Source organism: Squalius cephalus (genome assembly GCF_949319135.1).
Source record: "Squalius cephalus genome assembly, chromosome: 4".
Lineage (NCBI taxonomy): Eukaryota > Metazoa > Chordata > Actinopteri > Cypriniformes > Leuciscidae > Squalius > Squalius cephalus.
In genome coordinates this window covers 30,846,637-30,990,815 of record NC_137125.1, presented here as the reverse complement: position 1 = coordinate 30,990,815, position 144,179 = coordinate 30,846,637, and the positions used below count along the sequence as shown (strand labels likewise).

The 144,179-nt window shown below is 39.5% G+C and overlaps 2 protein-coding genes and 1 long non-coding RNA gene across 5 annotated transcripts; all 3 read right to left on the bottom strand.

The window, feature by feature from the left end:
• Positions 1 to 20,720: 20,720 nt before the first annotated feature.
• LOC307157805 lies at positions 20,721 to 23,452 on the bottom strand. Of its 2 annotated transcripts, XR_013821081.1 has the most exons (4): positions 23,277 to 23,452; positions 23,115 to 23,180; positions 22,487 to 22,578; positions 20,721 to 20,956 (listed from the first exon to the last, which is right to left on the bottom strand). It is a non-coding gene; the product is annotated as an uncharacterized lncRNA (long non-coding RNA). The 2 variants fall into 2 exon arrangements; XR_013821080.1 differs by having other exon boundaries at positions 23,115 to 23,452.
• A 7,642-nt stretch (positions 23,453 to 31,094) lies between these two features.
• On the bottom strand, positions 31,095 to 35,015 carry LOC307158079 (uncharacterized protein; the record flags this gene model as incomplete). The annotated part of the gene is made up of 6 exons (XM_079870295.1): positions 34,947 to 35,015; positions 34,031 to 34,048; positions 33,804 to 33,861; positions 33,652 to 33,676; positions 33,312 to 33,340; positions 31,095 to 32,408 (listed from the first exon to the last, which is right to left on the bottom strand). Exon 6 carries the CDS (start codon positions 32,391 to 32,393, stop codon positions 31,095 to 31,097), a length of 1,299 nt encoding a protein of 432 aa, XP_079726421.1. The 5' UTR covers positions 32,394 to 32,408; positions 33,312 to 33,340; positions 33,652 to 33,676; positions 33,804 to 33,861; positions 34,031 to 34,048; positions 34,947 to 35,015.
• A 37,739-nt stretch (positions 35,016 to 72,754) lies between these two features.
• On the bottom strand, positions 72,755 to 109,774 carry LOC307157107 (uncharacterized protein). Of its 2 annotated transcripts, none has more exons than XM_079868871.1 (3): positions 109,639 to 109,774; positions 99,819 to 99,970; positions 72,755 to 74,579 (listed from the first exon to the last, which is right to left on the bottom strand). In XM_079868871.1, the coding sequence occupies exons 2-3, from the start codon at positions 99,901 to 99,903 to the stop codon at positions 73,315 to 73,317; spliced, it is 1,350 nt and encodes a 449-aa protein (XP_079724997.1). In that variant the 5' UTR covers positions 99,904 to 99,970; positions 109,639 to 109,774; the 3' UTR covers positions 72,755 to 73,314. The 2 variants fall into 2 exon arrangements, 1 of the variants encoding a protein (XP_079724997.1); XR_013820868.1 differs by lacking the exon at positions 72,755 to 74,579 and adding an exon at positions 87,777 to 90,282.
• Positions 109,775 to 144,179: the final 34,405 nt, after the last annotated feature.

Sequence of the window (144,179 nt, the reverse complement as noted above, 5' to 3'; positions counted from 1 at the left end):
TTTACATTTTTGCTAGTAATATTTGTATATACTGTATACAGATTCCACTTCTGTACATGAGTTGTCCCCTCTTCTGACTGATGGGAACTCTGTCAGCAAGTCTTCAACCTTTACTGAATGCAATGAAGGCAACAAATCATCTGCATTCCCTTCCAAAAGACCCAGGTTGGATGATTCCAAGCTTGCAAAAGAGGTTGGTAAGACAAGGGATCTAACCCAGCTTAAAGAAAATGTTCTCCAGTTTATCAAAAACTGCTGTTCTATAGACAATGTGTACATTTTTGTGTTGTCTGTTTAGACCATTGAAGACATCCTTAAGTGCAAACCTGGTGGTGTAGAAGTGATGCAGCACTATAAAGACACTGGTAATATGTCAACATCCAAAAGAAAGGAGATGATTAATATATTGGTTGCACACATGACTGAACAAGAAGGGTAAGCTTTGTTCATTTAATGTGTTCAGATCACTGTACTTCCAACTTATTCAAATGTGACCCTGCCTGTGAAACACTATTAAACATTTAATAATATTTATTTTAAAATAAATACAAAATCTAGTTGCTTAACCCATGTTTTCTAAAGTGATCCAATCCGTTTGTGCTGAGAAACAGACATCAATTTTGTAATATTTGTAACAATAATATTGCTTTTACGCCAAGTGTACCAAGAACAGTTTTTATAGATGCTATTGTTTTTACCCCAAGTAAACAGAGCAGAATAGACTAGGTTTTGGTTTCATGGTATATTGTTTATTATTGCAGAAGGATACCACTTAAGGCCACAAGAGAGATGTATGCCCTTGGGATAATTACTCTCTTTCCAAACCTAAAAGATCCTGAAGGGAAGACAGGCTATGTAAGTATCTCAGCTTGTTGTTCAAGATGTTTGAAACTTAAAATCTTAGCTTTTTTTTAATGTGTTTGTTTTACCCAAATTTGTCTCTTTAACAGGAACAATACTATGACGCACAGAGAGGCACAGGTTTTTATTATGAATCGCCAAAAGACGGTTCAGAGAAACAGTAGTTGTAAAATGCCCTCTCGATCAAATGAGAAAACTTGTGGCCCTGGAATGGAGGAAAATATCTGCCTTACAGATCAGCTAACAGGTGATGATTGCCAAGAAGCAATCTCACTGCTTAAACACAGCACTGATCATGATATCATCTTCTGGAAGATGAAAGAAACTTTTCAGTACCGTCAGGAGATTGTAAAGGACTCAAAGAAGTCCACTTCCATCTTTCACATTTTTCCTCGATTCCGGGACACCAAGGGTCTGGTGAGTATTCATGCTAGCTGACTTAACAATCCAAAGTATTAGATTTTAGCTTCTCTGCTGCAACCTTCACCTAATATGGACTGCTTATAATTATGGATGTTAACAATTAATCGATGATCGATTAATTGTCGATTAATACATTTGCAAGTGACCTTGAGTTTTACAAAATCAACGAAGCATGCGCCAATGAGCAGTTATAAACTGCCGCTCACTTACAATACAACACCTTTGGCGAGAAAGGCAGCAGCAGAGAAATTCTATGTCTAATAGGAAGTAAAGAGGACAGATTTACTTAAAACAGACTCGATAATCGCCCAGCACCTGTATATTTGCATCCACCTAAATCATTTACTAACCACAACTTTAAGTGTTAATATCACTGCAAACCTGTGCAATATGCACATTTCTGAAAATGTCAATGTATTGTACTGCTCTAATCTTCAGTATAGCCTGAATACGAGCCCATGTTGATGATTGGCTTCCCTTTATCAGGACTTAATCTGTTGACTTCTACACTGCAACTTTAAACTACCATATTTAACACAACTACAGTGAGCATTGACTCACTGTTCAGTTATGAATGGGGCATATCTTTAAGTGCCATATCAGTGTAGATCAGTACATGATTTATGAACATCTGAATTTTTTTTTCTTTTTTTTCTGACTCTACACTTTTTTGTGCTAAAATGTTACCAGTGCTAATTTCTGATGTCATTATTTGGTACTGTAAGCACACTGTTTTTTCTTCAGATCCATCAAGACTTTGCTTTGATGTTTGGCCTGGAAACAGCATCCAGATTTTTAGAGAAGTGTAATACCTCCTTCAAGGAAAATGTGATTAAGGAGGCAAAAACTCTAAATCCATCTGCATTCCTGCTACAGCTACTGAAATCTGCTGAAAAAAACAATGGAGACAACAGTAATGAAGGTAAAAGTACTTGACAGTTCTCTAGAAAATGCTACAATTTGTATTTATGAAAGCTAACGAAATGTGCTCTCTGTGTCATGTAATTATAGAATGGGATAGTGACAAAGCCTCCCTGCTTTTGCTGTTACACCTCCTTGCACCCCAACCCTCTGGAAGGAAGAGAGCAGCCAAGATCAGTGTGAGAGATGCTGTTGGTCGCCTCCTGAAATTTGAAAAGGTTAGCTTATGTTCTGGATTTTTTCTTAAACATAGCAAATATCATAACTCTAAACCAAACCATAAGAATAGTGAACTGTTATAACTAAAGCATGTAGGGTTTTTCTTTGTTTCAAAGATGTCATTTTCTCTTAAGAGTCTAAATTTGTGGTAAATATACTATGTTCTGATTTTAAATGTATGCTAGAATTTATGGCATTTAAGTAATTTTTATATTGTTATTAATCAGTCCTGCAGAAGTTTGGAGGACCATCTCTCAGAGGTGGAGGACAGACAGCCCTATCTTCTGGCCACTGGACAAACCAAAGCAGATGTGCTTAATTTCTACCTTGTGGTCGACAAGAATCTCATACCCTGTCAAGCAAGTACTTCACTTGGAGCTTTTGATGAGCTTTTTAAAGCTCATTTTGTCTTTGGTGCACAATATGACCCATCTCTCAGCAACATGTTCACCTTTATCCAGACAACAGTCTACAAAATCCATCCTAGCACGTCCAGCCAATCATCACACACTCGAGAGTTGAGAGCAAAACTGTTAAACAGTTTAATGGAAAGTACATGATGAGAAGATGTTTCATTTGCAAGTCTTTGCTGGGTACAAGCATTAAATTGTTTCGACACCTGAAGTTAGCTCATGGCATGTACCCAGGAAAGAAGCTGAGACTGATTTGTGCACAAGAGGGATGCAACTTACAGTTTACCACCTATTCTGGTTTTCGGAAGCATTTACATTATATCCATTGTGAAGATGAGGATAATGCAGAAACGGATGCAGCTCCCAGCCATCAAACATAGGCTCCAGAGTTACCTTCTATTGAAGAGACACATGTTGACCATATATATGAGACACCTGATAGCCCACAGCAACCTACAACCTCGTTTCAAAGCCTGGATATGTGTGCATCAGTTGTTTCAAAATTGATGGCAAGTAATGTACAAAACACTGTTGTTTCTTCAACAATAGAAAGCCTAGAAGACTTCATCGATGTTTTAAAGTGTAACCTCAAGGAAAAAGTCTTAAACATCGTTCCACAAAATAATCCAAGCCGAAAAAGTTTAGAGAATGTTTTTGAAAGTTTTGATAATCCATTCAGTGCTCTAAATACAGACAACAAATTGAAAAGGTTTTTCTATAAAAAGTGGGGTATAGTGCAGCCAGTTGAGGTGCCTTTAGGCATTAGGTATGACACCAAGAGAAATAGACAAACAGGAGCATATGAGCAACTCCCGGTTAACGATAAATTTATTTATATACCAATACTAAAAACATTAGAATTTATTTTTAAGAACTCTGATGTGTGTGATTTCATGCAGGACTGCACTCAAAGTGACATTTTTGAAGATTTCTGTGATGGAACTTACTTTAAAAATCACCCCTTGTTTTCAAGTCACTGATTTGCTCTACAAATTCAACTCTATTACGACGATTTTGAAGCCGCTAACCCCTTAGGATCAAAAAAAGGCATTCATAAACTTGGTTGTCTGTACTTCATTCTCCGTAACCTTCCACCAAAAGTAAATTCAACTCTAATGAACATTCATCTGGTGTCATTGTTCCATTCACAAGATGCCAAAAAGTATGGAATAGATTCAATATTGAAGCCTTTTGTGGATGATATGAAAGTTTTAGAGACGGAAAGAATAAAGGTCCCTTTCTGTGAGATGCCTGTAAGGGGTACGCTTGCACAAATCACCGGTGATAACTTGGGCATTCACTCAATTCTCGGTTTTATGGAGTCATTCAGTGCAAACTATTTCTGCCGCTTATGCTTGATTGACAAAGTTTTGTCTCAAGAAGTTTTTTCAGAGGATGATCCACGGCTGATATTGAGAACAAAGATTCTTAATGAGGAACACTATGCTGATCTTTCAAAGGAACCAACTCTTACATCTTCACATGGAATTAAGCGCAACAGCATACTCAATACACTCTCATACTTCAATGTATCTGAAAACTTTGCTTTTGATATAATGCACAATATTTTAGAGGGTGTGGGTCAGTATGAGATGAGACTTCTTTTTGATTATATGGTTAAGAACAAATTCATTTCAAAAGAAAGCCTGCTGAACAGAGTCTATGCCTTTAACTATGGCCACATGGAAAGAGCAAATCGGCCTACTAAAATAAACTTGGACTGTGAAGGTAATGGCATTGGATTAAATGCTGCACAAACTCTTTGTTTAATAACAAACATACCGTTGATTTTTGGTGACGTTATTCCTCAGGGAAACCTGCATTGGTATTTGTTACTGTTGCTTTTGCAGGTCATCAACATTGTGTTCTCCCCCTCAGTCACAGAGGGTATGACTGTGTTTTTGAAACACCTCATTAAAGACCATCATCAGCTGTTTAAGGAGCTCTACCCATCCAAAAACTTAATTCCTAAGCATAATTTTATGTTGCATTATCCTCGCTGTATTCGGAGAATTGGTCCATTGTTGCATGTTTGGTCAATGAGGTTCGAGGCCAAACATAAGTTCTTTAAGAACTGCATAAAGAACTTTAAGAATTTGACTGTTTCTTTGGCAAAAAAACACAAATTTGCTGTAGCCTATCACTGGGAGTGTATGAATTACAATTCTCTGCAATCAGGACCAGTGAAGGTACATAAACTTCTGTGTTTGGATAATTCTGAAGATATTTCTGAACATTTTTGCATTGATTCTCAAACTGAAATTCGACATACAAAGTGGGTAAAATGCTCTGGAGCAGAGTACAGAGTTGGCCTTTTCGTGTGTTCTGATATTGTTGACGAAATGCCTGTTTTCAGCAAAATACTAAATATATTTTAGTTTTCTTGTTGTTAAAAGACTATGAGTCTACGTTTATTGAACAGGTCCATGCCTACAGATTATTTGACAAAGCATCTCAACATGTATGGATAGTGAACAAAGACAACTTAAGGAATATTTCTTTGTTTGATGCACAGATCTCCTATGGTGCTGACTCATTTTTCTACATAATTGCAAAAAAATGAACTTGTTTGAAACACTCAGTGATTTATGTGATTATTTAGCCTATAAAGGAATAGTATATTTTATCAGAATTAATGTATATTTTTAAACCAGACATGGTTAACATTGATGAGTTAAAGATGACATGTTAAATTGTTGTTGTATTTTCAATTTAAAGATGCTATTGCAGTGTATGTTTAAATGTCCTTGCAGATTATTTGACATAGTATATCAACATGTACAGATGTCATATGGTGCTGACTCATTTTTCTACATTTTTACAAAAAAAATGAATTTGTTTGAATTGAAACTCAGTAGAGATTTATATTTAAGAAATATTTCTCATAATGAATGTGTATTTTCATACCATTGTTAAGTTGCTATTGCATTGGAGACTAACAGAGCTGTTTTATTCAATTGTATGTTTGATATATTAAAATATATTAAAAGTTTATGTTCAAATAAATTCATAGTCACTTGGTTTTTGGAAAAATATCTACAGGTTTATTTTTAAAATTTCATCTGCATTACCATTTTAAAATAAGTATTTACATTATTTAAATTAAATCAACATAAAACAAATACACTGGGGTTGTGTGATTAATCACCATAAAGTGTTAAATGTGTATACTTAAGAGTGATAATTTCTCAACACCTTGAGTGTTAAATGATACACTAATGCAGTGTTTGAATAATAAACACTTTCATCAGTGTTGTTTTAACACTAGCAAAGATGGACCTGTATGTTCACCCGGAAAGTGATAATTTTAACACCCATGGTGACAAATCTCCCAACATATTTTTGCTGTGTTTTTCCTATTTAGCACCAAAACTCTGGAACAGTCTTGCTAACATTGTCCAGGAAGCAGACACACTCTGTCAGTTCAAATCTAGACTAAAAACACATCTCTTTGACCTAGCATACACATAATACATTTTAAACTTCTATAATTCAATGTTAGGCTGCATAGATTAGGTCAGCCGGAATCAGGAACACTCCCCATAAATCCTGATGTACTCGTTACATCATAAGAAGAATGTTGTACACTAATACTACGCTAATATTAGTCTCTCTGTTTATCCCGAGGTTTACCGCAGTCTGCCGGATGCAGATCTGATGAAGGACATGCGCCTGGATACGATGACAACGCAGCCCTGAAGTGTCAACTAGTCTCTCCCCTGTGAAGGCCGCCCTCTCCTTCCCTTTACCTCTGTACAGATAAAATGTTGTGTCAAAATAGTTCCGGTTCACTTGGCTACTCGGAAGCGATAAATAATTCTGTATTATAAATTTTTAAGGTCAGACAAGTAATTTGTTGAGGTCAATTTGTAAAGAAAGACTACATGCCTGCGCACATATATATATATTCAAACGCGCATACCTATAGACTAAACACGTAATACGAAAGTGCACGCCGTATATACAGACCCTTTCCAAAAAATTAGAATATCATGGAAAAGTTTATTTATTTCCATAATTCCATTCAAAACGTTAAACTTCCATAGATTATAGATTCAGGGCCCACAACTTAAAAGATTTCAAGTATTTAGTTGTTTATTTGTACATAATTTGGGCTTCCAGCTCATAAAACCCACGAAAACAGGATTTCAAAAAATTTGAATATTACATGAAATCACACAGTAATTACACAGTGATACCATGGTCATTGAATAATAATAATAATAATAATAATAATAATAATAATAATAATAATAATTCATTTTATTTGTGGGCGCCTTTCAGGACACTCAAGGACACCTTACAATAATAAAATACATGATTAAACAGAGGAAAAAACAACAACACAATAAACAGTAAATACATAAAATCAATAGCCTGAAATCAATAGCACTGACATAACCAAAATCAATCAGGATAGGCTAATCTAAAAAAATTAGTTTTAAGACGTGATTTAAAAGTTGAGAGACTAAGACTATTACGTATATCTTGTGGTAAAGTATTCCAAATCGTCGGAGCTATACAACTAAAAGCTCGACTTCCCATCGTAGTCAAACGCACAGATGGTACTACAAGAGTCACAGAAGCAGAAGACCTGAGGGATCGAGTAGGTGCAGAAGTTCACTCAGATATGAAGGTGCTAGATCATGAAGAGCCTTATAAGTAAAAAGTAAAATCTTGAATTGGATACGGTATTTGATCGGAAGCCAGTGAAGATGCTCTAATACCGGAGTTATATGCTCATTCAAAGGTGTTCGTGTAATGATCTGAGCTGCTGAGTTCTGAACCATCTGAAGTTTGTGAATGAGTTTCTGTGAGACACCACTGAGCAGAGAGTTGCAATAGTCAATTCGAGAAGTAACTAATGCATGCACCAGAACAGCAGTACTATTAACAGAAAGGGATGGTCGGAGACGATTAATATTTCGCAGATAATAATATGCTGACCTTGTAATATTATTAACATGTGCCTCATAGGACAGAGTGCTGTCGAGGACGACACCCAGACTCTTGACCTGAGAAGAAGGAAAGATAACAGAGTTGTCGATAGCAAGTGAGAAACTTTCACAATTACGCAGTTTTGCTTTAGTGCCTACTAATAAAATTTCAGTCTTTGCGCTATTAACCTTGAGAAAATTGCATGTAAACCATGATTTGATTTCAGAAAGACAAAGCAACAGAGAGGAAGATGGAAATATCGAACTAGGCTTTGAAGATATATAGAGCTGGGTGTCGTCAGCGTAGCAATGAAAATTTATATTAAATTTACGAAAAATCTGTCCTAGAGGCAATAAATATACGATAAACAGAAGAGGGCCCAAGACTGATCCTTGAGGTACACCGCTGGTTATCTGAGAAATCCGCGATTTAAATTGTTTTATCTGAACAAACTGAGTCTGACCAGATAGATATGATCTAAACCAATCATGGGTTGTACCAGTGATCCCAATAGAAATCAACCTTTCCAGTAAAATGCTATGTGAGATAGTGTCGAAGGCTGCACTTAAATCAAGAAGAATGAGTATTGATAAAAGTCCCGAATCTGCAGCCATTAACAAATCATTTGTGACTTTAATTAGTGCTGTCTCCGTGCTATGATATGGACGATACGCAGACTGAAATTGCTCAAACAAGTTATTATCCGTTAGATGAGTATGTACCTGCTGAGCAACAATTTTTTCCAGTAATTTAGAAAGAAAGGGTAAATTAGAGATGGGTTGAAAGTTTTCAGGGTTGTTACAATCTGCACCGGGTTTCTTGGGTGTAGGAGTTATTGCCGCTACTTTAAAGGATGAAGGAATAGTACCAGTAATAAGAGAAAAATGTATAATTTTAGTTATCAAGGGTAATAAAGAAGGTAGACAAAACTTAACAAAATGTGTAGGAATAGGATCTAACTGACAGGTAGTAGATTTAGATTTTTGAACACATTCAGCTATTTCATTCTCAGTAGGCAAATAAAAACTAGAGAAAGCAGTTAGATTGGAAGCATCATAAAGAGAGGAGAATAAACCACATGCCCCGGTGTTGGGTGTTAAATTCTTATGAATAGTTTCAATTTTTTTGTTGAAATAATTCATAAAAATATCACATGTAGTATTAGAATGTGAATGCAACGAGAAAACATCTGGTGGTCGCAAAATACGGTTCATTGTTGAGAACAGCATTTTTGTATTTCCACCACCAGAGTTTATCATACTGGCATAATAACTAGTTTTAGCAGTAGAAAGGGCTTCTTTGTAGTCCCTGATGTGGTGATCATACATTTCCTTGTGCACAGTTAGACATATAAATATATAAACGTATATATTATAAACGTATATAATATATAAACGCTCTAGTTGACGCCCCTTAGCCTTTAACAGACGCAACTCTGAGTTATACCATGGAGCAGTATGAGCAAATGAGACAGTCCGAGTTCTAACAGGTGCAACAACATTTAAAATATTCTGCAGCTGATCATTATAGCAAAAAGTCAGCTCGTCCAGGCTAAGTAGTCCATCAATATTCAACAAGTTATCAACTTCATTAGAAAACACAGACAAATCAGTGTTCTTAATATTGCGGAATGTGATAGTATGGCTTTGAACAGTTTTTGATACAGTTAATTTGGCACTGAAAGACACAAGTTTATGATCGATATAGACAAGTCACGTGAACTACAATCAAAAGGTGTTGTTCCAGTACAGCAAATAAGTTTGAGTGTGTGACCCTTTGAATGAGTCGGAAAATCAATAAACTGTTTCAGTCCAAAACTGTCCAAACATGATAGAAAGTCTTTTGTATCAGTAGCAGTAGCTCTGTCCACGTGGATATTAAAATCACCAACCATAATCACATTTGGAGAAGCAGAACATAATAAAATTAAAAAAGCAGAAAGTTCAGTTAAAAAGTTAGTGTTAGATTTGGGTGGACGGTAAACTGTTGTTATGATAGTGGGTACCGGTCCATTTACTTGTAGCACCATGGATTCAAAAGTAGCGTAGGAAGGCACAGCTATAGTAGAGACCTTCCATTTCTTATTATAAAGCATTGCTAGACCACCACCTCGACCCGAGACTCGGGGCCGACAGACATAAGCAAAACCTGGAGGAATGGACTGATTCAGCTGAGAAAAATCATTTTGCTGCTGCCATGTCTCAGTCAAACAGAAGAAATCAAACTTACAGTCATTCAGTAGATCCCAAACCAGCGGCGCCTTATTGTTGATTGAACGAATGTTGAATAATCCAAACGTAAAAACGTTCGTTGTTGGTTCGGTGAGTGTTGACTTGCCTAGATGAGCTAGCACAGAGTGATCAACAGTTCGTTCCAATTTCCTTGTCGAATGCGCAGATGATGACCAGAAGGACTTTATAGAGTTTGAGTCATCGTAATTGTAATTCCATCTTGATCCGCGATGAATATATTTGCGACGAGGCTTAAAGATGTCAGTATAGAAATGAAGATCCGGAGGAGACAGGTAGCGATTGGAACGAAACTGTAGAAGTTCTTCGGCGCTGTATAGAAATACTGACACAGCAGGCTGAAATAGTGGAAGTAAAATAATCCAGATTAAGATGATCCATGGAACCATCGCGTGGAGCTTCATTTTTCCGATATCAGGCACAGAGAGTAGCCAGACACTCCGTGTAAACAACAGAGTTTTAAAACTCAGACTCGGATCTCTCCAAATGTTGTGCTTATCGTTTTAAAAACATAAGCCAGACCGTTACAGTGTCGAAACAACTCAGTGAGAATTAAAATAATAATTTAAAACAAATAAACACCCGGGAACAGCGGCAACTAAGACGCGCCAGCGTTCGCTCCCGGAACAAGTCTTCCTGGTTAGTGTTGTCAAACCAGGTTTGAACCAGGTCCTTTTTCCTATGGAAAATGAAGGAAACATGAAGTGCTCTGAAAATGTCCTGGTAGATGGCTGCGTTGAGTGGACAGCACAGTGGACCAACACCAGCCGATGACATGGCTCCCCAAACCAACACAGACTGTGGAAACTTCACACTGGACTTCAAGCATCTTGGATTGTGTGCCTCTCCATTCTTCCTCCAGACTCTGGGACCTTGGTTTCCAAATGAGATGCAAAATTTGCTTTCATCAGAAAAGAGGACTTTGGTCCACTGTGCTTTATTAAATCCAGAGTCAACGCAGCCGTCTACCAGGACATTTTCAGAGCACTTCATGCTTCCTTCATTTTCCAGCAGGATTTGCACCTGCCCACACTGCCAAAATAACCAAAACCTGGTTCAATGACCATGGTATCACTGTGTAATTACTGTGTGATTTCATGTAATATTCTAATTTTTTGAAATCCTGTTTTCGTGGGTTTTATGAGCTGGAAGCCCAAATTATGTACAAATAAACAACTAAATACTTGAAATCGTTTAAGTTGTGGGCCCTGAATCTATAATCTATGGAAGTTTAACGTTTTGAATGGAATTATGGAAATAAATAAACTTTTCCATGATATTCAAATTTTTTGGAAAGGGTCTGTATATATATATATATATATATATATATATATTAATATGTATATATATTTTTTTTTCTTCAAGGCTTGCACCTTGGGACCTATTTCAAGATTTGCATTCCCGAGCCACCAGGCACTGTTGTTGTGCGAATGAGCGGGCCGGAGCGCATTAAGGGTTTTCTGTTAGAACGGTGTCGTGTTTGCAGCCCCTAAGTTAATAACTAATGATCTTTTCAACGGAAGTGAATCAATCAAAACGAACTTTAGCTGGACAATAGCTGCTGTAAAGCCAAAACAATGTTACTTTAATTTCCTATGATCATGGTCAAGATGACTTGACTTGACTTGACACGGCGCTGCGTTGCGCTTCTCATCCGGTAGAGTTAGGTTCACACATTCCTTATAGCTTTGAGGGGATGATACATTATAGCATGGACTTTGCACAGCATATTCACTACCCCAGTGATCCCCTCCAATCAGGTCCGATGTATTTTAAAACACTGTAGAGTGTTTTTGTGGAGTTTTTGGTGTAGCATGTGAGGGCTTGTCAAAACAGGTCACTTTCCTGTTGGATGAATCCATACAGACTGGGAAAGGTAGCAACTGTGTTATTAGCTTTTTGCACCATTACCTTGAGAAATATGGACTGGGTGAAATGCACATGCATCTCCATGCAGATAACTGTGCAGGGCAAAATAAGAATTATTGGTTAATTATGTGGTATCTTTTGTGGCGTGTCTTGGCAGGTCACCATGTGTCAGTCACAATAAGCGTCTTTCTTGCTGGTCACACAAAGTTTTGCTTTGGACTCTTTAAAAGAAACTTGAGGAGGAATAAGGATGACTGCTTGGATGATATTGCCCAAGTAGTTCAAAGCTCCAGTGCATCTGGTGTCAATGTACTGTGTCTTTGTGGTAAAGAGGACAGTACTGTTCTTGTACCCATGTATGAATGGAGCACATTCTTGGGTACATATTTCAGAAAATTAGACAGCATTAAAAATGATTATTTCTCATTCAGTAAGGACTCCACACTGGTAACAATAATAATAAATAAAAAAACCCTAAACAGTGACAAAGACTTGGGCAAAAATTACATAACTCTTGACCCAAATGCATTGCCTTGTCAACTCCATCCAAAGGGTCTTGATGCTAAAAGGCAACAGTATCTTTACAATGAAATAAGGGAATTTGTGAGTGAGGACAAACAGGACTTTGAGGATGAAGTCATTCAACCACCTGTGAAATACAGTTGGGGTCAAGGTTATGGAATTTAACTGTAGGTGTGTGAACTGCAATAAATTTACAGTCTTTTGCAGTTGTAATATATGTATATATAGTGTGTATCATTTTTAAAATGATAAAAGTGAATAGCTGTGGTTCACATAATAGAATAACATAATATTAGACTAATTGGAATTTAATATGTATAGATCTTAAATATTTGTATAGACTTTTTTTCTATTTTAAATTGTTAATTGAGTATGTAACTTATAATAAGGCTCTTATACAAACAGAAAATTAGTTAAAAAGTGAAAAATATTTAATGTCATAAACAGATATACACTTAATGTTGAAATGTCTGTAAGTGTTGTGTGTTACTTGGGGTTAAAGTGACCATTTTGTATCTTTTACAACATGTACAGTGACTAAATTAAGTCTTTTACCACAGAAAAGTGACTTTTACTTGTTATACTTGACTGTTGTGCTTTTAGCCCCTTAACTGTCACCCCCCCCCCCTTTTTGAGAATAGAAGACGTGAAAATGCACTATCCAAAATTAAATGGTTGTAATTCAAGAATGCTTTGGAATATAGACCTAAATTTGGTATTGTTTTAACGAACACACTCAGCAGATTATTTCTGAAGTTAAAGCACTTCAAAAATTAAAGTATGAAAAAGTGTGTCACCCACATTCCATTGAATTTTGTTTTGATGCATTCTCCTGTAACAAATTAATACATTTCCATCCAAATATCACTTCTATCTGAAAATATGTAAACCTTGAGACTTTCTGACAATATGTTTTGTCAAGATTAGAAAAGACTTTGATTATAAATTAGTTAAAATATTTTTTTTGTAATATGAACACTGACACCGCCCAATAGGGGAGGAGACTGCTTAAATAATTTAGAGTACCGTTTCCACACAATGTCCAAAACTGTTTACACAGGATGAATTTTGAGTTCATAAGCTTTCGAATGATACCTAATTTATGATTATTACTAAAATATGTGAAAAAAAGGCAATAAAAAAAGAGCGCCAAGCATCCTGCTAGCAGGAAGGTGACAGTTAATTAAACCTGTTTATCTCAAAATTACTTTACTGATGATGATTACTAAAATATGTGATATGAAAAAAAAGGCAATAAAAAAGAGTGCCAAGCGTCCTGCAGGAAGGTGACAGTTGATTAAACCTGTTTTTCTCAGAATTATGTTACTGAAAATCATAGCGATCAGCTGACTTCAGATAACCATACGATGTTAACGACAAACGATGATAGAAAAAAAAACTGAATAGGAAAGGGCTTAAAACCAGCTTTCATATGTTATTAAAACCTGTAATAGGTAAAATTTCATCATGTGATGGGTTTTCCCAGATCACATCACATATTGTAATGATGTATTGTAATGATTTATCAATATTTTTTTCCACTTTTTTGTCTTATTCACTTGTTTTGTTTTAGTGGATGTCATTCTCCAACAATTTGAATCCTTCCTGTCTGTTGAGAGCAGAAGTGAGGAGTTCCTCTCCTTCCCACCGATGCAAAAGTTGCTTGACATCTTCTTGAGCAGTTTCCTTAGTAACTACCTAGAGCTATTTGCTTTTTGCCAGAAGGTTCTGACTTTGTCTCATGGACAGGCCACAATATAAAGAGGCTTTTAGAAATAAAGAAATCGAAACCTGTGACATGGAAGGGGAGACTTTAGGAGCACAGAGGCTGGTATGTGACTATATCACTCGACATGAGGGTCTTACCAAAGTTCCCCGACAAAAGCACTCTTGAGTTTGCTGGCGTCAGCCAAGGTACTGTTGCTTGAAAGGATGCTTGAAAACTCCTTTTAAATCTGAGTCTGAGGACGTGAACAGCTCCGTGTAGAACATCACAGGTTGCCATCTCCTATGACATGACATGAACGCAGCATGAGCTTGTTGTTTTGGTTCAGGAGGAATTCTGATTTTGCGGATGGACGCACTTTGCTTCTTCCCAGTCTGCATGAGATTTCACAGCGGTAGGTCACACAAGTTTACAAGGTGATTCAGTAAGGGCCATATTTCGTGTAACAGATTATTTTACACAATATACTTGTACAATAATTGTGACTTTAAGTCCCTCTTTGATGTACACATGTGTTTTGTTGATTATTTTTTTTTGTCATTTAAATCTGCAGGGTGAAACCACAAAGTCAACAGGAGCCCTGTCATCTCCTCCAGTCAAGAAGTCAGCCATTGCTAAACTCTATGATGGGCTCTTCAAGATTGAAGTGGGAAACAAGCCTGCTTTACAGCTGGTAAAGGAAGAAGTTACCTTATACATGGCAGCAGACTACATTTCACTGGATTCCAAGCCACCTGCATGGTGGAGAACCAATGAGCCTAAATATTCTTATGTTCATGTGCTAGCAAAGCGCTACCTGGCTGTATCTGCTACCTCTGTTTCTAGCAAGGATGTTCTCCACAGCAGGAGACATAGACATAATAAATACATAGACGCCCTATTGGCCGCTGGATCGTACGTCAACGGCACCGTCATATTTCGGAGGGCAACTTTCCCATACCTCTCATAACGGGAATTAAGAAAAATGCCTGCTTCGTGTGCTGCTTGGGGCAGTACAAATCGCCACACAATTGAAAACAGGTCTCGGGGAATTACCTTTCACAAGCAAGACTGAACATTTGTTTCTGGTTGTATTTGGTCATGATGTAATTAGTAATAGTAACGTTAGTTGGCCACCGGAGTCAGTCAGACTTAAATAGCTAGCGATGTCGCTAGTTAACTTAGCTGTGAAAGTTGAAACATGAGTTAACATGATTTATATTATAGTTTTAGCTTACATTATATTATATTTTATATTATAAATTAAATTTCCTGAAATCGAAATATTCATCTATATTTTCTTAAAACCGACTTTTATGACAAGTAACGTTACTCGTTTCGGCTAGGTAAGTTACTAGTCACTATTTAATTTACTATTTATATTTTCAGAGGAGAAAGGCCGCGAAATTTAAAAATACTACTGTCATCGTGTCACGAAACGTAGTTTTAAGAGTTTTTCAGTCAACAATGTAGTTGTTTAAAGCTCAAATCTGTGGTTTATTTATAAAGATAGAGCCTATTTAAATATTTGATCTGACGTGTTCGGAGTTGTGAGATCCAGGTGATCACCGGGCGCTCAGCGCTCATGTACCCCGCCTGGAACAACCTTACCTCGGCTAGTGCTGCTGACGTTTGCTGCTGGCTCTGATGTCTCTAGTCTAGTGGTTAAACATGAGATATAATTCATCTTGTGTATATCTAACGTGCGATCTTTGGTCTCATTAATCTATAATTTGTTCCCTGGCAAATCGTTTTGGCTGAGGGCAAATCGTTTTGGTGTACGTCACATCCGCACCCCCACGAGGTGATCTTTGCGGGTAACTCGTGGTAAAAATAAGAATTTTGAAATGCGATGGCACCAAAGAAGAATCCCGTACATGATGAGGTTGACGATATTAAAAGATCGCTTGACATGTTGGCGGAGGAACTTTCTGCTGTTAGACAACAACAGAAAACCATTATGGATCTGGTGGAAGAAGTCAAGTCCTTGAGGATACAAAACACCGAGAAGGATAAGAGGATTTCGTTATTGGAGAACCGGGTGGCTGATCTGGAGCAATATACCAGAATGAATGACATCATAGTCACCGGTTTGGAGACGAAACCCATTTCGTATGCCCGAGCGGCGGCAAAGTCACAAGGAGAGGAGTTGAGCGAACAGGAGGTTGCTTCAGTGGAGCAACAGGTGATGGCGTTCTTCCACTCAAAGGGGATTGAGTTGGTTAAGGATAACATCGAGGCTTGTCACCCTCTCCCACGAAAAAACAAGACGGATAAACCGGTCATAATAATTCGGTTTTCCTCCAGGAAGCAAAAGACGGATCTGCTGAAGCAGGGAAGGCTGCTGAAGGGTACGGATGTGTATGTAAACGAGCATCTGACAAAGAAAAATGCCGACATCGCCAAAAAGGCCCGTTTCCTTAGAAAACAGAAGAAAATACAATCTACATGGACCAGGAACTGTAAAATATTCATCAAGCTCAACGGATCTCCAGAACAAGCCAAAATACTGGTAGTCAGGAGCTTGGAGGAGTTGGATAAGTACCAATGACACAAAAAGAAAACAAGGTAAACTTAAGACAATAAACATGACAATCTCTGTCAACAAAAATATATCCATATCGAGATTGGAAACGTTTGCATACACAGAGCATGGAATACAAGACATAGATAATGACATTGACCCAGAAAATAACTTGTTTCACAATATCAACAACAACTGCAGTTATTATACAGAGGATGAATTTAATGTTACTTTCCAATCAGATGATAACATATCAATTATTCACTTCAACAGCAGAAGCCTTTATGCCAATTTCCTAAATATTAAGGAGTATTTGAGACAATTTAAGAACCCATTTAATATTATAGCAATATCGGAGACATGGATTAGTATTGATAAGGGTGTGGATTTTGAGATGGATGGATATGAACTGAACTACAATAACAGAGTAAAAAAGAGTGGAGGAGGTGTGGCAATATATGTGGATAAAAGATTGAAGTATAATGTGGTAAAGAGCATGACAGCAGCTGTTGATAACTTACTAGAATGTATTACAGTAGAAATATGTGTGGAAAAGGTAAAAAATATTATTGTGAGTTGTTTATACAGAGCTCCCGGATCAAGCATTGAGTTATTCAAAGATTGGATAGAAAATATGTTTTCCAAATCATTGCAAAAGAGTCTGTTTATATGTGGGGATTATAACATTGATTTATTAAATCCAAAAAAACATCAGATGACAGAAGATTTCATTAATACCATGTACAGTATGGGTCTATATCCAAAAATTACTAGACCTAGCAGAATTACCTCATATTGCGCAACTTTAATAGATAATGTTTTCACAAACATTATGGGAGATAACTTGGAAAGTGGGCTATTGTTTAATGACATCAGTGACCATTTACCTGTCTTTATTGTCTATCACTGTACTTACTGGAAACCTAAGTATCAAAATCAGTATAAATACAAGAGGGAAAGAACTGAAGAAAACATCAATGCATTTAAGAATGATTTGTTAAAACAAAATTGGAAAGATGTGTTTAAAGAAGATAAAGACATCAATAAAGTGTATGATGCATTTCTAAATGTTTTTACATCATTGTATGATAAAAATTGTCCGGTAAAACAATACAGTTATAGACATAAACAAACAAATAGTCCTTGGATCACTAAGGGTCTGAAAAATGCCTGCAAAAAGAAAAACACATTATACAGGAAATTTATAAAATGTCGAACTGTTGAAGCAGAAAACAAATATAAAAAATATAAGAATAAATTAACCAGTATTATGAGGATATGTAAGAAAGAGTATTATAATAAAATTTTAGATAAGAATAAAAGCAATATGAAAGGTTTTTGGAAGGTGTTAAACAGTATTATAAGAAATGAACCCGGAAATAAAAATACTGGTTATCCAGAGTATTATATTGAGAAGGATAAGATAGTAAACAATATGGAAGATGTGGTTCATGGTTTCAATAAATTCTTCATAAATGTAGGACCAGATTTAGCAGACAAAATTCAGGACTGTGAAGTAAAAAATGAAGTTGTTGCAGATCTTTTGGACAGAAACCTTAATTCTATTTTCCTTAAAGCAGTTAAAGAAAAAGAGGTTCTACAGATTGTAAAAAAATTTAAAAGTAAAGCCTCTGTGGATTGGAATGGTATTGATATGGTATTGGTAAAAAAAGTCATTACGGAGATAGTAGAACCATTAACAAACATATGTAACTTGTCTTTTCAAGCCGGTAAATTTCCAAATAAAATGAAAATAGCAAAGGTAATACCACTATATAAGAGTGGAGACAGCCATTACTATACAAATTACAGGCCGGTTTCATTACTCTCCCAGTTTTCTAAAATCCTTGAAAAGCTTTTTGCAGAAAGAATGGATAATTTTATTGAAAAATATAAACTCTTAGTTGACAGTCAATATGGATTCAGAACAAATAGATCAACATCCTTAGCGTTAATGGAATTAATTGAGGAAATTACAAATAGTATAGATAACAACAAATATGCAGTAGGAATTTTTATAGATTTAAAGAAAGCATTTGATACGATCAATCATGATATTATGATCAATAAACTGGAAAAGTATGGCATTAGAGGAGTAGGATTAAACTGGGTGAGTAGCTATTTACGAAACAGGCAACAATTTGTGGAAATTGGTGAACATAAATCAACTTGTATGAATATAACTTGTGGAGTGCCACAGGGGTCAGTTCTTGGTCCAAAGCTTTTTATTTTATATATAAATGATGTATGCAGAGTTTCTAATATGCTGAATTTTATTTTATTTGCAGATGATACCAGTATTTTCTGTTCTGGTGACAATTTACAACAGCTTTTGGAGATAATCACATCAGAAATGAAAAAATTAAAACAGTGGTTTGATGTGAATAAATTGTCATTAAATTTAAGTAAAACAAAGATAATGTTATTTGGGAAACACAAAAAAAATCCTGATATAAAATTGGAGATAGACAACGTTTGTATTGAAAGAGTTTATGAAAATAAATTTCTTGGTGTGATTATTGACCATAAAATCTGTTGGAAACCTCAGATAAGTTATGTTAAAGCAAAATTAGCTAAATCTATATCAATACTAGTGAAATCAAGGCATATTTTAGATCATAAATCTTTACATACACTCTATAATACTCTCATTTTACCGTATTTAAGTTACTGTGTGGAGATATGGGGTAATACCTACAAAACCAACCTACAGCCATTATGCACATTACAAAAAAAAGCTATAAGAATCATTAATAATACAGGACACCTTGAACATACCAATCTATTGTTTTTTAAATCACATATATTAAAGTTCATTGATTTGGTTAAATTTAAGACTGCTCAAATTTTGTACAAAGCAAGAAATAATTTAGTTCCAGGAAATATGCAAAAAATGTTTATGGATAGGCAGGGTGGGTATAACTTAAGAGGGGAGTATAACTTCAAAAAATTAAAAGTCAGAACAAATATGAAAAGCATGTGCATAACGGTATGTGGTGTGAGTTTGTGGAATGGTTTGGAGTTGGAGCTAAAAAACAGTACAAATATATATAAGTTTAAAATATTGTATAGAAACATGCTTATAAAAGGATACAGGGATGAAGATAGGTAATGTTGGGCGGGGATATTATACAGACTGTAAAGGGACAGGTGATTATAATGTGCTGGGCTGCACAGTAAATTATTATGTTTGGCTGTTGTGTTTCTGTTTTCATTGTTTGGACAAGACTGAATCAAGTTATTTGGACATGATTAAATCAAGTTATTTGGACACGACTGAATCAGGTTATTTGGACAAGACTGAATCAAGTTATTTGGACATGATTAAAACAAGTTATTTGGACGAGTCTAATTTTAATTGAGTTTACTCACTTCGCTTAAGTTTATCCAACATGAAGTATTTGGGTTGAGATAACATGGTTCCATCATGTGGAACCACTGTCCATGCTTGAATCATGTTCAGCCAAAGAGTTATTTATTTGTGTCTATTTAATAGACACACAAAGTTAAAATAACATACAATCAACCTAAATATAGCTTTTCTTTCAATACATACGATGTTGGCAGTCTAAAGATGGTACTGATTGCATCACTAGCAATCCCATTGGAGTTGCTTTTAAAGCAACTTGAATTCTTAGCAGGTCCTTCACCGAAGCACATGCTCGACACTTTACCACAATGGTAACTCACCCATAAACACCTACATATAAGAAAGTTGTTTAAAATACCAACATAATAGAATATTAAACATTAACAAGTCTCCCTATTTTCTCATCTTGCTTACATTTTTTTTATCAAAGAACACTGGTACAAAGCAATTACGACAGACCAGGAGGATATTCTTATTTAGTATTTATTGAGATAAAACATTTACTTCACAAAACATTCTCAGGCATAAAACAAAATCAGTGGGCTTTATAGTAAAAAAAAAAAAAACAAAAAAAAAACATTAAAACAATATTATCAGACTTTTTCACCAAATAAGTGAAAACTGCACAAACAAGGAAATATGCTTGTTTAAAATGTGTAAATATAAAATAATGTTATACTAATAAAATAACTGAAACAGACTGGACCATTTTTAAGTAAAATGTTTCCTCTAGATTCAACAGCACTTTATGAATAAACTTTGAGAAGTTAGTGTTCTCTAAATAAGGGCATAAATAAGTGCAAAAAACAGCAGCAGTGCACTGACCAAGACTTGGTAGACATCACCACCTCATCTTCAATCAAAACATCCAGTGAGTTTAAAGACAACGTTCCTCCTCACCAGCACTGATGGTGACTGCTGCACCTGGTCAAACTCCTTTTTCTAAATGCATTGAAAGAAAAAAAAGAAAGTGTTAGTGTATGTCACCACATATCATAAAAACGACCCTTGTGAGGGCAGACATTTAAATTTTCATAAATTAAGATAAAGGCGTGAAGGATCAGAGTAGTGTTTATTCAGTAGGGTTTGTGCCCATTTAAAACCCTGTAGTACTTTTCACAACACGTCTTCCAGTTTGTCAGAAGGATTTTATTGGGAAAAAATGTCAGGGGTTTATCGGTTGAATGTTCTAGAGCATAAAAAAAAAAATCATTAATAAAATGTAATTTGGCATCAGTCGGTTCTTTATTACTAAGTAGAAAGTAAAGTGGTACTTAAAGGAGAACTCCGGTCAATTTTAACATTGAGCTCATTTTTTGGTAAATTTGGAGTGCTGTCAATACAGAGAACAACGACAAAAATTGGTGTTGCCTACATGTTATCCTCTTTTTAAAATTTGCACCCTGTTGACTTCAATGGGGCAAGTGCTAAACCTGCTTTTAGCCTCTTAACATCCTTGATGTGTCATTACAAGTGCACAGCCAATGTGAGTGATTTCTTCAGAGTGAACACGAGTGAATCTGACTGCAGTAGATGTGAAAGATATGAATAAAAATGATGTTATTTCAGCCAGCGCTCATACCTGTATTTACATCCTGTTTTCGGTCGAAGTCCATAGTCGAGTTCACGCGCGTGATCATAGGTAACTAAACCAATGCGCGTGAACTCGACAATTGATTATGGACTTCGACCGAAAACAGGATGTAAATACAGGTATGAGCGCTGGCTGAAATAACATCATTTTTATTCATATCTTTCACATCTACTGCAGTCAGATTCACCGTGTTCACTCTGAAGAAATCACTCACATTTTCTGTGCACTTGTAATGACACATCAAGGATGTTAAGAGGCTAAAAGCAGGTTTAGCACTTGCCCCATTAAAGTCAACAGGGTGCAAATTTTAAAAAGAGGATAACATGTAGGCAACACCAATTTTTGTCGTTGTTCTCTGTATTGACAGCACTCCAAATTTACAAAAAAATGAGCTCAATGTTAAAGTTGACCGGAGTTCTCCTTTAAAAGGGATAGTTCACCCCAAAATGAAAATTCTGTCATCATTTACTCACTATCACATCATACCAAACATAAGAATCTTGTTCAGCTTTGGAACAAATTTTTTTTTTTTTTTTTTTATGTCATGGACCATCCATCAAAAGTCTATAATAGACAATCAATATTTAGCTTCAATAAGTACATAAAGATATAGCTAATCCATATGAATAAAGCAGTTTTATACAAGCCTTCCAATGGATAAAATATGACAAAGTATGAAATATATTATTTATTTATTTTTCTTAAGATGAACAAAATTATGGTTTTGGAACATGAGGGGGGAGTAAATCATGACAATTTTAATTAAATTTTTAGGTGCACTATCCAAGTCATACATTTATTCTAATGACATAATGATTTATGCTAAAAGGATAAAGTATTCCCAAGTAAATATAATGTAGTCCTGACATGTGTCCTACCTTGTGTGTCTTCAAATCATCAGCTGACTCTTCCTTTGAGATAGTAGACATGTCAGGATCGTAGTTCTAATGACATCAATGCCATTTTTGCACTTGAAGGCAAAACACAAAATTATGGTAATATAACACAATTAAGCAACATTTATTGAGTTTATTTTTATGATTCATAAGACAACTTTCAACGACTGTCTTATCCTTATATTTAACAGATAGCTGAACAGATTAAAAAATGGTCAAATTCATGGTTTTCTCTATGGGAGTTGTAAAATGAGACCATAAAAAATAAAAAATAAAACAAAAAACTGTACTGTACTGGTTACAGTCAGTATTTCTATTAGTTTATAAAACTTTAAAATGTGTGTGGTTCTGAAAGACACAAATATGAATAACTAAAAATTATTAGCCATACATACCATTCTAGCAACCAAAGGCGCAAATACCCATTATTGATATTATTATTAACAATATTCAGTAACCAATAATAAATTGTCATTAATGCTTTAAAAAATGCACTGAACCATCAACCACACAACACAACATTGTTATAATATCTTTGATCGATGCCATGAAAATGAACAGAGTGCAAAGATGATTAAACTAAAAAACATGTGCAAACTTAGACACATACCTTTTCGTTTGATGTTTAATTCTGTTAATGGCGTGGTGATCTCTTTCAGGCATAAAATCGTGGATTCTGTCATAAATTCATCCGTATCAGTCGACATAATAAAACAGTTGTTAAAATTGTTTCTAATCAGACTGATGCAAATGGACGAAAAAGTTAACTTACCTGTTTGTTTGCCGTTTAATTCAGTTGATGGCGCGGTCATCTAGGCTTAAAATAGTGCAATCAGGCCATAAATACATAACGTTCAACCAATATAATAAAACTGTTGGCTAATATTTTTTCTAATAACACTGATGCAAATGGATAGATGAGTTAAGTTAACAGTTACCTGTTCGTGTGCTGTTTAATACAGTTTATGGAGCGGCCATCTCATTAGTGGTGCTTGCTGAAAGCAAGGCATCACTATTGTTATTGCTCATACTTATTATTAATGGTGCTTGCTGAAAGCAAGGCATCATTAGTGTTCTCTTGCATACTTATTAAGTTGGCTTGAGAGAGCCAACTTACTGAAATCCTATTTAAACTTATTAAGTTGGCTTGAGAGAGCCAACTTACTGAAATCCTATTTAAACTTATTAAGTTGGCTTGAGAGAGCCAACTTACTGATATTGTATTTAAACTTATTAAGTTGGCTTGAGAGAGCCAACTTACTGATATTGTATTTAAACTTATTATTATTATTATTCTTCTGTTAAAAACTGTTGACTCAAACTCGTCCTAGAGCTTTAACTCTACATACTCCAAACTCGGCTCAGACACTCAAACTGATCTGAAGTTAGTTGCTATATCTTTTTAGACTGATCGGACTTACGGTTTTCCCAAAAATGACGATCAAAACTCGGAAAAACTCCCATTGACTTACATTGGGGAGTTCTAAAAAATTCAAATCCAGATTCAAACTCACCAACCGACGAAAATTTAAATCTAAACACCTTGAAGACTAAACCAAACTGCCGTTCTATATACTATATTAGCTAATGAGACTGATTTAAACTAATAAACTCTAAACTCATACACTTATAAACTAATTAACTTATAAACTCATGAATTCATAGACTTATAAACTCTAAACTCATTTAAAACTTATAAACTCTAAACTCAAAAACTCCAACACTTATAAACTCATCAATTTATACACTTATAAACTCTAAACTCATAAACTCTGAGTGTGTGTGTGTGTGTGAACACACACACACACACACACTCTAAACTCATTTAAACTTATAAACTCAAAACTCATACACTTATAAACTAATTAACTTATAAACTCATGAATTCATAGACTTATGAACTCTTAAACTCATAAATGAATAAACTCTGAACTCTTAAACTCATTTAAACTTATAAACTCTAAACTCATATAAACTCTGAGTGTGTGTGTGTGTGTGTGTGAGCGAGTTAGTGAGTGTGTGTGAGAGAGAGAGATAGTGATAGTGTGTGTGTGTGTGTGTGTGTGTGTGTGTGTGTGTGTGTGTGTGTGTGTGAGAGAGAGAGAGAGTGAGCGTGTCTGTGCGTGCGTGCGTGCTTGTGTGTGTGTGTGTGTGTGTGTGTGAGTGAGTGTGTCTGAATGTGTGTGTGGATCAAGAAAGACAAAATCAAGTAATTATGCTTCAAAAATTATTTTATTTAGTTAATGCCAATTTGGATCGCACTTAGTCTGGAACCTCACCCGTAAGCAAGACAAACTGGAGTAAAAAGCTCCAGAATTACTCACTCTTGGGACTGGAACACTCAAGCCTTTCCACCACGTCAAGGTGGCGATCCTTGGAAAGGACATTCACTCTCCATCCATTCCTTATCTAATGAACAAACAAACAAACAAACACACACACAGTCTATATGTAACACATTCACACACACATGCACACAAGAAGTAGACAATGTGAACAGTTTTGTAGTATACATTTATTTGTATTAGTATTTTTTTTATTGAAATAATGATGTTATCTTACAGCAGTGTTGAATGTGTGATGCAGATTAGTGATGATATATTTGATGTTTCTACTCTAAAACACAATAGACCGGATCATGATAGCTATAATACGTCTGTAGAACTCCTGCTCTGACGTTTGAGTGTGCGCCGCTTATGAATACAGGATCTAGAAGAGTGTTTTTTTCTGTTGTGCCGGTGCTGATTAACTGTGTGTATCCTTTATCTTCAAACAAATTCAGAATAGGTTTGTTGCAACGAGAAAGCTGATCTTCATTGAAGTCGCCACAGACGATTAGAGGCCTCAAATCGATGATCTCCAGAGATGTCAAGAGGGCGTTCAGGTGTGCCAAAAACTCTGCCAAATTATAACTTGGTGGTCTGTAGATTACAGCAAGAAGTGCTTGTTTGGGGGCTTCTATCTTCAAAACCAAATATTCCAAGTCAGTAACATTCTGTATGTACATCAGAGGAGAAACTTGAAAGTTGTTCTTCACATAAATGGCCACTCCACCACCATTCTTGTTTGCCAAATGTGCATGGTTTGTGTAGGATGCATGCCTGTTGCGTTTGTACATGGTGTATCCATCCAGATGTAGATGAGCAGGAACAGCTGAGCCTGACAGGTGTGTTTCAGTGAGGCACAGAACATCAGCCAAGAGAAGCTCATGGTGGCATTTTAAATCCTCCATATGACACTCCAGCCCCTCTGTGTTGTGATGAATGATTTTAAGAGCTGAATTCAGTGTAGAATCCTGTACAATATGTAGGATGGGCTGGATACTGTGAAAATCTGCTCTTGGCATGTTCTCCAAGGAGGCACTTATTTCTGGATTACAGAAGACTTTCTTTTCATCGAAGTCAGTAATGTGCAGTCCATTGAGTGATGTTGTTCTGCTGAGTGCAACGTATGCCATGCCGGATTCAAATATGTGCTTCAGAGATACAACAGCGCAATCAGTTGTCATTCCTTGCACTTTATGGATGGTGCATGCGAAAGCAAGCTTCATGGGAAATTGTCTTCGAACTGTTCCTTTTCTTTTCAGTGGTTCCTCTGACCTCTCAATATAGACAATGTTGTCATCTCCACCAGGTGCTTTGTTGCGATGTTTTCGTCCAGCAGTCACATTATCTAAATGAAGACCAATTAATTGAACCAATCCATCTCGGGTCTGAGTTGTTATTTTTGCCACCTTGCCAAAAGTGCCATTTACCAGTCCATCTTCCACATCAATATTTCTGGTTAGCATCACTCGTGCACCAATAGCAATCTGTAGTGTGTCAATAAGGTCACGATTGTCTCCTTTAAATGGTGCCGCTTGTCTTTTCATTTCTCCTGTTCGGGGATCTTTTTTGTAATCATGTGCATTTATGGTAATGACATTTGAAAAGCGGGAGGATATAGCTTCACTGTTGTGATTGTCTACCTCTTTATTGGTTGCATAGATGTGTAATGCATCAGCTGGACACTCTTCAGGGGAGGATCTTATGACGGTTTCTAACATGCACCTGTCTGCATCAGTCAGCTTCTCGTGCTTCTTTTTTACTCTCAGTCTGTTGAGCAGCTCAGCATATGCAAGATCATCTCTCTGTCTCATGATCTGTGTCATAGTTATCATTTTAAAATGATCTGCCCAGAAGTCCAGCACATGGTCCTCATACACACAGAGTGGTTTTGCTCTTCCCACAGGTGGTAATTGATAATAATCTCCCACAGCTAATACAGATAAGCCACCAAAAGGTTTCTGGTTTCCTTTAATCTGTTGCAGTCTCCAGTTCACATAGGAAAACAACTGTTTTGACACCATTGATATTTCGTCGATAATTAAAATGTGTGCATTAGAAAGGTCTGCCCTGATTTCATCCAAGCTGTTTCCCAGGCCTTGGTATGGAGGCTTCAAGCTTCTTGGGAGTTTCAGAAGACAGTGCAGTGTTTTACCTGAGATGTTAAAGGCTGCAGTTCCTGTGAATGCTGTTAAAAGAACGGTTAGCTTGGAAATGTCAGTATGCTCTCGTATGCATGGAAGCCTGCGCAAAATCTTGGTTGCTTCTGCATAAATAGATTTGATAACGTGTGATTTACCAACTCCTGCTCCTCCATTCAAAAAATACAGAAATTGTTGTGGGTTTTCACCAGAGACACATCTTTTGCACCAGTCTCGGACTGCATAGAATATGGAAGCTTGTGTTTGATTCAAGCTCTGGTACATTTTGCGAATCTGTGCATGATTTTGTTGGGTAGCTTCCACGAGTGGCATAGCTGTGTTTCTAACAGAGGTAGATGCTGTGTATTCAGGAATATCGTCCTGCTCGTTCACGTCATTAGGATCAGTGGGTTCACGTTCTGATATGCTCTCCAAACGGATCATTTCATTTGCTGGAGCCAATGTAGTCCATGCATCTTCAACTGGACCATTCTGTTCAAAATCCTCAATTGCCTTTTCTATAGCCTCATTATGTTTTTCATATTTCTCACGGTTTTCGTTCACAATATTGTGGACACGCTGCAGTTCATCAGTTCCTGGTAGTTTAACAGAAGCAAATGCAAAAAATGATTCATATGTCGGAAATCTTGTGGACTTCAGCTGCTCATCTGAGCGATATGGCAAGTAAAGCTTTAGAAAAGTTCCATAGAATTTTTCTGGGTTTTTCTGCTGTGAAAAACGGGCAAATCTGATGACAGCAGGTTTTCCCCTCGTTCTTTTCTGTATGTGTCCCAAGTTTTTTTGAAGTGGTAAAACATTTTTACCTTTTTTCTGTCCTGCATAAACAATGCGGTATTCACTTGCAAATTCAGCCATGCACATGTTCTCAAATTCAGGTCTATTTGGTCTGGCTTTGTACTTGTCTGGCAATCCTGTCATCCACACATTCTCTATGTCATCATCCATGGTCTGCAAGCAGCTCATTGGTAAACTCATCTTTACAGCGTTGTCATCAGTAGGTATGAATATGACAGCACGTGATGATGATTTTAATTTCAGACTGCATGTGCGAGCGACTGCCTCCTGAGCACTGACTTCTCTGTTCTTTGAATAGGCATTCATGACCTGCTTCATGCACTCACGTTCAGACAGGTTATCATGACTTGAGTCTTTTATCACTTTTTTAAGATAATCACTCATCTCATGCTCAGCTTTTGAAATGTACGAGACAATATACATGATGCAGCTGTAGGGGTTCAGAATGAACTGTATGTCCATGTTTGCATCCCAGGCTCTTAACAACATTGGATTATAGCCGTTCACCCAGCAGTCCTGTGGTCGTCTCTCCATGAATATTGAACTTGATGTAGAAATAGTATCGATATGTTTCTCGTACTCTTCATAGGTCATGTTTACTTTAAGAAGTAGCTGTGTAACGCTATCAAAACTCTGAGTCGAGTCATTCAGTAGATCCCACAACTTCTGTAGCTGTTCTTTTGCGAAACTGGCATTATTTCTTTCCTCTGATTCATTCCCTTCATCAGACTGATCTGCAGGAGGAGGCCTGGGGCGTGATATCATGGTTCTTTTAATGGGTGGTTTAGGAAATCCAAACCGGCAGTGCTTATTGTTCTTTCTACAGGATTTTGAGTGGTTACGACTGTGCATCTGTACTTCACTTACAATTTTATGTAGTTCTGGGTCTTTGTCTGGGTCTGGTAATTTGCACGAGATGTATTTATCAACGAAATCACACACATCCTGATCTTGATCTTTTTCAAACTCTGGAGCATCTTTAACCCAAAATAAGCAGTGAATGTGTGGAGAGCCACGTAGCTGGAACTCTACTCTGTAAAAAAAGTCAATTACCTCACCGATAGGTCGAGCAGGTGAATTAATCAAATCTCTCATCAAGGCTTCAACTCGCTTTTCAAAAATTCTCATCACTGTCACAGGGTTACTTCTGAGGATTTCACATTTTTCGGACCAGTCTAATTCAGCAAAGTTCACAGTTTCACCTTGTTGTGCTTTAATAGCAGTAATCACATCAGGCCATCTCATCTCAGCAGCACTAAACGTACAGAAAAATGTAGGAGTGCCGAGCTGTCTTAGCATAGCAAACAGATCACGGAGAGATTTCTCCCAGTATGCTGGAGTCCCTCTTAATGGTTGCATGAATCGTGTAGCTTCCTTATTTATTATAAGCTTTTCTAATTCCTTTTTGTCCTGCAGCAGAGAGCAGTTTATTCTGCGTCCATCACGGGTCATGGGTTTTCCTTTCCGTAGTTGGATAGACATACTAGACGTGGCCATGTTCATTTCAGTTACAAACTGCGCAAAGAAGATATAGTTGGTATCCTTCGCACAACGATTGTCAATAGAGAATAGTCTAGAGTTAAAGTATCTACTGGGGGAAACATGTTTTGCTCTACCAGGCTCATCAAATGTGTTCGTGCCATCTGGAAACTGCACTGGAAACGCCATAGACTCAAGTTTAGGAATTTTAAAAGTGTTTACAGGAGTGTTTCTCTCTGCTGGGGCAATGCAAAATATCCCATCATCATAAGACAACAGCTGCTGGCCGAGATCTGGGGGCTGAAGACATGTGTCCAAGGCAAGGCCTCTCGATTGCTCTTCTGCAGGAGTGTCATCGTTAGAGTCATTGGGTTCATTCTCATTGCTCTGTTCTTCAGTGTTCTCAATATCCATTTCCTCATCAGGAGCACTGATGTCATTTGCACACTCTTCATGCTCATTAAACATTTCTTCTTCAGAGAGTTCTTCATTAATGAAGATATCTTTATATTCTGAATGTATGTTTTTTAGCTTTCTTAAAGCAGACAAAACCTTTTGCATGTTCAAAGTCTGAAACTGATAGTGACCTTGGTAACACAGACGCCTTTTCAGTTTCACTGTAAGCAGTTGTGATTCACTTCTTGGTCTGGGTAAAGAATTCACTGTTGTTTCTACTTCAGATGCAACAGAAATCACGGCACCTTTTATAGCTCTTTGCTGGCCTTTCGGTAGTGTAACAATCTTAGCAAAGGGAATGTACTTTGCAATAACGTGTCTTTCAAGAACATTCAAATCGCAGAGTTCTGGAGGAATGGGAGCGAACTGAAGATTATTGGCTAAAGCAATGTCTGGCATCAGACCTCTCAATAGTGTGTTATGGCAGCAGTGACAGATCCACTCTGTTTTCCTGTTCTCCAAGGCACATTCATCAGGGCAGTCGGAGCACACATGAACATAGTTTCCAGTCAAGCAAACTGAAGCAACTGTCGGGTTCTTCTGATAGCGCTCACGATCACATGATTTCACTTGATTTGAGAAGAGCGCCCTGGCACAGCATGTGCAGACGTAAGTTGGCCCCTGTTTTATAACGTCTCTGAAAACATTTAAAGCTCTTAACACAGTCGGATCTTGTACTACATCAGGCTGGTTATTTTGTAACGTGTCTCTCTGCTGGCGCATCAGATTCATGTTTTTGTATTTGTGCTGTATGTCTTGTGCACACTGTACTGTGTGAAGTATCTTGAGTGCAGATATTTTGTTTTTAGATTTGAATAAATTATATTCTTTCTGCCTAGCCCTAAAATGTGCATCACAGTGATAACGTTGTTTAAAGTTGTTCTTCCTTTTTTCATAGAAGTTAGGATCATTTTTGCATCGGTTTGTGTAATGGTCTATTTGCCTTTGCCTAAAAATAGGATCCTTTAAATATCTATCAACAAGATATTGCATATGCTGTTCCTTGTATTTAGGATTATTTCTATAATTTCTTATGATATAGGTCTTTTGTCTCTCCCTGAACTGTGCGTCATTCCTGTAGTTTCTAATAATATAGTTCTTTTGTCTCTCCCTGAATTGTTCATCATTCCTGTAGTTTCTAATTATATAGCTCTTTTGTCTCACCCTGAACTGTTTGTCATTTTTGTAATTGCTGGTTACAGTACTCTTTTTTCTCTCTCTGTATTCATTAATATGTTTATAATTGTTTTTCATGGCTTGTTTGTGGTGTTCTCTGTAAATTGCATTATTCCAATATTTGTTCTTCATGGCTTGTTTATTAATTTCCTTATAATTATGGATTTTGAGTTTAGTCTGTTTTTTGATGGAACTCATTTATTTGTGCCTTTTTGAACTGTAAGACTTTCGCCTTTGAGTCTTGTTCAGTTTTTTCAATTGCTTATTTAAGTCAGTTGGTTTTGAATATTGTTGATTTGGAGCTGACAATGCTATCGGCATAGATGTACTCGGTGAAAGCATATCAGGAAATGTTTTACTGAATGACACATCTTTATATCTGTCGGTATCCTGAGAGACGGAAGATATAACTTTGATTTTATACTGATTAGTCAAGTGGACTTGTTCATCAGTTGATGTGTCACTGTTAACGGTAGTCTCAGATAGTTGTTGAAATGTATCTTGGACTTGAACATCCAGTTGTGAGACATCGGCAGAACTGCATTGTTCTTTGTTTGACAGAGCTTCGTTCTCAAAAGAGGTGGATGGTTGCACATCTTGGACTTGAACATACAGTTGTGAGACATCAGCAGGCATGTATTGTTCATTGTTTGACAGAGCTTCGTTCTCAAAAGAGGTGGATGGTTGTACATCACGTTCAAGCTCACAGCAGTTTAGGGAGACTTCAGGACGTACACTTCTTTCAGTTATTCGGTTAATGAACGATACAGGTAACAGATCAAATTGTTGCTGGTCTCTCAAATCGAAACACCCTTGAAACAATAGCATCAGCCTCTCGATCAGGTCTTCTAAACGGAAGAAGGTCAACATCACGGCCGTACCAGTGCTTTCATCTTCAGGCATTCCATCTGCTGATCTGCAGTGAGAATCAAAATAACCAAACCTCCCTGAGCGATCTCTGAATACAGCGATACACGTGCATCCACACATCAGCAAAGCGTCACTCACATCAGCTCTGAGGCACTGCAGGGTATTCTCGAGGTTTTCATACTCGCCTAGGACAGGTGAATCTTTCAGAAATCCAACTCTCTGAGGATGTTTCAGGATGTTGTAGCAAGCTGAGTTGGTCTTAACTGTGCTTGGCAGCTCATCAAAGTTTAAAAAATTAGCCACAAATTGTCGTTTGCTCCACAGTGTTCGTTTGACACTAGTGTAAACTGCATCACCTTTCTGTAAAATGCGGTCTAAATCGAAACGGCGCAACTCATTACATTCATTATGGACAGCTAGGAACATTAAGGCATTGCAAGTACACTGACGGCCTCTGGAGTAAATCTTGTACCTAGAATCGCTTTGACAGTGAGATGCTGTAACAGACAGAACATACGGGTTTTCACCAACCATACCTGCTCCAGAAGTACTGCTACTGGTGCCACATGAAGCTTTTAGGTTTCTGCGCTGTTTCTGAGATTCACTCCTCTTTCCTTTTCTTGGCATGGTGATGTTTGAGCACTGGCAATCAAGCAAATATGTTTTAGGAATGGATAAAAATGTTTATATTTACTGATACTTGAAGTAGAACACAAAGCTAACACCTTTTATGTAACTTGATACACAAAAAGGTAAAATATTGTATATACAACAAGACAACAATGAATTAAATAATGTGAAGTTGATTAAAGTTGATTAAACAATTAGTTGATATTCCGACTTCAATTCCGACAATTTTCTCTCTCTGTATCTGTAGTTCACAGTTCTCACCTGGGTTCAATGATCAAGTTTTTTTATGGTCAAGTTTTTCAGAGGGTCAAGTTTTTCAATAGTCAAGTGTATTTCTGGTTCATTATTTTCAAAGATGCGTGCAAGCATGCAGGTGCATTTTTGGATCACGCGTTGGGAAAAATCGCGGTTTGCGTTTGGGGTGCAGGCAAGCGAAGCAGCAAGCAGTGCAGCAGCGTTTTTTTGATAGCAGCCAGTTTTTTTGGGTGTTAAGAGAAAGAATAGAAAGGGCGAGAGATAGAGATTCAAGCGAGATAATGTTTGAGTGAAAATGGATATAAAGGGATAGATAGGACAGCACAGTAAAGGACAGTAAAGGACACGCACAGAGAGAGAGACACACACACACAGAAGAAAACAAGTTAATTACATTCTTTACAGAAAACAGGAATACAAATGTGAACTTAAAACTTCACTGATCAGAAAATTGTGATAATATAATAATAATAATACAATTATATTAAAATAATTATTGAATGATTACTTACTGTAAAGAGGGGAGACAATGTAATCACAAATAAATACAAAATACAGTAATCAACATATTTTCAACGTATTACTGAACTATATTTATGCAAAATTAACTGAATTTTTGGGTGATGATGCTACCCCAATAAATGTAAAAATTGTTCTTACGTAGATGTAAAACAAAGATGTCCAATCTACTGTGGAGGGGAAAAGAGAAACAAATCTCACACAAATCAAGCTGTTAATTTAAGCTACAAAACCTAGTTTTTACTCAACACATTTACACAAACTGCAAATGTCCTACAAATAAATAAATTAACCTTCACTCTAAATTCTACTAATGGGCAAATGTGTAAAATATCACAAAGTTATACATTGAATACTAAAACAGCAATGTGTATTTGAACCCTACAGGACCTGTATAATTGTGTATAAATCAATAAAAAGATAATGATTAATGTGTCTGATTAACATGTTGTGTGTGTGTGTGTGTATGTGTGTTACTTGCATTGACAGTCAAAGCAGCCTCAACCCTATGGATGAATGAAAATAAAAACAGCTATTGATACTGAATCATATCAAAAACAAAAAGAAAACAAACCATGCAAGAGAGACATCGCTCATTTGTATCAGTGCAGTGAATGTGAATCAGTGAATTACCTTGAAATGAAGGTGCTGATGGCAGTGGGTAGTGGAGATAGTGGAGGAGATACGAAACCTAATAAGTAAATTAAATAAGTAATTTTGATCCCAAAAATGTTATTCAAATCTTAAATGCTTAATAAAAGAGGTTATTCATATTCTGAAACATGCTGATGTAGATTGCCATTCTTATCTATTGTAAATGCAAATACGGAATGTGACAGTCAGTTAAAAAGATTACTTACCGCAATGGATGCAATGAACTGGCAAAATTTTAACAGACGTGTTCAGTCACATAAAAGAAACAGGGAGAAATAGGTCAGATAATACACAGGTATGGATGGATGGACTGATATGTTTCTATTAATAAAAGTAACGTTAGCATTATTAGTTTGGCTTTGGTGACTTTTGCAGTCAAAAGTGCATGTTTTCTCATCGTGACTTACGCATCAACATGACAATAAGATGAATACAATGGCGTTTTTTTTGGGTTTGTTTTTTTAACCAAAACTCACTTTAAAACGCCATTGATAAAATAACTTTTTTTATCGATCCCAGATGCTTCTTATCACAGAACGATGCAGAAAATACATAACGTTAGTGATAAACACTAGGCTGTCGATTCGCATTGCATTTAATATACACTATTCTTAAGAAAATACGAGATGTCAAACTATATTCTGTCACCATCGTGTTTATTGTTTTCATGTTTCATCAGTAATAAGTCTCTATCAACTTTTTATTCAGCGTTAGCTTTATTGGAACGATTCGTGACTGATTCATGTGTTTTATGACTGACTTTAGTCTAACTTGTGGACTTTCAGCGCCCCCCGGCGTCGAGTATGAATGAAACCGCTTACCAAAAGCGTATCTTATGGCGTCCGCATTTCATATAATAAACAGGAACAAAAAGACCAATTTAATATCAAAATAACGAATACTAGGGATATAAGTGAATGTTTTTAACATAACGAACAAATTAGAGGGGAGACAGAAATCGTTACACAACCCTCCTCAAGACGAGAAGACATAATATGACGAGAGACATAATATCGTAATGCTTAATGGAAATTAACTATTATCCGTGATTCAGCAGTTATCTGCATTCAAATCGTTGACCCACACACATTTTAATGACCTCAGACATCTTTTCTTACTCACCCAACGCAAACAGCAGGCCTGGAAAATTCCAGAATGATCGCTCATTAGTTATGCAGCATTCAACAGTCTAATTGGCCAGCCGTTACATTCGTTTAAATACTAAAACCTAATACCATTATAATCAAGTTTAATTAGTCAAATTACATTTAATAGGGATTTATTTTAAATCTAAAATATTAGAATAAATAAAATTAATTAGGAGTTAAAAATATTCATAAGAACGCGCGCGTGCACACATATCAGGAGATGCCAGCCTCACACAGGCTTTTATTTCAAATAAAATTAATTACAAGTTAAATATTCATCAAAACGCACCTGCGACTTTTTTGCGACCCTTTAAAGCCACTGGGCATAACAAATGGGGGCTCGTCCGTAATAAAACAAAGAAAGGTTTAATAGGCCTATTAATAAATTAGGCAACTAGACACGTTAGAAGTCAGCAAAAGGGTAATAGGAAATCCATGTAGATCGGTTTTAATCATCCGTAATTAATTTAATACAAAAATTGCAAATTTAATGCAAATTATTTTAAATAAAAGTCACTACAAGTTAAAAATATTGATTACAATAAATAAAAATAACTAGCCTACCAGTTAAATGTATGTATCAAAACCATCAAAACGCGCCGCAACACACACAGACCGCGCAGGAGATTCGCGCACCCAGAGTCCATTAAAAGTGCAGTCACAGTAACAATGGGGGCTCATCCATAATAAAAAACGGAAATGTTTAATTAGTAAACAATTAGACAAGTTAGATGTCAGCAAAAAAGGTAATAGGAAATCCGTGTAGATCGGTTTTAATCATCCATAATTTAATAAAAAAAAATTGGAGGCAAAACAGATTTAATAGGGATTTATTTTAAATAAAAGTCAAGTTAAAATATTTATTACAATAAATAAGAATTAATCAAGTTAAAAATATGAATAACAATAAAATTAATTATAAGTTAAAAATATTAATCAAAGTGTGCACTCCGGTGCACACACACAGAGCAGATGCGCGCAGCCAGAGTCTGTTAAAAGCTGTGCAAAGCCTTTTATTTTAAATAAATAAATTTCAAGTTCATTCATTACAAGTACAATTCATTACAATACATATACATACAATTCATTACAAATTAAAAATATTTATTACAATAAATAAAAATAATTACAAGTTAAAAAAAAAAAAATCAAAACGCGCCCGTGAACTCACAGACCGCGCAGGAGATGCGCGCACCCAGACTCCGTTAAAAGGTCGTACCATCACAGTCCACTTCATTGCGCAGGAGGACTCCGGAGACCGCTCAAACAAAACCAACTACAGATAGAGGTGAGATGTAAAGATATAGAATGTATGATTGTTGAGTTATTTTCACAATAAATTATATTAAATTAATTTTAAATATTAAGACATTCCAATAATGTAAGTTTTACACTGATAGGAAAGTCTCTGACAGGGAAATATGGGTTACCCTGATAGGACAGTCTCTGCCAGGGGATGTGTGTTTTTTTTAAATACTGTATTAACATTTCAAAAAAGAAACAATAACAAACAAAACATTTTCAAGTTAAAAAAGAAATCCATGTACTGTCAGAATCTTTACTTCACAATAAATTTTATCAATGACTTTTAAATAAGAATTTATTTATTTATTAATGTTATTTATTTACTTATTCATTTAAAGTCATTGATAAAATGTTTTGTGGAGTAAAGATTTACCTCAAAAAATGAAAAACTGTCCTGTCAGAGAGTGAGAAAAAGGTCTCTGACCAGACTTTTCTCTTTTTTATTTACTTCAAACATAGAATTACTCTCTTTTTTTTACTTCATACTTTACATATAACATAAATAAATACATTTTTGTTAAGTATGAAGTAAAAAATAATAATAATTCTCTCAGTTTGAAGTAAAAAGAGGGGAATCCTGTCAGAGAGATTTTTTCACTGCCTGAGAGGACAATTTTTTTTTTTTGGTAAATCTTCACTTCACAATACATTTTATTAATGACTTTCAAATAAGAATTTATTTATTTATTAATGTTATTTATTTACTTATTCATTGAAAGTCATTGATAAAATGTTTTGTGGAGTAAAGATTTACCTCAAAAAATGAAAAACTGTCCTGTCAGAGAGTGAGAAAAAGTTCTCTGACAGTACAATAACTTTTGGAACTTGAAATTGTTTTGTTGTTGTTGTTTTCTTGCACTTGTGTAGTATTTACATGTATTTTATAAGGGTTTTCACTACATTAAGGTGTTATAATGAGTATATTGAAGTAAATTAAGCTGCATTTAAATTCTGGGTGACAGTTGAGAGCTCGAGTTGCCATGGCAACTCTGGCATGAAGATGTGCCAGGGTTGCCACGGCAACTCAAGCTCTCAACTGTCACCCAGAATTTAAATGCAGCTTAATTCATTTAAATTGTGGGTGACAGTTGAGAGCTTGAGTTGTGAATTTTTTTTAATAGATAATCTTTATTACAAGTATTCTTAAGCATTTTGTGTACTTTTCTCTTACCCTTTAGATGGCAACACAGAGCCCATACAGTCGCCCAGCACCAATCCGCTGCAAATGCGTTAGTACAAGAAAAACATGCAGAGCAGTTGCATTTTCTGCTGTTGGGAAAAAAATAAAAATAGAATCGCTTAAGGTGCGATCAAGTAGCGCCTTAAGCGATGGGAAAACCGTATACATTTCTTCCAATAACAATGAGCGACCCGATTTTGAAGAGGGGGTGACATACTTTTTAAAAAACATAACAATTGGCAACCGGTATGGGCGACAAAATTTATATTTCGGCCGGGGATCCACCAAATTCAGGGCAGCACCACTCCTTATCAGCGAGGAACAGGAAAAGGCTGCCAAGGACGCCCTATATCCTCCATCAGTCCAAGTCACAGGAGAGGAGGAGGACATCTTTTCCCAGGGAGACTTTCTAAGTCTTCAAGGGCAGGTGGAAAAAGTGAGTTATTTAAATGCCATTACTGAATATCTTCTGCATTCCTCTGATGCTTACATGAATATGAAAATAAAGTATAAGGTTTATTTACTCACCCTCATGAAGTTGAAAACATAAAAGCAAATGACATATTAATATATTTTTAAAGGCATCACAGCAAAGTTGGAGATTCCATTAATGTGACAACATTAATCAAGATAACTGAGAATCTTTACAAAAGCGTTTAATTTTTCCATTGGCTAGAAATAATAATAAAATAATACAACTGAACCATAAAAATAATACTCACACAACCATCTAGACCAGTGGTTCCCAAACCTGTCCTGAAGGCACCCCAACACTGCACGTTTTCTTTGTCTCCCTAATCAAACACACCTGATTCAACTCATCAGCTCATTAACCCATGTGATAATGAGCTGATGAGTTGAATCAGGTGTGTTTGATTAGGGAGACAAAGAAAATGTGCAGTGTTGGGGTGCCTTCAGGACAGGTTTGGGAACCACTGATCTAGACAACTCAGCCACGGTCCCAAAGCTGAATGAGGGTAATTTGACCTGAATTACCTACCTCTAACGCAGTGGTTCTCAATTCCAGTCCTCGTGACCCACTGCTCTGCATATTTTGTATATTTCTCTTATATGACACACTCCGTTCAGTTCATGGAGTCTCTCCTAATGAGCTGATGATCTGGTTCAGGTGTGTTAAATAAGGGAGACATACAAAATGTGCAGAGCAGTGGGTCACGAGGACTAGAATTGAGAACCACTGCTCTAACACAACAGAACTATTGGGCTATTGTTCTGCAGATACAAGCGCTGAGGATGGCAGAGGTCCAGGGAAGCCCGGTGCCCGTTCTGGATCTGTCACTTAGATGTGGCCAGAAGCTCCTGGACATTTCACTGTGGAGGGAGGAAGCCTTGAGTGAGCTCTACCTCGGAGATGAGGTAGAGCTCACACATCTCAAGGTGTTCGTCTGGGACAGTGGAAATGGGAAGATGAATTCTTCGAACTACACCACTGTGAAGGTACACAATACAAAACACATTAGCTGCTTCTCTAGAACTGGGGATGCACAATATTGGATTTTTGCCAATATCCAACATTTAAAAAACAAAAACAAAAATTGCCAATAGTCAATGCTGTTATACATCTCTCTTTTTTTATATATATATTCATTTACAAGTGTTATGTTTCAGAGTCAGACCATTAAGTCAAATCAGACTTGTGACTTTATGACATCAATTACAGCTTAATTAATTCTTAAACATGCATACTGTAACTTAATGTTACTTAGTCTAACAAGAACAGCACCCCTAAATAAAGCACTAGGACCCAGGGGAAGCTCTTGCTGGATCACACACCTGTTAAACACCCAATAAAAAAATTGATCAACCTATTCCTATAATTGTAGCATTAACCAATATCACTGATGTATAGCATTTAAGTCATACATTCATTGTGCTTTTAAGGAGATCTAAACCTGAATGTAAATTGTATTTTTGTTAACATCCAGACCGTTGAGAGGAAGGAGGAGACCGCTGAGGTGCAGGTGGTAGGGGTCTCAGAGGAAGACGGCAGCATAACTCTGCTCTGTGAGGACTTCACAGAGTTCGCCGTCCCAGCTGACCTCTACCATGGCAGTGTGGAGGATCTCATTGACAAGCTGCCAGTGCACCTAAAAATAAATCACGTCAAAAAACGTGTAATATCAGTTAATTTCATGGATGAAGAGTAAAAATCAATTTAATCAGTGTTAGTTAGTTTAGTTTATTAATTTTTTTTGTTCAACTTATTAGTTAAATCAGTTTTTATTAAATAGTAGTTCAGTTAGTTTTCATTTAGTTGTAGTAGTTCAGTAGTATGTTAATAAGTTAGTTTAGTAATAATAAGTTAGTTTAGTGTTTATTTGAAAGTGTTTTTGTTTTTATCGTTTTTGTTTCATTTTTAATTTTTGTAAATGTTTTTGTCATGTTATAAATTTTATAAACTATTTTGTGTTCAAAAAGTTGTTTGTGTGATATTTTTTTAAACATATGCTTTTAAAAATTACCTCAATAATTAGTCATGTCCAGCTGTGGAGCACATGCTAGCTTTAGCACTAACATCCTCAGCCTCTCACAAAAGAGGAAACAAAAGCCCTTGTTTATGTTCTTTATATTTTCCATAATCAACATTCATATAATATATATGTATTTTATTTTTCTCTTACCCTCAGGATAGAAACAAAACATTAACACTGTTAACGTACTGTAATGTCCTTCGCTGTGACTAATTTTCCAGATACAGAGAGTGAGGAGTTGTCGTCACGGTATAGAGCCCCTCCCCTCGATCCGCCATGTTGGCAGGATTCCAGCGGCAAAACAACATTGTTTACGTGTGTTGTTAACTCGGTAATAGAGGAGGTTTTCGCAATTCCGCACTGTTTTACCATGCCTGGAAGTAAAAACTGCTCCAGTGTTTGTCACAAGAAGCCAAGCGCCGACATTAGGCATTTCTCAATAGCAAGTACGCAAAGTTCGGACTTCAATGCCAAGTCCAGCTCAGACTCCCGAGGGCGCGCGTCACTCAGCTCGCTCTGCTACTCCGGTTATCTCTGTATGTACATTTTAGGCAACAATAAAACGAAATATGTTATAAAACACTACACTTCCTCTTTTCGTTTTCATTTAAAGAAATCTTAAACATACCACAAATGTGGTTCAGGCAACGCATATTATTATATTCACTACATGTAACGTTAGCATATTTATAACAAAACATTTTTTTTTAATTGTTACATTTAAATTGTTCTTTTCGTTTACATTTTTAAATTTTAAACTTATTAATATGGTTCAGGCAATATATTATTTGTACTCTGAACATCACTGTAATAAAATATAAAAAAAATGCAAAACTAAACCCTGTCTCTTTTTGTTAAATTTCAGTTTTATCAATAATAGCCATTATAAAAGTAGCCTATAAGTAAAAAGTACAAGAAGCTATACAATAAGAAATAAAGCAAACAATTCAGTCAAACATACAAAGTCAGCGCTCTAGTCTAACTTTACAACAATGGTATAGTTAAATAGCCTAAATATAAAGTTACGAAATTTCACTTAGCCCTCAGTTTGGCCAGGGAACAAGACCAAAGATCGCCCGTTAGGTCAACACAAGACGAATTATATCTCATGTTATATCTTCTCCAAATACCGCTGTTTTGCGCTTGGTGTGAGCTTGTTCCTGTAAGGTCCCTTTTCTTTCGCCTTATCTTTTTGCATTGCTTTACTTTCTTCCTTTTCTTTTTCGTATTCGTATATCAGTCTCTGTCCCGCCGAAATAATAAATAGCCTAATAAATGCGCAAAAATTAAAGAGTTTTGGAATGTTTAGTCGTGCTTCTGTGAAGTTCTGAAGGCGTTGCCCCTGACAACCGATAGCGTTTCCTACCATCATGGCCGACCGGCTCAGACCCAAGTCAACCCAAGTCGGCACGTGACTCCTCACCTCCTCACTCATACACAAATATAAAACTTAACACAATAACTGAGATTATATATACGTTCATGCATTCAAAAGCACAATGTCGTTTGTCAATTTTTGGTTAAAATCGACATTTCTTAAAAGATCGATAATGACTGAATTTTAATCTGGTGTTACATTACTGAACGAATCAATCAGCTTTTTGAATCAATTGTTTGATGATTGAATCAATGACTCGCTGCTTAGTTAATGAATAAATAAGCTGTTTGAATGAATCTGTTGAATCTCAATGACTCACTCAATAAAAGTGACTTGCTGCCACCTAGTGGCAGTTTTAATTTCACATTTAAAGTATAGTTTAAATTATTTAAAAACTGAATTTTTCGACGTTATGTTTAAAACAAAGCATTATTAATGAATTATTAATAGCTTTCAATTAGGTCATTATTACCATCTAACTGAAAAAGCATCATTATTGCCGATTATTGCTCTGGATATTGTAATAATGAATAAAGTCGATTAAAACAATATTAAACGTTTTTTTTTTGTGAGAGGGAAATTTCATTCTTGTATGACAAGAACAAGACCAGACATTGATATTTTAGTAGCATGACAAAACAAAAGAATTATTCATTCATTTCTTACTTGCATATTACTTTTCCATGAACGAATTGACGGTATCCAGTCGGAGTGTGTCTGACTGACTGACTGGTTGAGGTGCAGCACTGGTCGTGAACGCGGCAAAAACTCCCGCGAATCCTTATCTTCATCGATAACTAATCTAAACTCATCTGATTGGGCAATGCATCATTAGATCAACAGAGTCGTGTGTGATTGGTTGTAATGCTCAACGCTGGGAAAAAAGTATAATAAAAAGTAATCTTGCGTGAGCATCTATAACGGTTACTGCAATGGCGCAACACATTTAATTTATTTTTACATTTCACTTAAAGAGTGACAATCGTAATAGATTAATAGATTGACTGTGTGGGGGGAATGTTTTACCCCCTTGTAGAATATGCATTTTATCTATCTATCTATCTATCTATCTATCTATCTATCTATCTATCTATCTATCTAATTCATAGACTTATGAACTCTTAAACTCATAAATTAATAAACTCTGAACTCTTAAACTCATTTAAACTTTTAAACTCTAAACTCAAAAACTTGTACTCTTATAAACTCATAAATATAAACTCTAAATTCATAAACTCTGAGTAAACATCAAACTACTTAACATCAAGCAACCACCCAGAACACCCTAGCAACTGCTTTACTAATTTAAACTTCAAACTATTTAAACTTTAAACTAATTTAAACTTCAAATGATTTTAAACTTTTTCAAACTTTATGGTCCAAACTTTCTCAAGCCAACTTAAAGTTTGTCTCGACGAACTTTTTAATCTAGTTAAGTTGGCTTGAGAGAGCCAACTTACTGATATTGTACTTAAACTTATTAAGTTGGCTTGAGAGAGCCAACTTACTGAAATCCTATTTAAACTTATTATTATTATTAATCTTCTGTTAAAAACTGTTGACTCAAACTCGTCCTAGAGCTTTAACTCTACATACTCCAAACTCGGCTCAGACACTCAAACTGATCTGAAGTTAGTTGCTATATCTTTTCAGACTGATCGGACTTACGGTTTTCCTAAAAATGACGATCAAAACTCGGAAAAACTCCCATTGACTTACATTAGGGAGTTCTAAAAAATTCAAATTTAGATTCAAACTGACCAACCGACGAAAATTCAAATCAAAATACCTTGAAGACTAAACCAAACTGCCGTTCTATATACTATATGAGCCATTGAGACTCATTTAAACTAATGCACTCTAAACTCATACACTTATAAAGTAATTAACTTATAAACTCATGAATTCATAGACTTATGAACTCTAAAACTCATAAATTAATAAACTCTGAACTCTTAAACTCATTTAAATTTATAAACTCTAAACTCATTTAAACTTATAAACTCAAAACTCATTTAAACTTATAAATTAAACTCAAAAACTTGTACACTTATAAACTCATCCATTTATACACTTATAAACTCTACACTCATAAACTCTGTGTGTGTGTGTGTGTGTGTGTGTACACACACACACACACACTCTAAACTCATTTAAACTTATAAACTCAAAACTCAAAAACTCGTAAACTACTTTAAACTTCAAACCACTTTAAACTTCTTAAGTTTAAAGCTTCCAGCTCCCAAGCAACTCCATAGCAACCAAACTTGAGTACCCTAGCAACCGTTTTGCAAGACCTATATCTCTGCATCAGAACATCGTATAGAGATGAGGTTTGGCTCTTTTGACTCATGCTAGCAAACAGCACTTCCAACATGCTACACATGCTAGCAGTGAATAGCTACATGCTAATAGCGATTAGTTAAGTGCTAAATCATGCCAAGATCATGCTAAGAACTCTATAAAAACTCCATAGTAACCATCTGTGACAACTACCAACCACCTAGTAACACCATAGCAACAGCCCAGAACACCCTAGCAACCGCCTAGCAACCACCCAGAATACCTTAGCAACCGCCTTGCAACACCATAGCAACCACCTAGCAACACCCTAGCAACCACCCAGCATACCCTAGCAACTGCCTAGCAACACCATAGCAACCACCCAGAACACCCTAGCAACCGCCTAGCAACACCCTAACAACCCCCAGAATACCCTAGCAACCGCCTAGCAACAGCATAGCAACACCTAGCAACACCCTAGCAACCAACCAGAATACCCTAGCAACTGCCTAGCAACACCATAGCAACCACCAAAACACCCTGGCAACCGCCTAGCAACACCCTAGCAACCCCCCATAATACCCTAGCAACAGCATAGCAACCACCAAAACACCCTAGCAACCGCCTAGCAACAGCATAGCAACCACCAAAACACCCTAGCAACCGCCTAGCAACAGCATAGCAACCACCCAGAACACCCTAGCAACAGCATAGCAACCACCCAAAACACCCTAGCAACCGCCTAGCAACCACCCAGAATACCCTAGCAACGCCTAGCAACAGCATAGCAACCACCCAGAACACCCTCGCAACCGCCTAGCAACCACCCAGAATACCCTAGCAACCGCCTAGCAACACCATAGCAACCACCCAGAACACCCTAGCAACCGCCTAGCAACACCATAGCAACCACCCAGAAAACCCTAGCAACCACCTAGCAACCCCCAGAATACCCTAGCAACCGCCTAGCAATAGCATAGCAACGCCTAGCAACACCCTAGCAACCACCCAGAACACCCTAGCAACCGCCTAGCAACCACCCAAAATACCTTAGCAACCGCCTAGCAACCACCCAGAATACCCTAGCAACCGCCTAGCAACACCATAGCAACCACCCAGAACACCCTAGCAACCGCCTAGCAACCACCCAGAACACCCTAGCAACCGCCTAGCAACCACCAAGAATACCCTAGCAACCGCCTAGCAACACCATAGCAACCACCCAGAACAACCTAGCAACCGCCTAGCAACACCATAGCAACCAACCAGAATACCCTAGCAACCGCCTAGCAACCACTCAAAACACCCTAGCAACCACCTAGCAACCACCCAGAACACCCTAGCAACCGCCTAGCAACACCATAGCAACCACCCAGAACACCCTAGCAACCGCCTAGCAACCACCCAAAATACCTTAGCAACCGCCTAGCAACAGCATAGCAACCACCCAGAACACCCTAGCAACCGCCTATCAAAAAAACGTTCTGGTCCAAACTTTCTCAAGCCAACTTAAAGTTTGTCTCGACGAACTTTTGCATCTAGTTATTATTATTATTCTTCTGTTAAAAACTGTTGACTCAAACTCGTCCTAGAGCTTTAACACTACATACTCCAAACTCGGCTCAGACACTCAAACTGATCTGAAGTTAGTTGCTATATCTTTTTAGACTGATCGGACTTACGGTTTTCCTAAAAATGCCGATCAAAACTCGGAAAAACTCCCATTGACTTACATTGGGGAGTTCTAAAAAATTAAAATTTACATTCAAACTCACCAACCGACGAAAATTCAAATCTAAACACCTTGAAGACTAAACCAAACTGCCGTTCTATATACTATATTAGCCAATGAGACTAATTTAAACTAATAAACTCTAAACTCATACACTTATAAACTAATTAACTTATAAACTCATGAATTCATAGACTTATTAACTCTTTAACTCATAAATTAATAAACTCTGAACTCTTAAACTCTTAAACTCATTTAAACTTATAAACTCTAAACTCATTAAAACTTATAAACTCTAAACTCATTTAAAACTTATAAACTCTAAACTCAAAAACTCTAACACTTATAAACTCATCAATTTATACACTTATAAACTCTAAACTCATAAGCTCTGAGTGTGTGTGTGTGTGTGTGTGTGTGTGTGAACACACACACACACACTAAACTCATTTAAACTTAAACTCTAAACTCATTTAAACTTGTAAACTCAAAACTCGTAAACTACTTTAAACTTCAAACCACTTTAAACTTCTTAAGTTTAAAGCTTCAAGCTCCCAAGCAACTCCATAGCAACCAAACTTGAGTACCCTAGCAACCGTTTTGCAAGACCTATATCTCAGTATCAGAACATCGTATAGAGATGAGGTTTGGCTCTTTTGACTCATGCTAGCAAACAGCACTTCCAACATGCTACACATGCTAGCAGTGAATAGCTACATGCTAATATCAATTAGTTAAGTGCTAAATCATACCAAGATCATGCTAAGGACTCTATAAAAACTCCATAGTAACCATCTGTGACAACTACCAACCACCTAGCAACACCATAGCAACCGCCCAGAACACCCTAGCAACTGCCTAGCAACCGCCCAGAATACCTTAGCAACCGCCTAGCAACATCATAGCAACCACCCAGAACACCCTAGCAACCGCCTAGCAACACCATAGCAACCACCCAGAACACCCTAGCAACCGCCTAGCAACCACCCAGAATACCCTAGCAACCGCCTAGAAACACCATAGCAACCACCCAGAACACCCTAGCAACCGCCTAGCAACCACCCAGAACACCTTAGCAACAGCATAGCAACCACTCAGAACACCCTAGCAACTGCCTAGCAACCACCCAGAATACCTTAGCAACCGCCTAGCAACACCATAGCAACCACCCAGAACACCCTAACAACCGCCTAGCAACCACCCAAAACACCCTAGCAACACCATAGCAACCACCCAGAATACCCTAGCAACCGTCTAGCAACAGCATAGCAACCACCCAGAACACCCTAGCAACCGCCTAGCAACCACCCAGAATACCCTAGCAACCGCCTAGCAACACCCTAGCAACCACCCAGAACACCCTAGCAACCGCCTAGCAACACCATAGCAACCACTAAAACACCCTAGCAACCGCCTAGCAACCACCCAGAACACCCTAGCAACCACCCAGAACACCCTAGCAACCACCCAAAATACCATAGCAACCACCCAGAACACCCTAACAACCGCCTAGCAACCACCCAAAACACCCTAGCAACACCATAGCAACCACCCAGAATACCCTAGCAACCGTCTAGCAACAGCATAGCAACCACCCAGAACACCCTAGCAACCGCCTAGCAACCACCCAGAATACCCTAGCAACCGCCTAGCAACACCCTAGCAACCACCCAGAACACCCTAGCAACCGCCTAGCAACACCATAGCAACCACTAAAACACCCTAGCAACCGCCTAGCAACCACCCAGAACACCCTAGCAACCACCCAGAACACCCTAGCAACCACCCAAAATACCATAGCAACCACCCAGAACACCCTAGCAACCGCCTAGCAACCGCCTAGCAACCACCCAGAACACCCTAGCAACCGCCTAGCAACCACCCAAAATACCCTAGCAACCGCTTAGCAACACCCTAGCAACCACCCAGAACACCCTAGCAACCGCCTAGCAACACCCTAGCAACCACCCAAAATACCCTAGCAACCGCTTAGCAACACCCTAGCAACCACCCAGAACACCCTAGAAACCGCCTAGCAACCACCCAAAATACCTTAGCATCTGCCTAGCAACACCATAGCAACCACCCAGAACACCCTAGCAACCACCTAGCAACCACCCAAAATACCTTAGCAACCATCTAGCAACACAATAGCAACCACCCAGAACACCCTAGCAACCGCCGAGAACACCTTAGCAACCCACTAGAAAACCCCCAACAACTTTTTAACTTTAAACTACCTAATTTAAACTTTAAACTACTTTAAACTTCAAACTAATTTAAACTTTAAACTAATTTAAACTTCAAACTAATTTAAACTTTAAGCTAATTTAAACTTTAAACTACTTTAAACTTCAAACTAATTTAAACTTTAAACTACTTTAAACTTTAAACTACTTTAAACTTCAAACTAATTTAAACTTTAAACTACTTTAAACTTTAAACTAATTTAAACTCCAAACTATTTTAAACTTCTTTAAACTTTTTGGTCCGGCTTTCTCAGGCCAACTTAAAGTTTGTCTCGACGAACTTTTTAATCTAGTTATTATTATTAATCTTCTGTTAAAAACTGTTGACTCAAACTCGTCCTAGAGCTTTAACTCTACATACTCCAAACTCGGCTCGGACACTCAAACTGATCTGAAGTTAGTTGCTATATCTTTTCAGACTGATCGGACTTACGGTTTTCCTAAAAATGACGATCAAAACTCGGAAAAACTCCCATTGACTTACATTAGGGAGTTCTAAAAAATTCAAATTTAGATTCAAACTGACCAACCGACGAAAATTCAAATCAAAATACCTTGAAGACTAAACCAAACTGCCGTTCTATATACTATATGAGCCATTGAGACTCATTTAAACTAATGCACTCTAAACTCATACACTTATAAAGTAATTAACTTATAAACTCATGAATTCATAGACTTATGAACTCTAAAACTCATAAATTAATAAACTCTGAACTCTTAAACTCATTTAAATTTATAAACTCTAAACTCATTTAAACTTATAAACTCAAAACTCATTTAAACTTATAAACTAAACTCAAAAACTTGTACACTTATAAACTCATCCATTTATACACTTATAAACTCTACACTCATAAACTCTGAGTGTGTGTGTGTGTGTGTGTGTGTGTGTACACACACACACACACACACACACACACACACACACACACACACACACTCTAAACTCATTTAAACTTATAAACTCAAAACTCAAAAACTCGTAAACTACTTTAAACTTCAAACCACTTTAAACTTATTAAGTTTAAAGCTCCCAGCTCCTAAGCAACTCCATAGCAACCAAACTTGAGTACCCTAGCAACCGTTTTGCAAGACCTATATCTCTGTATCAGAACATCGTATAGAGATGAGGTTTGGCTCTTTTGACTCATGCTAGCAAACAGCACTTCCAACATGCTACACATGCTAGCAGTGAATAGCTACATGCTAATAGTGATTAGTTAAGTGTTAAATCATTCTAAGAACTCTATAAAAACTCCAGAGTAACCATCTGTGACAACTACCAACCACCTAGTAACACCATATCAACCGCCCTGAATACCTTAGCAACCGCCTAGCAACCACCCAGAATACCCTAGCAACCGCCTAGCAAAACCATAGCAACCACCCAGAACACCCTAGCAACCGCCTAGCAACCACCCAGAACACCCTAGCAACCGCCTAGCAACACCATAGCAACCACCCAGAACACCCTAGCAACCGCCTAGCAACCACCCAGAACACCCTAGCAACCACCTAGTAACACCATAGCAACCACCCAGAACACCCTAGCAACCACCCAAAACACCCTAGCAACCAACCAGAATACCCTAGCAACCGCCTAGCAACCGCCTAGCAACCACCCAAAACACCCTAGCAACCACCTAGCAACCACCCAGAACACCCTTGCAACCGCCTAGCAACCACCCAGAACACCCTAGCAACCGCCTAGCAACCACCCAAAATACCTTAGCAACCGCCTAGCAACCACCCAGAATACCCAAGCAACCGCCTAGCAACACCATAGCAACCACCCAGAACACCCTAGCAACCGCCTAGCAACCACCCAGAACACCCTAGCAACCGCCTAGCAACACCATAGCAACCACCCAGAACACCCTAGCAACCGCCTAGCAACACCATAGCAACCACCCAGAACACCCTAGCAACCGCCTAGCAACCACCCAGAACACCCTAGCAACCGCCTAGCAACACCATAGCAACCACCCAGAATACCCTAGCAACCGCCTAGCAACACCATAGCAACCACCCAGAACACCCTAGCAACCGCCTAGCAACACCATAGCGACCACCCATAACATCCTAGCAACCGCCTAGCAAAAAACGTTCTGGTCCAAACTTTCTCAAGCCAACTTCAAAGTTTGTCTCGACGAACTTTTGCATCTAGTTATTATTATTATTATTAATATTATTATTATTCTTCTGTAAAAAAACTGTTGACTCAAACTCCTCCTAGAGCTTTAACTCTACATACTCCAAACTCGGCTCAGACACTCAAACTGATCTGAAGTTAGTTGCTATATCTTTTCAGACTGAACGGACTTACGGTTTTCCTAAAAATGACGATCAAAACTCGGAAAAACTCCCATTGACTTGCATTAGGGAGTTCTAAAAAATTCAAATTTAGATTCAAACTCACCAACCGACGAAAATTCAAATCAAAATACCTTGAAGACTAAACCAAACTGCCGTTCTATATACTATATTAGCCAATGAGACTCATTTAAACTAATGAACTCTAAACTCATACACTTATAAACTAATTAACTTATAAACTCATGAATTCATAGACTTATGAACTCTTAAACTCATAAATTAATAAACTCTGAACTCTTAAACTCATTTAAACTTATAAACTCTAAACTCATTTAAATTTATAAACTCAAAAACTCATACACTTATAAACTCATCAATTGATACACTTATAAACTCTAAACTCATAAACTCTTGAGTGTGCGTGTGTGTCTGAGTGAGTGTGTGAGCGAGTTAGTGTGTGTGTGTGTGTGTGTGTGTGTGTGTGTGTGTGCGCGTGTGTGTGTGTGTGTATCTAACTTATTTATCTATCTATCTGTCATGAACTTCAAACTACTGTAAACTACTTTAAACTTCAAACCACTTTAAACTTCTTACGTTTAAAGCTCCCAGCTCCCAAGCAACTCCATAGCAACCAAACTTGAGTACCCTAGCAACCGTTTTGCAAGACCTATATCTCTGTATCAGAACATCGTATAGAGATGAGGTTTGGCTCTTTTGACTCATGCTAGCAAACAGCACTTCCAACATGCTACACATGCTAGCAGTGAATAGCTACATGCTAATAGTAATGAGTTAAGTGCTATATCATGCCAAGATCATGCTAAGAACTCTATAAAGACTCCATAGTAACCATCTGTGACAACTACCAACCACGTAGTAACATCATAGCAACCACCCAGAATACCTTAGCAACACCATAGCAACCACCCAGGACACCCTAGCAACCGCCTAGCAACCACCCAGAATACCTTAGCAACTGCCTAGCAACACCATAGCAACCACCCAGAACACCCTAGCAACCGCCTAGCAACCACCTAGAATACTCTAGCAACCACCTAGCAACACCATAGCAACCACCCAGAACACCCTAGCAACTGCCTAGCAACCACCCACAACACCCTAGCAACCGCCTAGCAACCACCCAGAACACCCTAGCAACCACCTAGCAACACCCTAGCAACCACCCAGAACACCCTAGCAACCAGCCAAAACACCCTAGCAACCAACCAGAATACCCTAGCAACCGCCTAGCAACCACCCAAAACACCCTAGCAACCACCTAGCAACCACCCAGAACACCCTTGCAACCGCCTAGCAACACCCTAGCAACCACCCAGAACACCCTAGCAACCGCCTAGCAACACCCTAGCAACCACCCAGAACACCCTAGCAACCGCCTAGCAACCACCCAAAATACCTTAGCAACCGCCTAGCAACCACCCAGAACACCCTAGCAACCGCCTAGCAACCACCCAGAACACCCTAGCAACCGCCTAGCAACACCATAGCAACCACCCAGAACACCCTAGCAACCGCCTAGCAACCACCCAGAACACCTTAGCAACCACCCAAAACACCCTAGCAACCAACCAGAATACCCTAGCAACCGCCTAGCAACCACTCAAAACACCCTAGCAACCACCTAGCAACCACCCAGAACACCCTAGCAACCGCCTAGCAACACCATAGCAACCACCCAGAACACCCTAGCAACCGCCTAGCAACCACCCAAAATACCTTAGCAACCGCCTAGCAACACCATAGCAACCACCCAGAACACCCTAGCAACCGCCTAGCAAAAAAACGTTCTGGTCCAAACTTTCTCAAGCCAACTTAAAGTTTGTCTCGACGAACTTTTGCATCTAGTTATTATTATTATTCTTCTGTTAAAAACTGTTGACTCAAACTCGTCCTAGAGCTTTAACTCTACATACTCCAAACTCGGCTCAGACACTCAAACTGATCTGAAGTTAGTTGCTATATCTTTTTAGACTGATCGGACTTACGGTTTTCCTAAAAATGACGATCAAAACTCGGAAAAACTCCCATTGACTTACATTGGGGAGTTCTAAAAAATTCAAATCCAGATTCAAACTCACCAACCGACGAAAATTCAAATCTAAATACCTTGAAGACTAAACCAAACTGCCGTTCTATATACTATATTAGCCAATGAGACTCATTTAAACTAATGAACTCTAAACTCATACACTTATAAACTAATTAACTTATAAACTCATGAATTCATAGACTTATGAACTCTTAAACCCATAAATTAATAAACTCTGAACTCAAACTCATTTAAACTTATAAACTCTAAACTCATTTAAACTTATAAACTCTAAATTCATTTAAACTTATAAACTAAACTCAAAAACTTGTACACTTATAAACTCATCCATTTATACACTTATAAACTCTAAACTCATAAACTCTGAGTGTGTGTGTGTGTGTGTGTGTGTACACACACACACACACACACACACACACACACACACACTCTAAACTCATTTAAACCTATAAACTCAAAACTCAAAAACTCGTAAACTACTTTAAACTTCAAACCACTTTAAACTTCTTAAGTTTAAAGCTTCCAGCTCCCAAGCAACTCCATAGCAACCAAACTTGAGTACCCTAGCAACCGTTTTGCAAGACCTATATCTCTGTATCAGAACATCGTATAGAGATGAGGTTTGGCTCTTTTGACTCATGCTAGTAAACAGCACTTCCAACATGCTACACATGCTAGCAGTGAATAGCTACATGCTAATAGCGATTAGTTGAGTGCTAAATCATGCCAAGATCATGCTAAGAACTATAAAAACTCCATAGTAACCATCTGTGACAACTACCAATCACCTAGTAACACCATAGCAACCGCCCAGAACACCCTAGCAACCGCCTAGCAACACCCTAGCAACCACCCAGAATACCCTAGCAACACCATAGCAACCACCAAAACACCCTAGCAACCACCTAGCAACATCATAGCAACCACCCAGAACACCCTAGCAACCGCCTAGCAACACCATAGTAACCACCAAAACACCCTAGCAACCGCCTAGCAACAGCATAGCAACCACCCAGAACAACCTAGCAACCGCCTAGCAACATCCTAGCAACCACCAAAACATCCTAGCAACCACCTAGAATACCCTAGCAACCGCCTAGCAACACCCTAGCAACCACCCAGAATACCATAGCAACCGCCTAGCAACATCATAGCAACCACCCAGAACACCCTAGCAACCGCCTAGCAACACCAAAGCGACCACCAAAACACCCTAGCAACCGCCTAGCAACATCCTAGCAACCACCCAGAACATCCTAGCAACCGCTTAGCAACACCATAGCAACCACCCAGAACACCCTAGCAACAGCATAGCAACCACCCAAAACACCCTAGCAACCACCCAGAACACCCTAGCAACCGCCTAGCAACCACCCAGAATACCCTAGCAACCGCCTAGCAACAGCATAGCAACCACCCAGAACTCCCTAGCAACCGCCTAGCAACCACCCAGAATACCCTAGCAACACCATAGCAACCACCCAGAACACCCTAGCAACCACCTAGCAACCACCCAGAATACCCTAGCAACCGCCTAGCAACACCCTAGCAACCACCCAGAACACCCTAGCAACCGCCTAGCAACCACCCAGAATACCTTAGCAACCGCCTAGCAACACCATAGCAACCACCCAGAACACCCTAGCAACCGCCTAGCAACCACCCAGAATACCCTAGCAACCGCCTAGCAACACCATATCAACCACCCAGAACACCCTAATTAATTTAAACTAAATTAAACTTCAAACTACTTTAAACTTTAAACTAAATTAAACTTCAAACTACTTTAAACTTTAAACTAAATTAAACTTCAAACTTCTTTAAACTTTAAACTAAATTAAACTTCAAACTACTTTAAACTTTAAACTAATTTAAACTTTAAACTACTTTAAACTTCAAACTATTTTAAACTTCAAACTACTTTAAACTTTAAACTAATTTAAACTTCAAACTTCTTCAAACTTTCTGGTCCGGCTTTCTCAAGCCAACTTAAAGTTTGTCTCGACGAACTTTTTAATCTAGTTATTATTATTATTCCGAGACTAAAATTTCTATATGAAACTCCTCCTAGAGCTTTAACTCCACATACTCCAAACTCGGCTCAGACACTCAAACTGATCTGACCAAGTGTGCTATATCTTTTCAGACTGATCGGACTTACGGTTTTCCTAAAAATGACGATCAAAACTCGGAAAAACTCCCATTGACTTGCATTGGGGAGTTCTAAAAAATTCAAATCCAGATTCAAACTGACCAACCGACGAAAATTCAAATCAAAATACCTTGAAGACTAAACCAAACTGCCGTTCTATATACTATATTAGCCATTGAGACTCATTTAAACTAATGAACTCTAAACTCATACACTTATTAACTAATTAACTTATAAACTCATGAATTCATAGACTTATGAACTCTTAAACTCATAAATTAATAAACTCTGAACTCTTAAACTCATTTAAACTTATAAACTCTAAACTCATTTAAAACTTATAAACTCTAAACTCAAAAACTCTAACACTTATAAACTCATCAATTTATACACTTATAAACTCTAAACTCATAAACTCTGAGTGTGTGTGTGTGTGTGTGTGTGTGTGAACACACACACACACACACACACACACACTAAACTCATTTAAACTTAAACTCTAAACTCATTTAAACTCATTTAAACTTATAAACTCAAAACTCGTAAACTACTTTAAACTTCAAACCACTTTAAACTTCTTAAGTTTAAAGCTTCCAGCTCCCAAGCAACTCCATAGCAACCAAACTTGAGTACCCTAGCAACCGTTTTGCAAGACCTATATCTCTGTATCAGAACATCGTATAGAGATGAGGTTTGGCTCTTTTGACTCATGCTAGCAAACAGCACTTCCAACATGCTACACATGCTAGCAGTGAATAGCTACATGCTAATAGCGATTAGTTGAGTGCTAAATCATGCCAAGATCATGCTAAGAACTATAAAAACTCCATAGTAACCATCTGTGACAACTACTAATCACCTAGTAACACTATAGCAACCGCCCAGAACACCCTAGAAACCGCCTAGCAACACCCTAGCAACCACCCAGAATACCCTAGCAACAGCATAGCAACCACCAAAACACCCTAGCAACCACCTAGCAACATCATAGCAACCACCCAGAACACCCTAGCAACCGCCTAGCAACACCATAGCAACCACCCAGAACAACCTAGCAACCGCCTAGCAACACCCTAGCAACCACCTGGAATACCCTAGCAACCGCCTAGCAACACCCTAGCAACCACCCAGAATACCCTAGCAACCGCCTAGCAACATCATAGCAACCACCCAGAACACCCTAGCAACCGCCTAGCAACACCATAGCGACCACCAAAACACCCTAGCAACCGCCTAGCAACATCATAGCAACCACCCAGAACACCCTAGCAACCGTTTAGCAACACCATAGCAACCACCCAGAACACCCTAGCAACAGCATAGCAACCACCCAAAGCACCCTAGCAACCGCCTAGCAACCACCCAGAATACCCTAGCAACCGCCTAGCAACAGCATAGCAACCACCCAGAACTCCCTAGCAACCGCCTAGCAACCACCCAGAATACCCTAGCAACCGCCTAGCAACACCATAGCAACCACCCAGAACAACCTAGCAACCGCCTAGCAACCACCCAGAATACCCTAGCAACCGCCTAGCAACACCCTAGCAACCACCCAGAACACCCTAGCAACCGCCTAGCAACCACCCAGAATACCTTAGCAACCACCTAGCAACACCATAGCAACCACCCAGAACACCCTAATTAATTTAAACTAAATTAAACTTCAAACTACTTTAAACTTTAAACTAAATTAAACTTCAAACTACTTTAAACTTTAAACTAAATTAAACTTCAAACTACTTTAAACTTTAAACTAAATTAAACTTCAAACTACTTTAAACTTTAAACTAATTTAAACTTTAAACTACTTTAAACTTCAAACTATTTTAAACTTCAAACTACTTTAAACTTTAAACTAATTTAAACTTCAAACTTCTTCAAACTTTCTGGTCCGGCTTTCTCAAGCCAACTTAAAGTTTGTCTCGACGAACTTTTTAATCTAGTTATTATTCTTCTACTTCTTATTATTCCGGACAAAAGTTTGGCGCGTAACTCGCCCCGCACCGTTTGTCACAGACCCCTGAGTGAGGTGTCAAATCGACCGGCTCATTGAGGAGAGGTGTGCTATGACTTTTATAAGCGATCGGGGGGGGCGGTGTTCGCCCCAGGGGTGAAAAAGCGTCCCAAAAAGTCCCAATGACTTAACATTGGGACGAACTTTGAGCACTCGTAGCTCGGAGCGAGGATTTCGGAGAAACGTGTGATTTGCCACATTTGAAGAGGCTGACAGGCTCTGTAAGAACATACCTCACAATGGGGTAAAAGTTGCACCCCTGGGGGGCAGGAGCGTCCCAAAGTTTCCCATTGACTTACAATGGTGTAGGACGGCCCATGAAATGGGCCGTCCTACACATTGCATTGGGATTTTGTATTGAACGTAGCTCTGGATCACAGTGTCAGAAAGACAAGGGGGCGGGCTCATTTTACTCAGACGACCAGTCAGTCTCTAAGGATCATTGTGAAGCTATCAAGCCACGCCCTAGCAACCATTTAGAGCACCTTAGCAACAAGTCCCATAGACTTCCATTGAAAGAGATCACAGGGATATCTCTGGACTGAATTGTCATAGAAACATGGGGGTGGTCTCATTTGACTCGGGGCAGCAAACAGCCAATCATGAATCACCTCAACACTTCCTATCCCCTCCCTAGCAACCATTGTCGAGCAGCTTAGCAACCAAAACCATAGAGGGATATCTTCCATTCTGAATGCCACAGAGGCATGGGAGTTGGTTTAAATCATTCATACTGACAAGCAGCCTTTGGAGTTTTATGATTGGCAGCTGCCAAGCCACTCCCTAGCAACCAAACAGAGCACCCTAGCAACCATTTTGCAAGACCTATATCTCTGCATCAGAACATCATAAAGAGATGGGGTTAAGACAAGTTTGACTCAGGGCAGCACACAGCCATTCATGAGACACCACAACACTTGCTAGCCCCGCCATAGCAACCATTGTCGAGCACCTTAGCAACCAAAATCCATAGAGGATATCTTTCATTCTGAATGTCACAGAGGAATGGGAGTTGGTTTATATCATTCACACTGACAAGCAGCCTATGGAGTTTCATGATTGGCAGCTGCCAAGCCACTCCCTAGCAACCAAAAAGAGTACCCTAGCAACCATTTTGCAAGACCTATTTCTCTGCATCAGAACATCGTATAGAGATGGGGGTTGGCTCTTTTGACTCATGCTAGCAAAGAGGAATTCCAACATGTTACACATGCTAGCTGTGAATAGCTACATGCTAATAGCGATTAGGTAAGTGCTAAATCATGCCAAGAAAATGCTAAGAACTCCAATAGTAATCATCTGTGACAACTACCAACAACTTAGTAACACCTTAGCAACCGCCCTGAACACCCTAGCAACTGCCTAGCAACCACCCAAAATACCCTACCAACCACCTAGCAACACCATAGCAACCACACTGAACACCCTAGCAACTGCCTAGCAACGCCATAGCAACCACCCAGAATACCCTAGCAACCGCCTAGCAACACCATAGCAACCACCCAGAACACCCTAGCAACCACCTAGCAACGGCCTAGCAACTGCCTAGCAACCACCCAGAACACCCTAGCAACTGCCTAGCAACGCCCTAGCAACCACCCAGAATACCCTAGCAACCGCCTAGCAACCACCCAGAACACCCTAGCAACTGCCTAGCAACGCCCTAGCAACCACCCAGAATACCCTAGCAACCGCCTAGCAACACCATAGCAACCGCCTAGCAACACCATAGCAACCACCCAGAACACCCTAGCAACTGCCTAGTAACGCCCTAGCAACCACCAAGAATACCCTAGCAACCGCCTAGCAACCACCCAGAATACCCTAGCAACCGCCTAGCAACGCCCTAGCAACCACCCAGAATACCCTAGCAACCACCCAGCACAACCTAGCAACTGCCTAGCAACGCCCTAGCAACCACCCAGAATACCATAGCAACTGCCTAGCAACGCCCTAGCAACCACCCAGAACACCCTAGCAACTGCCTAGCAACACCCTAGCAACCACCCAGAATACCCTAGCAACCGCCTAGCAACCACCAGAACACCCTAGCAACCACCTAGAATACCCTAGCAACCGCCTAGCAACACCATAGCAACCACACAGAACAGCCTAGCAACTGCCTAGTAACGCCCTAGCAACCACCAAGAATACCCTAGCAACCGCCTAGCAACCACCCAGAATACCCTAGCAACTGCCTAGCAACGCCCTAGCAACCACCCAGAATACCCTAGCAACCACCCAGCACACCCTAGCAACTGCCTAGCAACGCCCTAGCAACCACCCAGAATACCCTAGCAACGCCCTAGCAACCACCCACACCCTAGCAACTGCCTAGCAACACCCTAGCAACCACCCAGAATACCCTAGCAACCGCCTAGCAACCACCAGAACACCCTAGCAACTGCCTAGCAACGCCCTAGCAACCACCTAGAATACCCTAGCAACCGCCTAGCAACACCATAGCAACTACCCAGAACACCCTAGCAACCGCCTAGCAACGCCCTAGCAACCACCCAGAATACCCTAGCAACCGCCTAGCAACACCATAGCAACCACCCAGAACACCCTAGCAACACCCTAGCAACCACCCAGAACACCCTAGCAACCGCCTAGCAACCACCCAGAATACCCTAACAACTGCCTAGCAATGCCCTAGCAACCACCCAGAATACCCTAGCAACTGCCTAGCAACACCCTAGCAACCACCCAGAATACCCTAGCAACTGCCTAGCAACCACCCAGAACACCCTAGCAACCACCTGAACAACACAAATAAGCCATATCTCAGCAGCAGAACATCGTACAGACATGTTTGTTGGCTCGTATGCAATCATGTACCACACTCTAGCAACCGAGTGGCGAGTTTTGCCACTGCAAGCACCATTTCACATTTTCTTCAGGAAATGTACATTCTAGTTCTTCTTATTATTATTCTGGACAAAGTTTGGCGCGAAACTCGCCCCGCACCGTTTGTCTCAGACCCCTGAGTGAGGTGTCAAATCGACCGGCTCATTAAGGAGAGGTGTGCTATGACTTTTCTAAGCGATCGGGTGTACGATGTTCGCACAGCGGGCGAAAAAGCGGCCAAAAAAGTCCCATTGACTTTACATTGGGAGTTCTAAAAATATTTGAATCCCAACTGCCGTTTTCACACACACAGACTCCAAAGGGCCTGACACCCCTGCATCTCTCCCTCTCTCTCTCCCTCAGAGGATTTATATTATCAAGCAGCCAATAAGTAATGGCCTAAATTCTTCATAGCCACACTCTAACAACCAGTTTCAGCACCCTAGCAACCACTAAGAGCTCCCTAGCAACCACCCTAAACCAATAAATAATTTAAAAAAATTGTTTTTACATTTTTTAAAGCAATATCACACTCGTAGCCTTGTGATATTGCTCCATGCTTGTGCATATTCGGCGGCCTCGTGCCGTACTGAAGCCATTTGTTATTAAATATTTTAAGAACTCTATAAAAACTCTAATAGTAACCATCTACTAACCACCTAGTAACACCATAGCAACTACAAAAAATACCTTAGCAACCACCCTGAACACCCTAGCAACATCTAGAAAAGCTCTAGTCACCACCAAAAATACCCTAGCAACCACCCAGAACACCCTAGCAACTGCCTAGCAACCACCCAGAACACCTAGCAACTGCTTAGCAACCACTCAGAACACCCTAGCAACTGCCTAACAACGCCCTAGCATCCACTCGCAACACCATAGCAACCACCCAGAACACCCTAGCAACCACCTAGCAACTGCCTAGCAACCACCAAGAATACCCTAGCAACCACCCAGAACACCCTAGCAACTGCCTAGCAACGCCCTAGCAACCACCCAGAATACCATAGCAACTGCCTAGCAACCGCCAAGCAACCACCCAGAACACCCTAGCAACTGCCTAGCAACCACCCAGAACGCCCTAGCAACCACCAAGAATACCCTAGCAACCGCCTAGCAACCAACCAGAACACCTTAGCAACTGCTTAGCAACACCATAGCAACTGCTTAGCAACACCATAGCAACTGCCCAGAACACCCTAGCAACCACCTAGCAACTGCCTAGCAACTGCCTAGCAACGCCCTAGCAACCACCCAGAATACCCTAGCAACTGCCTAGCAACACCCTAGCAACCACCAGAATACCCTAGCAACCGCCTAGCAACCACCAGAATACCCTAGCAACCGCCTAGCAACACCATAGCAACCACCCAGAATACCCTAGCAACTGCCTAGCAACACCATAGCAACCACCCAGAATACCCTAGCAACCGCCTAGCAACACCATAGCAACCACTCAGAATACCCTAGCAACACCATAGCAACCACCCAGAATACCCTAGCAACTGCCTAGCAACACCATAGCAACCACCCAGAATACCCTAGCAACCGCCTAGCAACACCATAGCAACCACTCAGAATACCCTAGCAACACCATAGCAACCACCCAGAATACCCTAGCAACTGCCTAGCAACCACCCAGAACACCTAGCAACTGCCTAGCAACCACCCAGAACACCCTAGCAACCACCTAGCAACTGCCTAGCAACCACCAAGAATACCCTAGCAACCACCCAGAACACCCTAGCAACTGCCTAGCAACGCCCTAACAACCACCCAGAATACCCTAGCAACACCATAGCAACCACCCAGAACACCCTAGCAACTGCCTAGCAACGCCCTAGCAACCACCCAGAATACCCTAGCAACCGCCTAGCAATACCATAGCAACCGCCTAGCAACGCCCTAGCAACCACACAAAACACCCTAGCAACACCCTAGCAACCACCTGAACAACATGAATAAGCCATATCTCAGCACCAGAACATCGTACAGACATGTTTGTTGGCTCGTATGCAATCATGTACCACATTCTAGCAACCGAGTGGCGAGTTTTGCCACTGCAAGCACCATTTCACATTTTCTTCAGGAAATGTACATTCTAGTTATTATTATTATTATTCTGGACAACTTTTCGGCGCGTAATGCGCCCCGCACCGTTTGTCTCAGACCCCTGAATGAGGCATCAAATCGACCGGCTCATTGAGGACAGGTGTGCTATGACTTTTCTAAGCGATCGGGTGTACGATGTTCGCACAGCGGACGAAAAAGCGGCCAAAAAAGTCCCCATTGACTTTACATTGGGAGTTCTAAAAACATTTGAATCCCAACTGCCGTTTTCACACACACAGACTCCAAAGGGCCTGACAGCCCTGCGTCTCTCCCTCTCTCTCTCCCTCAGAGGATTTATATTATCAAGCAGCCAATAAGTAATGGCCTAAAATCTTCATAGCCACACCCTAGCAACCAGTTTCAGCACCCTAGCAACCACTAAGAGCTCCCTAGCAACCACCCTAAACCAAAAAAAAAAATTTTTTTTATTTTTTTGTATTTTTTAACGCAATATTACACTCGTGGCTTTGCGATATTGCTCCATGCTTGTGCCTATTCGGCCAAAGGCACGAGGCCGCAGGCCGAGTGCCGTACATAAGGCACTCGCAACCACCCAGAACACCCTAGCAACTGCCTAGCAACCACCCAGAACACTCTAGCAACTGCCTAGCAACGCCCTAGCATCCACCCAGAATACCATAGCAACTGCCTAGCAACACCATAGCAACCACCCAGAACACCCTAGCAACCACCTAGCAACGCCCTAGCAACCACCAAGAATACCCTAGCAACTGCCTAGCAACCACCAAGAATACACTAGCAACTGCCTAGCAACCACCCAGAACACCTTAGCAACTGCCTAGCAACACCATAGCAACCACCCAGAACACCCTAGCAACCACCTGGCAACAGCATCTTGCTAAAAACATGCTAAACATGCTAGCATCATGCTAGCAACTGCCTAGCAACCACCCAGAACACCTAGCAACTGCTTAGCAACCACCCAGAACACCCTAGCAACTGCCTAGCAACGCCCTAGCATCCACCCAGAATACCATAGCAACTGCCTAGCAACACCATAGCAAACACCAATAACACCCTAGCAACCACCTAGCAACACCCTAGCAACCACCAAGAATACCCTAGTAACCAATGCTACACATTGCATGGGGATTTTGTATTGAACGTAGCTCTGGATCACAGTGTCATAGAGACAAGGGGGCGGGCTCATTTTACTCAGACGACCAATCAGTCTCTCAGGCTCATTGTGAAGCTATCAAGCCACGCCCTAGCAACCATTTAGAGCACCTTAGCAACAAGTCCCATAGACTTCCATTGAAAGAGATCAAAGGGATATCTCTGGACTGAATTGTCATAGAAACATGGGGGTGGTCTCATTTGACTCGGGGAAGCAAACAGCCAATCATGAATCACCTCAACACTTCCTAGCCCCTCCCTAGCAACCATTGTCGAGCACCTTAGCAACCAAAATCCAAAGAGGGATATCTTCCATTCTGAATGTCACAGAGGCATGGGAGTTGGTTTATATCATTCATAGTGACAAGAAGCCTTTGCAGATTCATCATTGGCAACTGCCAAGCAACTCCATAGCAACCAAACAGAGTACCCTAGCAACCAAAATCCAAAGAGGCCTGACACCCCTGCGTCTCTCCCTCTCTCTCTCCCTCAGAGGATTTATATTATCAAGCAGCCAATAAGTAATGGCCTAAAATCTTCATAGCCACACCCTAGCAACCAGTTTCAGCACCCTAGAAACCACTAAGAGCTCCCTAGCAACCACCCTAAACCAAAAAAAAATGTTTTTTTTACATTTTTTTGTATTTTTTAACGCAATATTACATATTACGTACTGAAGGCACTCGTTCTTAAAGATTTTAATAACTCTATAAAAACTCCATAGTAACCATCTTTGACAACTACCAACCACCTAGTAACACCATAGCAACTAAAAAAAATACATTAGCAACCATCCTGAACACCCTAGCAACGTCTAGAAACGCTCTAGTAACCACCAAAAATACCGTAGCAACCCCCAGAACACCTAGCAACTGCCTAGCAACCACCCAGAACACCCTAGCAACTGCCTAGCAACGCCCTAGCATCCACCCAAAATACCATAGCAACTACCTGGCAACACCATAGCAACCACCCAGAACACCCTAGCAACCACCAAGTATACCCTAGCAACGCCCTAGCAACCACCCAGAATACCCTAGCAACCACCTAGCAACACCATAGCAACCACCCAGAATACCCTAGCAACTGCCTAGCAACGCCCTAGCAACCACCCAGAATACCCTAGCAACCACCTAGCAACATCATAGCAACCACCCAGAATACCCTAGCAACCGCCTAGCAACACCATAGCAACCACCCAGAACAGCCTAGCAACCACCTAGCAACGCCCTAGCAACCACCAAGAATACCCTAGCAACCGCCTAGCAACCACCCAGAATACCCTAGCAACCGCCTAGCAACACCATAGCAACCACCAAGAATACCCTAGCAACCGCCTAGCAACCACCCAGAACACCCTAGCAACCGCCAAGCAACACCCTAGCAACCGTTTAGAGCCACATATAAACCATATTGCAACATATAGAAGCTATATTTCAGCTCCACAACATCGTACAGACATGGTTGTTAGCTCGTATGCAATCATGTACAACAACCTAGCAACCGAGTGGAGAGTTTTGCCACTGCAAGCACCATTTCACATTTTCTTCAGGAAATGTACATTCTAGTTCTTCTTCTTCTTATTGTTCTGGACAAAAGTTTGGCGCGTAATGCGCCCCACACCGTTTGTCACAGACCCCTGAGTGAGGCGTCAAAACGAGCGGCTCATTGAGGAGAGGTGTGCTATGACTTTTCTAAGCGATCGGGTGTACGATGTTCGCACAGCGGACGAAAAAGCGGCCAAAAAAGTCCCCATTGACTTTACATTGGGAGTTCTAAAAATATTTGAATCCCAACCGACGTTTTCACACACACAAACTCAAAAGGGCCTGACAGCCCTGCGTCTCTCCCTCTCTCTCTCCCTCAGAGGATTTATATTATCAAGCAGCCAATAAGTAATGGCCTAAAATCTTCATAGCCACACCCTAGCAACCAGTTTCAGCACCCTAGCAACCACTAAGAGCTCCCTAGCAACCACCCTAAACCAAAAAAATTGTTTTTAAAAATTTTTTTGTAATTTTTAACGCTATATTACACTCGTGGCCTTGCGATATTGCTCCATGCTTGTGCCTATTCGGCCATAGGCACGAGGCCGCAGGCCGAGTGCCGTACTGAAGGCACTCGTTATTAAAGATTTTAAGAACTCTATAAAAACTCCATAGTAACCATCTTTGACAACTACCAACCACCTAGTAACACCATAGCAACTAAAAAAAATACCTTAGCAACCATCCTGAACACCCTAGCAACGTCTAAAAACGCTCTAGTAACCACCAAAAATACCATAGCAACCACCCAGATCACCCTAGCAACTGTCTAGCAACCCCCAGAACACCTAGCAATTGCCTAGCAACCACCCAGAACACCCTAGCAACTGCCTAGCAACGCCCTAGCATCCACCCAATATACCATAGCAACTGACTAGCAACACCATAGCAACCACCCAGAACACCCTAGCAACCACCTAGCAACTGCCTAGCAACCAACCAGAATACACTAGCAACCGCCTAGCAACACCATAGCAACCACCCAGAATACCCTAGCAACACCATAGCAACCACCCAGAATACCCTACCAACTGCCAAGCAACGCCCTAGCAACCACCAAGAATACCCTAGCAACCGCCTAGCAACACCATAGCAACCACCAAGAATACCCTAGCAACCGCCTAGCAACCACCCAGAATATCCTAGCAACCACCTAGCAACACCATAGCAACCACCCAGAACACCCTATCAACGCCCTAGCAACCACCCAGAATACCCTAGCAACTGCCTAGCAACACCATAGCAACCACCCAGAATACCCTAGCAACTGCCTAGCAACATCCTAGCAACCACCAAGAATACCCTAGCAACCGCCTAGCAACACTATAGCAACCACCCAGAATACCCTAGCAACTGCCTAGCAACATCATAGCAACTAATCAGAATACCCTAGCAACTGCCTAGCAACGCCCTAGCAACCACCCAGAACACCCTAGCAACTGCCTAGCAACCCCCCAGAATACCCTAGCAACCACCTAGCAACACCATAGCAACCACCCAGAATACCCTAGCAACTGCCTAGCAACACCCTAGCAACCACCCAGAAAACCCTAGCAACTGCCTAGCAACCCCCAGAATACCCTAGCAACCGCCTAGCAATGCCCTAGCAACCGCCCAGAATACCCTAGCAACCGCCTAGCAACACCATAGCAACCACCCAGAATACCCTAGCAACTGCCTAGCAACGCCCTAGCAACCACCCAGAACACCCTAGCAACCACCTAGCAAAGCCCTAGCAACCACACAGAACACCCTAGCAACACCCTAGCAACCACCTGAACAACATGAATAAGCCATATCTCAGCACCAGAACATCGTACAGACATGTTTGTTGGCTTGTATGCAATCATGTACCACACTCTAGCAACCGAGTGGCGAGTTTTGCCACTGCAAGCACCACTTCACATTTTCTTCAAGAAATGTACATTCTAGTTTAGGCTTACAATCGTGCATTCTGTCATAAATAATAACACATTAGTATCAACCGACATCATAAAACAGTTTGATAATATTGTTTCTAATAACAGTGATGGAAATGGATGAACACGTACCTGTTTGTTTTAAGCTTATATTCCAGTTAATGGCGTGGCGATCTATTTGAGACATGCGCAGCATTAACGTATTTGAATGTTGCCGCCAGGATATGCAAATTGCGTCACAACAAATTTCCGCTTCCTTTAGGTTGAGAATGTGGTTTGTTTTCAGGCTGTTTTGACATTCAGTCCGGCTGACTTTATAAAAACACACATTTTATATGTGTGATTGACTTTTACTAAACATTCTTTGTATCAGTCTGATTTAACAGCAATTTAAGACAAATAACAAACCTAAAAACACCAATAACCATTTAATTGCACTTCTATAATTATAATCAAGCTATAAATTAATAAACAAAAATATTTAAAATAAATTATAAATATTATGTAAGTTATTATATATATATTTTTTATTCAGTCAACAGTTCGACTGAGCTAAGTGATTGAAACATGTACTTTTAAAATGAAAACTTTATGTTAAACCAACGAGTGACAGTTTTAAGTCAGTTTAACATGACACAATCATGTTGAAATGAAAAATAGCCAAAATGGCATTAATTCAACATGAATTGTTCAGGTAAAGTGAACAAAACTGAAAATTCATTTTTTTGAGTGTGGGAAGTAATAAGCTTTGGCTTCCTCCTGCTCCTTTTCGAACACATTAGTTATTTATTCAAATATTGTGGATAAATACTTTGTTTGTTTTGTTTTGTTTTGTTGCTTTGTTTACAACTTATATATGTTAGATTGTATTTTCTTTGTCTATTTGTAATATGTTCGAAACAAAAAAAAAAAAAAAGAAAAAAAAAAAAAACAAAAAAAAAGTGAAGTTTCATAACTTTATATATTTAGGCTATTTAACTTTAACATTGTAGCCTGCTCCCTGCTGTATGTTTGACTGAATGTTTGACTGAATCGTTTACTTTATTTCTTGACTTGTTTAGCTTCTTATACCTTTTAGGCTAAATACTGTTGTAATGGCTATTATTGATCAATAAAACTGAAATTTAACAAAAAGAGACAGGGTTGTGTCGTTTTATATATAACGTTAGCCTATGTAAGAATATTTTAAAATATATACATTATTTTATATAAACATTCTCTTCACAGTATGTAGGCCTACATAAAATAAAATTACACAAATCTCTTTTTGTTAAATGTCAGTATAATGATCAGTATTATGTTTCATACTTTTTTTCATATTGTCTATATTATTCTGAAATTGATATTACATTGTATTTGCTGTTCTTATTATTATTGTTATTATAATATTATGCCACTTGCGATTATCAATCTATTATAGTTATGCTGTTAAATTACTGTACTATTCATAGGCACTATTTAACTTATTGTTTTTTATTGTCTATATTCTGTAATTGATATTTCATATTCTATTGCTATTATTATAGTATTATACATAAACTGTTTGCTATTATCAATATATTATATTATTGTACTTATGATATTATATAATTATACTATTCATTACTATTTTATTTGCTGTATACTGTTTATTTTATTAAACAGTATTTACTATTACTTCTCACTTTATCTTATGTTTACTATTTGCATTGAGCTGTAGTTGTACCATATCATATGCATTACCATAAAGGATCCATCAGTTATTTTTGTTATTGCTAAAATCGGGTCAATGACAGAAAATGCTTTTTCCACAATAAGAAAACTTTATTTCATTTAATGTGAAAATTAAATTATATCTCAGTATGGGAGTCTTCATAATTCTTATCCAAGAATAAAAAGCCAAATACATGACAAGCCTGAGCTTTGACAATTCCTTATTAAAAACTCTAACTATCGAGATTGTAAATAACTAGAGATGGAACTTTTGTACACCATATACAAACCACTGAAATCGGTTGATAAATGTAATTTTTTTGTTGTTTTTTCCCCAGAAAAACCGCAGCTCACCCGTTTACTTGCATTTGTTTACAGCGCTGTCTTGCCCTCAGCAAAATGGCGGACGAAAAAAACAATTTTTACTTTTTGTTACAATTTTTGTTGCGAAGCTGAAAGCTGCTAATATTGATCAGGGGTGGCTCATCAGGGGAGGCACAGCCTACCTAAGATTTTTAAAATGGGAGAAGTTTCTTTGTAATTTCACCACTCTAACACGCGGACGTGCCAAATCTGCCGATGTAATTACACCTGCTAATAGATAGAGAAGGGGAGGCTCTTGTGCCTCAGTTGATAAAAAAAAAATAGCCAATCACCATCGAGTGTTTCACTTTCAGCGCTTAGGAGTGTTGAGACAAGTTACATAGCAGGTGAGGATAGCCTCCCTTGGCATATCAACCAATCATCGAAGAGACATCAATTACATGATCTTAGTTTGAACTGCTACCACTGCGCTGAGAAATAATATATACCAACAAGAATACTCAATGCCTAAGCTGGATATATAGTCTACAGCAGTCAGCTTCACTAAATGGCCCAAAGCAGTCTTTTAACACGGACATTTAATGGCGCTTTTTCACTGCATGGTACGGCTCACTATGGATGTTTGCTTCAAGTGATAGGCTAGGTGAGTGAAATTATATTTGTATTATATTACTGTATGAGTGTAATTTTCTGTCTAAAAGTTACCAAAAAGCCAATTAAAGTAGTTAGGCAAATAATAATAATAATCATCATCATCGTCATCATCAAACACGACAGGGGGTCCCCAGACATTACAATTTAATGTGCCTCCTCTATTTTAAAATCCAGGAACCACCACTGATATTAATAGAAGTAAAGTGTAGTTCAAGCACAGTTAATTGTCTAAATGCTGCACCTTAATAGATATTTTATTATATGTTTATTTATTTGAGAGAAATTTTATTTAAATGTTATGTAAATTGTACTGTTTTATTACTGGTTGCAATAGTGTTGACAGATGTTTAATTATTTAAAGACATGATTTCGAATCATTTACTCGTATTGCGTCTTTGCTAGATGCTATGGGGGAAACTACTTTTCCCTGAATTTTGAAGCCTTTAATTCAAAAATGCAGTGCCACTGCACAGCCATAACAGTGCAGCAATCTGAGCGTGTCTATTGGCTGGTCAGTGGGAACTGCATGAACATATGGCAAAGCAGCATGTTTGCACGAGCCAATCGCAGCGCATCTCGCCAAGAGACAGTTTCACCATAGGAATCAGATTTATTCTCCATCAGCGACGAACTGACCTAATTGATTGAGCCCCATCGAAGGACCCCAGTCGCTATCAGATTGGAGTAAGCATGGGGTTGGTCAGGCGAAGGGAGCTGTGGAGACCTCAGAGCGAGCTCAACCCACTATTTCCTCTCCGGAGGCTCCGACCACAGTCCGAGCCCACTTTTTTTGCTGGGCATAACTTGCCCTTCCCTAGCCCTATCACCTAAGGACCCTTACCCAAGCGCCCCAGGCTAAGGCTAGAACATGTCATTCTGCTCACATAGCATGCGTGATAGGATTGGTTCCCCATAGCATCTAGCAAATACGCAATACATGTAAACGTTTTGAAAGGGAACGTCTCGGTTACTTACGTAACCTCGGTTCCCTAAGATAGCGGGAACAAGTACATTCCAAACGGGGACTTCAAAACCGAAGTATGTACCGAACCATAATTTTCATTTCTCTAGTGCTATGGAGTTAGTAGACTACCCAGTAGTAGTCGTAGTAGTACTTTATTTTACCCCATAGGCATTTATTTATTTATTTATTTTTTGTCAGCGAGTTTCTTAACATGGGCATTTCTAATACATTTCTAAAATACAAAAAAAAATATATAACACAAATACATGGGCATACAACACTAAACAAAAACAGCAAAAAATATATATGTATAATTAAAAATATATATATATACATCTTCCTTTATAATTCCAATCAGTTCTCATTCAATATCTAGATCACTTGTGGCAGAAATTATTTTTTGATCAGATGAGTGTCTGATATGGACCACATACACTCACCGGTAGGGTTGCAAGATACGGGACAATCTAAATATTTTGTACTGTATCAAACAGTGTATGTCATTTCAGTGTCTGCAGTTAAGAATGTGTATAAAAGGTTCTCAGACATAAACATTTGTTTTGCTTAACCTATTTATGTATAATTTAATTAAAAAAAAATGTGTAATGTTATACAAACACACAAACCATTGTTCAAAATGCTAGCATTTATCTGAAAAAGACTATACACTATGGTTACACTAAGTTTGGGGTCAGTAAGACATTTTTATTTTTAGAAAGAAATTTAAGAAAGTAATAGCCTACTTTTATTCAGCAAGGACGCATTAAATTAATCAAAAGTGACAGTAAAGACATTTATAATGTTACAAAAGCTTTCTATTTCAGATAAATCTCTTTTGAATTTTCTATTCATCAAAGAATCCTGATAAAAAAAAAAAAACAGTTTGGAACATTAATAATAATCAGAAATGTTTCTTGAGCAGCAAATAACAGCAACATATTATTATCTCAGGTAGATGCATGTTTTCTTGCGTGGCTGGATGTTGGACTCATGAACAATCGTCATGTTGTTTGCATTCGCCAAAACTGATTTGCCGAAATCAAAGTGAAAGGGATTTGCCATTAGCACGAGTCCGGCTCGAACCGGGAGCAACCAGATGGCAGAGGATTCTGCAGTTTGCGAAACAGTTTTCAGATTTGTCCCTAAAAGATTGATTAATTCTCAATTTAGAGTTTGTTATTCGTATGGTCTGATGAGGGGTGAGGGGGGGCTGTGACTGAATGATGACAGGTGTCGGTGATCATTCTCAAGAGTCCTGATCAGCACTGCTGCTGTTGTAGGCCTATCAGTCAGTGGTTAGATCAGTGTAGCAGTCAATAAACAAGGGAGGTCACATACAGGACAAATCAATTGGCCCAATATACGGGACGTCCCGGCTAATACGGGACAGTTGGCAACCCCACCTTGCCATTATGGCATCATGCAGCTGTTGCAGATTTGTCAGCTGCACATCCAATCATGCGAATCTCCCGTTCCAACACATCCCAAAGCTGCTCTATTGGTTTGAGATATGGTGACTGTGGAGGCCATTTAATTGCAGTGAACTAATTTTCACGTTCAAGAAACCAGTTTGAAATTACTTGAGCTTTGGGACATGATGCGTTATCCTGCTGGAAGCAGCCATCAGAAGATGGGTACACTGTGGTCATAAAGGGATCGACACGGTCAGCAACAATACCAGGGTATCTGCACAATTTTTAAAGTCAAATTTAAGGCTTTTTAAGACCTGAAGAAATCAAAATTAATACCGTACATTAGGGGTGCGCAATATTGACAAAAATATGTCTAGATATTTTCAAAGTTGTGTTGATAATAATTATATGATATTTTACTGATTGTGTTTTTGTACTGGTACCCTGGCAGGTTTAGGCCTGTTGTTGACAGCAGACTCACGAAGATATTCATATTTTTTATATTCTATGCAGTGGTCAGTTCACAGTAGAGACCGAAATTAACATTTTTATTAAGGGGCAATGTTTGCCACCTTAAATTGATTTCCAGGGGCATTTTCACCTATATATGGACATTGTTTCTAAACGTATTTAGAGGTATGCATCACCTTTTATGTCAAATTCTAACATTTAAATTCAATTATATTAGAATAACAGTACCAATGTCAAAATAAATCATTAAATTAAAATCCATCCTTGCAATGCAGAGGTGACACAGAAGCGGCATCAAAACTGGCATTAGCCTACTATATTTACACTTCATTTACAATTGCATAAATAAAGCTATTCAATATTTAAATATGAAATGATTTATAATTTTAACATTTTAATTAAAGGATACTTTAAATATGAAACTAAAACCACCAGCGAGTCTTAATAAGCGAGTTTTTGGAGTCATTTATTCAACCGATTTGTTCAAACGGCTGATTCGTTCAGAAAAACAAGTGATTGTTCATTGAATCGTTAAAATGATTCGTTCAAAACGCGGATTTCAGTAAAAAAAAAAAAAAAAAAATCATCGCTTCCATTCATCATGAAATTCTCGTCGAAGATATAAAGTTAAAATTGACAATATTGTGTCCAAAAAGTAACTCACAATGTTAACTGTATTGTTAATTTAACTGTTGTATAAAATAAATAGCACATTTGCATTTGCAATTGTGCACAGGAAAACGGCACTCATGTGATATTCTAATATAACAACATAATATGATATAAATATAGGCTAAGACAAAAACTCATTTGGGGACATTTATAACTTCACTGACACATCAAGCAGTGAAAGCAAGCATGAGAGACAAACGCGATGTCAGCTTGCACTCGCAGTGCCTCGTACATAGTTAAAACAATGATTACATTATCATCATAGTTCATAGAAAATATCGCACACTCCTAAGCACATAAAGAATGAACTTACAATTGAACTGACATTTACTCATTTTCTTATCTCCTCTCGCGTGCATGAGACAGACGTAGGCTAATATACTGCCGTAAGTGACGCGAATTGTCACGTGAACAAGCAAATCCACCAAGATAGAATTAAAAAAATAATACGTGGGCCTACGCTAGTTTTAATTTCGAAAGCATTTAGATAAGTCTAAGTCAAAGTGTCATCTAAAATGTAAGACTTTCATAAGTAAAAATAAGACTTTTTTTTTTTAAGACTTTTTATGGCCTTAAATTTAATAAATCTAATTTAAGACCTTTTAAGACTTTTTAAGGATCCGCGGGGACCCTGAATACTCAGGAAGGCTGTGGCGATTAAAATATCCTTTATTAGTACTAAGGGGCCCAAAGTATGCTAAGAAAATACCCCCCATTCCATCACACCACCACCAACACCCTGAACCATTGATACAAAATGGATCCTTGCTTTCATGTTGTTAAACGCCAAATTCTGACCATATTATCGGAATGTCACAGTAGAAATGAGACTCATTAGACCAGAAAAGTTCTTAGCTGATAGGAGAGGTACTCTGTGTGATCTTTTGCTGCCGTTGCCCATCTGTTTCAAGATTTGAGGTGTTGTGTGTTCAGAGATACTATTCTGCAGACCTTGGTTGAAACGAGTGGTTAGAGTCAAAGTTGCCTTTCTATCAGACCAGTCTTGCTATTCTCTTGACATCAACAGGGCATTTTAGCCCACAGATCTGCCGCTAAATGGATATTTTCTCTTTTTCTGAGCACTCTCTGTAAATCCTAGAGATAGTTGTACATGAAAATCCCAGTAGATCAGCAGTTTCTGAAATACTCAGACCAACCGGTCTAGGACCAACAACCATACCACGTTCAAAGTCACTTAAATCAGCTTTCTTTCTCATTCTGATGCTTAGTTTGAACTTCAACATGCCTAAATGCATTGAGTTGCTGCCATGTGATTGGAGGATTAGAGATTTGTGTTAGCAAGTAGTAACAGATGAACCTAATATAGTGGCCAGTGAGTGTATAAAGGTCACGTGAACAGTCTCACGACAAATAAACATTGAGAAGAAAATCTGATTTGGCCCACATTCATCTACGGCTTGAACGTAGCCTCAATTTCACACAGATACGCATTTTCTGGTGCCATTTTAAATTACTAAACCATTTGAAACTCTTTCCACACAAAGAACACGAATAGTGTCTCAAATCTGTGTGACTTTTCAGGTGTATCTGTAAGTGTAATGGCAAAATAAATGTTTTATTACACTTATCACAATCCAATTTCTTTCCTCCAGAGGGAATTTGGAAATGACGTTTCATGTCTCTTTGATTTGTGAAACTTTTCTCACGCTGAAGACATGTGAAAGGCCTCTTTCCATTGTGAAGTCTCATGTGAGCTTTAAGCTTTCCTTTATTTGTAAAACTCTTTCCACAATGATTGCACATGGAAGGCTTCTCTCCAGAGTGAGTTATTACATGATTCTTAAGGTGATTCATGTCTCCGAATCTACTTCCGCACTGATGATATTTAAAACAGTTCTCTCTTAAGTGAATCCTCATGTGCTTATTAAGGTTTTGTCTTCCTACAAAACTTCTCCCACACTGACCACATGTGAACGGCTTCTCTCCAGTGTGAACTCTCATGTGGTCCTCAAGGGTCACTTTACGTGCAAAACTCTTTCCACACCTACAACATTTGAACGGCTTTTCTCCAGTGTGAATGTGCATGTGATACCTAAGGCCTAGTTCCCGTGTGAAGCTCTTCCCACAGAGTCTGCAGGTATAAGGCTTCTCTCCGGTGTGAATTCTCATGTGCTTTTTAAGGTTTCCTTTTTGAGTGAAACTCTTTCCACACTGTTGGCAGGTGAATGAGATCTCTCTAGTGTGGATTCTCATGTGAACTTTAAGGTTTCCCTTTTCACTGAAACTCTTTCCACACTGTTGGCAGTTGAAAAGGTTGTCTCCAGTGTGAATTCTCAAGTGGTTTGTAAAGTTTCCTTTTTGAGTGAAACTCTTTCCACATTGCTGGCAGGTGTAAGGCTTCTCTCCAGTGTGAATTCTCATGTGAACATTAAGGTTTCCTTTTTCATTGAAACTCTTTTTACAATGTTTGCAGGTGAAAGGTTTCTCCCCAGTGTGAATTCTCATGTGGACTCTAAGGTTTCCACGTTGATCAAAACTCTTTCCGCACTGTTGGCAGGTGAAATTCTTTTTAATTCCTGTCTTTTTAGTTCTTTTCTGTGAGGTATTTTCAATCTGTGTAGATTTTTTTCCAGTCATGAAATCATGACGTTTCTCATAATTATCTTTCTCTTCCATTTCCTTGGAACTCTCCTCTTTCAGCGCCATCAGGTCTAAGATGAAAAAAGACAAATACAAGTTGACACCAGTTTAATGGCACACAACAAAATACATCAAAATATTTAGCATCAAAACCAACAACATTTAGGCCAGGGATGGGCAACTTCGGTCCTGGAGGGCCAATGTCCTATTCACCTTATTCCGCCCCGCCCACTTTTACTTCTGTCCAGTACTTCCGTTGTAAAACAACTTCCGGTTTAGCGGACCCTCATTCAATTTCGAGGAGAACTGCAGAGAAGTCTCACTGATAAAATGTCACATAAGATAAGCTAATTTGTGCCAAATGTGCTATGTACGTGTGTACCAACAGCACAGCAATGCACTGTTTCTCGGGGTAATTTTTAAACGACTTTTAGGTGTTTATATGACCCGTCTGCCTGTCTGATCGCAGCCCGGCCGATGTGTAGTGTTTAGCCTACATTAGCCACAAACATCTAATGTTGTAATGGTCTCACTACAGGACACATACACATGCTATACCTTGTTTGAAAGCTATGGTCCTCTAGAATTCAGTCGCTGGATTTATTTTACAGCCATTACTTGTGTTAGAGATCAAACCATAAGAAATTGCAGCTAGTAGTTAGCTAAGCTAACGTTACCCTCTTGTTCATCTAGTTGAGGCTCTACTTTCTTTCTACACCAGTTCGTGGCTATTTTTTTCTCATCTGTTGGCAAATGCAAATGTATCTGGTGATTAAGCAAACAAACTGGTGTAATAATGTTTCAAACTTTATATGTAGTAGTGTTTGTGCACATCTTCATAACTAAGTAATAGCTGTTAGAAAGACACAGCTATTAAATAATTTGATTGTGGTATTGTTTCAAAAGCTTCAAGTGAAATGTACTTTAGTACGTTGCAGCAGTTGTTAATAACCATAGGCCAACGCATTTGGCTATAATATTATAGTCTATCTACTTATATCAAGACAGATAACAGATTGGACCAGGGCAAACAAAGCGCTAAGTAGCTAAACCAGGAAGTGAGATTACGCGGATGGCGCCACCCAGTGCTACTTCCGGAATAAGGTGAATAGAGTTTAGCTCCAACCCTAATCAAACACACCTGAACAAGCTAATCAAGGTCCTGAGGATTACTAGAAAGTTACAGGCAGGTGATTTTTTCAGGGTTGGAGCTAAACTCTGTAGGACAGTGGCCCTCCAGGACCCAAGTTGCCCATCCCTGATTTAGGCTATATACCCCATCTTATCCCGGATTTTCGTTGGTCAGAATGGTCTTCGGTGGTGAAGGACAAACACGGTCATTACACACAGCACAAAATAACCTGCCCATGTAAACTGCAAGTCCAGTACTGACAATAAATGTATAGTTACAGTTTGTAAAATTACCTAAATCCTATTTATACAGAAAATAAAAAAATATTCATTGTCAGTACAGATCATAAAACAAAGTGCTTAGAACTATTTTGTATTTAAAAATATGTATATTTATGTGTAAAAAGTCAGTGAGTGAATGATTTGTAAGTTAGGAATAAAATGAACAACAAAGTAACATTACATAGAAAATAGGGATGCACCGAAATTTCAGCTGCTGAAAATTATCGGTTTGATCGAATTGATTGAATTATTAATCTTTTGGCCGAAAGAGAAAAAAAGGCAGAAAATATGCCACCCCGCCCCCTCTGTGTTCAGCGATTAGGTTTCACTCTCATTCAGCATGTCTTGTGATTTTGCGAGCAGCTCCGCTTCCGAAAGATGCACAACTTCAAAGCATGTTTTGTGTGTGCGCTGTGCTCTACGCTCCGTGTTCATAGCGCGTTCTGCTCAATGTTCCACTGCAACCTCCGTGTGTGTGTGTTAAGCACTCTGCTCAGTCACTCACAGCCCAAACGCATGTACCATTCGCGCTCACTCACCGGAAAGGCAAAGTCCGCAAACAACAACATGCTGACATGAAATTTATCTGGTCTTTTTTCTGTTTGCAATAGCCCTACTGTGCTGTAACATGGTGTGAATAGCCATGCTGGGCAACGCTGTTCAAGTGATGCCATCCTCTTGATCCTCTCCCTGCTATCTGCTCACATGCTCTGATAATAATAGCTTTTTTGGACTACTTTATTTTGATAACAGGTCAAAAAATAAATCTGTTAAATCTAATTCTGCAGCATAGAACTGAATAAAGAATAATATATTGATATACCCTACTGATATTATTATAATGATATTTAATAATATTTTAATATAGGTCTATTTTCTGTCCAATTTTTGTGTTACTTGAAATAAAAGTGTGGTTATTTTATTTTATTGGCTTGATTTTGTTTTTATTCAGTCATTAAATTATTGAATTTAATTACAAAGTTTAATAAGAATACATTTAAAATAAGAAATTAGTGGTGGGCCGTTATCGGCGTTAACGTGAGACTCTTATCGGGCGATAAAAAAAATATCGTCGTTAATCTATTCTCAAAGTTGGGTTGGGAGCTGGGTCTATACTACGCAAGCTATGATGACTTTCACCTTGATATTTTAGCGCGGATGTATACCTAGCCGAATTCGGTTCGGTATTCGGTACGCATTTTTAAACCGAACGGTTCGTTGGACCATTTTTCCTGCCGACCAAAATTTTATTTCAAATGTAGGCGGGTCACGCGTGGCAAGCACACTCATAATGTAAGAGACGCTGGCGCGACCACAACATTGTCCGACATCAAATGGCAAATGTAATGTAAGCGGAACGAAACTGAGCTACTCGTTATTGTGTGGTTGACGGACCGTTGTTTATCAGTTTGGACCAAAGCTATGGGATCAAATTCCCGCCAAATATATAGTGGTCACGTATAAAATAATAATAAGCGTGAATCAAAAATTTAAAAACACATGTAAAAATATATTGCACAAACTGAAAAAAATAATGCAAAATGATCAGAATAGCTAACAACGTGGTCACGGATCAAAATATGATAAGCGTGAATCAAGAAATAACAAGCATGAATAAAAACTTTAAATGCATTAAAAGTTATTTTGCACAAAACTTAAACTTATGGTCATGCTTTCTTAAAAAGTATGTTTTCCTTGGTTATATTACTCTGTGCTTTGTGCTCTCTTGCATTTTCTGCTCATATTTTACTCTTTTGTACGCTTGTGCTGTTTTTCTCTTCGCTCGTCTTTCTATGTTCTGCGCTTGCTTTCCCAAATGTTGCAGTTCGAGTTTCATGTAAATTAGGGCGGGCTTAAGTGTCACCATTGGTCCACTAGTTCTAGATTGACAGCTACTCCTCTAGCCAATCAATCGAAGAGGGGAGTTGACGTCACACCAATGCGACTCGTGGCTGCTGATGCTTACTTATACAGGGGAAGACGACCATCAACTCAGTTGGCAAAAATCTTTCCGTGGCAGGACACATTTAAACTGCATGTGTGCCTGCAACTCAACCTGTTGCCGGTATATACTTATACCTGGCAATATGTTATCGTTAAATTCGTCATCCTAACGACGACCTATTACAGTTGTGCCTGTCTGATGATCCTCTAATGCACTTACCTCTGGACCTGGCACCGCGAGCGTCAATCTTCTCCGAGCAACACAACAGTGTTTCATCAGAGAATTGCCGATTTGAACGAGAAGTTTGAATGAATAAATCGCTCGTAAAAACAGTAACTTGCCACCACCTATTGGCCGTTTTACTTTCATATTTAATCAATAACAAGGATGGGTAATGTCGGTCCTGGGTGTAGAGTTTAGTAAATAAATAAATCCAGTAAATAAATCATTTGAATTCGCTACTTAAGTAATAACATTGCTGCGAGATCTAGTGAGAAACATTCACATTTCTCCGTTATTAACGGATCAAACAGTGCGTGGAAGCCAGGAAGAAACATTGTGCCATGAATGAACTATCCAGTGTCCACAGATCTGCAACATTTACCATGGATTTACTGCAGTAACACTAACTGCAACCATGGAAGTTTGGCAGGAATAGTAGGCTATAATGCTATCAAGTAACATTACGTTGGTTTTATTTTGACATTATGAATAAAATTGCTGCCCTCAAATGTTAATCTGAGCTAAAAATAGACCTTTGTTTATAACTAGGCTACTACAATATTAGGCTACATTTATTTTTTTCCAAAGAGCTGTTTTGTTTTATATGCTCATAAGAAGAGTCTATTATAGCTCCATCATTGCTCAAAGTAAAAAAAAAAAAAAACATACTTTATTATGTTAGTTTTACTAAAAATAAAAAAAATCTCTGCCATTTCTTCACAGGTTATTTTAAATGTCACTTTGTATTTAAGAAACACGTGCCCTTTAGTCATTATTTGGGTAGCACACATATTCTGAATGCCTTCGGCAGAATTCAAATGAGCCATTTTAATCTAGATTAATCTAGATTAATTCCAAGATTACAGTGAGATTAATCTAGATTAAAAAAATTATTCTATGCCCACCACTATAAGAAATACATTTTTGGTTTCGGCCAAGTGCATCCAGAATTTTCGGTTTCAGCCCAGAATTTTCATTTCGGTGCATCCCTAATAAAAAAAAGCTGCAAAGTTCTGCTCATATGTTCTTAAATGATGATTGACAAGACTGTAAAGAATGATTAGACTCCTCCAAAACCTATATCTGGAACTTCATTAACCCCTTATATATTCAAAACAATAATATCTTTACAACAATAAAAACCATAAGTAATATTGACAAACTATATATCATTTGCTTATAATCTCAAGTTTTAAAATGACTTTTTTTTTTTTACAAATTACAGAGGAGCAGTAATTTATCAATTATGCAACAAGAATATTTCATACTCATTAGGCATGTTCAGGCCTTTATTTTGAAATAGCGATGAACATGAAAAATAATGATAGATTGGTGGAATCCTCAGTTTGTTTTCACGCCAGTTCAAAAGATAACACCAATTGTTTTTGAAAATGTTTTAAATATAAAGAAAAAAAATTATGGATTTTTGATGTGGGAGCGAGCTATAACGCACTTAAGTGTTTTTTTATGCGTTTATTAGAGGTTGAATTCAAATCAAATAGTGGTTTGCCCATACTACTTCTGAATAGGATGTCTACTTCATAAATTGCATGGAAATTATGGAAATATTTGGCTCAGATCACTCAAACCATATATGGAAATGGAGGCGCCCTTATATGGTCAGTAATGCAGCTTGGATGTCATCTAATGAAAAAGTTTGGTACTGCACCCAAACAAAATCTTACTGAAAGTTCATTTTTGAGATATCAACCTAAAATTTGGAACACAACTCGAGATTTTTGGCTTTGATTTTATCTCAGTTTCAGAGTAAAACATGTTTTTAAAAATATATATCATATATAAAATATAAATAATTATATTGTTATTTTGTACATTTTCATAAACTCAAATTTCTCTAACTTTTTTTGTTTCACTTTCATAATTTATAATTTAACCTAACTTCTACTATAATCTGCCAAATGTCTTTAAAACAAGACCAACCATATGTCTATATTCCAAAGCATTCTTGAATTATAAACATTTAAGTTTGGATAGTGATTTTCATGTCGATGCGGGAAAAAAGGGGGGTGACAGTTAAGGGGTTAAAGTCCCCCTGTAGTCAGTAATTTTATCCCTTAAAACTCAGCTTTGATCATCAAAATTACATATTTAAACCTTTTTTTTCCTTTAAAAGTTTAGAGACATTCATTTTAAGGCATGAAGTTTTCTTTCAGAGCATGATTGTAACTACACCCTTGCTTCATTTGGTATATGCACCCCATTAATATGTAAATTAGCCCCCCCTGCACTCACTCACACCTGCTCAGAACACCTGATCCTCTCGCTCAACTTTATTGTAGTAAACGCTGCACAATGGCAAGTGGAAATACTGGTGTAACGACTGAGTCAATCAGACACAAAACTATTTAGGACTTTTTAGAACTTCATTTAACTCTAAGGAATGAAGCATACCCACAAAAGAGACATCCATTAGTCAGCTGCGCATAATAGCAACAAATTAATAAAAAACACAATATATTGACCCGCGTTCTTTTTTCTATCATGCGCCAAGCACATTTGCAATGCACGCAATGGCACCAGGGTTTGATAGAATCAAGTTGAGTGTGGAACCAGACCAACGCTGCGGGGGGCGCCAGGAACAATCGCGCCCAGGCTCGGACCGCAGCAAACCAGTGTGAAAGCACCCTAAAACAGATTTCCTGCATTCATTTATAGACAAACTGATCTATAAATGAACATGCATCACAGGACACTGTGTGAATGATTTACTGTCTTGTGTAGTGTCTTATGATACTATTATTTCTTTGATACAATGAATTTTATGAACCAGCGATCAATGTAACCTCAACTATACCATGTTTGGTCTCTATAAATTGGTACTTTGAAGATCAAAATGATTCGGTGTATATGTCATGTTCATTGCTGCACAACTTATTAGTTTTACAAGAATCTTTAAAGGGCACCTATTATGCCCCTTTTTACAAGATGTAATATTGGTCTTGGGTGTCCCCAGAATGCATTTGTGAAGTTTCAGCACAAAATACCCCACAGGTAATTTATTATAGCCATTTGAAAATGTCATTTTTGGGCCTGTTTTAAAAAGACCTGTTTTGGGGGTGTACCGCTTTAAATGTAAATGAGCTGCATATCCCCGCCCTGCTGGACCCAGATGATGAAGACAGACCAGCACAAAATAAACACGAATAAGAATGGACAAAACGTCTCGGAATGGTTATTTGATACATTTATGTACTTACAAAGTTTTAATCGCGTCTCCTTTGCAATTATGGATGTGCAACACACACACACACACACACACACACACACACACGAACTGTGATAACGTTCGCGCATTTTTTTTTAACTAGCCTACACACACACACACACACACACACACATACAAATACTGTGATAACGTTTGCTAAGTACAAACGATTTATTTATTTTTTCTTAAGAGGAGGGAGATAGACGTTTATATACTGTCTATGGAGCCTACGTGACATAAAACTGTATGACGTTGTTTGTTGAGACATCCTATGACGACGACAATAAATAGCTTTAGATGCATTTGTTGTTGAACTGGACATCGATTGAAATGACTATTTGCTCATAAATCATAAAATACACTTACTTCTTCTGAAGGTGACGTTGGATCGCGAACAGTAGGCAACGATCCACACTTGAGGATTAACTTCTTTGACCCTCGTTCACTAAACAGTGAGTCAGAACATGATTCTCGTATTTAGGAAGTTTAAGTGGTGCCTTTTCTTCATAAATAAAGTCCATCCGCTGCGTTTTCAGTGGCTCTGATGTCAGTGAAGATCGTGAAGACTACTAGTATGTCCATTGATTCTTACATCCCACAACAGAACACCTACACTTCTTAGGAGACATTACCGGCTGCCGTTGAAACAATGGAGGATGGTGTACACAGATCACCGAGGGCGGGGTCTATGCCAAAACCCAGATGTCAATCAAACACGTCGGTGGGGCTTAGCTCAATTCTACGTCACAGTGAGGGAAATCTAGAACAGCTCGTTCTGAGACAGTGCTTATGATTTATTGAGATAGAAAAAAAACTACTGGGTGGATTTTTATCATTCTAGGGTGGTTTTGCTCACACACTGCCAACACACATTTATGTTCAAACACCATGTAAAAGTGAATTTTGCATAATAGGTGCCCTTTAAGTTTCTTCATCAGCAACCAATCCAGCTGCAAATGCAAATAAGCACGCTTGAAACAGAGCAATAAAAATCTCCAAAAGAGGAATTTTCCCACTTGGAAATTCCACCTTTCTGATTGGTCAAACAAACCCGGAGAGGTGGGACTTTTCTCAGGCTTTATTAGAGCCAAATTCACAGTGACCTCTCTTCTTCTTCTGGCTTTTACTGCTGCTTCTTCAGGTTGATGTCTGTGATGTCTGTTAGATTTTGACTACAGGCTCTTAATAGTACTGTACTGTAAGAAAGACATTTCCCTCTCCTGGAAATGAACATTTCTTAGAATTAATAAACAACTAACACTGAGTATTCACAGGAAGAACAGGGCGATTGATTGTAATATTAAATTTACTACATTCAATTAATTCTACATTCAATTAATTCTGGTAATGCATTTTATGTATCACTCTTTACAACATTGGACACACAACGGTAATAAATTAGATTAGCCTTTTTCTTGACTGTCATCAAACAGCTAATAATGTGCTGCAAAAGGCGGGCATACTCTGTGCGATGTCTGTGCGATTTCAGCAAGGTATACTCACACTGAAGGAGTAGATCGCATGCGATGTAAAGCCAAAGCTCAGGATTTATGTGCTCACACTATACGATCTGAACGTCGAGCTGCGACTTCACTGCTCACACTATACATGTGAAATATGCGTGAATCAGCGCGATAAACCCTTGTGCCGGTTTGCACCTATAGACGATATCATGTATCCAGAGATACTGTCAAAACAAGCATCAGCTATCAATATCAAGATGATTTATCATTTCCAATTTATGTATTAAATTATTATTAGTATTATTGTATTATTATTATTATTATTATTAGGAAAGGCCTAGGCTACTTTTGCCACGAAATAATTTCATAGCGCATCACCGCAAAACCAACGCGCTGTGAGGATAATAAAAGATTACATAGAAGCTTACTCCTCCTTATTGAAAATTGTCTAAAACATTTAGGTTGATTACAATGAATTATAGGCATATCATTAATTATTAACAGTCTATAATATGTCCGAACACTGCAATAATTCATCAATGAAAATTTTAAAACAGCTTTATTTCAAAAACATTGTTTAAAGCTGCCGTCGGCAACATTTTTTTGATCAAATTCAGTGAAATTGACACTATAATCCGACAGAACAACATAAATAAGGTGGTTTTAGAAAAAAACCCGAGCTTCTAACTCCACCTGGAGCGTGTTATTTGTTTTGCAAAAATTCACCGCTCCCGGATCATCAGGTCCAATGAGCGCTGGGGGGTGTGAGATCTGACTGTCAATCACAGGTCGTGCACACGCCACAGATCCCCCCTCCCTCGCGCAGACGCGCACATTACAATATCACATGCACACGACACGCCTGAAGTTCGCCTGAAGATTGTAGGAAGCGTGATGGCGGAGAGAAAATCTACTAACAAACTTCCAATTCCTCGGTTATTGCTATCTATGGATAGATTAGCCAGGGCAGCCTACTCCGAGTCCATGGTGTTGATCGATGCTGAAGAGACGGACGCGTTCACAGAAAATCAGGTACACATGCACTGACGATGGGCGGGTGCTCGTTGGTAGTGGGGGAGGGGCATGAGAGTTGTAAACATTCAAAATCCACTCAAGTCCACTCAATCTGCCAGACTTGCCGACTGCAGCTTTAACAAATTAATAAAAGAGGGAAAGTTTACATCGCAGGTGGCTTGGAAGACGTGGGTAATGGTTAATCCTTTTTGCAACACGAACTGGAGGTAAGCAACAGTAATTTGTAGCTAGTTTGAACTACAGAACTTAAAGATCTCCCTCTTTTCGTTTTTTTTTTTTTTTTTTTTTTTTTTGCTGCAGATGAAACTTGTTTTCGCGCAGGCGCAGTGAGGGAAAAAACACTGAGTTTAGGGCAATCGGTTCGTAGCTCTGCTTCAACTGTGCGATATAGTCACGAGGAGCAACCACAATTTCTAACATGCCAGAAATTCAACCGACCATCCGATTGCCGGTCGGGAGAGGTTTATCGCCTCTCGTTTCCTCCTGTACACTGCACGACAAACGACGCACGACAAAGCTGAAAATTGACCCGACCTGAAAAAGAGTCCCACGAGTCAGAATTCGGCTCAAAATCGGACGAAAATCGCAGTGTATGCCCGTCTTAATGTTACACACTCCACATTCCTGATCGCCATCTCGAGTCAGACAGCAGCCTTCTAAAAATCAGCATTCGCTGAAACGCTTTAAACAACTTCAGCATCAGTGGAGAAAGGCATATAGTTCATCATAATATCGTAAATTACATTATATACATATTTAACCCGCTATATTGCTAAATGTACAGATTTTTCATATCAATAGAAACGTGTTTGTGACAACAGGAACACCAGCAATTTCAAAATGTCTTTAGTTTTAAGTAGAAAACACTCAGCAATGGTGTTGACTTACGAATTTTCTCATGGTTTGTGTAAACAAAAATAAAAAAACATTAAGGCCTTGTTTCATAGACATGATTTGGGGCGTTTTCACACCTATATGCATCTACACTAATGTTAGTCTTTCTGCTTATTCCAAGGTTTACTGTAACCAGATTGAGGACCTGCACCTAGACACGACCACAACGCATCCCTGAAGTGACAGCAGAGATTGTGTCAACTAGACTCTCATCGAAGGCCTCATCGACATGACAGCCATCAGCACTGATCCTCAACAAACCAGTCTCCATCCCGGCGTGAGGACTCTGATCTTAAACCAGATGGAACTGGATAATATTCTGATTGTTCCAAAACAATCTGACCTATAATGCTACCTGAATCATAATCATACACTGTTCGTTCATTGGCCAGAGGAGAATTGCCCCCCTGACTGAGCCTGGGTTCTCCCAAGGTTTTTTTCTCCATTCTGCCACCTGATGGAGTTTTGGTTCCTTGCCACTGTCACCTTTTTCCACCTTTGTTGCCATTGGCTTGACTTGCTTAGTTGGGGACATTAAATTTAATATGCATTGACACTGACACTATTATACAAGAACTGAAGTGAGCTTGACGATGACATCACGGTTTACTCCAGAGCAGCTATGTATACATATATATGCCATGCCATGTCACCCTGTAGCCCAAGACTGGTTACCCACTGAAGCTAAGCAGGGCTGAGCCTGGTTAGTACCTGGATGGGAGACCTCCTGAGAAAACCAGGTTGCTGCTGGAAGAGGTGTTAGTGAGGCCAGCAGGGGGCGCTCACCCTGTGGTCTGTGTGGGTCCTAATGCCCCAGTATAGTGACGGGGACACTATACTGTCAAAAGAGCACCGTCCTTCGGATGAGACGTAAAACCGAGGTCCAGACTCTCTGTGGTCATTAAAAATCCCAGGATGTCTTTCGAAAGAGTAGGGGTGTAACCCCGGCATCCTGGCCAAATTTGCCCCTTGGCCTCTGTCCATCATGGCCTCCTAATCATCCTCATATACTAATTGGCTTCATCACTGTCTCCTCTCCACCAGTAAGCTGGTGTGTGGTGAGCGTTCTGGCGCAATATGGCTGCCGTCGCATCATCCAAGTGGATGCTGCACATTGGTGGTGGTTGAGGAGATTCCCCCCTTCTATGTAAAGTGCTTTGAGTGCTGAGAAAAGCGCTATATAAATGTAATGAATTATTATTATTATTATTATATATATATGAATGTAGCAGTCATTCCCACTTTTAAATTATATAATACATTCATATTAATACTGCAGCAAATTCAAACGCACTCTCTCTGGATCTCCCAGCGCTGTCTAGAGGTCATCAGTGTCAAGACACACGCAAACACTTTACGAATGTTAGAATGCAACTAGAGCAGGAATCAAGGCTTAATCAGGACAGCATTCTCACACGGAGAAGCGCAATTACAAAACATTTAAAGATGAAGAGACACACTTTCTTTTCAGCTGTGATAACCAATGTGCTCACTCACAGAATCAGACACTACTGCTTAGTTAGTCCTGCTCTAGTTGCTTTTTATATAGCACATTTCCAGTTATGATTTTAATACTATTTGATTTGTTGGTCCGTTAGGTCGGATTGCTTTCACACCTCAATCGAACTGCCCCAGAGTTCATTTGCAACCGGGGCAGTGCAGATTCAAGCACGTTCGTATGTTCACGTATGCCTAAATGACCCGAAACAAACACCTTTTCAGGTGTGAAAGCACCCATAGATTAAGCCAGGATTAGACCATAGTTTAATTAGGACATCTAAGTAGCTTTTACAAACATGCCTTAGAAAAAAAAATATATTACTAGTGTGCATCTTGAGACAAAACAATGACTCTGACATATTTCAAGATACGTCAGTGCAAGTTGCTTTCAGTTACAACAGCTCAAACATACATTTTAGTCTGGGACTAGGCTTAAGCCTTGTCTTTGGAACCAGGGGTAAAAGTGTTTTTCTCCCATTTTTGAACACAATTGTTCAATCACAAGTGGCACATAATACATTTATGAATTGACTTGCCTGCCACTGTGTAAAAAATAAAGTGATGATTCCATAACCTCCCCCCTCAACAAAACAGTGAATTACGCAGTAAATATTCATCCATGGCATTTATTATTTTTATTTATGTAGTTCTTCCATGAGAGAAAAAAAAATAAAAAAAATAAAATATATATATATATTGAAGGGGGTGGATTGGAATCCACTGCTGCTTCAATGTATATGTAATGAGTGATTATCATCAAGGTATTAATCAATATTTTTCCTTCTAAATATCACATGAGTTGAATGACTTCTCTGGAGATTTTATTTTGCTATTGAATTTACCAGTGTGATTACTGAAATGTTATTTTCATGTATTCTTTTTAATGTCAGTTTTTGATATTTGAATGTAGTAACAGTGCTTGCCTATTTATCCCGGCTTCCAGAAATTAAATAGGAACTGGTTTTGTGTTTGAGTTTGTCTTCAACGTTCAAACAAATAGGGGTCATTGAAGTCTATAGTTTAAGGGACCATTTGTCAGTTAAAGCCTATATTTTCCATTTAGAATAAAGTGAGACCTATCCTGAGAGAAAGAACTTGTTATCTTGATGTTTTGAGACAAGACTCCTGTTTATAGTTAGAGCCTGGCCAAATCCAACCTTAGAAAAGATGTGTGTCGGGTGTGTGTGTTAGTCTTCTTGCTTACAGGTTAAGGAACCACTGGCATTGTTGGAGATTGACTGAGTTGTTGTTCGAGACATGCTGGCACCCAGCCACCCAAATCTGTGACCTGGAAGGCCACGACGTGCCTCACTTCAGGGTCCGAGTGTCAGCTGCATAATCAATGGAGATATGCTTCAGTCTATCTGTATATGTGTGGAAAATTGCTATGTTTATCAATTTCTTGGCCAATGAGAATCATTCAACCTGAAAGCAATGACGTAGCTTAGACCTTGGAAATGGTATAACTGCTGTGATCTTTGTAACTGTAAGCGGGGGTGCATTCACTATAGATGAAAAAAATGAACATTACACTGATTCATTCAGTTTGTCTTTTTATTTATAATTTTTTCATTTATGTACCAGCATTTCACTGCAAAACAGAAGTTTAATTAATATTTTGATTTGAAGGTATCAGTGCATGTCAGAGCACAAACCAAGCCATGAAGTCCAATGAATTGTCTGTAGACCTCAGAGACAGGATTATATAGAGGCACAGATCTGGAGAAGGGCACAGAAAAATTTCTGCAGCATTGAAGGTCCCAGTCTCTTGAATATCCTTTACTCTACTTCCCATAAAAAGATCCCAGAGTTAAGCCGCGTTTCCACCGCAGGAACTTTCCCCGGTGCGATTTATTGTTTTATACTCTAAAGAGATTGCGAATTAGCATTGAAGGTCCCAATGAGCACAGTGGCCTCCATCATCTGTAAATGGAAGAAGTTTGGTACCACCAGGACTTTTCCTAGAGCTGGCCACCCAGCCAAATTGAGCACTCGAGGGAAAAGGGCCTTAGTCAGAGAGGTGACCAGGAACCTGATGGTCACTCTGACAGAGTTCCATAGTTTCTCTGAGTAGAGAGAAGAACCTTCCAGAAGAACCATCACTGCAGCACTCCACCTGTCTGGCCACTTAGTAAAAAGCACATGAAAGCCCATCTAGAGTTTGCCAAAAGGCACCTGAAGGACTCTCAGACCATGAGAAACTAAATTCTCAGGTCTGATGAAACAAAGATTGAACTCTTTGGCCTGAATGTCAAACGTCATGTCTGGAGGAAACCAGGCACCGCTCATGCGACAGGAACTGCGAGACGAGTCACGATTGAGGGAAAGATGAATGCAGCAATGTACAGAGACATCCTTGATGAAAACCTGCTCCACAGCGCTCTGGACCTCAGACTGGGGTGACGGTTCATCTTCCAACAGGACAATGACCCTAAGCACACAGCCAAGATAACAAAGGAGTGGCTACGGGACAACTCTGTGAATGTCCTTGTGTTGCCCAGCCAGAGCCCAGACTTGAAACCGATTAAACATCTCTGGAGAGATCTGAAAATGGCTGTACATCAACGCTCCTCATCCAGCCTGATGGAGCTTGATAGGTTCTGCAAAGAAGAATGGGAGAAACTGCCCAAAAATAGGTGTGTCAAGCTTGTAGCATCATACTCAAAATCCTGAGGCTGTAATTTGGTGCCAAAGATGCTTCAACAAAGTGTTGAGCAAAGCCTGTGAATACTTGTGTACTCAGAATACAATATCATTTATTTCACTTTTTAGTTTTAATAAATTTGCAAAGATTTTAAACTTCTTGAACGTTGTAATTATGCGGTATTGTTTGTAGAATTTTAAGGAAAATAATTAATTTAATGCATTTTGGAATAAGGCTTTAATATAAAATGAAATAAAATAAAATATAATAAAATGTGGAAAAGGGGAAGTGCTGTGAATACTTTCCGGATGCACTGTATCTGTAAGTGTAATGTACAAAAAAAATTCATTATTACGCTTATCACAATTACATTTCTTTCCTCCAGAAGGAATTTGCAAATGACGTTTCATGTCTCTTTCAGAGGTGAAACTTTTCTCACGCTGAAGACATGTGAAAGGCCTCTTTTCAAAGTGAAGTTCCATGCGAGTTTTACGCTTTCCTTTATTTGTAAAACTCTTTCCACAGTGATTGCACATGAAAGGCTTCTCTCCAGAGTGAGTTATTACATGATTCTTAAAGCAATTCATGTCTCTGAAACTACTTCTGCACTGATGACATATAAAACAGTTCTATCTTGAGTGAATCCTCATGTGCTGATTAAGATTTTCTTTACATCTGAAACTTTTTCCACACTGACCACATTTGAATGGCTTCTCTCCAGTGTGAATTCTAATGTGGGTCTCAAGGGTCCCTTTACGTGTGAAACTCTTTCCACACTGACCACATGTGAATGGCTTTTTTCCAGTGTGAATCTGCATGTGATACCTAAGGCCTAGTTCCCATGTGAAGCTCTTCCCACAGAGTCTGCAGGTATAAGGCTTCTCTCCGGTGTGAATTCTCATGTGCTTTTTAAGGTTTCCATTTTGAGTGAAACTCTTCCCACACTGTTGGCATGTGAATGAGCTCTCTCCAGTGTGAATTATCATGTGCTTTTTAAGGTTTCCCTTTTCACTGAAACTCTTTCCACACTGTTGGCAGTTGAAAAGGTTGTCTCCAGTGTGAATTCTCATGTGCTTTGTAAAGTTTCCTTTTTGAGTGAAACTCTTTCCACATTGTTGACAGGTGTAAGGCTTCTCTCCAGTGTGAATTCTCATGTGAACATTAAGGTTTCCTGTTTCATTAAAACTGTTCCCACATTGTTTGCAGGAGTAAGGTTTCTCTCCTTTGTGAATTCTCATATGGACTTTAAGGTTTCCACACTGATCAAAACTCTTTCCACACTGTTGGCAGGTGAAAAACTTTTTAATTCCTCTCTTTTTAGCTGTGTAGCCTTTTTGTGATGTCTTTTCAATCTGTGTAGACTTTTTTCCAGTCATGAAATCAAGTTTCTCATAATAATCTTTCTCTTCCATTTTATTCAGCACCATCGGGTCTAAGGTGAAAAAAGACAAATACAAGTTAACAACAGTTTAATGGCACAAAGCAAGATATCCAAATAGTTAAAAACATATAAAGCATCAAAACCAACATGTATGCTATACACTAGGGCTGCCCCTAATTGTCGACTAAACGTTAGAAGACTAGAAGAGGCTTAGTCGACCATAAAATTATTATTTGGTTAGTTGCAGAAAAAAAGACCTTATTGCAATGTCACACAGTCCGTGAGGGACGGGTGGTTTAAAGGCGGGTCCATGTGGTAATTACAGAAGCCATCTCATCAAACATGTAAAGTATGGAATGCCACAGGGCTCAATATTAGGCCACAAAACCGCCTTGCCCACTAAGCCTTGTCGAACAACATCAAATTTTGTGGGAAAGTCATATGCACATCCCTGCACACAATGGGAGTCTTGCAGGCAAACCAGGCTGACTTGCTAAAAGACCTAGAAACCTAAATTGTGGCAAGGGATTTAACCAGGAGGTGGTTTTAGATCTCTGCCGGGCCACAAAGCTGACAGCCCAGGCCATTGACCATTCTATGGATGCGATGATTGCCACAGAGCACCACCTGTGGCTCAATTTACCTGGTATCAAAGAGAAAGACAAGGCATTTCTCTGTGACGCTCCGATTTTGCTTTCCGGTCTGTTTGGCAACGCAGTAAATGCAGTTGTCGACAGATACCAAGAGGCCAAGTGAACTAAGAAGTTAATCCTGGTTAGAGCCGGCAGCCAGCTCAACCAGCTGCAGGAGGAACAAAAAGCGAGCGTGGCTGACTGAGATCCTCCTCAAAGAGATTGAGGGGCTGGGCAGCGAATGCAAGCTCAGCCATCCAAGGTAAAGTTCGATCTAAGGACAGTAATCTCTTCTCTGACGGCAAAGAAAAACCCTGACTCCCTTTGGACTGGGCCCCTGGTGGCAAACCTTTTTGTGGGGGGTCAGGCTACACCAAAACGGTGCCAGATGCTCTGCTAAAGCCTCAAAGGGTGCTCCTGGTTATCCCGCTACCAGTGATGTTTTGGGAAGTTGAAGTACTCAGCGATTGATCTGCCCAGCTTGTTCAGGGGTTCCCTGCCAATGGTTTGTTTCAGGGCCATGAGCAGATCGATCCTATCTAAAAAATGATCCCTCTGCTAAATTAATAGTACTCATAAAGGACAGGGGGATGTGTCCAATATTATACTTGCCTTATACTCTGAGGACATACAGAATTAAGATGCTAATGCTGAAGCTCACAAATTCAATCTGAGGATTGGATTGTGACAATAAATCTAAAGGACGCCTGTTTTCACATTGAGATTCAGCCAGAGCACAGGAAGTTTCTCAGGTTCGCTTTTCTGGGTGAAGTTTAATAATATTGAGTTCTTCCTTTTGGTCAAGCCTTGTCCCGAGTTATATGCGCAGAGGTCTTCATTCCATTCAGGTTCAGCTCTAGGGGATTGTTGTCTTTAAAAATCTCTAATGACAAATGCCTCTCTCAAGGGCTGGGGTGCGGCAGTTGATGGCTGCCCAGTTCAAGGTTTGACCACTAAAATCAAATTTAACCTCTTGACACTTATTGTACAGACCTCTCTCTTGACATCACTTTGTTTACCATGGATTACATTTACTATATAGAAAACTTTTAATAATGATACATTCAGGCATTAAATACATAATTTGAAAGTTCTAAGGGTTTAGTCAATTTATGTTGTCTGTTTTACGATATAGATGCCCCAGCAACAGTAATACTGTAATTTGTGTCAGGAGTGCAAATGACAACATGCAAAATCAAAATGGTACTTCATACCTTTGTTATGAAATAGCAGGATGAATCCAATCAGTCACACTTGGGAAAAATGTCCATGACAAGCGTCCATTGAAAAACATCCAACAGCACTTTGTCCAAAAGCGTTAAATTCATAAAATATTGATATATTTTCCATTGTTACGTCAGATTTCGCCTGAACGATCTGCTCTCCATCATCAGTCTTCAAGACATTATGCAATCTGAGGACCGTTTATGTTGTAAAACTGTATACGATCGTATACATTAGACTCTCACAAACAAAAGAGCTCACTTTCAAAGTTTATTTTTCAAAATAGGGTGGTCGAATTATTTAAAACATCCAAGCAGCGCCGTCGGATTTTGTGACGTTTTGAGAGGCATTTGGTTACATGCCGAATGAGAGAGGTAGCCAGATCCCATAAAATATAATTAAGCCATATGTCAGTTTATTCTTTTTTGCGATTTTCCACAAATTAAACAATAACCTATTCCATAAATTAGCCTGTTCCTCTGGACATGGAATCTCGTGTCTTTTTCCCAAATCGTCACTCACGTTTCCTTTCGGAAGGATACTTTCTTTTGTTCACTTTTAATCCCTGTATTCACATCCTTTACTATGGCAAAGGAGAAAAACGCCATCTCGTTAGTTTCAATCTTTATCTCACGTCCAGTTAAATTTTTACACAGTTTGTGCTTGTTGGACAGGGTATAAGGCAGGTCATTTTTTTGTATATAAGTTTTGTTTTTTTCAGCAGTACAGCATCAGCTAGCTATTCATATCTTGCTTGTGTGGAAGCTAAAATTCACTATTCTGACCTTTTACAATCAGTGTTCATTGCTTTGGAACATTGGAAGAAAACAGAGATATTAGACAAGAGGGTGGTTCTGTTCTACTCGTGTCCCACAGCCATATAAAATTGCAGAGCGTGATATATGATGAAACATTTGTCTTTGTGGGGAAATATAATTAAACTTGGCTTACTTCCAAAATGTAATGTAATTTCTATTGCTTTCCATGTTCATGACTTTGCCCATTGTTTTTTAGTTATTTTAATGCACTCTTAAAGTTTGAATCAAATTAAAAGCTTAATTTCAGCAACACTGTTATGTAACACTGTTGGTGGTTGGTCTTTTAACAAGGGGGCCACATACCGAAAAAGTTTGAGAACCATTGATCTAGTGCATCTATGTAAACACAAAAAGCAGCACAAGTGAGTGAATTCATATGCCTGTGATATTCTATTCAAAATATCAAACATTACAGGTTGATTATTTTGCACTCCTGACATAAATTAAGAAATTAATGTCACTGCAACCCAGTTTTATCATAAACAGTGGTCAAATATCGAAGCTGGAGTCTTTAATCTTTCTCATGATACGAACAAGAAAGAGTGATTTTTTAAGTGCAGTGAATGTTGAACAACAATAATCTGGGGCCATCTGCGATCTTTGAACAAAGGGGTTAAGATGCTTTAGGGTCGATTGGATCACAAGTAGACGAGGAAGACACATACTTGTTTTACACCTGGTGTCTTAATGCATCTCTTTTGTCCACTTTCAACCACTTCTGTCGGAATTTCTTCTAGGGGAGGATCTATGTATGTTTTTTTTTCAGATCTTTCGATCTAATGGACAAAATAAGTTTGCGCAATTTACATATGAACATGCCAAGAGACGACGGAAAAACATACAGAGAGCATCGATCCTGCTCTGATAGCCACAAGACCACGGCAAATGCTGTGACTGCGTGTTAGAAATCCGGAATTGTACGAGAACATTGTGCTTGGTTTGTTTGTTGGGTCCTCAGACGTCGAAGTTTAAATCTTGTCTGGTTAGCCCGTTTCCCACAATGTTTACGCATTAGGTCAGTAGGAGGAGAGAAGGAGAAAAAATTCACCTTATATGCTGCTAAGACACCCCAGAGATGGGTCAAGTATAGATCCTTCATTGTTTAAAGTAAAAAATGATCATACTTTATGATGTTAGTTTTAATAAATAAATAAAAAAATTAAATCAAGGAAATTTATCTGGCATTTCTTTCTTTTTGCTGTATCGAAAACGTACCGAACCGTGATGCCACTGTGTCGTATCGAACTTAAGCGTGAATTTTGTGAACCGTTACACCCCTAATGTATATATTTAAGAACAATGTGTTATTTATATATAAATAATATAAATTACATATAAATATATACAGTATATACATGCAAATATTTCTTAAATACATGCATGTGTGTGTATTTATATACAAAATAATTATACACAGTACACACACATTTATTATGTAAACACAAACTTTTATTTTGGATGCGATTAATCGCGATTAATCTTTTCACAGCCCTAATATATATATATATATATATATATGTATATGTATGTATATATATATATATATATATATATATATATATATATATATGTATATGTATATGTATATGTATATATATATATATATATATACACACACACACACACACACACAGAACAAAATTATAAACGCAACACTTGTTTTTTCCCCCATTTTTCATGAGCTGAACTCAAAGATCTAAGACTATTTCTATGTACACAAAAGGCCTATTTCTCTCAAATATTGTTTATAAATCTGTCTGAGACTGTTTCTGACAGTTTGTGCAGAAATTCTTTGGTTATGCAAACCGATTGTTGCAACAGCTGTCTGGGTAGCTGGCCTCAGATGATCTTGGAGGTGAAGATGCTGGATGTGGAGGTCCTGGGCTGGTGTGGTTACACGTGGTCTGCGGTTGTGAGGCCGGTTGGATGTACTGCCAAATTCTCTGAAACACCTTTGGAGACGGCTTATGGTAGAGAAATGAACATTCAATTCACGGGCAGCTGGTACACGGCACGACTGTCCTGCACGGATTTTATCCCGAGCCGGCGGCAATCACGTGAGCTTTCGCGCTAAACAGTACCGGAGCTTTCAATGTTGCAGGCAACTATATCTTCAGATAGAAAAATGACAGAAATATGTGTGCAAATGATTTGAGTTGAAAAGCAGAGAACAGTAGAACAGCCAATCCTTTCAACAAAAAAAACTTGAGTGAGAGAGAGAGAGAAGAGTGAGTGAGTTTGAGTGTGTGTGTGTGCGTGCGTGACAGTGTATGCACACGCTGTGTGGTTGCTGCCACTGAGGTATAGCGGTTGTGTATGATTTGGCAATAGGGGACAGCATATACGCTGGTGAAAATCGGGCTGACTCCCCGAATTTTTTAAAACATGTTTAAAAATTATCGGGAGGTCAAGAGGTCACAGATTATCACCGATTTCCATGCGATCATCTGCGAGCTCGTAAAACAGCAAAAATCGCACCGTGTACGCCCGCCTTAATACAGTTTCAGACAGATTTGTGAACAATATTTGAGAGAAATAGGCCTTTTGTGTAGAAAAAGTCTTAGATCTTTGAGTTCAGCTCATGAAAAATGGGGGCAAAAACAAAAGTGTTGCGTTTATATTAGTGCTGTCAATCGATAAAAAAAATTTACTCGATTAATACAATTTTTTTCTGATTAATCGCAATTAAAAACACTTACGTTTTTATAGGTTTATATTAAGTTTATATATTTTATAATGTAATAATTTCACATTTAATCTCCAAATTAATGTAGAGAAAACAAAGACTTTTACATTTATGGCATCTTTTTATGAATGAAGGCCAGTATCACTGATACTAATTTGTTATTGCTGGAGTACCCGAAGCTTGTGTAAAGGATCGACGGGAAAAGCAGCTCATTTGCATTTAAAGGGACACACAAAAACGGCACGTTTTTGCTCACACCCAAAAAGTGGCAAATTTGACAAACTATAATAAATGATCTGGGTGGTATTTTGAGCTGAAATATGACAGACACATTCTAGGGACACCAACGATTTATATTACATCTTGTGAAAAGGGGCATAATATGTCACCTTTAATTAATTTATTTTATGAATGAACGCCAATATTACTGATATTAATACAGGTACTGATGTCTCAATGAAATAGATTTTCACCCCACAATTTAAATGTTAATTATATCCTTTCCTATTTAGCCTCAACAGCACAACGTTACTGTCAGTACATTATATTATTATTCACTAATCTAAACTTATACTAAATGAATGCAGAATAATTCTCGCGTTTTGGTGATTCCCAAGTTATTTTTTGTTATTGACGTTTTAATCAGGCTAATTGTCCTGTCGGCAAGTAAAATTCACTTTTACTTGGCCCGGACAAGCATTAAAGGTTGTATCAGCGATTTCAGGCCCAAACATAAATGATCACATTCATCTAATCTTTCCTAACGATCCGCTAGCTGCCCGCCCCATAAGCAGGTCATCAAAAAAACGCATCTCTGTAGGCAGCCTAGGCTCTGAGATCTGCACACAAAAACAATTGGTTTCACCACCACTCAAAACCAAAATAAATAGTGTTGGGCCTTTTTTGGGCCTGAAATCGCTGATACAACCTTTAATGTCGAGCCCTGCTTACGCCTACGTTTTCCCCCACTCTACCCAATTGTAGACAGAAATGGAAGATTATAATAAACATTCTGAAAAAAACATGGAACATTAAAAAAAAATTCATAGTGTATTCCGATTATTCCTCTGGCAGTATAACTTTAGCTCTTCATTTAGATTTCACTACTGATTTAAACTGGTATCGCTGACAATGACCTCATTCAGATAATGTTGCACAATTAAAATGAAAGAAAACGAACAGATACGTTGCGCTGTAAACATAGCGCTGTTGAAACAGTCTATACATTTAAAAAAAAAAAAATGTTTTATACAAGTGCACTGATTGGAGAGGCTTGTGTTGTTCAATAAATGTTTAATTTAAGCAATTTTCTGTATCATTTCTTATTAACTGTTAGATTTTATGAGATGGAGGGGAAAAAAGGAAAATCGGCCAAACAAATCAGCATCATAAATTGGCCATCGACTGCCTTGATTTCTAAATATCGGCACCGGCTAGAGAAAAACCCATATTGGTTGACCTCTAGATAGAACTTTAGTAATTAGAACAAAAACTTGATAAGCATGTATGAATGCATATTTGTCATTTAAACTGAACTTAAACTAAACTGGTGCTTAAGATATTGTTGGTCATTCTATTATGAATCTAATAGTAATCATTATTAAAAGATACTTACCAATACTACCATACTACCAATAACAATATACAGCACACTAAGGATTGATAAGCTGCTGGGTTTTTGAATATTAATCACGTTGTCAGCATTCGCTCAAACTGATTAGTTGAAATCAAAACTGGGATGAGCTCCAGCCAATGAGATTGTCGTTTTGTGCATTAGTTCCCCCCACTCCTGGAGAAACCTGCATATTTTCTGCTTGTACTTAAAAGCAGAATGATCTCAAATTAACTTATTTTGACAGGAAAATCCAACAAAGAATATCATTAACATGTAGCGTGCTGATTCTGTGTGGTATGCATCTTGCTCTCTCTCTTTGCATGTGTGTGAGAGAAACAGCGCTCTCAACAAAGCGACAGCGAGTCGTGCGCCTTCACACTAGACTTTATGGTACATCAAATACCCTGCGCATCCATTGAGCTGAATTGAAATAGTACAGATCGCATGACGGAGAGTGAAACCCTGAAGCGCTCAGTCAGAGTTCTGTGAGTGAAAATATGTCTATGCTGAACTTATACTTGGCACCTAACACACACACTGGCGAGTAAAATCTAACAATTTATTAGACAATGGGTAATGATAGACATTGTTTAGTCGCCCAGAGTGAAGATTTAGTCGCATATGCGAGCGATTTACTTGCATTGTAGACGGTTGCCTTAGATATCGAAAGAACTCTTCGTTTATTGCTTGTAATGTTTCTTTGTTCCTCTTTATTATTTACTTGCTTGTATGTCATTTTTGCTTGCATGTTTTGAAGCTATACTGTTAGCTGAAAATTCTTACACAATTTGATTAAAACTTAATTCAGGCATGTGATTGGCTAAGGACAAAAAAGCAGGAAAATATACTGAGAGATATACCCCCCCCCCCCCCAAGAGAGAGGTTATCGAAGCCCTCGCCCCGCGGCAAATATCCAGATACTTACATAATTGTAAGTTGTATAAATCTGCAGCAAAAAGTAATTCTTGAAAAAATCTGCACAGTAATTTGATCTAATCTAAACATGTTAATAAAAATAAATTACTATTAGTACTCTAATAAAATTCAATCAGGCAATCATACATTTCACAATTTTATATTTATATATGAATGTCAAGAATTCAGAAGTGTGTATATTTATATAGCCTGCACTACACTACACAGAAATAACATACAATTAAATTATGCTTATTTTAAATGTATTGTGCAGGCTAGGTATACAAAAATATAGGCTTTTAATAATATTTCAGTGAGCAAAACTATGAAAATATGAAACGCTTCAAAACAGAGCGCACAAAGCGCGTATGCGCATCGCGGGCGCAGAATGATGTGCTCAAAGCAACATGGAATCACAGTGTTCAGCGCTGCGCTGCACAAGTGCGCATTTAAAAGTTCACGGCACAAAGCGAAGAAATCATGTCGAGCGCACAAATCCTAGTGTCTATCTGTCCAGCAGTTTATTGATCATTTGTTTCTTCACAGTTTTAAATTACAGTTATTGTGAGTTTGATGCCGCTTTAGTCCTTGTGATGTGTGATCTAACAGGCACACGGTAGCGAGTCGTTTAAAAACAGCAACAAACTTCAACAAAATAAAGTCATTTTATGCAAATCCACAGCCTTTTCTATACAGATCAAGCATTATAATGTGAATATCATATTGGAGAGAGTTTTACCGTGTTTGTATGCTGCTGTAACCGGACGAGGCGCGCGCGCTGTTTGAATACCGAATGGAGAATGATTGACAGCCGCAGAGGAGGGAAAACGAGTTTTCGTAAACTTTAATGATGTAAATAGACTTCTGTCCCTCACATTAAGCTATGAAATAGGCTTCAGATGAATTTGTCACCAAAACTGACGTGAAAAAAGCGGGAGGCGCCGAAAAGCGCGCTGTTTGCATCCCTGTAAAAATGCATCTCTTTGCCATCTGTAAGCATGGTGACGTGCCGCCCGGTGTGGCCCTGTTGCGCGGGGACGGCGATTGTGGTTCCGTCCCAGGTTACCATGGTGACGGCTGTGAGAACCCCCCCCCCCCCCCGTTTTTTTTTTTTTTTTTTTTTTACAGATCTGCATGATTCACGTAGGTCACATTTTCAGGTCGGAAAATCCGGAATTCCGGATTAATCCGGAAAAATCACATCCCTGTTAATTAAATTATCTTAAAAAGTAGGCCCATTTATAATTAGACAAGTAATTAAATTGTCACTAAAATTATCATGTACAAATAATTGTTATTTAAAAAAATGTTTTACAAATAAATGTAAGATTTAAAGTCGGTAACCTAATTAATAATAAAAAATATGTAGATCAAGAATCGTTTTGGAATCAGATCATGACTCACTGAATCAAATCGGATCGTGAGGTTATTAAAGAAAGATTCACCCTAACGTCACAGTCAGAAAACAAATCCTGAATAGAAAAAAAGATGTATCAATAATCATTTTATCATCGCACCCTTCTGAGTCGTAATCGAATCCTGAAGTGCCAAGAGATTCCCACCCCTACTGCCCAAGAGCGACCCACTACACGTCAAATAAAACTGCTTTAAATAGGACATTCTTTGAAAAATATCATTCATTTCTGTAGACATCGAGATTTTAAATTACTGAGTTCAGTTTTGAGTATGAAACCAACCTATTTGTTCCTCAGTATCTTCTTGTTTCAAACTGAATACTTCTTCAATCTTCATTTCTTCACTCTCCTCTTTAATCAACGCCATCTTGTGTCACATGGATCTCTGGGAGATGCTTCACCGGGAGTCTTTCTGTGTGTTTGGACACTCTGTCCTGTTAAAGATAATAGAATAATGAGGATAATTAACAAAGAAAAATTAATCCGAACTAAATCTCTAGGTGCGTCTCAATCAGCTCTAGTTCAATGCACTGGTAAGGGAGTGTCAGAGTGAGAGTTAAAGGGTAAGCAATTTTTTCAATAAACACTTATTTGTTGTTCTGGTTGAAACTCTCTTCACATCCTAATAGCAATCAATACATTTTGATTGTGTAAATTTTAAAACATGTACATCTTCAGACAAGCTGAGCCATATCGCATTAATTATCGCAGGCGATACATCCACGATAATTAATGCGATATGGCTCAGCTTGTCAGTTAACTACGGCTCTGTGTAGTAAATGCTGCTCCATTTGAAGGCAGGTGATGGCGATTTACTACTAATCAAGGAACCAGTTTTACTGACGAGACGCGCATAACAATGTCATTCGATATATCGCCCAGCCCTATTTCTACATTCTTAATCAAACATTTGCCCAGAAGTTCTAAATAAAGGCAGAAAAATAATCACATATGAATGAGTACATTTTTGAGTATATGGGCCATTCTACAGAATTGGTGCAAACTGCTGTCCCTCATCCAAAAAACACATTTGAAAAGCATTTAATTATTAAAATCTTAGATGTTTACTAAGATCCTTCAATTATCTATTGAAACCCACAATAATATTTAAGATATCAGTAAGCTTTATATATATAAAATCATAATTTATGGGCTACTTTCAATTAGGAGGTGGCTGTCCCAAACCCTAACCCCTAAATTTCAACTTGTGAAAATGATATTGAATAATTTTTTGCAAATTTTTCCATTCTTGTTTTAAAAAAAATATTTTTGTTTTTTTTAAAAAAATGAAGTTAAAAAAAATATTTATTTTATATTTTATTTTTAAATCATGAAACTTTATCTAAAAAAACATGTCCCGCATTTTCATGTCACTACCAAAACAGTGAATGTTGTAGTCCATTGGCTGAGACTGATTTTAACCACACTCCTACATTTTTGATCAGGAAATATTCCTGTGTCCCTCTCTCTCATGTGCTATATGGTGAGTAGATTGATCCCATCATTTTGAGGTAAATGTGTTCTAAAGTCTAAAAATCTGTGTGTAACTTTAAGGAATGTCACTACCAAACTCATTTTTTCTGCTATTGAGTATTTTTTTTGGGATGTTATTCCATAAAATTTAGTTGTTATATGTGTTCAACTGTTCTGACCAGTGATGGCTAACCATGTGCTGATTAGCATCTTCGAGCTAGGCTCAAAAGTTATCTAAAATTGTCACTACCAAAACAGTCACAACCGAAACATTTTCTTGAAGTTTCGGTTGTGACATTGTTTTGGTAGTGACAAAAGGGAACACATAATCCTTTATTTGGAGGAATAAACTACATTTTAGTACAGTTATGCAAATAATTACTACTGTAGTATGTTTTAGTAGTGTTTTAGTATGCAATATTCTGTTAAAATTCTGTAATGTGATGAGGTTACAATTACTTAAGGTTGCAGTCCATGATACTAGCTTAGGTGTAAGGTTGTTGTCAGTAATGTTAATTTCTATGATTAACTTGGCAAGGAGAATGACATAAAACACCAACATGCCTAAAAAAAATAGAAAAACTACAACAGAGAGACAGAGAGAATACAAACAAAGGTTGAGGGAAGACCCAGTGAAGTACGAGGAATACTTAAGGAAAGAAAATGAAAGAAATAAGAAACGAAGGGAAGAAGGAAAGTTGAAGAGTATCAGTGAATTATCTGACAGGGAGCAAAGACATGTCAGAAAAGCATGGAGGAAAAGACAGAAAAGACACAGGATGATGGTGAAAAGACAAAAAGAGATGGAGACATTTTGCAGGGCTTCCACACCACCTAGCACTTCCAGTGAGGGTGATCAGACACCAGTACACACACACACACACACACACACACACACACACACACACACACACACAGTTCAGTGGTTCTGGAGATTTATCTGAATGAGGAAAATTATTCTGAAATTAATGTATTATGTAAACACACACACACACACACACACACACACACACACACACACACACAGAGTTCAGTGGTTCTGGAGATTTATCTGAATGACTCATAAACAAAATGTTGAAAATGTGAAAATAAAACAAAGTGGTTCTGAGTCTACATTGTAAGTTGTTGTTTTTTTAGGAAGAAAAATCTATGAGCATACCTCTTCTCACTTGCACCTCAAGACCAAAGTATAGAATAGCTCGAGGTGTTCTTATAAGATATTTACTGTCAGATGTGTGTCTGCTATATGTACTGACTGCATATGTGCATCATAGTTATTTATTTATATTAACATAAAATGTGGACAGTCTGATTCAGCCATGGCAAACTAATTATTGTGGTCACTACCAAAACATTACTGTCACTACCAAAAATGTGCAGTCACTACCGTAACATGGGATGTTTTGTCAAAAATAAAGTATATTGAATTATCAACTAAGATGTTATGATAGTGTTTGGTTCAATGCATATTAATACTAATGAATCCTTAACTTTGAAATCAGTACGATAAACTTTATGCCTTCTACAAAGAAAGATTGGGTTCAAAATACAACAAATCTCATAAATCACACTTAAAATATTATTAAAATTATAATCTTTATTGATTTAACCAGTAAAAATATTTTTTAAAAATAGAAAAAATATATATTTATAAGGTAGATGTAAACAAAATCTTAATAGGTCATTATAAGCCTTCTTAATAAATTATTTAATATTGTGTTTCGGTAGTGACAAATTTGGGGAGAAGGAAAATATTCCAGCATTTTCTGAAAATACAATATGAGAATTAACTGCACAATTACTAGAAAAGCATACCTTGGATATTATACAATTTGCATACATGCAAAATTTGTGGGAAAAAACAAAAAAATTTCAAGATGTTTCCAACTCTGACTTTGCACCAATTCTGTAGAATGGCCCATATACTTAATATATAGGCTACTCAATATATATATATATATATATATATATATATATATATATATATATATATCAACTATTCTTTTAGTTTATATATACTAAAAGTATTTTCCATGTGATAAATTTATATAAACTATTAATTGATTGAATTTAAAGAAAATGTACTATATCGTGATATATATCGTTATCGGGATATGAGATGACTTATTTCGTGATATGAGATTTTGGTCATATCGCCCAGCCCTAATTGCTAGCATCTCTGAAATTGCCTACCCTGCCTTTAATAGACTTAAATTACCTGTTTAGCCAAAAAATAAAAAATAACACTAGAACACAAATTATACAAATTTAGGGCTGTGTATCGATACAGGTGTCCCAATTCAATTAGATTCACAAGATTACAATTTGATTCAATTCTCGATTTGACTCAATGAATTCAATTATGAATTTTTTTCTGGCCCCACCACAAAAAAAGCAATAAATGAATAAAATACACTGCTCAAAAAAATAAAGGGAACACTTTTTAATCAGAGAATAGCATCAAGTCAGTTAAACTCCTGGGATATTGATCTGGTCAGTTAAGTAACAGAGTGGGTTGGTAATCAGTTTCAGCTGCTTTAGTGTTAATGAAATTAACAGCAGGTGCACTAGATGGGCAACAGTGAGACAACCCCCAAAACAGGAATGGTTTTACAGGTGGAGGCCACTGACATTTTTTCCCTACTCATCTTTTTGGACTGTTTTTCACCAGTTTTGCATTTGGCTACGGTCAGTGTCACTACTGGTAGCATGAGGCGATACCTGGACCCTACAGAGGTTGCGCAGGCAGTCCAGCTCCTTCAGGATGGCTCATCAATACGTGCCATTGTCAGAAGGTTTGCTGTGTCTCCCAGCACAGTCTCAAGAGCATGGAGGAGATTCCAGGAAGACAGACAGCTACTCTAGGAGAGCTGGACAGGGCCGTAGAAGGTCCTTAACCCATCAGCAGGACCGGTATCTGCTCCTTTGTGCGAGGAGGAACATGATGAGCACTGCCAGAGCCCTACAAAATGACCTCCAGCAGGCCACTGGTGTGAATGTCTCTGACCAAACAATCAGAAACAGACTTCATGAGGGTGGCCTGAGGGCCCGACGTCCTCTAGTGGGCCCTGTGCTCACTGCCCAGCACCAGGGAGCTCGATTGGCATTTCCCATTGAACACCAGAATTGGCAGGTCCGCCACTGGTGCCCTGTGGTTTTCACAAATGAGAGCAGGTTCACCCTGAGCACGTGACAGACAGGAAAGGGTCTGGAGAAGCCGTGGAGAATGTTATGCTGCCTGTAACATCGTTCAGCATGACCGGTTTGGTGGTGGGTCAGTGATGGTCTGGGGAGGCATATCCATGGAGGGACGCACAGACCTCTGCAGGCTAGACAATGGCACCCTGACTGCCATTAGGTATCGGGATGAAATCCTTGGATCCATTGTCAGACCCTATGCTGGTGCAGTGGGTCCTGGGTTCCTCCTGGTGCACAACAATGCCCGGCCTCATGTGGCGAGAGCATGCAGGCAGTTCCTGGAGGATGAAGGAATGATACCATTGAAGGGCCACCACGCTCACCTGACCTACATCCAATAGAACACCTCTGGGACATTGTGTTTCGGTCCATCTGACATCACCTGGTTGCACCTCAGACTGTCCAGGAGCTCAGTGATGCGCTGGTCCAGATCTGGGAGGAAATACCCCAGGACACCATCCGTCGTCTCATTAGGAGCATGCCCCGACGTTGTCAGGCATGCATACAAGCACGTGGGGGCCATACAAACTACTGAGTACCATTTTGAGTTGCTGCAATGAAATTTCAGCAAAATTGACAAGCCTGCTGCATCATTTTTTCACTTAGATTTCCGGGGTGTCTTTGAATTCAATCCTCTGTAGGTTGATCATTTTCATTTCCATCAAACGATGTGGCATCCTTTCGTTCATAACACATTACCCAGTCCATATTAGTATAGATATCCAGCATGATATTTTTCCCCATTGAGATCTGATGTGTTTTCAAAGTGTTCCTTTAATTTTTTTGAGCAGTGTAGTTATTGTTTTTGTTGTTGTTGTTTTTGACCCATGTAATAAGGTTACGACACCCACAATTATATAGATACCAGTGAAATTGAACAATTCTCAATTCCAATTTTGATACCATAATATAGCCTAAATTTGATTAGAATCCTAAGATTATTAAAGATAAGTTAACAGTCATTAATAAAAAAGAACAAATAATTTAGGCTAACTAAGCAATAACACAAATAAATACAATAGAACAAATATACAAATATAATAATCAGTGGTTTTAAGGTTTTTCAGGTAGTTCAACAGTAGTTCTCAGGTTCAGAAATTGAATAAAGTAATCAAATGTAAAATAACACTGCAAATAATCTTCACTGAAGTTACAAAACTGTTATTAATTGAAGAAAAAGGAGAGATTGCTTTGTCTTTTGTAGTTTGATTAAGATTAAAAACTGCAGCAGGAATATTAGGCTGCTGTCACTTTAACACTAATGCATGAATCCGATATAATAATACACATGTTCTTTCTCTACAGTGGAGCAGAGAGAACAAGCAAGAGGGAGATTTGAAGAAAGACTGCAGAAATAGAGATGAGACAACAGGCTTGCTCGACTTGAACCGCTGCACAGACCGACCGGTGAATGACATCAAAGTACCGCGAGAGCGAATAGAAAGTAGACGGCTCCTTATGCTTTTGAATTGCTCTCGCGGTACTTTGATGTCATAAACCGATCGGTCTGCGCAGCGCCGGTTCAAGTCGAACAAGCCTAATACAACAGAGAAAAGGGTTCCGGACCGACTCAGAGCAGGGCTCTTAGGATTGGAGTGTGATTATTGGAGGTGGAGCAATGAAGAGAGGGGTGTGTTGATTTCAAAGATCAACATTGTCCAACAGTGTTTTAGAAATACCGCTTTGAAAAACGAATGCAAAATGGAGAAGCTGCTCACTGCAGAGCAAATGTGGGTGGAGCTTACCTCTTGCTCCTCCTCACTAGAGCTCCAGCAAGGAGTGAATGTAATTTTGGGCCTAATGGGTGGAGCTAGAATATCTAACCACACCATAACCCTGCCCACAACTCTATCCCTCCACCCTCTTAGAAGACTAGTAAATGAGATTAACGTCAATCAGATATTATGTTTAATGTTTGCGTAAATAAATACACAAAAAAAGAGATTGATTCGTGGTTTTTAAGAATTGATATCGAATTGACCACATTTAAAAAAAGATTAATTGGAAAATCTTCTGGGGGGAATTTTGAATGGCTCCATTTCTCCCATTATCACAGTCTGCATGTCATCACATCAGGCTCCGATTAGAAAGGTAATCAAATTTATGCCTGCATTATTGTTGATGGAAGATCGCAATTTTGACAAGAAAATTAAACTAACTTCGTTAAACTTTTCAGTTCAAACAGTTCAATATTACCTCACATTTCATTGTTACCCACTTTAATGTGCAACATTATGTGTGCGATAATGTCCCAGCGTTGCTGGTGTTTTCACAGTCCTGAGATAAAAGAAGATCTGGGGCCTGTTTCATAAAGGAGGTTCAATCAACTCTGAGTTAAAACTTGAACTCTGAGTTGACTTACCCTGAGATGGGAAACTCTGAGTTTTTGGTTTCAGAACAGCTGAAATTAGTTCAATCAACTCTGAGTTGACTGACTCTGAGTTTAGCGCGTGCACCACAACTATAAAAAGCCATTATCAATGGAGCGCAGATATTATGAGTCACCATGGCAACAGCGCCAGACAAAAAGAGGTCTTCATATTTCTCACCAGCAAAACTGGATGAGCTTCTGCAAGCATATGGAGAGTACAAACACATATTATTATTATTATTAAATATCAGCTCCGGCAGCGAAGGACAGAGAGTTAGCTAGGGAGAAAATAGTTGCTCGAGTCGATGCACAAGTTTACATTTTAATAACTGTTATACAGTGTTGGGTGTAATTAATTACCAAGTAATCCAAATACTGTAATTTAATTAAAGGGATTACTCTTAATTCTTCTGTAATTTAAAGTAAAATCTGATGTAATTGCATTAGACTATAGAACAATTCTGTATATTTAACATACATTTTTAAAAGGTATATTTTTAATGTAACCTCCTCCCTCTACACACTTTGGTCAATTCAAGAATAATTCATGCAATTGTATATTGTTTATTTGAAAGCATTAAAAGTGCAGTTTCTTGTCTCTCCTTGTATTGTTCAAGTGGTTGAGGTTGACATGGGATTTAGTAATTAGTAGTAAACCAATGCTTTCTAAAGATAGTCATTATTACATTAATCTATTTACACTGTTGAAGATGTCATTTGTAGTTAGTAATACAAGTAACTTACCCAACTGTTATAATATCAGATGTGAAACTGGAAGAACAGTATGTTATTAAACCTAATTTTAATTTTCATGTCGGTGCAATCCTGCAGGCATTAAAAGAACATGGCAGCTGCTGAAAATGAAATATAAAAACATAATTCAATCAAGTAAGGCTTGAGCATATCATGGGTGTAGGTTACCTGACTTTACATTTGACATATTAAATAACTAAATAGCATCCAGTGTCTAGCAGTGCAGCAGCATTTTTGGCTGAAGGAATTCCTGGAGGGACTTCAGAGCCAGTCCCAAAGATCTAAGGGCCTTCATAAAATGTAAGAGGTTTACATGTGTTATTTTTTATATAGGCTATTTTTGATATTTCCATTTATTTTACTTTGGGTTGGGTTTTTTGTTGGTCCCAACAGATTCTGATGGTAATATCTGTCTTTTGGAGCCTCCTGTCCCAACAGAACCCCAGGCAGTCGTAAGTAGCCTATACTCAATACACCATTATGACAAATAGTGTTATAAAGTGTACTCAACCAAATGCTCATCTTCACAGGACGATGGGGATGAAGAGTTTCTGCTGCCACAGAGAGGCCTACAGTGGTAATGTTAATATTATGTGTCTACACATCAAACAAGCTACACATTCAGATTTTTTCACATTTTTATGTGGATAATCTAAGTTTAAATCTAAGTATAAACAGGTATTCTTATCTCTCCCTCCCTCAGAGTGTGGAAGAACAGCAGGAGGACGGTCCATCAACTTCTGTTGCACAGATGAACACAGTTCAGTGATTTCCAGTAAATGCTAGTTTAATTCTGTAGAATTTGTTCAGAACTAGGCTACATTATGTAACTCTAATCTACTACTGTATTTTCAGTTGCCAGTAAAGGATAGACTTCATCTTATAAAAAAAAAAACAGCAGTAAAAATAGCAATAAAATAAATAATTTTATTTATTATAATTTATTAATAAAATATTAATTTTATTAATAAAAATGCCACCACTTCCTCTTTAAAAAAGGGGAGGAGACCGAAAGAAACTCTGGGTTTACCGAAGAAAACCTGCTCCCGACCAGGGGTGCGTTTCCCGAAAGCATCGTTGGCCAACTATGGTCGCAAGTTCATCGCAATGTCCATTGAACTCTATTGGTAACGACGGAACTTGCGACCATAGTTGGCCAACGATGCTTTCGGGAAACGCACCCCAGGTTAGGTTCACAGAGTAAGTTACCATGGTAACTGACTCTGAGTATAAGTTACCTCTCTTTCAGAAACGGGCTTGACTTACTCTGCTTTCTTAGGTTTGACATACCTCCCATTCTGAAACAGAAAACCCAGAGTTTCCCTCATTTCAGGGTTAACATCAAGAGTTTTCACTTAACCTCCTTTCTGAAACAGGCCCCTGCAAGTTATTGTTTTTATTGGTGTGGCATATTTATTATGATTTATCTCCAATCTTGTCTAAAACAATCATATCCAGTCCTGAGGATGGGACACATTTAAGATGATCAAACTAATTATTTTTGAGGAATTTGGGCTGGAAATATTCACTTATTTGAACAACTTTAATTTGTTCTAATACTTGATTGTATCATAAAGTGAAATAAGTGCATGAAAAAATTACAAACATTATTAATGTATAATTTGTAATTAATTAATATTTTATGGGATGTTTAACCTTGTCTACTTCTAATGCTCTTTAATGTGATGTTTGTATTCTACGAAAATTAATTTCTTGCTTTCTTTAATAAAAAGGTGATCAGACTCTCAAGTATTGCACATATACACAGTAGGCTTGTGTGCTCCACTTTAAATCATGAAATATGCGCAGGAATAAAGACACTTTCTTAGTTTTACCTTTTCTTTTTTCTTTGTAAACTGTGGTTGATGGGTTTAGATAATGGGGCAAAACTCAGTAACCTATAAAACTATCTATAATAATAATTGCCAGAGTAATTCGTATTTGCTGATTTTCTTCTGTTTTCCTCAATGATGGTCAATAATTAAAGCACTATTTTGCTTTTCGGTATTTTAAAGTGAACGAGCAGTTTGTGACCCGGATGTGCGAAATAATAAAAAGCTACAATGTTTGAAGAGAGAAAGTCAGACATCTCCACAGTTATTAACCAAGAAAACGAGACGCATCTTTTCTATTACTTTAGTGTGGATGCACTTTACTCACAAAAATAAGACTAATACATGTTAGATACAGCATTACAATGTCACGTTGAATAATAATCCATTCATTCTACAGCGCTTGCAAAAAATTATACAATTAAATCAACGGTTTTTATCAACTTAAACACTTAAAATGCTTCAAAACACAAACCTTTCTTAAGTCGAATCACCTCAGACACGAAAGTGCGGCGCAGCCTTATGACGTGTGCTTCTTCTTCTGTGCATTTACTGGCGAGTTGCAAACCGATAAAAGGGAGCAAAGCGCCACCTAATGTGCTGGAGGGTGACAAAGAGGAAGATTTTCTGTTTCAAACCATCGTTTCTGGACCTGTGAATTTTACAAAGAATTTAAATAAGATATCTTAGAATTTTGGACAATTAGGTATTGTTGCCAACTATGTTACAGGGATTGATTACACTGATTCCTAAGCCGGTTGAAGATTTATGAATTGGAGGCCTATAACTTAGTCAATGGTTCTAAATTATTCTCACATATCTTTGCAAATCGACTAAAGTTAGTCATGTTTAAATAAAATCATAGATGATTGTCAATCTGGCTTCATATGTGGATGATAATTGCAATAGTTCTGCTAAACTACCTTTTGGGACCACTCCTTCAATATGTAGAGGTGTCAGAAAAGGAGATCCATTATCTCTGTTATTTCTATTGGTGTTTTTTCTATATGTGTTTTCATATTAAAATCAATATGTTTCAAGATAATCAGTAGGCCAGTAATGTTATTAAATATTCCCAATTAGCAGATTCTTTTTTTTTTTTTTTTTTTTTTTTTTAAACATAAAATAATTAAAATTGGCTTTTGAGTGTCTTAATGAGTTATATTTTTTAATGATTTGCTTTAAAGAAACTTGTAAACTCAGTAACTTGTCAGAATTATGTGGCATATATATATTCCAATAGACTCTATGCGCTTCCGCGTTTTTGTCTCAGCCAGATTAGTTACATCGGGTGCTGCGCCACAAGCCGTTTTGCAAATTGGCGAATGAGTGAAGAATGAGGTGGAGAAGATGGCAAATTACACTCGCTGTTTACTACCGCTTCCCACGATTACCGTGAATGACGTTACTTGTATTGTGAGGTAGTCAGCTGTCACACCCAACAGTAAAAAGAAGAGCTTTAAATTATATATTTTGAGTTACATCTGCAACTTTAAGAGTGAGTATTCTCATCTCATGCTAAATACAACTAGAGAATCGGTTTCTGAAAACTTTGTCTCCATTTCTGACTAGTTCATACCGGTTTTTGTATTATTTATCTATTTTGTTAAAAGTATATATTTTTTTTACGTATATAGTTTTTCTCTTATGCCTAAAGTGCTTGTTTGTGCAATGTACATACAAATTGTGGAATGTGATTGTTACTGACTATGAGTAATTTCTCAGTTTCCAGTAAGGATCAGTTCACAAGAGAGATCAGCGTAAGGGCGACATGTTTCAGGTCGAGGAGGAAGTCAGAGAAACCCCAAAGATTGAGAGTAGGAGAAATCAAAAGCAGAACAGAAGTTGTTTGTTTTAATACATCTGTACAAAGACAGGCATAGTAAAATGGGTTCATTATAGGTTCTTCAATTCAATGATAGTAGTAATAACAGTATGTTTAGAACAGTAGCATAGCCAGAAAAGAGACTCTGGGTGTGCATCTGAAAATATGGGTGTGCCACATTTATTGTCAGATTACTGTGCAAAATTATTAACCATGCCCCACATAACCATTGTAATGGAAATTTTACATTTAGACGTGTTTTTTACTTTCAGATGTGTGCAACTTGTGTTAATGTTGAACATGTATTTGTACTTATAAGCATTTAAAGAAATATAATCATATAGGCTTGCAGGGGCAAAATGTTCTGGGTAGCAAAGAGACTATGAGTACTCAAAGTGACCTATTGTGTACTTCAAGTGTGAAAAGTATGTGCGCAGCTTTGATGAAAATAGAGATAGGCAAAATGTGTGAAATCGAGCAGCAGCTAATTTCCAGGAAACTTTTGCAGACTTGATATTGTTCTGTCTAGATAGAATTTATGTTAGAAGAGATCTCGAACAAGACGTGTTGCCTTTTAAGGTAAACCAAGGCGATCTTTTGAGACAGACCAGGATGTGTTAAGGGTATATAAGCTTGGCAAAAAGGAGAAGTCAGGGCCTTCTCATATCAGACTCTGACTGATGTGTGAACAGCCAATTTCTTGCAAGAAATAAAGATCTTTATAACTTTTGAAATTTCCAGCTGTCTTTCAATTATTATTTAAAGTTGTGAAAGTAATTTCCACGACACCATAAAACTATATAAAATATAACTATACATTACACTCAGGATCGCCAATAACATTAGTGCCTGTTAGCTGCTTAAAGGGCAAGACGGCGTGGCCTGGCCTTGAAAGTCTCAATTATATCATCCAGGTCCAGTGTCTCTGCGAGTTCTCGTTCAAATGTCAGCAACGAGAGGCTATTTAGTCTTTCTGTGAGCATGGTTGCTCTGTTGCTGGATTTGATTTGGTTCACTGCTGAAAACAAGCGCTCCACAGAACAGCTTGTAACAGGCCGCGTTTTTTTGCTAAAAAAATTAAGCAGGGAGCTCTGCGACATATTGCTAGCTAGCAATGTGATTGTGTAATAAAAAATTCTCTTTTGTTTATATGCGCGGCAAACATCTCTGGGGAGCTGCTGGGGTTACAGTCATCTGCTGTTTGCTGATTGGTTGGCAGTCCGAATGTCGGCAGATATTTTTTTAACGAAAATCATTTAAAATTTAAATTACATTTTAACATTTTGAGCGTTATGGCACCATATATTGGATTCTTATTTCTGTGCCCCTGAGAGTATGATATTTAGAATGTTCAGTGACGTCACAGAACTGCCAGATTCAAACTGCTTTCGCGCGTTGGCTGGCGCTGAGCCAGAGACGGACGTGCTCAGCGTTTGTCATATATCACAACTAATATGCAGTGTTTTCAACCACATAATGTTTATTTTATGTTTCAGACATTTAAATACACATAAGTACCAGTAAAACAATACATTTGTAGTTTGTAAAATACACACTGATGTCTATGGAAGCAGCAAAATCTACAATCTATTCAAATGTAATTTGCCGACGTGTTTTATTCATATATCAGACACACATAGCGGAACTATAAAGTTTACTCTATTCTTCACCCAGTTCAATTGTTCAAATTGTTTTGGCTTTATAGCAGCTCTAGAATAAAGTTATTGTCCAGCTAAAGTTAGTTTTGATTGATTCACTTCCGTTGCAACGATCATTAGTTATTAACGTAGGGGCCGCTAACACGACACCATTTTAACATGAAACTCTTACGTTTCTTTCTGCGCAAACTTCAAAAACGCGAACCAGTGAGAACGCCGATGGCGTGCACATTACAAGTTCAGTCTATAGGTATGTGCATTTGAATATATGTGCGCAGGCGTGTAGTCCTTCCCTACAAACCAACCCTCAACAAACTACTTGCCTGGCATTAAGAATTTGTATTGGTTCCGCGTAGCCATGCGAACCGGAATTATCCCGACAACGCTTTATCTGTAGAAGTAAAGGGAGGGGAGGGAGGCCTTCACAGGGGAGAGACTAGTTGACTCTTCAGGACTGCGCTGTCGTCGCATCCAGGCGCAGGTCCTTCATCAGATCTGGATAAGGCCTGGATCTGGCGGACTGCAGTAAACCTCGGGATAAACAGAGAGACTAATATTAGTGTAGACACCATTTTTCTCATGATGTAACGAGTACATCAGGATGTATGGGAAGTGTTCCCGGTTCCAGCTGACCTAATCTATGCAGCCTAACATTGAATTATAGAAGTCTATAATGTATTATGTGTATGCTAGGTCAAAGAGATGTGTTTTTAGTCTAGCTTTGAACTGACAGAGTGTGTCTGCTTCCCGGACAATGTTAGGAAGACTGTTCAAAAGTTTTGGTGCTAAATAGGAAAAGGATCTACCGCCAGCAGTCGATTTTGATATTCTAGGTATTATCAACTGGCCGGAATTTTGAGATCGCAATAGACGTGAAGGACTATAATGCGTTAAAGGGGGGGTACAATGGTGTTTCATGTATTCAGAGTTGTTTACAGTGTTAAAGATATGGATTCTCATGCTTAACATGGCCAAAGTTTTAAAAAAATATTTTGGACGAATAACAGAGAATTTCTGTGCCGAAAATCTTACTTCCGGGTTGGTACAAGTTTCGGCTGTTTTTTTTTCGACCGTGGATCTAATGACATAGACCAGAGTGGAACTCCTTATATGAGCATTTCTCCCTGAAAAGCGCGGCCGCGCACACGTCGACCAGAGGAGAGCGAGACCGCGCACATCAACGCGCTTCAACAGGAAATCATCGGCAGCGCTGCATAGTGTCTCCAAAGTGTGTTTTTGGATGTGAGGGAAAGCTTACCAAAGAACCCAGCGTTAGGAACAGTGGATGCAGATTGTTGTGTAGTTGTGTAGACTGTTTGTTCCCTGCATTTCGACGATGAATGTTTTATAAACAAAGCCCAGATCGACGGCTCTAGCTTCGCCCACACGGCCCGCCTCCAGACGCTCGGGTTTTTCCGGAAAGACTCGGGACAGCCTATCTTTCTTTTATAAATATAATAAAACTAAAGACTTTTTGGAGATATGAAGGATGCTATACTACTCTATAGGTACTCAAGATTAACAGGAGATTGAGTGAAAATGAGCATTTCACCCCCCCTTTAAGAGCTCGCTCAAGTACTGCGGAGCTAAACCATTTAGTGCTTTGTAAGTAATCAGCAATATTTAAAAATGTATACGATGTTTAATAGGGAGCCAATGCAGTGTTGACAGAACCGGGCTAATATGGTACTTCCTGGCTCTGGTAAGAACTCGAGCTGCTGCGTTTTTGACCAGCAGTAATTTGTTTATTAAGTGTGCAGGGCAACCACCCATAATAGCATTACAATAATCCAGTGTTGGGAAAGTTCACTTTCTACATGAACTAGTTCAAAGTTCAGTTCACAAATTTTAAAATGAACTAGTTCAGTTCATAGTTCATACTCAAAAAATTTTGAACTAAGTTCACAGTTCCAAAAATGAACTAGTTCATAGTTCTTTTTTTCCATGTTGCTGCAAGCTATTATTTTTTCAAGCTGATTGCCACAGCCCATATAGAACCACAGATAATTATTTTATCAGTTTTAACACTGAAGCTATGCGTCAGATTTTTCCCATCCTCACCGACCTGTCATAAAACTCGTTTAAATGATCATGACGCCAACATGCTGCATTTTGTTTTGATTTGCAACGTTAGTGATGAGTCGTTCATGAACAATCCGTTCGTTGTGTCTGTCATGTGACAAATGAACGAAAGACTCCTGAAGGTAAAGTAATTATTTATGATACCTGTAAACGATTTTTGACTGCATTATTCTTAATTCAGAATATGATCAAGATTGCGTAGGTGGATGTGTTCGGGGAATTTGCCAGTTAATGGTATAACATTTAAAGCCCCTTAAATGAACGAAATGACTCGAAAAATGATTCGTTAATTTTGATGAACGAGATCGAACAAGAGAGTCAGTAGACACTGGTGGCTGGTGTTGCCAGATTGGGTGTTTTTCCGCTACATATTAAGGCCTGTTTACGGTGTGTTTTAGCCGGGTTTGTCAATGAGAGCATATGACGTAATTTAGATATATTTTTAAGATGGAAAAATGCGGTTTTACAGATACTAGACACGTGACTTTCAAATGAAAGATTGGTATCAAAGAGCACACCCAGTTTCCTAACCGACGATGAGGACTTGACAGAGCAGCCATCAAGTGTTAAGACAGTATTCTAGATTATTACGTGTGGAAGTTTTTTGTCCAATAATTAGAATCTCTGTTTTTTTCAGAATTTAGAAGTAGGAAATTACGAGTCATCCAATTTTTTATATAAGCTATGCATTCCATTAGTCTTGTGAATTTGTAAGTTTCGTTAGGTTTTGAAGAAATATACAGCTGAGTATCATCGGCATAACAGTGAAAACTAATCCCATGCTCCCTAATGATATTGTCACCACTAGGGCCGAGAACAACCACCACTCCGGAGGAGCTACACCAAGACACACCAAAAGCCAGACAACGACGTGATGTAAAAACTTGATTATTTTTATTGAATATAAAAACACTTTAAAGGAATGTCACTGCCCCAGAACTCTTCATAAGGGCCACTCATCGGAACGGGGCTTCAATGTAGGAAGGCTCAGGTCAGCTGCCAGTTGATCACCTCCTTGCACGGATTGGTACAGGGGGAAGGGGACAGGACAAGGGACAGATGCCTTCGGTTAAGCAACAGCAGGGATTGAGAAACTCTGCCCACAGGACCACAATAGAAGGGGGGGAGGGGAAAAAGGGACGAGGGACAGATTGGTCCAAAGGCCAGGACCTTCAGATGGCAGACAGCAGGCCAACGTAAGTAATGAGTAGGACACAGGAGGCTACAGGTAAGGATCGACAGACGGTGGGTTTTCTCTTCTCACAGGACAGCATCAGATAACTGAGTGTCACCTCTCTTTTACAGGACGACGGGGATTGGACGGAGGACCAGGACCTTTTTGGTGGGGAGCAACGAGCAGTATATGATAGGCAGAAGGCGATAACCGTCCGATCAAATGCAGTAGTCAGCAGTAGGTGACGAGCAGGATACAAAGGACTACAGGTGGGTGGCAACAGACAGTGGGCTTTCTCTTTTCACAGGACAGCGATGGCAGCATGCGGTGACGGATAACAGGTTCTCTATGTTCACAGAACAGCAGTGGCGAGTACAGAATCCAGCAGTTAACAACTGAGTCTTCTTTCCACAGGACAGCGATAGCAGCATGCGATGGCGGATAACAGTTTCTCTATGTTCACAGAACAACAGTGGTGAGTACAGAATCCAGCAGTTAACAACTGAGTCTTCTTACCACAGGACAGCGATGACAGCATGCAGTGACGGATAACAGGTTCTCTATGTTCACAGAACAACAGTGGTGAGTACAGAATCCAGCAGTTAACAACTGAGTCTTCTTACCACAGGACAGCGATGGCAGCATGCAGTGGCGGATAGCAGTTTCTCTATGTTCACAGAACAGCAGTGGTGAGTACAGAATCCAGCAGTTAACAACTGAGTCTTCTTACCACAGGACAGCGATGGCAGCATGCAGTGGCGGATAGCAGTTTCTCTATGGTCACATTAATGCTTGGTACTCCACCAGACTAGATGGTCTCCGCCTAAGTTTTCAAAGTGCTGGTAACATCAAACGCTCAAACACTCGTGCATGTATCAAACCACTTTAAATATTCAACGTGCTCACTTCAATCGTCAGACACTGCAATGACACACCACTAAACAGTGACAAGTGTACCTTCACTTCAGCTCGTCGGGGCCGGCCGATCCACTATGAGGATACTTTCAAAAGGGAGACACCGAGTTCAATCAACAATCTGCAATTCAGACCCCTCTCATTTCCCTCGCCGCACCAACCGTCTTTACTTCCGCTGCCATCCTGCCTCTCGTCTTCTCGTAACCTCGACTTTGATCACAACCGCTCTGCTTGCCTGCGCACTCCTCCCTTCAACCTGCCGCTTCTCTCTCTCCAAACCGCCACGCACTCACTCGTTCCCAACACACGCTCAAATAGCCACTTGATTATCCACCGCAGCTGTTGCTCATCAATATGGGCGGCCATGACAGGCCGCCGGAACCGGCCTGGTGTTACACCGGAACTGTTTCCCCAAGGGAACTCGCTCCGTTCATCGTAGTTCCTATTCGTCACCCGGTGACAATATCATAACAGCAACGGTCCTAGTACTGAGCCTTGTGAGTATGATTTAAACCATGCTAATGCAATTCCACTAATGCCAACATAATTTTTGAGTCTATTTAAAAGAATGTTGTGGTCAATAGTATCAAATGCAGCACTAAGATCGAGTAACACTAATAGAGAGATACAACCACGATCGGATGATAAGAGCAAATCATTTGTGACTCTAATGAGAGCAGTCTCAGTACTATGGTACGGTCTAAATCCTGACTGAAAATCCTCGCAGATACCATTTCTTTCTAAAAAGGAACATAGTTGTGAGGATACCGCCTTTTCTAGTATCTTTGACAGAAAAGGTAGATTCGAGATCAGCCTGTAATTGACTAACTCTGTAGGATCAAGTTGCGTTTTTTTAACAAGCGGTTTAATCATAGCCAGCTTAAAAGATTTTGGTATGTATCCTAATGACAAAAATGAATTAATGATATTAAGAAGAGGATCTATGAGCTGCATGTTCTATCAGTCTTAAGTGCAATTATTAAAATATTTTTCAAACCATTCACCTTCCCCTGACCAACAGTTTGACAGGCAAATGGGTATGTAACAAATACGACTCTGGGTAAATGTGAATTAGCTCAAGAATATGGGGAATTCTGGGAATATTAATATTTATGACTCATGGTCATAATTCATAAGTCGCATGTACATTTATTTAATCAATTATCGAGATTACCTTGTTCTGTAACTGGTCTGACCAACCTTTAATTCGTCCAGCGAGTAGATGTAAGATCAGCACAGTTAAGAACAGGGTATTCACAAACTCCACTAAAGTTTATGTTCTGGCCACGAACATTAAACTTCTGAGTTTATTAATTAAAACTACTGAATGTAGTCTAGTATCGAGCTTGTAGCTTAGATCTTTTAGATTCATTGACTTATAAGGTGGATTTTCAAACACAGAGACAGTGAAAAGTATTTATGAATTTTAATAAATGCAAAACTAGAGATTATATGAGCTACGAATATAAACGTACGTAAAAATGCAAACAATAAACAAACAACATATAACCAAACAATAACATAAGTGATCAGAATGAAATGAAAGAAAGAAAGAAAGAGAAGAGAAGAGGAAGAAGGGTAACTTAATTCACAGACCTAAGAGATAGACACCCGGAAAACAGCTTTTATCAACTCAATATACTTGCAGAATTCTGTGCTCTTTCTGGTGAGGCTGTAAAAGAGGCGCGCGTGTCCGGCTGGTTTGCGTCTGGCTTCGTCTTCTGGGTCGTTTCGCAAGACGATGTAAAGGCTTACTTGAATTTAAGTTACCGCGAAAGTTAGATTCGTCTCCCGGGACGGGAGAGGTTGCGAATCTTGGTTGCAAAGATGGCAGGCTTTTACATGGCGCGGGCCATGTGTCCCAGAGGCCAAGGCAAGGCCCGTTCAGCTGGAGCAGCGCTGCACGTGGAGAAGGAGGAGGAGGTCAGGGACCGGAGGAAGAAGAGGGGAGATCAGCGGGATCGATGAGAGAAGAGAGAGAGAAGTGGGGGTCTCTTCCTTTTAACAGACATCTGTTTACGCCTTCTCTTTGAAACGACAGCGAATCAGATTGTCTTTTCTGAAGCGGGAAAAATTCTCTTTGTGTGAAGAAAACCCGCCTACCTTGACCATATGTCTTCCTGAGCGAAATAATTCATATTTCCTCTTAAGATTATACACACTGAACTAAAGATGTTACTTATATACCCTCTGTGGGACTGGTTGAATTAAAACAGGACGGTCAGACAGATACCAAGAATTACAGGTAGATTTTGGACACACATAACGTTACGTTCATATGCATCATTACACACAAATAAAGCTTGATTAAACACACAATAAAATTGTCAGTGTTTCCGTTATAGCAAACGACGACACTTTGAGAAACATAGGAATATGTATCAAACATTTGAAGAGTTTTCTCTGAAATGTTCCATGTGTGTTAAGGTGTTGGAATGTTGGCTTGCAGAGGAACTGGATGAGATGCAGCTTTGGGTCATAAAGTTTATGACCAAATTACCAGACCGAACCAGATCGAGTTACAAGACACTATGGAGTGATTTTCTTTCAAGGAACCTTCAGAATTAAAGATTTTACTCTAGCAAGTCACACCTCTATTATAAATTTGTAATGAATGGTAAAATGAAATTTTACTATGTGGAAGTCCATATATGGAAATGTGCTTCAGTTGCATCTCGTGGTGGGTTTCTGGTTGAAAGTCCACGAGTGTGTGTGTGTGTGTGTGGAATGTCACGAGGCTGTAAAGTCACAGGGAGTTCATGCTGAAATGGGGGTTTTAGAGGGGATTGTCTAGAACAGGGTTCCTTTGTGACTAAAATGTCCCTCTGGGGAACAACAGATTGCAATTTTGACATGTCCAAGCAGACTTAGCGACGCCGTGGACAGACCCGTTGTCTAAAAAGACAACGAGGGATGTGTTTGGAGACAAGGAATTACTAATTGGAACAGCATGTGACCGCATGTCAGACATTGTCGCTACAGGTAGGATACTTTTATTTGTCTTACCTTTATTATTTTCCACGTTTTCCTTGGCTGCATTCATCAGTTGAAGTCGATGCATTCTTTTAGAGATGCTGAGATTCAACCTTATTTTCTTCATGCATGTGGAATACATAACAAATTGTAGCCTATATTCAATAATCATGTTTTTGATGTTTAAATTATAACTGCTGAAAACAGACTCGTGATTTGATTACATCTTTAATTAGTGACAGAAGTTACTAAGTAATATGAAAGTTATTATATTTTAACGTTAACATTAAAAAATGTTCAACATTAACTTAATTTTACAATTAATTCATATAATATTTTTACTATAGTTTATTTGCACTAAAACTATAATGTCAATCTGCAAAACAAAAACCATGGTTTCTGCATAAATCCATTATCACAGTTGATTTAAGGGATTTTAAAGAATAAACAAATCCCCTTTTAAATCCATTATGGGTTTATATTTTAGTAAAATTTTCTCATATACACAAGATGTAGTTGTTTGTAATTGTGTTTAAGTGGGAACAGGCTAAACTGAATGGAGATCAGTTACATTCCTCCCGTTTAATAGTCGCAGCCGACCCCCTGGGAGGTATGGGAAGGGACCATCCTGGTGGTGGTGGGGAGGATGGAGGTGAATGTTGGTGTCAGCATCTGCGAACTCAGACATGTGTAAGTACCGATCTTTTATACTACGAGTATTAGAACACAATTGGTTAGATGAGAAGGTAATAAGTGACATAACAATTGAGTCTTCCTGGCAGAACTTACGCTAAAGCTTTCATTTCTACCAGAAAGACTCGGGAGGCAAAATGACTTAACAAAGCATATATTTATTAACTGTCACGGATTGGCCAGGTTCTTCCACCACAATCACCCAGCGATCACAGTCACCTGAGTTTTAACGATACACACCTGCACCCTATCAGCCACTCTGCTTCATAAGCACACACCACGCACCTCTCATTGTCCGGGCTCGTTGATACGAAGCGGACTCTTAGTGCTTCTCTCTGCGAGTTTCACTAACCATACGTACCTGTGATTTCTTACCTGAATTCTGTTCCATTCCAGTCTGTCCAGATCTCGTCTCCAGTGGTGTGTGAGCCGTAAGTCTGTCAGTCCTGTCAGCGGTGCGTGAGTGTGTGCCGTAAGCCTGCCGATCCTCTTCAAACGGAGTTTGTATTCATTCTGGAAATCTCCTCCCGTCGTTCCTGCAAGGAAAAGAACTATTATTCATTAACGGATTTCATTCAAGGATTCACCATATCTGAACTCTGATACTCACCCATTTCTGCACGTTTATTTCACTTCCGATACTCTGCTGTTTTAATAAACACCATTATCATTACTTACCTTGTTGTTCGTCTGCTTCCATAACAGTAAGCCCCGGACCAAAGACAGTAAACAGCATGAGTGTTCCAGATCCCTTCCAAGAGCTGGTGGATTCACTAAAGAGGGTATTATCATCCTCTCCTACCATCACGCCTTCCACACCACCAGCACCACCACCACCGAGCGCTTCTTCGACCACCACACCTTCCAGTCCCATGGCCCGACCGGCGCCCTACTCTGGCGGGGCGGAGGAGTGCAACGGATTTTTGCTTCAGTGCTCTTTAATATTCACTATGCAACCTACTCTATATCCCACTGACCAGTCGAAGATTGCATTCATCACATCTCTTCTCACCGGACCAGCTCTCCAATGGGCCGAAACTATCTGGAATCAAGCCGGCCCAGCCATTCATTCTATCCAAGCATTCGTTTCCCACTTCAAGGAAGTATTTGGCCGAGCGGATGGAGAAATATCAGCCGGTGAACAACTCTATCATTTATCTCAAGGAACGATGTCTACTCATGAATATGCCCTTCGCTTTCGCACTCTAGCTGCGGCCAGTGGATGGAACGAGCGGTCCTTACTGACCACCTACCGGCTTGGTCTTGCACCCCAACTCCGTCTGCAGCTGGCTGCATTGGATGACAATATGGGGCTCGAGAAGTTCATACAACAATCAATCAGATGCTCAGACCGTGCACAATCTTATCAGTCCCATTCTGACTCTACAACTACTGCACTCCTCCACCCATCTGAAGCCGCCAGTCCTCCAGAACCAGAACCTATGATCATCGAATCTGGTAAACTTACCGCTGCTGAGCGACAGAGGAGGCTGACCCGGGGTCTATGCATGTATTGTGGAGCCAGTGGGCATGTTCGGCTGAACTGTCCACTTCGTCCCATACGTACATCGGTGAGTGTTATACGTTCTGATGTTGAAAAAATGCATCTTCTCTCTACTTGTGTCCAGTTAACCACCCATACATCCTCTGTTTCAGCTCACGCTCTCATCGACTCCGGGTCAGCAGGAAATTTCATCTCGGGGACCCTCTGTCGCCAGCTCCAGCTCCGTACCGAAGCCTCGTCGAATGTTTACCAGATCCAATCCATAACCAAGTCCATCACTGCACGTCCACGTATTCACCGGAAATGTGAAACCATATCACTTCAAATCGGAGCCCTACACAAGGAGGATATTCAGTTGCTGGTTCTGGAGGGAGCCAACGTGGATATCATCCTTGGGCGTCCATGGCTGGTGAAGCACGATCCCATCATCTCTTGGGGCTCCGGGGAAGTGATAAAATGGGGCAAGGAATGCCTATCAAGATGTTTTCCGGTTCTTCCACGTCCTATTCCGAAACCTGTTCCAGTCTATGTCACATCAGTTGAAAGTCCACTCGGGAAACAGTCCACGAAGATTCCTGACATCTACTCCTCTTTCCAGGACATCTTCTGCCCCAAGAGAGCTTCCCAGCTACCACCTCATCGGCCATGGGACTGCGCCATTGACCTGATTCCTAATGCTCCTTTGCCCAAAGGGAAGATCTACCCGTTGTCACTTCCGGAGACCAAGGCCATGGAGGAGTATATACAGGAAGCTCTCAGTCAAGGGTATATTCGTCATTCTACATCTCCCGCAGCATCCAGCTTCTTTTTTGTTGCTAAGAAGGATGGAGGGCTGCGGCCATGCACTGATTACCGGACCCTAAACCAAGGCACCGTCAAATTCAAATATCCCCTTCCTCTCGTCCCTGCGGCCCTCGAACAACTTCGTTCTGCTACTATCTTCACGAAATTGGACCTCCGCAGCGCTTACAACCTGGTGAGAATATGTGAGGGGGATGAATGGAAGACCGCCTTTGTGACCCCTACTGGCCACTATGAATATCTTGCAATGCCCTATGGTTTGGTTAACGCCCCCTCCGTATTTCAGAACTTCATACATGAAGTCCTCCGGGAGTTTCTGCATCAATTCGTGGTCATCTATATAGATGACATCCTCATCTACTCCCGGAGTGAGGCCGAACATCGCCACCACGTTGCGGAGGTCCTCCACAGACTCAGAGAACACCAACTCTCCCTGAAGGCCGAGAAGTGTTCCTTTCATCTTCCATCAGTCCAGTTCTTGGGTTACCTCATTGACCGGCAGGGGGTCCGCATGGATGAGAGGAAGGTTTCTGCGGTAACTACCTGGCCAGAACCCACCACGATCAAGGAGCTTCAGAGATTTCTTGGATTCGCCAACTTTTACAGACGCTTCATACGAGGTTACAGCATCATCACCACTCCACTCACCAACTTGCTCAAAGGTAAACCGAAAAACCTTCTCTGGACTCCTGAAGCTGCCGCAGCCTTCCATTCCCTCAAATCTGCCTTCACACAAGCGCCACTCCTGACGCATCCGGATCCAGAACTCCCTTTCGTCGTGGAGGTGGACGCCTCGACTTCTGGAGTTGGAGCCGTCCTTTCTCAACATCATGGGACACCAAAATTACTCCATCCATGTGCCTACTTCTCCCGGAAGCTCAGCCCAGCGGAGAGGAATTACGACATCGGCAACCGGGAACTCCTGGCCATCAAGCTCGCCCTGGAGGAGTGGCGACATTGGCTGGAGGGCGCCATCCATCCATTTCAAGTGATCACTGACCATAAAAATCTCCAGTACCTCCGTGATGCAAAGCGACTCTGCCCCCGTCAGGCCAGATGGTCATTATTTTTCTCAAGATTTCACTTCTCCATTACCTATTGTCCTGGTCCTAAGAATGTCCGCGCCGATGCTTTATCCAGATTACATGATTCTCCAGAAACACCCGAGACAACCACCAACATTATACCCGAAGACATCATCATAAGTCCCATCGAATGGTCTGCTCCTCCAGCCGTCACCACTCCTGATCCCCGACCTCCGCCGGGCTGCCCACCTGATCGTCAGTTCATTCCTAGGACACAGCGGGTAGATCTCATTCACACCATTCATACCTCTCTGGGTACTGGACATCCCGGGGCCAACAACACTCTCTCGCTATTATCCGAGCGCTTCTGGTGGCCGGACATGGCAAGGGATGTGAGGAGGTATGTACAAGGTTGTAAGGAGTGTGCAATATCCAAAAGTCCCAGACAGCTACCTGCAGGAAAGCTCCATCCCTTGCCAATTCCTAACCGCCCCTGGTCACACCTAGGAGTTGACTTCATGACTGATCTACCTTCATCGGATGGAAACACCTGCATCTTCGTCATAGTAGATCGATTCTCTAAGTTCTGCAGGCTATTACCACTAAAGGGTCTTCCCACTGCCCTGGAGACCGCCGAACTTCTCTTCAATCATGTCTTTCATTATTACGGGATCCCAGAAGACATTGTATCGGACAGGGGACCTCAATTCATATCCCGGGTATGGAAGTCGTTCTTTAAACTCCTAGGTGTGACAGTCAGCCTCTCCTCTGGCTACCACCCTCAGACCAACGGCCAGACGGAGAGGAAGATCCAGGAAGTGGGGCGGTTCCTCAGGACCTTCTGTCATGATCATCAGAACTCCTGGAACCAGTTTCTGGGCTGGGCGGAGTACGCCCAAAATTCACTGCGGCAACCCACGACAGGCCTCACACCATTCCAGTGTATCCTTGGATTCCAACCTCCACTATTTCCCTGGAATGGTGAACCATCTGAGGTCCCCGCAGTGGATTACTGGTTTCGGGAGAGCGAGAGAGTCTGGGACGGAGCTCACCACCATCTGCAGAGGGCAGTTCGCAGATCCAAGACAGTCGCTGACCGGAGGAGGATTTCGGGCCCAGTCTATGTTCCTGGAGATAAAGTTTGGCTCTCCACTCGCGATATTCGTCTGCGACTGCCCTCCAAAAAACTTAGTCCCAGGTTTGTTGGCCCCTTTACCGTCTTGGAACAGGTCAATCCCGTCACCTACAAACTCCAACTACCACCGTAATACAGAATTCACCCCACATTTCACATTTCCTTGCTCAAACCCTTTCACAAACCTCTTATTCCCTCCACAGAACCTGGCCACGAAGAGGAACCCCCTCCCCCCTTGATGCTTGAGGAAGGGTCCATCTACTCCGTTCGAGAAATCCTGCAGTCCCGGCGTCGTGGTGGTCAATTGGAATATCTCGTCGACTGGGAAGGATACGGACCAGAGGAAAGATCATGGGTCCCAAGAGTCGACATCCTAGATCCCACGCTCATGGAGGAATTCCATTCCAGCCATCCTCAGTACCCTGCACCTCGTGGACGAGGAAGACCACCATGGCGCCGGAGACCTCGGCCCTCAGGAGCGGGCCCTGGGGAGGGGGGTAATGTCACGGATTGGCCAGGTTCTTCCACCACAATCACCCAGCGATCACAGTCACCTGAGTTTTAACGATACACACCTGCACCCTATCAGCCACTCTGCTTCATAAGCACACACCATGCACCTCTCATTGTCCGGGCTCGTTGATACGAAGCGGACTCTTAGTGATTCTCTCTGCGAGTTTCACTAACCATACGTACCTGTGATTTCTTACCTGAATTCTTTTCCATTCCAGTCTGTCCAGATCTCGTCTCCAGCGGTGTGTGAGCCGTAAGTCTGTCAGTCCTGTCAGCGGTGCGTGAGTGTGTGCCGTAAGCGTGCCGATCCTCTTCAAACGGAGTTTGTATTCATTCTGGAAATCTCCTCCCGTCGTTCCTGCAAGGAAAAGAACTATTATTCATTAACAGATTTCATTCAAGGATTCACCATATCTGAACTCTGATACTCACCCATTTCTGCACGTTTATTTCACTTCCGATACTCTGCTGTTTTAATAAACACCATTATCATTACTTACCTTGTTGTCCGTCTGCTTCCATAACATTAACAGCCCAGCAAGCAAGTATTGTGTCATAAAGTTCTTTGGCGTAGGCCCCATCCGTAGCTCGCAATCCGAGGTTAACGGAATCTGAGACAAGGCCACTAAGCCACACAGAACCAAGGCCACGACGGGCCACAAGGCCACAATAGACCACACAGAACCCAGGCCACGATAGGCCACACAGGACAAGGCCATGATAGACCACACAGAACCAAAGCCACGATAGGCCACACAGGACAAGACCACAATAGGCCACAAGGCCACTATATGCCACACAGAGACAAGGTCACACAGAGAAACTTGTAGGCATATATGTGCAGTGCTGCATAAAATAATATTAACAATAGCCTAGCAGGCAGCCTATAAATCGTTAAAAAGGAACATATCAGTAACACTACACTAGAGAAAAATATATTGATTATCATGTTACTTCAAATATTTCCATTCGTTATGACGTTATGAAATGAGATTGGAGTAAAAACATGAAGCCTAATGCACAGAGAAGTGCAGAGAACATTTACTGAAGTGATCGAGCCGCTCCAAACTATGTTACCATCTACATTTGAGTAGATATCCACAAAGTATTTAACAGTAAACACCGGTCTAAACATTATAATAATCACAATATTAGAGTAAACTCTCATACTAGCCTACTTTTTTTTTTTTTTACAGTGTTTTATTATCGAAAAACATCCTCGTGTCGTACATGTATATACATTTAGCATTGAAAGGTTGCCTCTAGTTCACATTTCAACATGTTTCTGTGTGTATATATATAGCCTACATATACATGTATGACATAGGCTTCATGTTTTTACTCCAATCTCATTTCATAACGTACATTTTAGTCTGGCACCAGTTTAACTAGTAGCTACAATGTAAAGTTTATACAACAATAACATGCTTACTATTAGGAGTGGAAATGTCTTGCCTTAAAAATCTTCTCATCTTCAAATCGCGTTCTTCTAATTCTTCTGAGGTAAATCCAAGGTAAACAGCACAGCACAAACACAGTCTTGATGAAAAGCAGAGAAGTACGTTACTGTAGTCTCTGATTCTTTGTTTTGAGGTAATGAGGGCGTTTACAGGCCCGCGTGGACTATTTGCATGTCAATCGCTTGTGCGCGCGTGGACGTGGTCACATTAGAGTTAATTAGCTCGGACTGGAGAAACTGTACATGTCGTTGCTTTCATATGGATTACTTAAACAGAGAATATTTGTTTTTGATATGATTTACATAATTTAAAAATGGAGACTTCAAGCTTTGTAAAGACATGTTTCATGTCACAATGACAAGCATTCACTGAATTACAGATCATTTTCTGTCGCGTTTCAGAATGAACTTCACATTGAGAGAGACGGGAGAAAATAAACGGGGCATGTTTATTTTCTTTACGAAAAACACAACATTTTGTTTTTATTATTAGTGTACACAAATAAAAGAAGACATTTAACATTTTTAGTTAAATGATGTATAACACTTGCCTGTATGACAAAAATCGACGGAGTTATTTGAGTCTCTTTTGCACTGATAAGAAAAAAAGCTAGACTATCGCGTCAGCGCGATAGCCGACCCCAGGGGGTTAACATGGGCATTTCTAACACATTACTAAAATCCCCAAAAAAATTAAACAGTGGAGAAAATTAGCCAGAGAAACAGAGCTCCTGCAGGAGCAGAGGAGACATCACTGCTGCAGCAGTGGAGGAAATTAGACAGAGACACAGAGCTCCTGCAGGAGCAGAGGAGACATCACTGCTGCGGCAGTGTAGAAAATAGCCAGAGAAACAGAGCTCCTGCAGGAGCAGAGGAGACATCACTGCTGCAGCAGTGGAGGAAATTAGACAGAGACACAGAGCTCCTGCGGGAGCGGAGGAGCCATCAGTGTTGCGACATTGAAGAAAAATTAGCCAGAGAAATTGCGCTCCTGCGGGGGCAGAGGAGACATTACTGCTGCGGCAGTGGAGAAACTTGCCTGGAGAAATTGAGCTCCTGAGGGAGCGGCAATGAAGGAAATTTTACTAGAGAACTGAGTTCATGTTGGAGCAGGGATATAACACTGTTGTGGCAGTGAAGGCAAGGTTAGCCAGAGAAACTGGAATTATGTGAGAGCAGAAGGGACTGCTGTGACAGTGAAGAAGGTTAGCCAGAGACGGAGTCTCATGCTAGGTGCTGCTGAAAGAGCTGTAGGCCCCTGGTAGGGAAAAAGGTTAGAGGCAGCGGGAGGAAAAGGAAGTGTTATCTGTGTCTGTGTCGTTAGCGGAGGCATCCTTAAGCTAGGGTCTGCAGGCCACGGACAATGGGGAGAGTTAGAGACGGCAGAATGAAATGGCTGAGAAGGCTGAGCTTGCCCCATTAGCTGAGGCAACCTCACACTAAGGGGAAGGCATTCTTTGAGAGGAGCGGGCATTGTTGTATGGGATGCGGCGCCTAGAAAAGCCACGGTGTGTGGCTGAGAGAAGGGAGGAGGAGAGTGGGGACTGGCGGGCTGATGCTCGTCTTCTTGCGCGTTAATCAAAGACGCGAGGAAGAAGATGTGAGAGATGAAATCCTTGCAAGATTATGCACATCTGAAGTTTAAGTGGCTGAGTAAAGATAGCAGTTCGCGTTTAGAACAGTTTAGACTGTCTGGGAAGGTGGACGAGATCAGAAATATCCTATCGATTTTCCTTGTGCAGTGAGGCCTGGAAATCAACTGCATCCAAGTTAATGCTCAGAATTCAATGGACGAGGCTGAACCCATGGTTTTAACCTATGCAATTGGAATCCCGAGCTCAGCAGAAACTGTGCGGGGCGAGAGATTGATTATTGACTAAATTGACTAAAACTTAGATGCTGAATATTTATCTAGAACTTTATCTGATCACTCACCATTGACCTTGTCCATTTTGTTCCCAGATAAGCCTAAAACACCTTATAGGTGGCGCCTTAATCCTACTCTCCTTCAGAGAGCTGATTTCTGCACATTCATAAGGGACCAGATTAAGTTGTTTTGTGAAACAAACTGTGCTTCCTCTCCCAACAGTTTTATTTTATGGGATACGTTAAAGGCCTATCTTATGGAATTATTATTGTGCCAATAATAATGAACGTAGCTTTTCAAGAAACTAATGAAAATATAAATTGAAACTAAATAAATTATCTCTGAAACTGAAAAAGAATAAATCGCAGGCAAATTTTTTGACTTCGTTTTTAATACACTGCATGTTTTGCTAACTATTTCTCATATTTCAATCGCTGATCTGAACTTACAAATGGGCTTAGAACTAAACAGAGGTATTATGAATTGGGAGTGAAAGCACATAAAATCTTGTACTGGCAACTGAAGGCAGAGGAAAACACTAGGAGTATCAATGCCATTCAAACTGAAGCAGGCTTGATCTCATATAACCCAACAGAAATAAATTATACATTTAAACACTTCTATTTAAATTTGTACAAATCAGAATTGCCCAGCGATTTGACCCATATTGACAATTTTCTGTCTAAAATCGAATTACAAAAAATTAGTGAAGAAGACCAAAAAAATCTTGACTTTCCTTTCACTCAGGCAGAAATTACAAAAGCCCTAAATTCACTTCAGTCTAATAAATCCCCAGGAGAGGACGGTTTTCCCCACGATTTTTATAAAGAATTTAAATATTTACTTATCCCACTGATTATGGATGTAATAAACCTTTCGTCTAAGACACATACGCTTCCCGAATCCTCTTCGACTGCCATAATCACAGTTATATTAAAAAAAGGTAAAGACCCACTAAAATGTGCCTCTTACAGGCCCATCTCATTATTGAACTCAGATTATAAATTGATTTGAAGTGTTAGCAAATAGGCTTAGTCTGATATTACCAAAAATAATTAACCCAGACCAGAGTGGCTTTATTCAAAAACGCCTATCTGCCAATATAGTGCAGCAGATTAGTAAAAAAATCGTTCACTTTGGTATAGAAGCATGAAATTTGGCACAGATACTCTCTAAGGGCCACTATTTTGTAAAAAGGCGTTGGCCACTCAAAAATTCAATATGGCGGGCATTTTTCAAAATTGCTATTCAATGCTTATTATATAAATTATTCAAACAGTGATCCAAGCATACAATTTGATACAAATACTCTCTAAAGGAAAAGTTAATAGAAAAAGATGCTTGTCCCTCAAAAATTCAAGATGGCCGCCATTTTTAAAGATGGCCACCGTTCCTGTCGAATATTAATTGTTCCGCCCTTTGGCGTTTAGTTTGTTTCCTAGTCGGACCCGTTTTAGTGACGGACCTAGTGTTCGCCGAGCAATAGCGCTGAAATCACCCACGAGTCTGCGTCATTACAGAATTTGGTCAAATCTTTGTCTGTAAGTAATTTTTCGTCAGAATTGTGGTTTCTGTATGATGTATATGTTTACATTAAGTAATGTGTGTTATTACGTTCGTGACTCTTATCATTTTTATTGCATATGCTCTAGATTGAAGCCTTTGTTTTCTGACTCACTGATTTATCCGCTCAGCAACGAGCCTCGGCGCTTCGCCTCAGATTAAATAGTTGATTTATTTACATCTGTTGATTCATATAGATTATTCATGTAACAGTCTAGCAGATAGTTTGGTGTTACTGAGGATGTTTGTTTAATTTCTATGCAGTAAGAACATAGGCCTATGTAGTTTATTGTGTAAAGTGTTGACATAGAGAATAGCCTACTGTTTATCCATATTGAGTTACTGGGTAACTTTATTGTGTAACTTGATTGTGTAAAAAAGACAACAGACTTTACACTTTTGTAATGTTTATTTTCTGTTTACTCTTTCAGTCTTACAGACTTAAATGGGGAAAAACTTGAGAAATAAAACTGAGGAAGAAAAGAGAACAAAAGATAGAACATAAATCCTCAACAAGACTTCTGGAGTTTCTCTTCATTGCTGTTAACTATCTGTCTAGCTGTACAAATCAGACGTCGTACATGCGAGGGCAGAATAGTAAGAAGACAGTAATACACCAAGTTCAACACGAAGCAGTTCAACACTCAATACTGATTCAGCGTTGCTGACCCTTCGTCATCCAAGCAACCAGGATGGATGAACGGAGTAACAACGAAGAAATGTATCAGTCCTTGGTGACTAGATCCATCGCCCAATCAAGTAGAAAATCATCAACAACAAGCTCTGCTGCAATCAGAGCTCGAGCCAGAGCCGAAGCTGCCCGTATGCAGGTTTCATTCGCTCAGAAAGAAGCAGAGATGATGGTCGAAGAAGCAACATTAAAGGCAAAAATGCACATTCTGAAGATAGAAAAGGAGGCAGCTACAGCTACCGCAGAAGAAGCAGTGTTTGTGGCTGCTGTGGAAAATGCAGATATAGATTCTCGTCATGACATTGACTTACCACTCTCGCCATCCAATGCTGCGCAACGGACAAGTGAGTACGTTTTGCAACACAGCAGTAGTGCATCAGAACCCATACCTATGCACACATCTTCACAACCTGCAGTAGAGACAGTCAAACAAGAAATGAGTAATCTCAGAATCGACAATGAAGATACTCACCCACAAATAGCTCCTAAAAATGTGAAATCTCAACCATCAGTGAGCACCACACAGCATACTCCTGGAAATGTTCCTTCCGTGCAGACACAGAAAAAGAGACATTTAGATCCTTGTGTAGATGCAACTTACCCAAGACAGCCTGCACAGCAGAGGTGGGACTCTGACAACTCTGTAAAGCATACAGCAACCACGCCAGATGTCGCAAAATACCTAATGCGAAGAGAAGTGGTTACATCTGGTTTAATGGAGTTCGATGACCACCCGGAAAGCTATTGGGCGTGGAAAACTTCCTTTGAAAGCGTCATTGAGGAACTCACCTTAACTCCAAGAGAAGAGTTAGACCTCCTGATTAAATGGCTCGGGCCAGCGTCTAAGGAACAAGCAAAAAGAATCCGAGCCATACACAGCCACAACTCAGCTGCAGGGCTAAACATGGTTTGGCAAAGACTAGAGGAGACCTATGGAACCCCAGAGGCAGTTGAACATTCACTCCTGAAGAGGATAGAGGAATTTCCTAGAATCTCGAACAGAGACAATGTGAGATTAAGAGAGCTTGGAGACCTTTTGCTTGAACTCGAATATGCAAAAGAAGGAGGATACCTCCCTGGTCTAGCTTATCTTGATACGTCACGTGGAGTGAACCCCATTTTAGAAAAGCTCCCATTTAGTCTCCAAGAAAAGTGGATTTCCCAAGGGTCAAAGTACAAAGAAAACTATCATGTCTCATATCCACCTTTCGCCTTCTTTTCACAATTCATTCGTTCTGAAGCCAAAACTAGAAACGACCCTAGCTTCATGATATCTCAAGCTCTCTACTCAGGTCCAACAAAGTCAGAGAGACCCACAAAATACAACAACAAAGTACCAGTGTCTGTGAGGAAGACTGGCGTGTTTCCTGAAGCCAAAGCAGCTCCTACTTGTTCTGTTGAAAAAGGAGCTACAGATCCAGATCGACTATGCCCCTTGCATAACAAACCTCACGCACTCAGAAAATGCCGTACCTTCCGCAGCAAGCCAATAGAGGAGCGTAAAACCTACCTCAGGGAGAAGAACATCTGCTTCAGGTGCTGTGGTTCGACCAAACATAGAGCAAAAGACTGTGATAAAGAAATAGTATGCCGAGAATGTGGCAGCAAGACTCACACATCAGCTTTACATCCTGGTCCAGCACCCTGGTTCTCAGAAGTTCCAGCAGATCAAGGCGAGGAGGAAGAGACTCACGAGACTCCTCCTGGAACTCTCCCTGCAGTAACGTCAAAATGTACAGAGGTTTGTGGGGGAAACGCCAACGCCAAATCCTGCTGTAAAATATGTTTGGTTAAAGTCTACCCAGAAGATCGTCCAGGAAAGGTAATTCAGACCTATGCAGTGTTAGATGACCAGAGCAATCGCTCACTTGCTCGACCTGAGTTCTTCAACCACTTTGGCCTCTATGAAAAAGCATCTCCCTATACATTAAAAACTTGCTCTGGTGTTATGGAAACCTCAGGGAGGAGAGCAACGAACTTTGTGGTGGAATCATATGATGGAAAGATCCAAATCAAGCTTCCAACTCTCATTGAGTGTGAAATGATGCCAGACGACCGAACTGAAATTCCCACACCCGAAATTGCTCGCTGTTTCCCCCATCTAAGACATGTAGCAGATAAGATACCACCACTCAATGAAAATGCTCAGATCCTTATCCTGCTAGGAAGAGATATTTTGCGAGTGCATAAAGTGAGGCAGCAGTATAACGGAGACCATGAAGACCCCTACGCTCAACGTCTTGATCTCGGGTGGGTTATCGTAGGAGATGTTTGTCTAGACCGGGCTCACAAACCACCCAGTGTCAGAGTGTACAAGACACACACACTGCCTAATGGACGGACATCCATGTTAAGTCCCTGTCCTAACAAAATTCAAGTGAAAGAGACACTTAACAGAAAAAACACTCACCAACCAAGAAGTCTGGACTGCGCATTCCAAGGTGAGGAGTCAGAAAAACTTGGAGCCACAGTCTTCGACAGCCACCCTGATGATGAAAAAGTAGCTCTGTCTGTAGACGATCAAACATTCCTGGACATCATGGACAAAGAGGTTTATGTGGATCAGGCGAACAGTTGGGTAGCACCGCTGCCGTTCTGCAAACCCCGTCGTCGTCTTCCAAACAACAGAGAGATGGCTCTGCGACGACTCGTATCTCTCCGACGAACTCTAGACAGACGCACAGACATGAAAGAACACTTCCTGGAGTTCATGAAAAAGGTATTTGAGAATGACCATGCAGAACTAGCACCCGAGATCGAGGAACATCAAGAAAGGTGGTACTTGCCTCTGTTCGGGGTCTATCATCCTCAAAAACCAAATCAAATAAGAGTTGTTTTTGATTCAAGTGCCAAACATGACGGTGTGTCGCTGAATGACGTGCTGCTCAGTGGGCCAGACTTAAACAACGCCCTGCTGGGTGTCTTAATCCGCTTCAGGAAAGAGAACATCGCAGTCACCGCTGATATTCAGCAGATGTTCTACGCGTTTGTTGTTCGAGAGGATCATCGTGATTATTTGCGGTTCCTTTGGTACAAGGATAACGACTTGAGCAATAACATCACTGAATACAGAATGAAGGTGCACATATTTGGCAACAGCCCCTCACCATCAGTTGCCATCTATGGTCTAAGGAGAGCTGCACAAGAGCATCAGGATGAGTACGGCACAGACAGCAAGGAGTTCGTCATGAGGAACTTCTACGTGGACGACGGATTGACGTCGGTTCCGACAGAAGAGGAAGCTATTGATCTTCTACAGAGGACTCAAAAAATGTTAGCAGCATCGAACTTAAAACTCCACAAAATCGCTTCCAATAGCAGCAAAGTCATGACAGCATTTGCCTCCGAGGACCTTGCAAAAGACTTAAAAGACCTCGACTTTAGTGCAGATCCTCTCCCACTTCAGCGGAGCCTTGGACTGATATGGAATCTGGAGAGTGACAGTTTCGGTTTCCAAGTATCCCACGAAGAGAAACCGTTCACAAAAAGAGGCATCTTGTCAACAGTTCAGAGCCTCTATGATCCACTGGGCTTCGTGGCTCCCATTACTGTTCAAGGAAAAGCTCTCGTCAGAGAACTGTCGTCCAAAGAATATGATTGGGATGATCCTCTCCCATCAGACAAACAAGTGACCTGGAAGTTGTGGAAAGAGTCTCTTCTGGAACTAGAGAAGCTAAACATCAAGAGAAGGTATGTGCCTATCCCTCTTGTCTCATCTCAAAGTCGAGAACTCTGTTTATTCTCTGATGCTTCCACTCAGGCTATCGCAGCAGTAGCCTACCTGCGTGTCACCAATGATGAAAACCAGTGCCACGTAGGATTCATTATGGGCAAAGCGAAGTTGGCGCCGCATCCAGCCCATACAGTTCCACGTTTAGAGTTGTGTGCCGCTGTCCTGGCAGCCGAAATGGCGGACACAATCTGCAGTGAGATGGACATTGAGATGCATGCCGTGAGATTTTTCACTGATAGCAGGATTGTTCTCGGGTACATCCATAACACCTCCAGAAGATTTCATGTGTATGTTGCCAACCGAGTCAATCGCATCAGGAAATCAAGTCATTCACAACAATGGCAGTATGTTGCCACTGAACAGAATCCGGCAGATCACGCCACCAGACCCACGTCTGTAGACATCCTCAGAGCCTCTAACTGGTTCTCAGGCCCTGAATTCTTGAAAAGCAGCAGTGAGCCTCCACAAAGCGAGAGCTTTGATCTTGTTGACCCAGAACTTGATGTTGAAGTTCGAGCCCAAGTTGCTGTCAACTACACCAAAGCTACAGAAGGTCAGTTCAGCTCAGCACGCTTTGAACGTTTTTCTAGCTGGACGAGACTACTGCAAGCCATCACAAAACTTATTCAAGTAACAAGAACATACTCCAAGACTCAAAAAGTGGACGCAGTTGATGCACGTTGGCAAGCTAAAACAGTCGTCATTCGTTGTGTCCAGCAAGAGTTCTATGGAGAAGAGTTAAAATGTTTGGGAGATGGGATTCAGCTCTCAAAAAAGAGTCCACTGAGAAAGTTAAATCCCTTCATCGACGAGGATGGACTCCTTCGGATTGGAGGACGCCTTACCAACGCTGACTTACCCAGAGACGAGAGACATCCTGTCATACTGCCCAAAACTCATCACATCGCAACTCTAATAGTGAGACATTACCATGAGGATGTTTTCCATCAAGGTCGTCATTTGACTGAAGGTGCCGTCCGGTCAGCAGGAGTGTGGATAGTGGGAAGTAAGCGGCTGGTGTCAAGTGTCATCTATAACTGTGTGACCTGCAAAAAACTGAGAGGGAGGTTTATGGAGCAGAAAATGGCACCACTACCAGCTGACAGACTCACTTCAGAACCCCCTTTTACCCATGTCGGTCTGGATGTCTTCGGACCATGGAGCATTGTCACTCGGCGCACTCGTGGAGGTAGTGCTGAAAGTAAGCGATGGGCAGTGTTATTCACATGCATGAGCACAAGAGCAACACACATTGAAGTGTTAGAATCCATGTCCACTTCAAGTTTTATAAATGCCTTACGCCGATTCTTTGCTATCCGTGGGTCATCCAAACAGCTTCGCTCCGACAGAGGCACAAACTTTATAGGAGCATGCAAAGAGTTAAAATTCAACACCAGTGATCCAGAACTGACAAGTTTCCTTGACAAGCAGGGATGCTCGTGGACTTTCAACTCCCCCCATTCGTCCCATATGGGAGGTTGTTGGGAAAGACTGATAGGAGTAGCGCGTCGCATTCTGGAAGGGATGTTGCTGCGGTCTGACACGAAACACCTCACACATGAAGTGTTGACGACTCTGATGGCAGAAGTTATGGCCATTCTTAATGCCAGGCCATTGATTCCAGTGTCAACTGACCCTGACAATCCTTCAATATTGACACCTGCAATGATTCTCACTCAAAAGATAACTCCAGTGACAGCGCCTCCAGGTGACTTTGATCATAAGGATCTTCACAAAAATCAGTGGAAACAAGTGCAGTGTCTGGCAGAGAGCTTCTGGAAACGTTGGAGACAGGAGTATCTGGTGACTCTCCAGAAACGTCACAAGTGGACTGATGACAAGCCAAACATACAAGTAGATGATGTAGTTCTGATGAAAGACAGTCAGGCTAAACGGAACGACTGGCCAATTGGACTTGTGGTAAAGACATTGCCTAGCAAAGACAACAAAGTCCGCAAGGTTGAAGTTAAAGTTGTGAGGCAAGGAACAACAAAAACTTACATCAGACCCATCTCAGAGCTTGTTTTTCTTATGTCTAAGAACTGATAAAATGATGGACATTCTGATACGTAATAATACTGTTCATAAATGTAATTAGTGATTGATTGTATATTTGTTTGGTTGATTAATCTTCGAGTTATTAAGATGTTGATAGTGGTATAATAATATACCAGGCGAGGAGTGTTCCGCCCTTTGGCGTTTAGTTTGTTTCCTAGTCGGACCCGTTTTAGTGACGGACCTAGTGTTCGCCGAGCAATAGCGCTGAAATCACCCACGAGTCTGCGTCATTACAGAATTTGGTCAAATCTTTGTCTGTAAGTAATTTTTCGTCAGAATTGTGGTTTCTGTATGATGTATATGTTTACATTAAGTAATGTGTGTTATTACGTTCGTGACTCTTATCATTTTTATTGCATATGCTCTAGATTGAAGCCTTTGTTTTCTGACTCACTGATTTATCCGCTCAGCAACGAGCCTCGGCGCTTCGCCTCAGATTAAATAGTTGATTTATTTACATCTGTTGATTCATATAGATTATTCATGTAACAGTCTAGCAGATAGTTTGGTGTTACTGAGGATGTTTGTTTAATTTCTATGCAGTAAGAACATAGGCCTATGTAGTTTATTGTGTAAAGTGTTGACATAGAGAATAGCCTACTGTTTATCCATATTGAGTTACTGGGTAACTTTATTGTGTAACTTGATTGTGTAAAAAAGACAACAGACTTTACACTTTTGTAATGTTTATTTTCTGTTTACTCTTTCAGTCTTACAGACTTAAATGGGGAAAAACTTGAGAAATAAAACTGAGGAAGAAAAGAGAACAAAAGATAGAACATAAATCCTCAACAAGACTTCTGGAGTTTCTCTTCATTGCTGTTAACTATCTGTCTAGCTGTACAAATCAGACGTCGTACATGCGAGGGCAGAATATTAATTATTTAAAGTGTTCAAATGGTGATGCAAGCATAAAATTAGGCAGAAATACTCTTCAAGGAACACTCTTTTGGAAAAAGGTATGTGCCACTCAAAAATTCAGGATGGCCACCATTTTCAAGATGGTCACCATTTCTGTCAAATAGTCATAATGTCTGCTTTGTCTGCCTCCTCTCCTTTGACCTGTCCAGCTTAGTTAAACTTGCCAGGTATATAAAATCCCCGCCGGCATAGGTCTCAGGTTCATTGGAGCACACAAGCCTCTCCACCACGGCAAGGTGTAGTCCACAGAGAGGAAGTGCCACTGTTAAAAAAAGGATACGCTGCTGGTACAGGTTGCACATACAGTGGGGAGAACAAGTATTTGATACACTGCTGATTTTGAAGGTTGTCCTACTTACAAAGCATGTAGAGGTCTGTAATTTTTATCATAGGTACATTTGAACTGTGAGAGACGGAATCTAAAACAAAAATCCAGAAAATCACATGTATGTATGATTTTTAAATAATTAATTTGAATTTTATTGCATGACATAAGTATTTGATCACCTACCAACCAGTAAGAATTCCGGCTCTCACAGACCTGTTAGTTTTTCTTTAAGAAGCCCTCCTGTTCTCCACTCATTACCTGTATTAACTGCATCTGTTTGAACTTGTTACCTGTATAAAAGACCTGTCCACACACTCAATCAAACATACTCCAACCTCTCCACCAGGGGCGTCACTAGGCCCTTTTTAGGGGGGCTTCAGCCTTCAACCCTAAACTTCTGCCCAGCCCCCCTAAAAAATATTTGATTAATACATTTTTGATCGCTTCAGTCCCCTTTTAAAAAACTCATTTGAAACGGCGGAAAGCTGCGTCAAGTTTCGGCTCCTCCCCTTATCTGAGTCTGCTTGGATTTAGCGCATTTTTCAATCTGCAGGGGCGCCGAGCAGAGTGAACATCAGAGAGTACAAGGTGTGTCGTGAGTGCATTTATTGATAGATTGCTATGATATTACATCTGCATCGGTGCAGTTCTTTGTCATAAATGCATTGCAGTTTACATAATGTAATTACTAGAGCATTGGGAGCAACACAGGACGTTTCGGTTTCTCATCCGAGCGCGAATTTTAGCAGCACGACTGACGCTTCAGTTTACGGTCAAGTACGAGTTAAGAATAAGTAGCTAAACTAAACATTTTATATTTGACAGTTTTTTAGGTCATAAATGTTAAACGAATGACAAAAATAATTAGAAAACTAATAAACTTTTTTCTAATAACGTGTAATTATGTCATTGTGAGGGGACAAGAAACATTAACAAAGCAGTTTTCATAGGCACAAGATTAATAATGCATGTGTACATGTTGAGAATTAATATAATACAATTTGTAGCCTTCAGTAAATTAAAAAAGTTCAGCTTTAATAAATCTATTTCTTATCCTTTTTTGGCCTTCAAACGTCTTGAACTGCACATATCGGAGAAATAAACATGTTTAACCCCATAACAACTTCAAATTTATGACCTCTTTGATTATAAAGCCCTGTCTACGGCCATGTATTAGGCCTAGATCAATAATGAATGTGTACATATTGTGAATGAATTTAATAAACTTAGTTACCTAGCTTTCCTGGTAGCTTTGTCTGAGAAAATGATTCATAAATCAACCTATCAGTTGACCCTATATGTTTACTTTCTTCACTGACAGACAAAAATGAAAAGCCTATATCAGTCAAAGCTCAGCTTTAGGAGGGGAAAAGACAGAGCAAGATAAAAACAAAGAGAAAAAGAGTGTGATGCTGATGAGGTGAGAAAAAAAAACAGCTGCCCGCACATGGTTTTAAAGCTATTGTTATCCAATTTTTTTGGCCTTCAAAACATCTTAAAATGCACATATGTAGATCAGAGAAATCAAAATTTTCTCGGGGGAGCATGTCCCCGAACCCCCCTAAATACCTCACATTCGGGACCTCAGTGATTATAAAACCATGCCATATGCATGTTACATGGATGAATGAATGAAATTAGTTAATAATGAGCATTAGACCATAAACTAACTTTAAAAAAAAAAAAAAATCATACCCTCATTGGGGGCTGAGCCCCCCTAAAATGAAAATCCTAGAATCGCCCCTGCTCTCCACAATGGCCAAGACCAGAGAGCTGTGTAAGGACATCAGGGATAAAATTGTAGACCTGCACAAGGCTGGGATGGGCTACAGGACAATAGGCAAGCAGCTTGGTGAGAAGGCAACAACTGTTGGCGCAATTATTAAAAAATGGAAGAAGTTCAAGATGACGGTCAATCTCCCTCGGTCTGGGGCACCATGCAAGATCTCACCTCGTGGGGCATCAATGATCATGAGGAAGGTGAGGGATCAACCCAGAACTACACGGCAGGACCTGGTCAATGACCTGAAGAGAGCTGGGACCACAGTCTCAAAGAAAACCATTAGTAACACACTACGCTGTCATGGATTAAAATCCTGCAGTGCACGCAATGTCCCTCTGCTCAAGCCAGCGCATGTTCAGGCACGTCTGAAGTTTGCCAATGACCATCTGGATGATCCAGAGGAGGAATGGGAGAAGGTCATGTGGTCTGATGAGACAAAAATAGAGCTTTTTGGTCTTAACTCCACTCGCCGTGTTTGGAGGAAGAAGAAGGATGAGTACAACCCCAAGAACACCATCCCAACCGTGAAGCATGGAGGTGGAAACATCATTCTTTGGGCATGCTTTTCTGCAAAGGGTACAGGACGACTGCACCGCATTGAGGGGAGGATGGATGGGGCCATGTATCGCGAGATCTTGGCCAACAACCTCCTTCCCTTAGTAAGAGCATTGAAGATGGGTCGTGGCTGGGTCTTCCAGCATGACAACGACCCGAAACACACAGCCATGGCAACTAAGGAGTGGCTTCGTAAGAAGCATCTCAAGGTCCTGGAGTGGCCTAGCCAGTCACCAGACCTGAACCCAATAGAAAATCTTTGGAGGGAGCTGAAAGTCCGTATTGCCCAGCGACAGCCCCGAAACCTGAAAGATCTGCAGAAGGTCTGTATGGAGGAGTGTGCCAAAATCCCTGCTGCAGTGTGTGCAAACCTGGTCAAGAACTACAGGAAACGTAGGTTCTCTATAATTGCAAACAAAGGTTTCTGTACTAAATATTAAGTTCTGCTTTTCTGATGTATCAAATACTTATGTCTTGCAATAAAATCCAAATTAATTACTTAAAAATCATACAATGTGATTTTCTGGATTTTTGTTTTAGATTTCGTCACTCACAGTTGAAGAGTACCTATGATACAAATTACAGACTTTTACATGCTTTGTAAGTGGGAAAACCTGCAAAATCAGCAGTGTATCAAATACTTGTTCTCCCCACTGTATCTGCGAGATGGAAGGCGGAAGGACCATCAGAATTGAGACTGGTTTCAACAATATAGGTGACCAGTTCAGAAAGAGCCATAGGAAAGATGGCTGGTTGAATCGTTTCACTCTGTGACTCTTTCTCAAGCCTTCTGAGGTGGAGTTTCTATCTGTTGTAAAGATGAATGAGACACAAATTATGGTATTTCAGCTCCTGTGCAATGGCATCAGCACCACTTTGTTGAAACAATTTAGCATCATTCCGTGTTTGTGCACATTCATGTAGTCTGTCATTCAGTTGCAGTGTCATTACCTGACGTTGGTCAGATTCAGGAGATATGTTATCACAAAAAAAAGCAAACCTGATCATCTAGACTTTTCTGCATCATGGTTCTGCAATGCTTTGTTTGGCCTTCATCTGTCTCACTACATTGAGCATCGGATTGTTGCTTCTGGGCACGAAGTAACTTTGTGTTGTTGAACCGAAGTCGACAATTGTGGTGATACTTCGCTTGGTTCCTTCTCAAAGTAGCTTCTATACCCCCACCTTCATCCAGTCGCTCCAGGTCCAGGGTCATTGGCATTTTGTTCATCTTGTGAAAGAGTGGAATGTTGGTGGCAATCATTTTATAGCCATCATGTTGAGAAACGAGGGGTAGGTGGTGATTGGAGGGGTTCCTTTGTGTCTGTCTGACAAAGACAACATTTCATCCAATCAGTTGGCCTCTTGGCTGACATGGGATTTTCATTTGCCATTTTGGAGGTTTGTTGTCTGATTAAGGCCGAGGGGTTATCCTTTTACCACTTCAATCATAGACATAGTACACATTCAGGTATGGGATACCATAGATATCATATAATAAAGGCTAGATGTCTCGGGCGCGCTGCTGGCCAATGGAGGTCGACGTCCGCACGTGGCGGCCATCTTACCACAGGGTGCTCGCTCACTCGTAACATGGTGCATGTACTTTTAAATAACCATAACTTGCTCAATTTTCTACTGGTTTGTTATAAACGTCAGAGATGTAGTTATGATACTGCATACATATGAATAATTATAACAATGGACTTCCAAAGAATTATAGCCACTTTAATAACGTTTGTAAGAAACCAAACCGTTTGTAAATCCGTCAAGATTTCAGTGAGATAAGAGGATTTGTGTGCGTGCTGATCACTCACCTTAATGCACAGCTTCCCTGTGGTTAGATGGCCGCCAGTGATGCCGGAAGTGACTACGCCTTAAGACATCTAGCCTTTATATGGATATCTATGTGGGATACAACTAGGTACAGGTCACCTACACCTAGCCCGATCATTCATCCAGTGCCATTTAAGTCCTGTGTGATCTGTACACCTTCCAGGTAAGCATACATGAACAAGTCATATATTGCCCCGCTTACCCTTGGCTTGGCTCTCCCGCGCTGGCACAACTTGTCAATTCAAATGCAGCTATCTAACTACGTCTATTACTAGCTAATTGATGAGGGGCTGTTAGGCAGCATTTGGGACACTAAACTTAGCTATACTATTACTACTACTCAAGAACTACAGTGTAAGTAAAACTAGATCAGCTGACACTGAACCCCATGCTGAGTTCCACAGCAGTGAAGTCACCAGTGTTCCCTGGTTGTGTAATGACGTTCACTCTATTAATCAAAACCTTCCTTAACACATTAAATTGAGCTCTGACAGAAATGGTGGCCATCTTGAAAATGGTCGCCATCTTGAATTTGAGCGGCACACACCTTTTTCCATGATAATGTTCCTTGAAGAATATTTGTACCAAATTTCATGATAGCATCACCATTTGAAAAAAAGATGTAAGGATTCAAGAGAAATGGCGGCCATCTTGAAAAATTGTAGCCATCTTGAATTTTTGAGGGACAAGCACCGTTTTCCAAAAAAACATTCTGAAGAGAGTATTTTCACAAAATGTTATGCCTACATCACTGTTTGAACAATTGACATAATGAGAATTTGACAGAAATAGCGGCCATCTTGAAAAAAATGGCCGCCATTTTGAATTTTTGGGTGGCCAACGCCTTTTTCCCAAAAAGTGACCCTTAGAGAGTATCTGTGCCAAATTTCATGCTTTTATACCAATTTGAACGATTCTCTTGAAATATGCCATTAATCTGCTGCACTAATAACTTAAGTAGATTCTTTAATATAATCCATTTAGCAAAATCAAGATCTGATCACACTGTGACTGTGGCTGTGGCGAGAAAGCCTTCAATAGGCTGGAATGGCCTTATTTATTTAATGTATTAACTAAATTTGGTTTTGGACAAGTATTTATTAACTGGGTGAGAACCCTATATCATAAACCCAAAGCAAAGATTACTACTAATGGGCAAATTTCGTCACCGTTTTCCCTACATTGATCCAGTAGACAGGGAGGTCCACTGTCCCCAAGTCTGTTTGCCTTAGCCATTGAGCCTTTGGTGGAGGCAATCAGAAGGGACCCTGATATAAAGGGCTTTAAGGTTGGTCAGACAACCCATAAAATTAACTTATTAGCTGATGATGTTCTCTTATATCTAACAGACCCCTCTCACTCTCTTACTCGACTACAGGATTTATTGGACACCTATGGTTATGTCTCAGGATATAAGGTAAACTATGATAAAAGTGAAATAATTCCATTAACAACATTCAACTACTCTGCGTGTCAAAGTGCATCTGCGTTCAAATGGGCCCCAACTGGAATAAAATATCTTGGTATAGTTGTGGACAATAACTTCTATTCAAAAACCTGAAAAATAAAAAATCTTTATAGATTGAATAATAGTCCACTACTTAAAAAAATTGAGGAAGATCTACACAGATGGATTAGCCCCCCCATCACTTTGATCGGAAGGATTAATTGCATTAAAATGAACATTTTGCCGAGATTGCAGTACCTCTTTCAATCACTGCCTATTCCATTACCCCAAACCTTTTTTAAAACTCTTAATAAAAATGTAAGACAGTTCATTTGGAATAATAAGGTATCAAGAATATCTTTGGAGAAATTGACGTGGGACTACAAGTCAGGGGGACTTCAACTACCCAATTTTAAAAAATATTACTTTGCAGCCCAAATGCGATTTATTTTGTCTCTGTTTGAGAATGACACAACT

Excerpts from the sequence above, each read along its gene's own strand:
- LOC307157107 (XM_079868871.1), bottom strand. The coding sequence starts at position 99,903 with ATGGCGTTGATTAAAGAGGAGAGTGAAGAAATGAAGATTGAAGAAGTA. Across the intron at positions 74,580-99,818 it reads AGATACTGAGGAACAAATAG|ACCTGATGGCGCTGAAAGAG; the intron begins GTTGGTTTCATA and ends TTTTCATCTTAG.